The sequence below is a fragment of the Oncorhynchus nerka genome, linkage group LG22, assembly GCF_034236695.1.
Source record: "Oncorhynchus nerka isolate Pitt River linkage group LG22, Oner_Uvic_2.0, whole genome shotgun sequence".
Classification (NCBI taxonomy): Eukaryota; Metazoa; Chordata; class Actinopteri; order Salmoniformes; family Salmonidae; genus Oncorhynchus; species Oncorhynchus nerka.
This window is the reverse complement of record NC_088417.1, coordinates 33,587,486-33,731,664: the sequence shown is the minus strand read 5'-3', so window position 1 is coordinate 33,731,664 and position 144,179 is coordinate 33,587,486. Positions and strand designations below refer to the sequence as shown.

At 41.2% G+C, this 144,179-nt stretch overlaps 1 long non-coding RNA gene across 2 annotated transcripts; it reads left to right on the top strand.

The window, feature by feature from the left end:
* The first annotated feature begins 42,749 nt into the window (after positions 1 to 42,749).
* On the top strand, positions 42,750 to 122,245 carry LOC135563880 (uncharacterized). 2 transcript variants are annotated; one of them, XR_010460621.1, is made up of 3 exons: positions 42,750 to 43,215; positions 107,776 to 107,870; positions 121,647 to 122,245. It is a non-coding gene; the product is annotated as an uncharacterized LOC135563880 (long non-coding RNA). The 2 variants fall into 2 exon arrangements; XR_010460622.1 differs by lacking the exon at positions 42,750 to 43,215 and adding an exon at positions 74,576 to 74,636.
* Positions 122,246 to 144,179: the final 21,934 nt, after the last annotated feature.

Sequence of the window (144,179 nt, the reverse complement as noted above, 5' to 3'; positions counted from 1 at the left end):
AATCTCAGCTTTTTTTAAATACACTCAAGAAAAACTATATTTATTATAGTGATTCAGGAGTAACATTAAAACAGAATAATATAGACAACTATACAGAAAACCCCTGAAATTGCTGAAAAAAGTAAATTAAATCAATCAACAAAATAGACAGATTAACTGATAACTAAAATAGCAATGCAGACGGCACTTTTTCAACTAAGTGCAAAGATGTATTATAGGTTAAAAAAAAATGTGTAGAGGAATGCTACAGACTTTGCGGCGTAGAAGAATGATCAGCGTCCCAGAGGTTGTGGATTCAAATCCAAAGAGTGGTCATGCTGAAAAGTTAGTACTAAGTGAACATGTCAAATGTAATCATATTGTCATTGATTAAATACTTTTTTTACATTATATTAGCTGGACAGCATGTCACTTACTTTAACCCCCCCCCCCACTATCATTTAATTTCCTTACAAAAAAACATGTGAAATAACTGTTTTCACATGTGAAACCATGTGTGCATGTATTAAATGTAGAGTTCACATGTTAACACCACGTTTTTCACATGTGAGGAGAATAACATGTTTTCACCTCACATGTGAATTGCAGGTTCAGAGGTGAAATTTGCACTTTCACATGTGAAAATCGAATTTACACTTTCACATGTTAAAAACATTCAAATGTGAGTATCAAACTCAAAATCGAACTCAAATCTAACTCTCACATTGGTTAAACAGCGTGCCACTTTTTTTTAAATTATCATTAAATTTCCTTGTATTTTCACATGTGAAGTAGCAAAATAATTTATAAAAAGAGACACGAGGTCAGTTATTCAATTGTGAAACCATATGTTCACATGTATAACATTTTGAGTTCACCACCTTTTCACGTGAGAATAACATGTTTTCACCTCACACGTAAATTGCAGATTCAGATGTGAAATTTGAAGTTTCACATGTGACAATAAAATTTGCATTCTCACATGTGAAAAAATTTTGCATGCCCATGTTGTCAGATTTCTTTCACAATATTTTTTTTTTTACATGTGTAGTTTCATGTTATCACATGTTGCTTTTACATGTTATCACAATAAATTCACATTAGATCACATTTTTTTCTGTAAGGGTGTAGCTGTGCCTGCCTGTTGTGCCTGATACAGCCCATGTTACAGACGGTGAGTTAAATAAGATATGTGTTTTGGTTGTGTGTGTCACGTCTTCCTAGCGTTTCTGCTAGCCTCCCAGCAACACAGTGCCGCTGAGTAACAATGGGTTTTCTCCTCATGTCTTTTTCAATTAAAGTCTAGCTCATACATCTGCACTCTACTGCTGAAATCAGTACTGTTGAAATCTTCTCACTAGATAGGAGAATTATTCTGGTGTCAAAATGTCACCCAACCCTGCTGAGCTGGTTGTTAGAAAACATGTCCTTTCACTTTTATATTGCCACACAGCGTGTGTGTGTGCATGTATGCATGCGTGTGACTGTGTTACTAAACCCAGTTGATTGCTATCTACTGAGTCTTTGAAGGGTCTTGATCATCCTGTCAGACATGGTTTCCTCTAATCCATGGGCTTTATAGTACTGGCTACTTTTCGTCTTGCACTGTCTGAGTGCCTCGTGTCTGGAACTTTTACATCCAGCAATTATCACATTCATTCGTAAGATAATATCAAAATTGATGACAGTTCTCCTTAAAAACAAATCATTGTATTCTGTTATGGTACACAACATACCACACAGGTTGAGGGTTCATCCCTCTCCACTTGTGCACAGCAAGCAGTCCTCAAACCAATTTGTATCATATACTTTCAATAAATGCAATTAGCAACTGAGTGGGAAGACACACGGAGACTGGCAAGCTGAGTGAGGGGAGGTCAGGGAGATCCAAGTCAATGTTCAAATTTCGGCCAGGTCCACAGGATGTCAGGAGATGTCTTCAAAACCGGCCACAAGGGGCAATGGTGAGCGTTTTCACCATCAATTAGGCTTAAAACTTCTTAGGGATTGGCGCCCCGTCAACCGGACAGTTGTAAATCATGCAGCGCCTTGTGTCACGATCATAGATTTTAGAGAAACAACAAATGTCAGTACATATAAATGTATTTTATTGGATGAAAGCTTAGATTCTTGTTAATATAACACCACTGTCCAATTTACAGCAGCTATTACTGCAACAAAACACTTTTCACCGCAATGGGTTTGATAAATTCACATTTGAAGGTGAAATGCGTACTTACATTCTGAAATCTTGCTCTGATTTATCATCCAAAGGGTCCCAGAGATAACATGAAGTGTCATTTTGTTAGATAACATCCTTTGTCATGTCCTAAAAAGGTCCATATAGCAAGCAAGATCGATATTGTATTTCCACTCATTCAATTAGCAAAGAAAGGAATCTGAAAATCTAGCCCTAAATGTTGTTTCAACCAGCCAAATCACGTTCGTATGTATTCCTCTGTTACGGTTTTCTTCCGTCGAAGGAGGAGCGGACCAAAATGCAGCGTGGTTAGTTCGATACATCTTTAATGAAGAAAAAAACACGAACAATACAAAAACAACAAACGGACCGTGAAAACCTATACAGCCTATCTGGTGACAACTAACACAGAGACAGGAACAATCACCCACGAAATACTCAAAGAATATGGCTGCCTAAATATGGTTCCCAATCAGAGACAACGATAATCACCTGACTCTGATTGAGAACCGCCTCAGGTAGCCATAGACTATGCTAGACACCCCACAAAACCCCAAGACAAAAACGCACCACAATAACCCATGTCACACCCTGGCCTGACCAAATAAATGAAGACAAACATAATATACTTCGACCAGGGCGTGACATCCTCAGAGATCCTAGAATGTAACTATTAGGACACCAAAGTTGGTCAGAGAGCGACGCCTTCATGGCACGCAGATGACCCGGGCGGTCTTCACTTGATCGACTAACTTTGTCAAATAAGCACCAATCGGGGACAAACAAAGCTAGATAGATAGCCAATGAGCTTTACGGGACTATCCGGAAACTCTGTATCTGTCGCAAAATGTAGCTGCTTACCTTTTGCGACAGTCTGCCTTTTCCCTTTGGACAAGGATTATAAGAATATTCAGAGTTATGAAGTTGTGAAAACTGGTTGTTTTGCAAATGTTGAACTTATATGGCTACTAATACTGGAAAACTAAATCAAAGTCCAAGTATACAGATTTGACGATATTCTTGCAGAAAAATGTAATATGAATAAAAATGTCTCCTTCACGATTTGCCCAAATGTACCTGGGTGACTTCACACTAAATGTCATGTAGTTCGCTCATACTTCAAATTATTCGTCTGAAACTTTGCACATACACTGTCCCACTTCCAGAGTGATGGCTGGAAGTGGGATGTTTCTGCTGCATTTCAAAGATGGTGGTAGAAAAAAAAGGAAATGTTTTTTTTTCTTCATTGTATTATATTCTCCTACATTCAATTCACATTTCCACAAACTACAAAGTGTTTACTTTCAAATAGTACTAAGAACATGCATATCCTTGCTTCAGGGCCTGAGCTACAGGAAGTTAGATTTGGGTATGTCATTTTAGGTGACAATGAAAAAAATGGGACTATCCCTAAATTAAGCGTGATCAATCCCAGTGCTAGGCACTCATAAAAATCAAAAAAGTTGTTTAACCCTATCCCAAACCTTAACCCTTGCATTTACCATTTTGAATGAATGCCTAAATGTGACCATCAAAATTTGACGTTTATTAGAGTTAAAGAGTTAAATGAACACTGTAAAGATTTAAATTAGTTAGAACCAAAACCCTGCCCATCATTATCAGATTTCCCAGCATGCTCTGTTGCAGGTTGATATTTTAGAATTGCTTTTTCAATATATATGTTTTTATGTACATTGAATTAATAACTAATATTATGCTACTGAAATATTTATCTGAATCAATCCAATCCACTTGACTGAAATTAGTTTATGCAACAATGATGTTTCTGTCACTAGTAAACACAGTTATGGGTAGTACTGGTAACTCTAAAATTCACTCGAAAGGCACCCTGAGAAATATGCAAATTAGGCTTAAAAACCTACAGCAGGGCTATTCCTTTCCGGCACTGGAAATGAATGGGATGGTTTTTCAAAGAACTGACCCATTTATGGTTATTCTGAGACCCTAAAATGGTTACCCTATGGTATCACTCTCAAGAACCTTATTTGGTTTTAACTTGCACCTTTATTTTTAAGTGTAGAATTAGCGTTATGGGTTAGGGTTTGGAGTTAAGGTTAGGGGTTAGGGAAAATAGGATTTTAAATGAGAATCAATTGTTTGGTCCTCACAAGGATTGTATAACAAATGTATGTCTACATGTATGTGTGTGTACACTGATACAAAGTGGACAGCTATTACTAAGCCGTCTCCCCAGCCTGACCGTGCAGTCTGGTGACTAATGGCCTAGCCGTCAATCACTAAATCTCCCAGGGAGGAGCGTGCCACGGCCACCCAAACTACAGGCTCAAGAGAGTAGGTTCACATCATGTCTATGTCAGTTGCACAAACACACACACCAGGGTTTCCATCAGATGGTAATAGCCGACTTTTGGCCGATTTTTAAAATGATTTTTTATTAAATTGCCCAAGAGAAGAAAAAAATCCAGTTGCGGAATAATGCATTTTAGCCTATTCATTGAAGGAAATACCAGTCAACTACCACGAGAGCTGTTGCTAATGCTCATCAAACAACTGTTGCTGCTGGAGTGAAACTTGCTTTTATAAGCCCAATTACTGCACAACAATTCTAAATTCAATCGCGTTTTAAAAACAATAGCCCACGATTAAAAATATTTGCTATTTTTATGAACTGGTAATCGAAGCACGCTTCCCGTTTGCCACTCAAGTGTACTGGCAACTAGGCAGGCTTCAGCATGCATTTTGAAAACATATACTTAATTGTTTGAAACCTGAACGTTTTATTATATCACGTTTCAGGTATGACACAGATGCAGAAAGTGTAGAAGGAACAAAAGTTTATTTCTAATACAGGAGCAGGCAAACGATAGGTCAAAGGCAGGCAGGGGTCAATAATCCACAGAAAGTGAAAAGGGTCCAGAACAGCAGGCGGTCTGAGGGTCGGGGCAGGCAGGGGTCAATAATTCAGTAAGGTGGGCTAAGGTACAGAACGGCAGGCAGGCTCCGGGTAGGCAGAATGGTAAAAACTGGGAAGTTCTAGAAAACAGGATTAAGAAACAGGCAGGAGCAGGGGAACAAACGCTGGTAGGTTTCACGAACAGAACGAACTGGCAACAGACAAACAGAGAACACGGGTATCAATACACAGAGGATAATGGGGAAGATGGGTGACAGCTGGAGGGGGGTGGAGACAAGCACAAAGACAGTTTAAACAGATCAGGGTGTGACAGATTACATATTATGTGGCATGTCTTACCTTGCTTCAAAGTAGCCTAGCCCAAATCCAATCATGCGTGCAGGCAATTATTTTATAAAGACTTCCATATGTCATTGAAACCAGTAGCCTATTTCTCTCATTTGATATTGTTTTTATAAATGTACCTTCTTTCATTGTACAGTAGAAAAGGCACAATCCTAATCATGTTAGCAACTCAGACAAGTTGTCTTTATTTCTCCCCTGTTTCTAAATGTCTAATGGATATTTTAATCTCGGTGTCATGAAACTGCTCGCATGTGTGGTGGCTTTTGACAATGGTGTTTTCCACTTTATTGCATTATGGAGTGAACGTTCGCGCATAGCCCAATGCCTTGTTCACATTGCTGCGCTTCTAATGTGAAGAAATACTACAGTATTAAAATGTTAAGCATATTAAAGCCAATTTATGCTTGCTCCAGTGATGCAATCTGGAGCATGTGACGCAATTGTGGCGCCTCTGGAAGCTCGCAGAAGTCAAATCGAGCTCCGTACTGCCTCCCAAATGTTGTTACAATGAGGAGGTCTCCATATAGCTCCGGATTGACATGATTGGTTGACAGTAAATGGGGCAGGAGGTCTTGTATAAACACAACCTCACTTCCTTGAGAACTTCCTTCATAACAGCTCTGCTCTCCTCCGCATTGCACAAGTAGGAAGGCTCTCACTTCTGCTGAGGCCACATCACAGTAAATGCTGTAAGGCCACTGCAGATTCCGGATTGACCATACAGAGCCTTTTACCAAGAGGCATATGCTCTTAGCATGAGACATTTGCACTTACCATGATTTTTTAAATGTATATAATTTCACCTGTATTTAACCAGGTAGGCTAGTTGAGAACAAGTTCTCATTTACAACTGCGACCTGGCCAAGATAGAGCAAAGCAGTTCGAGACATACAACAACAGAGTTAAACGTGGAATAAACAAACATACAGTCAATAATAAGGTAGAAAAAGTATATATACAGTGTGTGCAAAGATTTTGATTGTAATAGGCCATGGTGGTGAAGTAATTACAATATAACAATTAAACACTGGAGTGATAGATGTGCAGAAACTGAATGTGCAAGTAGAGATACTGGGGTGCAAAGGAGCAAGATAATTAAATAAATACAGTCTGGGGATGAGGTAGTTGGATGGGCTATTTACAGATGGGCTATATACAGGTGCAGTGATCTATGAGCTGATCTGACAGCCAGTGCTTAAATCTAGTGAGGGAGATATGAGTCTCCAGCTTCAGTGATTTTTGCAGTTCGTTCCAGTCATTGGCAGCAGAGAGCTGGAAGGAAAGGCAGCCAAAGGAGGAATTGGCTTTGGGGGTGACCAGTGAGATTTACCTGCAGGAGCGCGTATTACGGGTGGGTGCTTCTATGGTGACCAGTGAGCTGATATAAGGTGGGGCTTTAACTAGCAGAGACTTGTAGATGACCTGGACCCAGTGGGTTTGGTGACAAGTATGAAGCAAGGGCCAGCCAACGAGAGCATACAGGTCGCAGTGGTAGGTAGTATATGGGTCTTTGGTGACAAAACGAATGGCACTGTGATAGACTGCATACCATTTCTTGAGTAGAGTGTTGGAGGCTGTTTTGTAAATGACATTGCCGAAGTCGAGGATCGGTAGGATAGTCAGTTTTATGAGGGTATGTTTGGCAGCATGAGTGGAGGACTCTTTGTTGCAAAATAGGAAGCCATTTCTAGATTTATGTGAGTCTGTGTCTGGAAGGAGAGTTTAGTCTAGCCAGACATCTAGGTATTTGTAGTTGTCCACATATTCTAAGTCAGAACCGTCCAGCGTAGTGATGCTGGACGGGCGGGCAGGGATCGGTTGAAGAGCATGCATTTAGTTTTACTTGCATTTAAGAGTAGTTGGAGGCCACTGAATGAGAGTTTACATCTCCTCTGGAGGTTGATGTAAACAGAAGTTTACAGAATAGTGTTGTCTGCGTAGTGGATCAGAGAATCACCAGCAGCAAGAGCGAGGATTGAGAAGCACAGATGCACAGATGCACAGAGCACGTACAGCAACAATCATCTTCAAAGTTTTGACTGTAACAATAGGCCTTAAATGTTTCTCTGACTGTGGCAATAATAATAATGATATAAATTATTACATGAATAATACATACAGTTGAAGTCGGAAGTTTACATACACCTTAACCAAATATATTTAAACTCAGTCTTTCACAATTCCTGACATTAAATCCTCGTGAAAATTCCCTGTCAGTTAGGATCATCACTTTATTTTAAGAATGTGAAATGACAGAATAATAGTAGAGAGAATGACTTTTTTCAGCTTTAATTTTTTTCATCACATTCCCAGTAGGTCAGTAGGTCAGAAGTTTACATACACTCAATTAGTATTTGGTAGCATTGCCTTTAAATTGTTTTCTATGCGTGTCCTTCCTGAGCAGTATGACGGCTGCATGGTCCATTGGTGTTTATACTTGCGTACTATTGTTTGTACAGATGAACGTGGTACCTTCAGGAGTTTGTAAATTGCTCTCAAACTATTGTTTTTCTGAAGTCTTGGCTGATTTATTTTGATGTTCCCATAATGTCAAAGAGCACTGAGCTGTAAGGTAGGCCTTGAAAGGTACACCTCCAATTGACTCAAATAATGTCAATTTTTTAAACTATCAGAAGCTTCTAAAGCAATGACATAATTTTCTGGAATTTTCCAAGCAGTTTAACCTCTAATGACTCCCCATCCCGCATGAGGGAGTGTAATCATCGACTGACACTAATTAGCATAACGCAACGAACATAAATATTCCTAGGAAATATTCCTATTCATGAAAATCACAAGTGAAATACATTGAGACACAGCTAAGCCTTTTGTTAATCACCCAAAACGATAGTTTTGGCAAGTCGATTAGGACATTTATTTTGTGCATGATTGTCACGCCCTGACCTGAGATGTCTCTGTTTTCTTTATTATTTTGGTTAGGTCAGGGTGTGACTAGGGTGTGTATGCTGGTTTTTGTATGTCTAGGGGTTTTGTAGGTCTAAGTAATATGTATGTCTATGGTGGCCTGTTATGGTTCCCAATCAGAGGCAGCCGTTTATCGTTGTCTCTGATTGGGGATCATATTTAGGTAGCCATTTTCCCTTTTGTGTTTGTGGGTTCTTATTCTATGTTTAGTTGCCTGTCTAAACTATTCATATTAGCTTCACAGTTCGTTTTGTTATTTTGTCCGTTTGTTCAGTGTTCATTCTTATAATGAAGAAGAATGTACCCATACCACACTGAACCTTGGTCCGATCATTATGACGAACGTGACAATGACAAGTCATTTTTTTAAACAATTGTTTACAGACAAGTTAATTCCCGTATAATTCACTGTATCACAATTCCAGTGGGTCAGAAGTTTACATACACTAAGTTGACTGTGCCTTTAAGTGCCGTGTTGTGTAACAATCAAGATTTGGAAGAGTGAGTGCATTCTGACATCATGCGCAGAAAAAAAAACTCATGGAGGGGTGACCATTTGAGATATTTGAAAATTCCACCCCAAAACTATTTGGGGATTTGTTTCATTAGTCCATTATTGATATAGTCCTAAAATGTTTTGCATGTCAGCGATCATATTTTCAAGATATACTTTACTTTCAAAATACCGAAAAATAAAGCTTGTATGATGCAAAATGCAGTGATAGACTATTTTACACACTAAATATGAATATGTTGGTTACAGATAACACCAGAAAAGTGTTTTCTTGTAATTGAATCAATTCGGGGGGTGGGAGGAACACAATTATATATGAATTTAAAAAACAGAAAATGCAGCCTATGTGAATGGCAGATGTCCTTCCTATTTCCTGTTCTTCTTTGGTGATAGAGTTGATCAGGCTCTTGATTGAAATGGTCTTTGACACGTCACAGTTCTCTGTGTTTTTTGGCCTAAAGATTCTGCTGACATAAATATTTCGCAACCTGATATATTTAGCTGGGCAAACTATTTTACACACTAAATATGAATATGTTGGTTACAGATACCTTAAACAAAAGGTGCAGCGTGACAGATGTCCTTCGTATAGAGTTGATCAGGCTCTTGATTGTGGTCTGTGGAACGTTGTCCCACTCCTCTTCAATGTATGTGCGAAGTTGCTGGATATCGGTGGGAACTGGAACACGGTGTCGATCCAGAGCATCCCAAACATGCTCAATGGATGACATGTCTGGAGAGTATGCAGGTGATGGAAGAACTGGGACATTTTCAGCTTCCAGGAATTGTGTACAGATCCTTGCGACATGGAGCCATGCATTATCATGCTAAAACATGAGGTAGTAGCACAACAATGGGCCTTAGGATCTGAGAACTGAATCTCTGTGGATTCAAATTGCCATTGATAAAATGCAATTGATTTTGTTGTCTGTAACTTATGCCAGACCATACCATAGCCCCACCACCACACACCATACATGCTGTCTGCCTTCTGCCCAGTACAGTTGAAACTGGGATGAATTCATGAAAAGGACACTTGTACAGTGTGCCAGTGGCCATTGAAGGTGAGCATTTTGCACTGACGTCTGTTACGATGTTGAACTGCAGTCACATGTTTTGGAGTGGCATTTTGTTTCCAGCACAAGGTGCACCTGTTTAATGATCATGGTTTTTAATCGTTTCTTGATATGCCACACCTGTATTATGTATTATCTTAGGAAAGGAGAACCAAGAGAAGCAAATGTATGCAATTGTTGTACTCTGAGATAAAGAAAATGGTGCGCAAGGAACATTTTGGGGATTTTTTTTTGCTTATGAAACAAGGGACCAACACTTTTTATGTTGCTTTTATATTTTTGTTCAGTGTATTTCACAAGCAGAAATATTTCGCAGGCCTTCAAACTTTGCAGGTCGAAATAAATCTCAATCCAAAATATTTTGCAGTCTTTTACCAAACTTCACATGCCTTTGGAAATATTTCAAAGCTTTTTTCCAATCTTTGCAGCTATTTCCAGACTTAGAAGGCTTTTCAAATATTTTGCAGCCTTTTACCAAACTGCTTTGGTTTGCCCCTTAGGGACACCATCTTAATATCACCACAAATAGTTCTCAACCAACCAACCACTTCCCCTGTGGTGTGGAATGTACTGTAATGATAATCAGCGCAAATTTTATTTTCAACCTGGTCTCACAGTTTAATTATTTCCCTACTGAGCTGACTTTCATATCTCCTGCAGGAACTGGAACTACCGAATCACAACTCAATAACTAATTTGGATCATTATGCTGAGTAGTGTGATTCCTTATTAGAGAGAAAAAAAAGGGGCAGAACGACAGATATGATATGACATGTATGTTAAGTTTTTCCACTTGTACCTTTCTAAATTATGTCAAGGTCATCACGTTTCTGCATTGGCTTTAAGCATTATAAGGGCTCATACAACATGCTTTGTCAGGTAATAAAGCGTACCTGTTGACATTAAAATGTTATGGCTTTGTATCCAATATTAATCAAAACCGCCGACTCCAAAGTTCTTTCTTGGCCGTGTTGTAACAACCGCAATATTTGTATACCATTTGTTCCCTGCCAGGCAATGTTCTGGAACATTACTCAAGCCACATAACAATCATTTCCAAGTCCTATTTAATGAAAGGTAATAAGACCCAAATTTGTCTTACTTTAAGCTATTTATTGCTTTTGCCTGCCCCTGAATGCTTGATTATCTTAAACATTTTCCTCTTTCTCTCTAATTACTTTCTGCACATTTCATAAAATTTGAGAACTGGGACACTGATTGTGTGTATGTAAGTGTGTGTGTTTGTGTGTGTGTGTTCCTGCCTGTGTGTGTGTGTGTGTCTGTTCTACAGACACTCAACCTGAGTGAACCCGAGCCAGCAGTAAAATGGCAGAGTATAGAACAGATGGGTTGTGTCCCAAATGGCACCCCTATCCCTCAATGTAGTGCACTACTTTTGACCAGGGTTGTGGTCAAAATAAGTGCACTACATAGGGAATAGTGTGCTATTTGGGACGATTCTGAACACTTTCTAACAGCTCCTCCATCATCCCATCTCCCAATCAGGCTCTATGATTTAGGCCAATCAGTACCGTCTCGGCCTGCATCTCTGCTTTCCCCACTCCAGCATCAGTGACCCATTCCCTCTGTATTAGCCCTGCACTCAAAATACAACTCTACCTTCAGAATTGTCCTACATGTTATCCCCGCCTAATTGAGGTTTTATAAAAGTCTGCAACTCACAGTGCCTTACAAAAGTATTCATCCCTCTTGGCGTTTTTCCTATTTTGTTGCATTCCAACCTGTAATTTAAATACAATTTTATTTGGATTTCATGTAATAGACATACACCAAATAGTCCAAATTGGTGAAGTGAAATTTAAAAAATTACGTGTTAAACATGTATTTACCCCCTTTGCTATGAAGCCCCTAAATAAGATATGGTGCAACCAATTACCTTCAGAAGTCACATAATTAGTTAAATAAAGTCCACCTGTGTGCAATCTAAGTGTCACATGGTCTCAGTTTATATACACCTGTTCTGAAAGGTGCCAGAGAATGCAACACCACTAAGCAAGCAGTACCACTAAGCAAGCGTAGTGGCACCACAAAGCATGCGGCACCACTAAGCATGCGGGACCACCAAGCATGTGGCACCACCAAGCAAGTGGCACCACTAAGCAAGCAGCACCATGAAGACCAAGGCACTCTCCAAACATGTCAGGGACAAAGTTGTGGAGAAGTACAGATCAGGGTTGGGTCATAAAAAAATATCAGAAACTTTGAACATCCCACAGAGCACCAGTAAATCCATTATTAAAAATGGAAAGAAAATGGCACCACAACAAACCTGCCAAGACAGGGCCACCCACCAAAACTCACAGACCAGGCAAGGAGGGCATTAATCGGAGAGGCAACAAAGACACCAAAGATAACCCTGAAGGAGTTGCAAAACTACACAGCAGAGATTGGAGGATCTGTCCATATGTCACGCCCTGACCTTAGTTATCTTTGTATTCTTTATTATTTTGGTTAGGTCGGGGTGTGACAAGGGTGGTATGTGTGTTTTTGTCTTGTCTAGGGTTTTTTGTATAGCTATGGGGTTTTGGTATTGTCTAGGTAAATGTAGGTCTATGGTGGCCTGAATTGGTTCCCAATCAGAGACAGCTGTTAATCGTTGTCTCTAATTGGGGATTGAAGCATGGTGGTGGCAGCATCATGCTGTGGGGATGTTATTCATCGGCAGGGACTGGGAATCTGGTCAGAATTGAAGGAATGATGGATGGAGCTAAATAAAGGGAAATTCTTGAGGGAAACCTGTTTCAGTTTCCAGAGATTTGAGACTGGGACGGAGGTTCACCTTCCAGCAGGACAATGGCCCTAAACATACTGCTAAATAGCAACACTTGAGTGGTTTAAGGGGAACATCTAAATGTCTTGGAATGGCCTAGTCAAAGCCCAGACCTCAATCCAATTGAGAATCTGTGGTATGACTTAAAGATTGCTGTACACCAGCAGAACCCATCCATCTTGAAGTAGCTGGAGCAGTTTTGCCTTGAAGAATGGGCAAAAATCACAGTGGCTAGATGTGCCAAGCTTATAGAAACAAGCCCCAAGAGAATTGCATCTGTAATTGCTGCAAAAGGTTGCTCTACAAAGTATTGCCTTTGGTGGGATGAATAGTTATGCACGCTCAAGTACTTTTTTTGTCTTATTTTCCTATTTTGCATCTTCAAAGTGGTAGGCATGTTGTGTAAATCAAATTATACAAACCCCCAACAAGTCTATTTCAATTCCAGGTTGTAAGGCAACAAAATAGGAAAAAAGGGGTGTGAACACTTTCGCAAGCCACTGTACCTATGACTCAATCATGTCAAGAGTGCATCTAACATGAACATTGTGTGCTGGCGTATGTGTGTGTCTGCCTGTGCCTGTGTATACGTTGCTGTGTGCTGCTTCTGTATATGTCTGAGGCACAGAGACATAAACATTTTACATGGACTGAGTAGCAAATATTTTATTTAATTTTTTATTGATTTCAGTATAATAAATATAACCAATAGACAATTGAAGTTTGAGTCTTACATACACTTAGGTTGGAGTCATTAAAACGTGTTTTTCAACCACTCCACACATTTCTTGTTATAACCCACGCTGCCCTCAAACCAAGGTACAGTGCCTGCTAATTATCTATAGGCTATGTTGCAACTTGTCAATATCTATTTTAAATTGAGGTGTTTTCATCCCACTCATTAATTCACATAGAAGTATCCCATATAAATGTTTCGGAAAATTTATTTTAGAGCTGGACAAACTTTTCTCTTCGAGAGCCAAAGCACTTCCCCAGTGGTTCCCCAGATCAAGTATGCAGACATTTGTGCATCTCCACTCAGAAAATTACAAATGTTTTCCCCCTGACACATTTTCACGCTGGCGCCCGCATTGCCTTCATTGTTGTTTTCCTTATTAATAACACCTTTGGACAACTTTGTCCTATCAAAGTAAGTGCCTTATTACGTTCTCGTTTTAGTTTCTGTATACCTTGTTGTTGTTTCTATTTTAGAACACCATATGTATGCATGCAGGCACGTATGCAGGAGGAAAATGTATTTACATGTTTTCAAGTACTGGTGACATCATGCATTCTGATGATTGCATAGATTGTAATGGCCACATATGATGTGTGTAAAATACTGTTTTGAAGGTTATATTGATTATGATGAACTAATGCTAAGCTAATTGCCAGCTTTGTGTGACACCATGTTTGTTGACACTATACAATGCATTCTGGTTGTCACGTAAACGTCTGTCAGAACTAAGTTGCTACGAGTTGAAGGGATGGTTCACTCGACGGAATTACAGTTGAAGTCGGAAGATTACATACAACTTAGCCAATTACATTTAAACTCAGTTTTCCACAATTCCTGACATTTAATCCTAGTAAACATTACCTGTCTTAGGTCAGTTAGGATCACCAATTTACTTTAAGAATGTGAAATGTCAGAATAATAGTTGAGAGAATTATTTATTTCAGCTTTTATTTCTTTCATCACATTCCCAGTGGGTCAGAAGTTTGCATTCACTCAATTAGTATTTGGTAGGATTGCCCTTAAATTGCTTAACTTGGGACAAACGTTTTGTGTAGCCTTCCACACGCTTCCCACAATAAGTTGGGTGAAATTTGGCCCATTCCTCCTGACAGAGCTGGTGTAACTGAGTCAGGTTTGTAAGTCTCCCTGCTCGCACACGCTTTTTCTGTTCTGCCCACAAATCTTCTATAGGATTGAGCTCAGGGCTTTGATGGCCACTCCAATACCTTGAGTTTGTTGTCATTAAGCCATTTTGCCACAACTTTGGATGTATGCTTGGGATCATTGTCCATTTGGAAGACCCATTTGTGACCAAGCTTTAACTTCCTGACTGATGTGTTGAGATGTTGCTTCAAAATATCCATATAGTTTTCCATCCACATGAATCTATCTATTTTGTGAAGTGCACCAGTCCCTCCTGCAGCAAAGCACCCCCACAACATGATGCTGCCACCGCCGTGATTCACGGTTGGGATGGTGTTCTTCTGCTTGCAAGCCTCCCCCTTTTTCCTCCAAACATAACGATGGTCATTATGGCCAAACAGGTCCATTTTTGTTTCATCAGACCAGAGGACATTTCTCCAAAAAGTACGATCTTTGTCCATAAGCAAACCATAGTCTGGCAACCCTGTTTAGCTTTCACACTACAGTTAGGCTAGGCAATAGGCTTGAATTTGGGGTGATGATGTGTGACATGAGAACATTTTAATTAGCTTTGTGATTTGTCAAAAACTATAAACGACTTTTCAAGTCATGCGCTTCGGTTCTTGTATACACTGTAACAAGAACATCAAAGATTTGTAATAAACTGAAAAGTGGGAAAACAGGCACAGCTTTCTTTGACTTTGTTTATTTGCGTGTTATAGTGAATGGCATTCTGGGATTAGGGAGTTTTTGCTTTTCAAGCATAAGCAAATATGGCTACCATCATGAAGAATTTAGCTGCTGTTAGCCTAGCTGACACATCTCTTTTCAAAACAATAATTCATTTGTCCCTTGTGCTCACCAGAGATGTTGTACGTTGTAAGCAAATCTAGCTGTTACAGTAGGTTGTTAACTTATGTTTTCTTTTTTTGTCAGCGCAACCTGTTATTGAGACTGGTTTTTGGAGTTTGTGAAGACCTTGATTTCCAATTGGTACAAAACATTGTTTAGATGTTTTTCAGATTGTTTAGATGCTTTGTTGCATCTTATGTTCAGTTGCTACTGTTCCAATCACATATTTGCAATGGTACACTGCAGGGACCACTCAACAATGATCACAAATATGTGATCGCATGTGTCAAAGTGTTAAGGCAATTTTATTTATTTTTTTGTTTAATCTTGAATGTTCTGGCAAAATGTAGATTTCCACCTAAATAGACATACCCAAAAGTAATACTTTTTTATGAGATGGCCATAAGCTAGGCCTGCTGCCTATTTTATAATTTTTAAATAAATATCATCATATTTAGTGACAGTACAAATGTGGCCCCATTTCATATAACTGAGGACAGATAATTTTCTACCTAGCCTCCTCTGAGCGACAGAGACAACATTCAAATGTCTACAGACTCGTTACAACTTCAGCTTTATGTACAAAGGGATTGTGTCCCTCAATAACCAAGAGAATGTGGTCATGTTTAAATTCTACATAATAATTTTTTAATGTTGAGTGCTCTAAATCCAGCTGAGAATTTCACACCGAGATGAAACCATGACTGCTGGATTTCACTAGGCTGTCCCCTTTCATATGCGGTGTCCCAGTCTGGGCTACTTCAGAGATACTGGATGTAATGATGTCTTCGCCCTAACAATGGTATTCGTTGTCCACAAAGTGGAACGGCGGGCTGTCAAGCTCCTGCGTATTACTCTCTTTGGATTGGTAATTGGTAATTACTTCTTGTTATTTGAATACTTAAAAAAATATATGAGTATGCACAGTCCGTCTCAGATTTTAATAGGGACAACTCCAATGTAAAAGTGTTTTTTCTCAAAGTTGCCAGGATATCACGTGCATCACACTTATATCAGTACATTCCTAACAACCTAATCCTTACAAAGCTTATATTAGACCAAATAAGCATCACATATCAAAATAGAAATTCATTTTAATAATTACTAATTTCGACACTCATTGCCCCCTATACAAAAACTCCCCACTTGCTTAATAATGAATGATCTGCTTTTCTGGCTCATTCGCAGAGGGAGAGGGAGTAAATTCTTTGTCTGGATAGGCAATAAAATGGTGACACATGACTCCATATGCAAATATTGGGTGTGGAACCTGACACTTCAAGTCAGCTCCTCTGTCAGAGTGGAAGCGGAATGCAGACAGATGGGGCTGTCGGAATGAGTGCTATGTACACCAAAATGTCAGCCTAAATAGGGGAATTAACATCCAACAAGTAAAATGAATCACTATATTGAGTATGGTTTATTGAGTGATCTAAGGCAGTGCTAAAGGAGTCACTACAGACCCGGGTTCGATCCCGGGTGTATCACAACCGGCTGTGATCAGGAGTCCCATAGGGCGGAGCATAATTGGCCCAGCGTCGTCCGGGTTAGAGGAGGGTTTAGGCTGTCATTGTAAATAAGAATTTGTTCTTATCTGACTTGCCTAGTTAAATAAATGGTGGCACCGACAGAGATGGTCGCCTCACTTTGCGTTCTTAGGAAACTATGCAGTAATTTTATTTTATTTCATGTATTATTTCTTGCCATGTTACCCGGGAAATCTTAAGTCTTATTACATACAGCCGGGAAGAACTATTGGATAAAAGAGGAATGCAAAACCAACTTCTTGGTCGTAATGACCAAGAATACGACTTTCCCGAAGCAGATCCTCTCTTCGGACCACCACCCAGGACAATGGGTCTAATCCTAGCAGCTGACCTAAATCAACGGCGATGCAGAAGGGGCAGACGGAGCGGTCTTCTGGTCAGACTTCATAAACGGGCAGTCCGCTCCCGGGTATACTACTCGCCAATGTCCAGTCTCTTGACAACAAGGTAGACAAAATTCGAGCAAGGGTTACCTTCCAGAGAGACATCAGAGATTGTACCTCTATCGGGATATGTTGTTGGAATCAGTTCAGCCACCGGGCTTCTCCATGCATTGCGCTGACAGAGATAAACAACTCTCTGGGAAGAGGAAGGGTGGGGGTGTATGTTTTATGATTAACAACTCATGGTGTAATCATAACAACATACAGGAACTAAAATTCTTCTGCTTACCCAACCTAAAATTCCTTAGAGGTACCCCATTCTCCTCCTCAGTGGATGACGTGAGTAAAACATTTAAACTTGTTAACCCTCGCAAGGCTGCTGGCATCCGTAGCCGTGTCCTCAGGGCATGCGCCGACCAGCTGGCTGGTGTGTTTACGGACATATTTAATCGCTACCTAGCCCAGTCTGTTGTTCCTGTACCCAAGAAGGCAAAGGTAACTGAACTAAATTACTACTGCCCCGTAGCACTCACTTCCGTAATCATGGGGTGCTTCGAGAGGGTAGTCAAGGATCATATCACCGCCAACTTACCGGCCACCCTAGACACACTTCAGTTTGCATACCGCCCCAACAGGTATTTTTGACCAGATGATGCAATCGCCATCACACTGCACACTGCCCTATCCCATTTGGACAAAAATAATACCTATGCAAGAATGCTGTTCATTGACTACAGCTCAGCATTCAACACCATATTACCCTCCAAGCTCATCAAGCTGGAGGCCCTGGGTCTCAACCCCTCCCTGTTCAAATGCGTCCTGGACTTCCTGACGGGCCGGGTGGTGAAGGTAGGAAACAACATCTCCCCTTCGCTGACCCTCAACACTGGGGCCCCACAAGGGTGTGTGCTCAGCCCTCTCCTGTACTCCCTGTTCACCCACGACTGTATGAACATGCACGCCTCCAACTCAATCATCAAGTTTGCAGACGACACAACAGTAGTGGGCTTGATCACCAACAATGACGAGTCAGCCTACAGGGAGGAGGTGAGGGAACTCTGAGTGTGGTGTCAGGAAAAAAAACTCTCACTCAATCTCAAGAAAACAAAGGAGTTGATCGTGGACTTAAGGAAACAGCAGAGGGAGCACCCCCCTATCCACATCGAAGGGACAGCAGTGGTGAAGGTGGAAAGTTTTAAGTTCCTGGGCATACACATCGTGGACAAACTGAAATGGTCCACCCACACAGATAGTGTGGTGAAGAAGGCTCATCAGCGCCTCTTCAACCTCAGGAGACTGAAGAAATTTGGCTTGTCACCCAAAACCCTGACAAACTTTTACAGATGCACAATCAAGAGCATCCTGTCGGGCTCTATCACAGCCTGGTACGGCAACTGCACCGCCCTCAAACGCAAGGCTCTCCAGAGGGTGGTGCAGTCTGCATATCACATCACTGGGGGGCAAACTACCTGCCCTCCATGACATCTACAGCACCCGATGTCACAGGAAGGCCAAAAAGATTATCAAGGACAACAACCACTAGAGCCACTGCCTGTTCACACCGCTATCATCCAGAAGGCGAGGTCAGTACAGGTCCATCAAAGCTGGGACAGAGAGATTGAGAAACAGCTTCCATCTCAGGGCCATCAGACTGCTAAACAGCAATCACTACTCAGAGAGGCTGCTGCCTACATTGAGAGCCAATCACTGAACACTTTAATAATTTGATCACTAGTCACTTTAAACAATGCCACTTTAAATATTGCCACTTTAATAATGTTTACATATCTTACATTACTCATATCACGTATACTTGCAATAACTGGGGATATGGGCTGGGAACTTTGAGATGAGATGGAAGGCATGTATGGTGAGACTTTGGAATAGACTGTTGGAAATGCCAAATGCCAGAATAGCTAGTAAAGTTGTTCTATGGGATCTATCCATAAGGGGAGCATGGGCAACTGAAATGTCCAAAGTTTTTCAAGAGTCTGACTGTGAACATCTGTATGAAAACCAAATTAACCTGTTGCTTCTACTCGGGACGCTTGCGTCCCAACTAGAGCTCTGGAAATGCAAATGCACTACGCTAAATGCTAATAGTATTAGTTAAAACTCAAAAGTTCATTAAAATACACATGCAGGGTATCGAATTAAAGCTACACTCGTTGTGAATCCAGGCAACAAGTCAGATTTTTAAAATGCTTTTCGGCGAAAGCATGAGAAGCTATTATCTGATAGCATGCAACACCCCAAAAGACCCACAGGGGACGTAAACAAAATAATTAGCATTTCGGCGTTACACAAACCGCACAATAAAATAGAAAACATTCATTACCTTTCACCATCTTCTTTGTTGGCACTCCTAGATGTCCCATAAACACTATTTGGGTCTTTATTTCGATTAAATCGGTCCATATAAAGCCTAGATATCGTTATATGTAGACTGTGTGATAAACGAAAAAAACATCGTTTCAAAACGTAACGTAATTTTTTTAAATTCAAAAAGTCGACGATAAACTTTCACAAAACACTTCGAAATACGTTTGTAATGCAACTTTAGGTATTAGTAAACGTTAATAAGCGATAAAATTCATCAGGAGGCGATGTAAAGATCATTAGCTGTCCGTCTGGAAAAATGTCCGGCTAGAAACTCAACAAAAATATCCGGTCCTAGACCATAGGAGATACGGTGCCCTGCATGTGTTTGACCAAGAAAAACTTGAAGGGAAATGACAAGACTCTAGACACCGTGTGGAAGCTGTAGGTACTGCAACCTCAGTCAATTAATTGTGGTTCACCTTTATCAATTGGTTCAAGTAGCGCATGGATATATTTTCCCATTTTCAGTGATCAGTTTTTCCTGTGCTTTTCGATGTAAATGCCGTTCTGGTAAAGCCACAGCAGTGATTTAACCAGTTTTTTAAACGTCTGAGTGTTTTCTATCCACACAGACTAAGCAAATGCATATACTATATTCCTGGCATGAGTAGCAGGGCGCTGAAATGTTGCGCGATTTTTAACAGAATGTTCAAAAAAGTAGAGGGTCGACTGAAGAGGTTAAGGGAGACATAGAAATGATTAAATAACAACTCTTGATGAAATATGAATAAAATGAGTGGAGGCGATTAATCATAAACCCTAATTGAGAAGATTTTGTTTGATTAAGGGTGAATTCGTATGTGAGAGATACAGTACATGTGTATATAGATTGTGTATAGGCTTTTCTCCCATATAAATATTTTCTTTGTGCCAGACTGGGTTCAAGTGACTTCTGTTTCTTTTTTCCCCCATTTTGTTTCTGTATTTATTTATCTGTATATGGTATGTATGTATATACAGTTAAAATCTGAAGTTTACATACACTTAGGTTGTGGTCATTAAAACTCATTTTTCAACCACTCCACAAATTTCTTGTTAACAAACTATAGTTTTGGCAAGTCAGTTAGGAAATATACTTTGGGCTTGACACAAGTAATTTTTCCAACACTTGTTGACAGACATATTGTTATTGAGTGTATGTAAATTTCTGACCCACTGGGAATATGATGAAATAAATACAAGCTGAAATAAATTATTCTCTCTACTATTTTTCTGACATTTCACATTCTTAAAATAAAGTGGTGATCCTAACTGACCTAAGACAGGGAATTTGTACTAGGATTAAATGTCAGGAATTGTAACAAACTGAGTTTAAATGTATTTGGCTAAGGTGTATGTAATCTTCTGACTTCAACTGTATTTATCTATATTATTTTACTGCTCTAGGGTTATTTACTATTTTGGATAGATTTTTACCTTATTTATTATATATATACAGTGGGGGAAAAAAGTATTTAGTCAGCCACCAATTGTGAAAGTTCTCCCACTTAAAAAGATGAGAGGCCTGTAATTTTCATCATAGGTACACTTCAACTATGACAGACAAAATTTGATTTTTTTTGCTCCAGAAAATCACATTGTAGGATTTTTAATGAATTTATTTGCAAATTATGGAGAAAATAAGTATTTGGTCACCTACAAACAAGCAAGATTTCTGGCTCTCACAGACCTGTAACTTCTTCTTCAAGAGGCTCCTCTGTCCTCCACTCGTTACCTGTATTAATGGCACCTGTTTGAACTTGTTATCAGTATAAAAGACACCTGTCCACAACCCTACCTGGTCCATCATGGACCTAGCGACGCAGGCTCCCTGTAGCAGTCAATCCTATACTTACAACTTAAGCCCAGTTAGAATATTATACTGAATTGAATCAACCAAACTTAGAGGAAAACTTCAACGTGTCTTTACTCTATTACTGTCAGTGTAAAAAGCCCTGCATTCCATCACTGACGTGGGGACGTCATCAGTGGCGATTTGTAAATCTTGGTGGCAAAGCCACAACACAACACTAAAAAATACATTCATTGCACTAGAATGGTGACAAAGAGTGCCAACAAACTGGCCTACATAAAGCTGTCCCGACAGTAGCGCTTTCCTATCAGCACCATGGAGTGAATCCTTCCCACCGCTACACCTGGCTATCAGCGAAGCCTCATCTGGCAGCTAAACAGTTCACTCAGTTCACTCAGACTCAGTTCACTCAGACATTTTAAAACCACAGCTGATATGGCTGACTTGCTTAATATTTTTATTGAACCTTTGTTTGACTGGGCAAATCAGTTAAGAATAAACTCTTATTTACAATGACGGCCTACCAAAACGCCTCCTGCGGGGGCGGGGGCTGGGATTAAAATAAGCAAAATAAAAATATAGGACAAAACACACATCACGACAAGAGAGACACCACAACACTACATAAAGAGAGACCTAAGACAACAACATAGCATGACAGTTTAAAGTTTTGATTTCTTTCAAATGTAATCTTCAAGTTGATAATTAACATTGCATTCACGTATCCATCTCAACCAAAAATCTAAGTTAAAGAATAGGACTAATTCAAATCAATCTTTATTTAAAGTGTACTTAAAGTTTGATTGGATTTACTCCTATTCTTTAACTTCGATTTTTGGTTGAGATGGAGACGTGAATCCAACATATCAATTCATAACTTGAAGACAAATTGGATATGGAATTGTGTTTGGTTGTCAACGCAACCAAAAATCACCAGGTGTACCTTCTGCTCCCATTTGTGCCACTGGCTTTAATTACAGTTTGTCTACAAATTAATTACTGATATGCTGGATTCATGTCTCCAGCTCAAACCCACTCCCAATGGTTGCGATAGAGACGTGAATCCAAAATATCAATTATACATTTGTAGACAAACTGGAATTGGTCACACTTTATTTGGATGGTTCGGATAGTCCATACATAGACACTCTACATATGGTCATTCTATCAACAAACTACAGTACATTCAGAAAATATTTACACTCTTGACTTTCTCTGCAGTTTGTTGCGTTACAGCCTGCATTTAAAATGTATTACATTCATATTTTGTGTCACTGGCCTACACACAATACCTCATAAGGTCAAAGTGGTTTAATGTTTTTAGACATTTTTACAAATGAAATAAAAATGAAAGCTGAAATGTCTTGAGTCAATAAGCATTTTGTTATGGCAAACCTAAATAAGTTCAGGAGTAAACATGTCCTTAACAAGTCACATAAGTTGCATGGACTCACTCTGGGTGTAATAATAGTGTTAAATTAGTTTTGAATGACTAGTCCATGTGCAACAAAACTAGGGCCTGTAGAACCTGCCTTGTTGATAGTGCTGTTAAGAAGGTAGAGCAGTGCTTTATTATAGACATACTTCTCCCCAGATACTGTTGTATCAATATGCTTTGACCATGACAGTTTACAATTCAGGGTTACTCCAAGCAGTTTAGTCACTTCAACTTGCTCAATTACCACATTATTTATTAAAAGATTTAGGGTTTAGTGAATGATTTGTCCCAAATACAATGCTTTTAGTTTTAGAAATATTTAGGACTAACTTGTCACCCACTCTGAAACTGACTGCAGCTCTTTGTTAAGTGTTGCAGTCATTTCAGTCGCTGTAGTAGCTGACATGTATTTTTATTGATTTATTTCACCTTTATTTAACCAGGTAGGCAAGTTGAGAACAAGTTCTCATTTACAATTGAGACCTGGCCAAGATAAAGCAAAGTAGTTCGACACGTACAACAACACAGAGTTACACATGGAGTAAAACAAACATACAGTCAATAATACAGTAGAAAAATGAGTCTATATACAATGTGAACAAATGAGGTGAGATAAGGGAGGTAAAGGCAAAAAAGGCCATGGTGGCAAAGTAAATACAATGCGCTGAGTTTGTATTTTTTCCCAACATTTCATTTAATGTGCTCCAAAGCTTTTTACTATCATTCTTTATGTCATTTATATGTGTTTCATAGTATAGCTTCTCCTCTTTTTATTCCATTTAGTCACATGATTTCTCAGTTTGTTATACATTTGCCAATCGGTTGTGCAGTCAGACTTATTTGCCATTCCTTTTGCCTCATCCCTCTCAACTATACAATTTTTCTGTTCCTCATCACTCCAAGGGGATGTAACAGTTTTTACAGTAATGGGTGTTTGCTTATTAGTAACTGGAGTAAGCTATTTTATAAATGTGTCAAGTGCAGCGTCTGTTTGCTCCTTACTACACACCACGGACCAACAAATATTATTTACATCAGCAACATAGGAATCACTACAAAACGTATAGTTTGACCTCTTGTACACTAGATTAGGCCCAGCCTTTGGAACTTTGGTTTTCCTAGAAATGGCTAATATATTGTGATCACTACATCTGATGGATCTGGATACTGCTTTAAATCAAATTTCTGCAGCATTAGTAAATATATATATTACTGTGAAATATTACCATGCTATTGTTTGAGGATAGTGCACAGTTACGAATTTGTAAATGTATTAATAAAACAAATTAGGAACATTTTGGCAGTGTTGATACAACATTTTGAACATAAATTAAAGGTTCATTGAATCAGTCTTAAACTTTTCACATACACTGCTGCCATCTAGTGGCCAAAATCTAAATTGTGCTTAACCTGGAATAGTACATTATGGACTTTCTCTTGCATTTCAAAGATGATGGTACAAGAAAATATGTTTTTTTCTTTGTATTATCTTTTACCAGATCTAATGTGTTTTTTCCAATATATTAATTTCGCATTTCCACAACCTTCAAAGTGTTTCCTTTCAAATGGTATCAATAATATGTATATCATTGCTTCAGGTTGTGAGTTACAGGCAGATATATTTGGTTATGTCATATTAGGCGAAAATTGAAAGAAAGGGTCCGATCCTTAAGAGGATTCGGGATTCCGGGACAAGAAACAGCGGTCCTAGCTGTTAAAAACTAACCTCGTTCCGGAATCCACGCAAAAACAAGTTTGGTACTTATATTTAATGAATATTGGTATTGTTTTAGTCATAAATAACACACAGAGTGTTTCTAGCAGTGTTCAGCTGCACACTCTGATGATGTAGGCCCAGAGGAAAATGAGTGTCCACTACAGAACTGTTGCCAACTGTTGCTGTGCGTATTATGGGTACACTTGTCATCGGCAAGGAATAGGGTGTTTCATTTTGGATAAAAATAAATGCAATAGAGCTAAGCACAGGTAATACAACACATTACTGAGTACCACTCTCTATATTTTCAAGAATAGTGATGGCTGCATCATGTTATGGGTATTTTTGTAATCATTAAGGATTGGGGAGTTTTTCCAGGATAAAAAATAAATGTAATGGAGCGAAGCACAGGACAAAATCCTAGAGGAAAACCTGGTTCAGTCTGCTTTCCAAGAGACACTGGAAGACAAATTCACCTTTCAGCAGGACAATAACCTTAAACACAAGGCCAAATATTCACTGGAGTTTCTTACCAAGACTACATTGACTGTTCCTCAGTGGCCTAGTTACAATTTTGACTTAAGTCAGCTTGCAAATATATGAATAGAATTGAAAATGGCTGTCTAGCAATGACCAACAACAAACTTAACAGAGCTTTAACAATTTTGTACAATCCAGCTGTGCAAAGCTCTTAGAAATGTACCCAGAAAGACTCACAGACGCAGACAGGTGTGAATATTTCTGTATTTAGTTTTCAATAAATGTTCAAATATTTCTAACAACATATTTAGTCTTTGTCATTATGGGGTATTGTGTGTAGATGGGTGCGAATTATTATTATTTTTTATAAATGTTTTATTCAGGCTGTAACACAGCAAAATGTGGAATAAGTCAAGGGGTATGAGTACATTCTGAAGGCACTGTATCTGTTGATAAGCAAATGCTTGCTAAGGTTAGGGTTAGAATAAGGGTAAGGTTAAGGTTTAGGTTAGGGTACGGGTTATGGTTGGGTTAGGGATAAAGTTAGGGTTAGTAGAGTTAGTAGTTATTTGAAATGTTACTGGTAGTCTGTAGAGCATCTAGATGGACTATCAAAATTAAGTGTTACCCTGGAATTAAAGACAGACTAAATCAGTGGTACAAAAGATGCATCTCCTTCAAATGTGGTTATTTGGTTGTGTTGACAACCAAACACAATTCAATATTACTTTGTAATACAGAGATGTTAAGGCTAACCATGAACAAACTATAGTAACAGTATTTATTCAACCTTAAAATTAGTATAACATCCATGGACTGCATTAATCACTTACACTATGTACTTTTAATGTAATCTCAACAGCAATCCAGGTCATTTGGTTGTGTTATTAGATGAAGCACAGTAAGAACACATTAAGTTGTTGCATAGATAAAACGCGTCTCACATTGTTCTTCCATTGTAATTTGGATTTGCTTTTAGATGGTTAAAATGCATAGTGAAGATACATTTGGGAATTCAAAGAACATCTGGCTCTCTTTTTTTTACATTGTGAATTCTCATTAATCTACCTCTTTAACCAAATATTACCCACATTTTCGTGTTGAAATTATGTGGTGTGCCAAGTGGGATGATATTGACACATCAAAAACATGGTTTTCTTGTGTTTGATACCATTCCATTCACTCCATTCCAGCCATTATTTTGAGCATCCTCCCCTCAACAGCCTCCTGTGGTAAAACCATACCAAAACAAACCTCAAGGCTGTTTAAACGCCTTGTAAAGTGAGAACACGTCTGCATCCCAAATGGCACACGATTCCCTGTATAATGCCATACTTTTGTAGTAGCCCTTACGGGAAATCACATGATTTCACATCTAAAAATGTAATTTCACATGTGAAACCATGTAGCTTTGGAACACTACATATGACGAAAAGTGTTTTCAATTGACATGTTTTCATCTTACATATCTGACACACTTTGAAATACATGATTACATTGTGTATGTTTATTTATACAGCAATTAGTGCAGAGATGAATTATAGGTCATTCATCTGTCGGGGACTTCTCAGAATGCTACAGACATTGTGGTGCAGCAGAAAGATCAGCTTACCCTGAGGTTGTGAGTTCAAGGTAGGGTCATATTGAAAAGTTACCACTCAGTGATGATATCAATTGTAATCACATTGATTAAAGATGTTTACACTATTTTAGCTGAGATGGTACTTAACCTTAAAACCCACATACCATTTAATTACTTCCCTTACAATAAAAAATAAAAGTGAAACAGCTGTTTTCACATGTTGACTTGAATTTTTCAAGTGAAAAAAAAAGAGACACACGAGGTCAGTTGTTCACATATGAAACGATATGTTCACATGTATTACATTTAGAGTTCACATGGTGAACCACCTTTTGACATATTAACACTGTGTGAAAATCTCTCACACATGTGGAATTGCATGTTCTTACATGTTACATAGTTTCATGGTATCACATGTTGAAATTTTGCATCCTCGTGTTGAAATGTATTTCACCTGAGATCCTGTTTTCACATGTGCTCAAATGTTTTCACATGTGTAGAGGTATGGTATCAGATGTTCCTGTGACATGTTATCACATGTGTAATGCACATGTGATTTCTTTAAGGGAGTACAGTAGTACACCATAAAGGGAATAAGGTGCCCTTTGGGTGTGTGTAGCAGCCCTACCTACCTACTGCCTGTGCTGTGTTGCCTGTTATCCATTCTGCAGGAGGATTAAATGGGCCAATTGATCAACAGCAGACGGGTGTATCCTGGAGGGTCATTCACTTACCACAGGCCCGACACAGCAGAACCAATCAGCAACACGGCTAGGGTAGTGATTACAGACACATGGCTGGGTTGAGGCTTAGGGAGAGGAGCTGCTGCTGTCGCTTCATTCGCTCCCTGACAGTTTGACTTGACGGAAAAGAGGAGCCTTCACAGCCGTGCACGTGAGGAGAGAGAGGTATAGAAGGGTTCAACAAGGCATAAACATAACAGGGGTGAAAAACACAGGTGTGAAGCTCAATCAGAAAGCCAAGGGCACGCTTCGGGGGAGACAAATGCTCCTCAGCGTCGCCAATATAATGATGCACACACATAGCAGTGGGAAAATGTTTTAAGTTGACGAGAGAAGGGGGGTAGCGTGAGAAAAAAATCCCCTTTATAATAAAGTATTGTATACATCTACAGTTGAGTAAGGGCATTTTTAGGATTTCCACATTTGTTAGCAGGGGAAATGTTTTCCTTAAATAAATGCATTTCATGCAATTTTATGTCATTTACATGATAGAAAACATTAGCAGATTATTTTTATCATCACACAATTTAGTGAAATTAGTGAGCAGTTTAAACGACCTGGTTTTGAATGCAAACAATAGCCCAGGCTAATGAAGAGTCACACATCTTGTACAATTGTCACGTCCTTTATAATGAGCGGACCAAGGTGCAGCGTGTGTAGAGTTCCACATTTTTATTAAAGTGAACCTTCAAAACAACAACAAAGCTAAAACGAATGTGCAGTACGTAATGCACATTAGCAATAAGCGAAACAATATCCCACAACACAGGTGGGAAAAGGACCACACTAAGTACGATCCCCAATTAGAGGCAATGATCATCAGCTGCCTCCAATTGGGATCCATACTCACACCAACATAGAAAATAAATACTAGAAAACCCCCTAGTCACGCCCTAACCCCGAGGGCTCTCTATGGTCAGGGTGTAACAACAATATTAGGAGGAATATATTTACATATATGCTACAGGAGACTTGGTTACTGAATAAACTTTCCAGTTGCAGTGCCCATGTCCTAAATCTGGCTTGCCTACTACTTAAACTGCATAATGTGTACTAATCGTACTATGTACTATTTAGCGCATACTATTTAGTAAAAATGTATGCAGTATGCCATGGTGGTAACGCATTACTTTTGGTCCGTTCAAGACAATTGTGAACCCGCAAATAAAATGAGAAATATCTATGATCTTCAGTAAGACTTTTCCCGGTATCTGAGCTCTTTTTCCCAGGTGTCTTGAACGCTTCACATGCTGTAGCTATAAACTGGAAAGGATCATCTGTAGCCATACCCAGTAACCTTTCAATAACACTGCAGTGTTTTAATTGGGCTAACATTAGCTAAGTAGCTAGCAATTGTTAGCTAGCTAGTATATGGAAAAAGTATTTGGAGTAAACTTGTGTGTACAGTACGCATGTATAATGTGCATTCTGTGGTTACTGCCAACTTCAGAAGGTGAAGGTTTGGAATGCCAGAGGTTGAGAGCCCTGAGGAGACAGGTTTCCCACCTGTCTATTTCATCAACTGTATATTTATGTTATGTAGCTAGCTAGCTAACTATTTTAGAACAATTGTTCCTACTACTAAACTCTTGAATTTAAGTTAGCTAGCTAGCTACAGTAGCTTACTAAGGTTTCCCCACATGCCTAATAAATAAACTTGGTTGCTATACCTAGCTAACTAGCTAGCTAATGTTACTGTCGGTACCAATAGCTACTTCAGTTTCTTGATTTGTCATAAAGCAACAAATGGCCGTTCATGTAGTTATTAACTGCTAACAGTCAACGTTACCTAGTTAAAATTAGCACACTAACTTGGTTTGCCAACTTCCCAATCCAAATTAACGTTAGCTAACATTAGCTTGCTAAGCAGAAAGGTAGACGGGTATAAACAAATTAATATGACCTTTTAATACTGCGGTTGATATATGATCCATGCCCGGATATGTGTCAATCCATCCCATCTTCATTCATGGTGGTGTTAGATGACTCAGAGATTTGGACCGTCTTTGACACCTTATTTTTTGTAATTCATAGGCCTCCCTAATGTAGCTAGCTAACGTGATGAACGTATGTCACACAGGGAGTGCTGATTGTGATTTGGTCATAGGTACGAGGCCGCAGGCCGAGTGCTGAAGATAATAATATTCAATATAATATTATAATATAATACTCAACAGCAAGACCTCAAGTGTGATATTGCTTTTATACAACAGTTGTACAAGCACCAATTATTAGTTAACAGTAATAAGCGACAACAGATTATGATTTGTTTGTTCATTTAATCATTTATTTGGCTCCGCAAACCCAAATAGTTCCACAATTGGACTGGGACTGGACTGTTGCCAAGCAACACAAACATTTTCCTGCACACTAGCTTGCTACTTTCTGTAGGTCTACACAATTTCTGTCCTCTCCTGACGACCATTCATAAATAAACTCAAATGTTATTTGTGGAAATATGTTCAACTTTGCGATGCGAAGTTTGTTACAATCATCTAAGATGGATAACGATCGTTAATGTAATTAACGGTTATTAGAACACCTGTAAAGCGGAGTGATACATGTATAGATAAATGTCCCAGTCCTGGAGGCGGAGCTAGCATGTTGTAGTGAACAGCTGTGTGTGAGAGAGGCTCCTGCAACCTTTTTGCGAAACAATCTAACATAACCTACTTTATGGCACTTTTTACAACAAATGTCTCTTTCTAATACAATATTGTAACTTTCGATGTGAAAATGCTGAGTAAAAAGCGACCAGAGGACAATAAATCCACATCTGAGGCCTTCTCCCCAAACAACGAGAAACACATGGCGGAAGGCACAGGTAACAAAATTACACTTACAGAACTTACCCGGGCTCTGGGAGAACTATGTGTTGCTATAGCTGAGGATTTTAAGGCTACTATTGCTGATCTGGACACCAAAATTGAGAGCACCATTCGAAAGGTCGCTTCGCAAGGCCACGCCCTGACCTTAGAGAGCCTTTTTATTTCTCTATTTGGTTAGGTCGGGGTGTGATTTGGGTGGGCATTCTAGTTTTTCTATTTCTTTGTTGGCCGGGTATGGTTCCCAATCAGAGGCAGCTGTCTAACCTTCTCTCTGATTGGGGATCATACTTAGGTAGCCCTTTTTCCCACCTTAGATTATGGGATCTTGTTTAGTTGCTGTGTTAGCGCTACAAAACTTTGTGTCGTTTCTTTCTTACTTGTTTTTTTGGTGTTCATTTAATACATTCAAAATGTACGCCTACCATGCTGCACCTTGGTCTAATTCTTCCGTCAACAAACGTGACAGAATACCTACATAAGGGACGTTAAGGAGGTGGACTAAGACAATTATGGAGTGGGGTCCACGTCCAGCGCCAGAGCCGCCACCGCGGACAGATGCCCACCCAGACCCTCCCCTATAGGTTTAGGTTGTGCGTTCGGAGTCCTCACCTTGGGGGGGGGTACTGTCACGTTCTGACCATCGTTGGTGTGTGTTTTCCTTGTTTTAGTGTTGGTCAGGACGTGAGCTGGGTGGGCATTCTATGTTGTGTGTCTGGTTTGTCTATTTCTATGTTTGGCCTGATATGGTTCTCAATCAGAGGCAGGTGTTAGTCATTGTCTCTGATTGGGAACCATATTTAGGTAGCCTGTTTTGTATTGGGTTTTGTGGGTGATTGTTCCTGTCTTTGTGTTTGTGGCACCAGATAGGACTGTTTTGTTTTTTTCACGTTTCTTGTTTTGTAGATTGTTGTCCTTTCATCTTTATTAAAGATGCACAAAACTAACCACGCTGCATTTTGGTCCGCCTCTCTTTCCCCAGAAGAAAACCATTACAGGAGGAGCCTGATGATCTTGATGAACTAATTTCTCTCACAATCCGCATTGACAACCGTCTCCGGGAGCGGCGGAGAGAGAAGGTAGTTAAGGTTGCAAAAACCTTAACATCTGCTTCAGTGCCTTGTTATTCTCCTCCGACTGTATCCCAACCCCAGGCATGTTTTGAACCTGAACCCATGCAGCTCGGTCGGACCCTTCTATCTCCAGAGGAGAAGCAGCTGTGTGTCAATACTAAATATATAAATCAGATGTCCATGATCTTTGCTAAAGTGCTGAATGGTAAAATGCCAGAATTTGGACCGGTCAAAAACATATTTATCGTTGAGTCTAGGCTTTATTGTTTGGAATATGAACCATTTCAAACTATGCACTTTGAGGTCCCACACCTTGCACAGGCCACTGAGTTAAAATGGATGCTGAAAAACTGGTAGATTTTACCTCTTATTACACAAATTGTAAAAAGATCCAAACTTATGTAAATACGTTTGTATAATACCATCTTGGGGATGTAATAGAATTGTACAACAGTTCAAATTACTCTGTGTGTTCCGCCAGATATGAAAAGTTTTCTGTACTATATGTACTGACAATAAAACAGTGAATTCCATTTGGGAATTATCTGTTCATAATATGTGAAGAGATTAAACAGATAAGACGCTTGAAATAAGAAATTCTGACTTTGACAAATCTGTTTAATACTTGTCAGTGTGTCACGCCCTGACCTTAGAGAGCCGTTTTATTTCTCTATTTGGTTAGGTCAGGGTGTGATTTGGGGTTGGCATGATATGTTGTTTGTTTCTATGTTTTGGCCGGGTATGGTTCTCAATCAGGGACAGCTGTTTATCGTTGTCTCTGATTGGGAATCATACTTAGGCAGCCTTTTTTTCCTTTTGGTAGTTGTGGGTAGTTGTCTTCGTTTGAGCATGTATAACCTTATGGAGCTTCACGTTCGTTTTTTGTATTGTTTTTTTTGGCGACATTTGAAAAATAAAGAAAAATGTACGCCCACCACGCTCCACCTTGGTCCATTCCATACGACGATCGTGACAGTCAGTGTTGATCAAACAGCTTTATAATTCTGGTAATTCTAGTTTTAAGCATTAAGTTACTCAGAACCAATAAAAAAAATCTCAGTAACAAGTTATATTATCTTATTAAGATAATTAAGGACAATAAAGCTTGAAAAAAAGTGAAATGCTCTAACAGAAAACTGCCTGGTAAGAAGAAATATCTTGTTAGACAAAAAACGAGTATATATTTGATTTAATATCTTGATTTAAGATATTTCATCTTACTTAGAATTACATTTTCGCATTGCAGCTCTTAAGAAAAACAGTATTTTGTTTGTTTATTTAATTGTTTTGTGTCATTACATACAGCCAGGAAGAACTTTTGGATATTAGAGCGGAGGTACTCACCAGAACTTCCAGCATTACCATGACCATTACCATGATTCTGACTTCCCTGAGGATCCTTTGTTTGCTCTCCCCAGAGCAATTTAACTTATTCCAGAGGCTGACCCAAAACAACACCGGCGGAGAAGACATACTCGAGGTGGTCTTCTGGTCTGACTTAGGAAGCGTGCACACAACCCAGATCTCCCGAGCATTTCACTCGCTAATGACAATCTCTGGATAATAAAATTGATGAGCTCAAGGTGAGAGTGCTTTTCAGAGAGACACCAGGGATTGCAACATACTTTGCTTCACGGAAACATGACTCTCTTGAGATATACTGTCTGACTCTGTAAAGCCAGTTGGGTTCTCAGTACATCGCACCGACAGGAATACACATCTCTCCAGGAAGCAGAAGGGTGGAGGTGTATTTTTTATGATTAACAACTTTTGGTGTAACTGTGATAACATACAGGAACTCAAGTACTTCTGTTCACCCGACCTAGAATATCTCAAAATCAAATGCCGCCTGTACTAACTCCAGAGAGAATTTTAGTCAATAATAGCCACAGCGGTCTATATCCCCCCTCGAATACCATGACAGCCCTCAAAGAACTTCACTGAACTTTATGCAAACTGGAAACCACACATCCTGAGGCTGCATTTATTGTAGCTGGGGATTTTAACAAAGCAAATTTGAGGGAAAGACTCCCAAAATTCTATCAACATATTGATTGTTGTACTTGCGCTGCTAAATCCATCGACCATTGCTATACTACCTTTCAGAATACATATAAGGCTCTCCCCCGCCCTCCATGGAAATCGGATGACGATTCCATCTTGCTCCTCCCCTCCTATAGGCAGAAACTCAAACAGGAAGCAGCCGTGGTGAGGACGATTCAATGCTGGTCTGACCAATTGGAATCCACGCTTCAAGATTGTTTTCATTACGCGGACTGGGATATGTTCAGAGTAGCTTCAGAAAATAATATCAACACATATACCAATATGGTGAATGAGTTTATCAGGAAGTGTATAGGAGATGTTGTACCCTCTATGACTATTAAAACTTACCTCAACCAGAAACTGTGGAAAGATGGGAGCATTCATGCAAAACTGATTGCACGAACCACCGCATTTAACCAGCGAAAGAAGACTGGGAATACAGAAGGATTCAAACATTGTAGTTATTCCCTCTGCAAAGCAATCAAGCAGGCTAAACATTGGGATAGGGACAAAGTTGAGTCCCAGTTCAATGGATCAGACAGTGGCAGGATCCACAGACAATCACGAATTACAAATGGAAAATCAGCGACCAACTCTTGCTTCCAGACAGGCTAAACACCTTCTTCGCTCGCTGTGAGGAGCGTGTTAACCCTCGCAATGCTGCTGGCCAAGATGGTATCCTTAGCCGCGTCCACAGAGCATGTGCAGACCAGCTGGCTGGTGTGTTCACAAAAGTATTCAATCTCTTCCTATCCCAGTCTGTTGTCCCCACATGCTTCAAGATGGCCACCATTGTCCCTGTACCTAAGAAAGAAAAGGTAATTGAACTAAATGACTATCGCCAATAGCACTAACCTCCTGTCATCATGAAGTGCTTTGAGAGATTAGTCAAGGATCATATCATCTCCACCTTACGTGCCACCCTAGACCCACTTCAATTTGCTTACTGCCCCAATAGATCCACAGACAATGCAATTGCCATCAAACTGCACAGTGTCCTGTCCCATCTGGACAAGAGGAATACCTATGTAAGAATGCTGTTCATTGACTATAGCTCAGCATTCAACTCCAAGCTCATCATCAAGCTCGAGGCCCTGGGTCTGAATCCCGCCCTGTGCAACTGGGTTCTGGGTTTCCTGACGGGTCGCCCACAGGTGGTTAACAACACCTCCTCTTCGGTGATCCTCAACACTGGGGCCACAAAAGGGTGCCTGCTCAGCCACCTCCTGTACTCCCTGTTCACCCATGACTGAGTGGACAAGCACACCTCCAATTGAATCATCAAGTTTGCAGACGACACAACAGTAATGGGGTTGATTATTAACAACGATGAGACAGCCTACAGGGAGGAGGTGAGGGCAGTGGGAGTGTGGTGCCAGGAAAATCACTCAACGTCAACAAAACTAAGGATATGATCGTGGACTTCAGGGAACAGCATAGGGAGCACCCCCCTATCCACATTGATGGGACCACAGGTGGAAAGCTTCAAGTTCCTCTGCGTACACATCACTGATAAACCGAAATGGTCCACCCACTCAGGAGGCTAAAACCCTCACAAACTTTTACAGATGCACAATTGAGAGCATCCTGTTGGGCTGTATCAACGCCTGGTACGGCAACTGCACTGCCCACAACAGCGAAGCTCTCCAGAGGGTGGTGCGGTCTGCACAACGCATCACCGAGGGGCAAACTACCTGCCATCCAGGACACCTACAGCAGCCGATGTCACAGGAAAGCCAAAACGTTAATCAAGGACAACAACCACCCGAGCCCCTGCTTGTTCACCCTGTTATCATCCAGAAGGCGAGGTCAGTACAGGTGCATCAAAGCTGAGACCGAGAGACTTAAAAACATATTCTATCTCAAGGTCATCAGACTCTTAATGATCCGCCCCTTTTTTTCAATTAACGTGGGCTATTTTTAGCACTTTTCTTTGATGCTTGATTGTTTTCATTGCTTTACTGGGAAGCTTAGCAGAAGTAGAAATGCTCATGTTATTCATGTTATTGCACACTGAACTTCCTACTAGGGCAAACAGCCTCAGGAATAACAGTATGACTGTGGTTCATAGGCACATGATTACTGCATATAATAGCTGCGGGATCAACAGAGGCATTCAGGGCAGATACAGGGACATGCACCTTAGCCAAATACATTTAAACTCAGTTTTTCACAATTGCTGACATTTAATCTTTGTAAAAATGTCCTGTCAGATAGGATCCCCACTTTATTTTAAGATTGTGAAATGTCAGAATAATAATATAATTATCTATTTCAGCTTTTACTTCTTTCATCACATTCCCAGTGGGACAGAAGTTTACATACACTCATTTAGTATTTGGTAGCATTGCCTTTCAATTGTTTAACTTGGGTCAAACATTTTGGGAAGCCTTCCATAAGCTTCCCTCAATAAATTGGGTTCTCAATAAATTGGAATTTTGACACATTTCTCCTGACAACAGGTGTAACTGAGTCAGGTTTGTAGGCCTCCTTACTCGCACATGCTTTTTCAGTTCTGCCTATGAAGCCTATGCTGGTTGAAAAATATGTCGATGAGGGGCACTGTCCTCAGACAATCAGTCAAAGCAGTTAGATTAACAAGAATTTAAGCTTTAAAATGCTATAAGATACTTTTATTTTCATGAATGTTTGATTTTACGATTATTTATTTGCATTGTGCACCCTTCAATTTCACCGGAAGTCGTCGGCAGGTGTTCCGCTAGCAGGACGCCTATCCCCGACAGTGAAACACTCAATCGCCATGATGAAGGCTTTACCAGACATGTTCCCATCACCTATGGCTCCCCCCAAGAAGTTAGGACATGCAAGTGAGGCTATGCTTCACATCCTTGAGGTAAGAATTGTGTGCATGTATTAGAATTTTCACATTACTTGACCATAACATACAAAGAATGTGAATAGTTTTTTTGTTGTCATATTTGTTTTTCTCTTTGTGTTTCTGTCAGTTTCAGAAGACCCCAACACCTTTCTTCAGACAAGACCACTCTTCAGCCCTGTCGTGATTGTCTGCGAAACCAACTGCATACTGGCCATTGGAACCATGCCTGTGGTGACCTTCCCAAAAGAGGACATCTATGCCAGCGTGACGTATCTCATGGCGTGTTATTACGCCTTTCACTTCACATATCCTAAGTGTATTGCGACACTCCTCTCTGTGCTGCAGACAGAAGTCCTCTCTGACGCCATTCACGACCGGGACATGACTTCTTCGTATAAATAGGCTATGTTTAATTACTGACTAGGGTTGCACGATACAATTTTTTTTATTTCCAGTCCCGATAACAGAACTGTGTGTATCGGCTGATCTGAGAACCGATCCGATAACCTTTAATAAGTAGGCAAGGCATGTGTTGTTTATTATAAGAAGGTTTAAAGCACTGTTACGTTTGTTATCTTGTCAAAGGTCTTTTAATTTTCACCTTGACCACCAATGGGCTTTGTTGTTGTTGTTGTTGCAACCTTTGTTTTGCCAATATGCAGCCTCTGGATGTACGGAGTCCTCAATAAAGAATGAAAAGAAATTAGATTCATTCTTTCTTTAACTTCTTATGGTATAGGGGACGCTTGCCGTCCCACTTGGCCAAAAGCCAGGGAAAATGCATTGCGGCAAATTCAAATAAAATTATATAAAAATCTAAACTTTTTTTAAATCACACATGTAAGATAGCAAATTAAAGCTACACTCGTTGTGAATCCAGCCGACATGTCCGATTTTAAAAAGGCTTTTCGGCGAAAGCATAAGAAGCTATTATCTGATGATAGCACAGCAGTAAACAGAGGGTAGCATATTTCAACCCTGCAGGCGCTACACAAAACGCAGAAATAAAATATAAAACATGCCTTACCTTTGACGAGCTTCTTTTGTTGGCAATCCAATATGTCCCATAAACATCACAATTTGTCCTTTTGTTCGATTAATTCCGTCCATATATATCCAAAATGTAAATTTATTGGGCACGTTTGATTCAGAAAAAAACAGCTTCCAAAATGCGCAACGTCACTACAAAATATTTCAAAAGTTGCCTGTAAACTTTGCCAAAACATTTAAACTTTAGGTATTTTTAAACGTTAATAATCGATCAAATTGAAGACGGGTCTATCTGTGTTCAATACAGGAAGACAACAAACCAAGCTACTTTTCAAGTCTCAACAGTGTTACACAGTTCCTAGATGGCCAGACTTCTTCATTGCACAAAGGAATAACCTCAACCAAATTCCAAAGACTGGTGACCTCCAGTGGAAGCGGTAGGAACTGAAAACAAGTTCCTCAGAAATAGTTTCCTAATGAGATAATACGGAACAGACAGAGACCTCCAAAAAAGAAATCTGAACGGTTAGTCCTCTGCGTTTTGCCTGCTACATAAGTTCCGTTATACTCACAGACATGATTCAAACAGTTTTAGAAACTTCAGAGTGTTTTCTATCCAAACCTACTAATAATATGCATATCTTATATTCTTGGCATGAGTAGCGGGAAGTTGAAATTGGGCACGCCATTTATCCAAAAGTGAAAATGCTGCCCCCTATACCTTATGAAGTTAACCAAGCCAATCTAATTTCTAGTAGTAGTAAAAGTACATTTATCTTAGTCAGGATTAGTTATTTTAAGCACAATATGCAATTTTTCTGTAAGTTCCAGGGTACATAGCCTTATTTCAAGATGATTGCAATAGCATTGGATATTTTCTTTGTATCCAGACAAATTACTGATTGTTGTCCTATGGACAGAGTCTCCCACCTCAGCTGTAGATCTCTGCAGTTCATCCAGAGTGATCATGGGCCTCTTGGCTGCATCTCTGATCAGTCTTCTCCTTGTATGAGCTGAAAGTTTAGAGGGACGGCCAGGTCTTGGTAGATTTGCAGTGGTCTGATACTCCTTCCATTTCAATATTATCCCTTGCACAGTGCTCCTTGGGATGTTTAAAGCTTGGGAAATCTTTTTGTATCCAAATCCGGCTTTAAACTTCTTCACAGCAGTATCTCGGACCTGCCTGGTGTGTTCCTTGTTCTTCATGATGCTCTCTGCGCTTTTAACGGACCTCTGAGACTATCACAGTGCAGGTGCATTTATACGGAGACTTGATTACACACAGGTGGATTGTATTTATCATCATTGGATCATTCAGAGATCCTCACTGAACTTCTGGAGAGAGTTTGCTGCACTGAAAGTAAAGGGGCTGAATAATTTTGCACGCCCAATTTTTCAGTTTTTGATTTGTTAAAAAAGTTTGAAATATCCAATAAATGTCGTTCCACTTCATGATTGTGTCCCACTTGTTGTTGATTCTTCACAAAAATACAGTTTTATATCTTTATGTTTGAAGCCTGAAATGTGGCAAAAGGTCGCAAAGTTCAAGGGGGCCGAATACTTTCGCAAGGCACTGTACAGTGTATTCGGTAAGTATTCAGACCCCTTGACTTTTTTCACATTTTGTTACGTTACAGCCTTATTCTAAAATGGATTAAAAAAAAAATTCCCCTCATCAATCTATACACAATACCCCATAATGACTGTCACGAACTGGCTCGAAGTCCATAACAAAAAGGGAGACAACGTGGAGATAAGGAATAACAAAAATATGTTTATTTACTGAGGTAACCTATATACAAATAAAGAACGGTGTGTAGTCAGTAATCAGTAGTGTAAGTGAGTGGTTACGTGTATGGATGTGATAATGAGGAGTGTTGAAAGATGCCGAAGCAAATAAAACAAATCGGCCACAAATTTTTTTAACATTTTTTTTATTTCACCTTTATTTAACCAGGTAGGCTAGTTGAGAACAAGTTCTCATTTACAATCTGGCCCAAGATAAAGCAAAGCAGTGTGACACAAACAACAACACAGTTACACATGGAACAGTCAATAACCTAATAGAAAAAAAAGAAAGTCTATAGAGTGTGTGCAAATGGCGTGAGGAGGAAAGGCAATAAATAGGCCATAGTAGCGAAGTAATAGCAATTTAGCAAATTAAACACTGGAGTGATAGATGTGCAGATGATGATGTGCAAGTAGAAATATTGGTGTGCAGAAGAGCAGAAAAGTAAATAAAAACAATATGGGGATGAGGTAGGTAGATTGGATGGGCTATTTACAGATGGGCTAAGTACAGCTGCAGCGATCGGTTAGCTGCTCAGATAGCTGATGTTTAAAGTTTGTGAGGGAAATATCAGTCTCCAGCTTCAGTGATTTTTGCAATTCGTTCCAGTCATTGGCAGCAGAGAACTGGAAGGTAAGGCAGCCAAATTAGGTGTTGGCTTTGGGGATGACATTGAGATATACCTGCTGGAGCGTGTGCTATGGGTGGGTGTTGTTATTGTGGCCATTGAGCTGAGGTAAGGTGGAGCTTTACCTAGCAAAGACTTACAGATGACCTGGAGCCAGTGGGTCTGGCGACGAATATGTGGCGAGGGCCAGCCGACGAGAGCATACAGGTCGCAGTGGTGGGTGGTATATGGGGCTTCGGTGACAAAACGGATGGCACTGTGATAGACCACATCCAATTTGCTGAGTAGAGTGTTGGAGGCTATTTTGTAAATGACATCGCCGAAGTCGAGTATCGGTAGGATAGTCAGTTTTATGAGTGTATGTTTGGCGGCGTGACTGAAGGAGGCTTTTTTGCGAAATAGGAAGCCTATTCTAGATTTAATTTTGAATTGGAGATGTTTAATGTGAGTCTGGAAGGAGAGTTTACAGTCTAGCCAGACACCTAGGTATTTGTACTTGCACATTCATCTTCTGCACATCTATCACTCCAGTGTTTATTTACTAAAGTGTAATTATTTTGCCACTACGGCCTATTTATTGCCTTACCTCATTTGCACACACTGTATATATACTTTCTTTCCTCTATTGTGGTATTGACTGTATGTTTGTTTATTCCATGTGTAACTCTGCGTTTTTGTTTGTGTCGCACTGCTTTGCTTTATCTTGGCCAGGTCGCAGTTGTAAACGAGAACTTCTCAACTAGCCTACCTGGTTAAATAAAGGTGAAAATAGGAAAAATGCCGAAGGGGATGAATACTTTTGCAAGGCACTGTATATTTATCTTGGGACAAACCCGGGCCCAGTTGTGACCCATTTCTCTGACGACCCTCCCGGCTCCGACCTCCGACGTCCTAATAAGGAAAACAAAAGCAAAGAGAAAGAATTTGACAGACCTAGTGGGAGGATCGTCACATTACAAAGCAAAAACAGGTTTTGAGAAATGTGTTCAAATGCATTACAAATGAACTCTGAGTGGGCTACCATGTACCTTTTACTGAGGAGTGGATTCTGTCTGGCCATTTTACCATAAAGGCCTGATGGGTGGAGTGCTGTAGAGATGGTTGTCCTTCTGGAAGGTTCTCCCATCTCCACAGAGGAACTCCGGAGTTCTGTCAGAGTGACAAATCGGGTTCTTGGTGACCTCCCTGACTAAGGTCTTTCTCCCCCGATTGCTCAGTTTAACCAGGCGGCCAGCTCTAGGAAGTGGTTACAAACTTCTTCCATTTAAGAATGATGGAGGCCAATAAGTTATTGGGGACCTTCAATGAAACAGAAAGTTTTTGGTACCCTTCCCCAGATCTGTTCCTTGACACAATCCTATCTCAGAGCTCTACAGACAATTCCTTTGTCCTCATGCCTTGGTTTTTGCTCTGACATGGACTGTCAACTGTGGGACCTTTATATAGACAGGGTTGTGCTTTTTCAAATCATGTCCAATCAATTTAATTTACGACAGGTGGACTCCAATAAACTTGTAGAAACCTCTGAAGGATGATCAGTGGAAACAGGATGCACCAACACAACACAAGTAGTCTTCCTGAGACAGACTTTTTTTTCCTGCTCATATATTTAGCAGTGAATCCGCCAATAGGAACATCACTGAAAGACAACCAAAGGCTCTATCGAACAAGGACAAGCATATCTACATCCGCAAAAATGCATAGTGCGGTCAGTATAACATAGAGCCATTTATATTTAAATCTAGTCCCCCCCCCTCCCCAATACACCGGAAGCTGTCATAGGGTGTATAATTCAGCTCACGAAGCTCAGACCTGCCTTCCTCCTGGGCAACTATGTGTGAAACATCTTACTGTCCTAGAAATGCCTCTGACATGATGAAAACAAGTCCAGATTCCCCCAGGGTGAAATTCCCCATGAAGTGCCTATGAACGGGGTATGGTAGTAGGTACGAGGCGTACTCGTTTGAATATGTCAAGAACTGCACCGTTGCTGGGTTTTTCATGCGCAACATTTTCATGTGTGTATCAAGAATAGTCCACCACCCAAAGGACATCCAGCCAACTTGACACAACTGTGGGAAACATTGGAGTCAACCTGGCACCGCATCCCTGTGCAACACTTGCGACACCACCTTGAGTCACCTTGACACCTTGAGTCCATGATCTGACACATTTAGACTGTTCTGACGGCAAAAGGCGGTGCAGCTCAATATTAAGAAGGTGTTCCAAATATTTCTTACACTCAGTGTATGTCTATGGCCACAATGCAACATACTGTTTTATATGTGGAATACATGCTGCCCAAATTGTGGCCTTCCCCACTCTAAGTGCTTGTGATAAAACGTATTCCAAAGCTATTTTAGAAGTTATTGATCTTCTGTGGCTAAATGATGCTCTCTAGAGTAGTATGTTGAATGATTTTGTTCATGTCTGTTCAGACAGGAGTAACACACACAGTTCATTCTGAAAACTGGAACTATTTTGCTGTGAGGGGATTTTATTTAATCATGACAAAATAGCTACTTTAATAATACTGCAATTTATAGACAATTTAATTTGTCACACTGAGGCTAATCTTTTGTGACAAACTGTTAACATACATTTTATCATCTGTCGATCTGTGTGATACTTGCTGTGTCCATACATTTCCTGTAATTTAGATATTGCCACTTTCTCCTCCAGAATTAATATGGAAGTGAGTAATCATTCTTCTGCAATTTTTTCTTCTTCATTTGCCTAAATTCTAAATCATACAGCAGGTAAAAACCACTATTGTTTGCATTACTAGTGAAGCGTTGCCCGGGATACAGGCTACAGTACCGCATTCTTGCTAATGATTGTCTGGTTAAAAAAAGAAGAGGATTATTATCTCCCGTCAGTCTAGATTGATTATACAGTCTAGGAATGAGTATGTGTACTCTGAACGGGAAGTGAGTAAACAAGGCACCAGGAGAAAAAACACAGATTGACAAAGAGAGAGAGAGAGAGAGAGAGAAAGAGAGAGCAAGTGATAGAGAAAGGCAGCAAGCAGAGGAGGAGTGTGATGCAAGGAGATGAGTGTTTGGCTGAGGAGAAATTTGTCCACGTACTCTCCACTGCTCCTCTCTTCTTTTCTACTGATCTGTTCTTCCTTAACCTCCCTCCCTCCTCCTTCCCCATCCAGCTGCTGGCTGAGCTCCCTCTGTTCCTCTCATCTCTCAGTGCAAGGACCTGAGTTGACTGAGCCGTTTGATTCATGCAAGAGCTGATTCACACCATGCGATCTGGGGAGTGAGAGTGGACAGGACAGGATTCCCTCTCTCTACATCCATAATTCAGCGTTCACGCCTTCCTCCTACTCCTGTTATCCTCTTTGCCTTCTTCTTATTCCTACTGCTGCTGCTAATGCCGTACGCTGCAGCTACTGATGCTGTTGTAGGTTACACTCCTGTTCCAGCACAGCCTTCCTGTGGTAATAATTCATCAAGCCAGAGCTCCGGAGTCTCAACTTAAAGTACAAAGGTAAGAGTAAATGTGCTTGATGAGCTTTGGATTGTGTTGGAAATGTAATCATTATTTTACTGTTTGAATCATGTAAAAGTCTGGCTGGTTTGATATTGTATGTACAGTATGTGTATTTTCGAGCCAGTTCAGAAATGAGAGAATGTGTGCTGGAAAAGAAAGGGGAAGAAAAAAGGTGATTGCAATTTCCAAGTCGTAATGGAAGTTTCTTTTGGTGGAAAAAAAAAGACTTTTGTTGTATGGGCTTGGTCTCCACCCTGAAGCATTATTGTAAGATTAGATATTGTGCTGCTATGCCTGGTCTGCTTTAAAGTCATACCCCCCCCCCCACACACACACACACACACACACACATACACACACACACACACACAAACACACAAACACACAAACACACACACACACACTCACACGTACTCCCCACCCCCCTTTCCCCTCCCTGACTCTTGCTTCATCTACTCGCAGAGGGAGAAGGCAAACCTAACATAATGTGTATTCCCTCTCTTGTTTCTTGGTGGTGCTCAAAGGACACAGGTCAGTGCCACTTCTGCTAGTTAGAGATATAGCCTTTACCTCCTCTGCGAATAACCCCTATATCATAGCTCTGTGAATAGGCAGAACTGAGACCACATACTGTAAACATTTATACTGTATGTTCTTGAGTGTGTATTTTGCTGTATACTGAGTGTGTGTCCCTGTATACTGTATGTTGGAGATTTAATTGACAAATTACCAGATATTATTTTATTATAGGCTACACTCTCAACACTGGGTACACACTCATACCTGACTGATTATGCGGAGGCTAATTGAGTAAATGTGTTCTGCTATTTTGTTTTTCACTCACTGTTAAGAGTGTCAGTGACCCTGGAAATGCCCTGTTTTGGATGGTAGCAGACTTAATATGCGGAAGAGAGAGGGATACTTTTTTTCTAGAAACGGTGTGTTCTCGAGTGTGTATTTGTGTGTGTGGCTGTATACTGTATACTTTTTTTCTAGAAACAGAGCCGTAATATGTCAGCTAGACAGTCCCCTGATGTGTTACCCAATGAAGTGCTAGGTGCACTGAGACAGCATTGTCAACACAGCTGGATTTCAAAGACTAGGTTCTCACTGTGATACTGTCTAGATTTGACAATTCTTTAAAAAAAATAGTCTTACTGGAATAATGATTTATTTTATAAGTAAAAGATACATGGATGTCTAAATAAAATCACTACCCACAGTCATATCCAAATATATGTCTAATGGAAATACTTGGCATATTTGAATAATTGAGTAAAAGTATTTGGAATGTCATAAGTAACACATGATGTCAAACATTGCCGTCATATTGACCATTATCATTTGTATTGCACTGATGATGGTGTTATGGAAAGAAGGGGCTTTGCATCTGTATAATTCACTGTAACAGGGTTTTTACCAGTATGGTACAAGCAGCATTATGAATCACAACTGTTGATTAAAAATGCCTCCAGCAGGTGTGTTATATTACACAGCTGCTACTTGCTATTGGAAGGCAATAAGGAGACATTGTGTGAATGCTCTACATTCCAATTACAGTGGGATGTTTTACTTGGATGTTTGTAAATGTCAGAGTACATGTTAAAAATTATATTCTAAGCTGTCCATTTTTATATGTGAGGTATCAATGTGTCATTTTTCTGTGGTCTTCACCAGCTTATTGTTCAATATTTATTTTCAATATGTGTGTGAATGACAATGCTGGTATATTGGCTAGCTTTGGCCTTCATTGATCTTCACAGATTCAATGCTTGGGGTGTGTTAACCTTGATCACTAGGCCCAGGGGACAAATCCAAATGCAGTGACCCCTGCCTACCACCATACCTTCTTTCCTTTCAATCAGTCCATACTAATCTATGACTAGGACCTAATGGTATCACGATATTACCAATCACTAATAGCAAAATAACTTATTTAGAAAGGAATTTGATATTAAGGAGTATCTCTCTCTCTCTCTCTTCTTCACAGTTAATACTTTTTATTGTCACTGTAAACCATTAGTGCGATGATTCTCATACAGATTTTACAGAAAGATACGCCATGGAGTCAGCGAGGTTCTAGCTCAGGGATGTTCTGCATGAACGATCCCTTTAGGGGGGTGGGGGATTTTGGCACCAGCTGGCTGCAGAGCTGTTATGAAGGTTTTTAAATGGATTTTAGGGTGTAATTTAAAAATCATCCTATGGTGGCACTGTATTTCCACCAGTGGAGGCAATTTGAATGCACAGAGATACCGTGACGAGATCTTGAGACCCATTGTCGTGCCATTCATCCGCCACCATAATCTCATGTTTCAGCATGGTAGTTTGCTAGGCCCCATGTCACAAGGATCTACAGTGCTTTCGGAAAGTATTCAGACCCCTTGAATTTTTCAACATTTTGTTAGGTTACAGCCTTATTCTAAAATGTATTAAATTGTTTTTTTTCCCCTCATCAATCTACACACAGTACCCCATAATGACAAAGCAAAAACAGGTTTTTAGATTTTTTTGCAAATGTATAAAACATTTAAAATGTAAATATAACATTTACATAAGCATTCAGACACTTTACTCAGTACTTTGTTGAAGCACCTTTGACAGCGATTACATCCTTGAGTCTTCTTGGCACGCCTATATTTGGGGAGTTTCTCTCATTATTTTCTGCAGACCCTCTCAAGCTCTGTCAGGTTGGATTGGGAGCATCGCAGCACAGCTATTTTCAGGTCTCTCCAGAAATCTTCGATTGGTTTCAAGTCCGGGCTCTAGGTGGGGCGCTTCAAGGACATTCAGAAACTTATCCCGAAGCCACTCTTGCCTTGTCTTGGCTGTGTGCTTAGGGTTGTTGTCCTGTTGGAAGGTAAACCTTCACCCCAGTCTGAGGTCCTGAGCACTCTGGAGCAGGTTTTCATCAAGGCTCTCTCTGTACTTGCTCTGGTCATCTTTCCCTCAATCTTGACTAGTCTCCCTACCGCTGAAAAACATCCCCACAGCATGATGCTGCCACCACCATGCTTCACTGTAGGGACTGTGCTAGGATTCCTCCAGATGCGACGCTTGGAATTCAGGAATTCAGGCCAAGGAGTTCAATCTTGGTTTCATCAGACCAGATAATCTTGTTTCACATGGTCTGAGTCTTTAAGTGCCTTTTGGCAAACTCCAAAGGGAATGTCATGCGCCTTTTACTGAGGAGTGGCTTCCGTCTGGCCACTCTACCATAAAGGCCTGATTGGTGGAGTGCTGCAGAGATGGTTGTCATTCTCCTATCTCCACAGAGGAACTCTGGAGCTTTGTCAGAGTGACCAACTCTCTGACCAAGGCCCTTTTCCCCCGATTGCTCAGTTTGGCCGTGTGGCCAACTCTAGGAAGAGTCTTGGTGGTTCCTAACGTCTTCCATTTAAGAATGATGGAGGCCATTGTGTTCTTGGGGAACTTCATGTCACGTTCATTATGTAGATGAGACCAAGGCGCAGCGTGAGTAGAGTTACACATGTTCTTAATAAAACTGAAACTCAGAAAAACAAACAAGCACAAATGAAATGTGAAGATATATGAATAGTGCAGACAGGCAACAAAACATAGAACAAGATCCCACAAACACCAAAGGGAAATGGCTACCTATATATGATCCCCAATCAGAGACAACGATAAACAGCTGTCTCTGATTGGGAACAATATCAGGCCAACATAGAATTACAAAAACCCCTAGACCTACAAAACCCTAGACATGCAAAAACCCTAGACAATACTAAAACCCTAGACTAAAAAAACTATCCTACCCACCCTAGTCACACCCTGACCTAACCAAAATATAAAGAAAACAGAGATATCTCAGGTCAGGGCGTGACAGTACCAACCCCTCCTCCCCCCACAAAGGTGCGGACTCCCGGCTGCAAACCTGAACCTATAGGGGAGGGTGCGGGTGGGCATCTACCCTCTGGTTCTGGATGCAGCCCCCCCTCTTTACGCTGATCCCTCCGCCTTTGTAGAACCGGGCCGTGGATCATCGCCGGAGGCTCTGGACTGGGGACCGTCACTGGAGACCCCGGACTGGGGACCGTCGCTGGAGACCCCGAACTGGGGACAGTCGCTGGAGACCCCGGACTGGGGACCGTCGCTGGAGACCCCGGACTGTGGACCATTGGCGGAGGTTCCGGACTGTGGCCCGTCGTTGGAGGTTCCGGACTGTGAAACGTTGCCAGAAGCTCTGGACTGGGAACTGTCGCCGGAAGCTCTGGACTGGGAACTGTCGCCGGAAGCTCTGGACTGGGAACTGTCGCCGGAAGCTCTGGACTGGGAACTGTCGCCGGAAGCTCTGGACTGGGAACAGTCGCCGGAAACTCTGGACTGTGGAGTTGCACTGGAGGCCTGGTGCGTGGGACCGGTACTGGTGGTACCGGGCTGATGACACGCACCTCAGAGCGAGTGCGGAGAGGAGGCACAGGACGTACTGGGACTGTGGAGGCACACTGGAGACCTGATGCGTGGGACCGATACAGGTGGCACCGGGCTGAAGACACAACCACCTCAGGGTGAATGCGGAGAGGAGGCACAGGACTGACTGGACTGTGGAGGCGTACTGGAGACCTGATGCGTGGGACTGATATAGGTGGCACCGGGCTGATGACACGCACCTCAGGGTGTGTGCGGAGACACAGGATGGACGTGGGGCACACTGATTCTGGAGCGTAGGCTGGCACCGGGCTGGATGTTTATTTTCACCCGGCAAATGCAGGACTCACTGGGCTGTGCAGACGCACCGGAGACACAGTGCGCAGAGCCAGCACAGGATATCCTGGTCCAAGGTGGTGTACTGGAGACCAGGAGCGCTGAGCCGGCACCATCCGTCCTGGCTGGATGCCCATTCTAGCCCGGCCAGTACGAGGAGCTGGAATAGAGCGCACCAGGCTATGAATGTGAACTGGATACACCGTGAGCATCACTGCGTAACACGGTGTCTGACCAGTCACATGCTCCCCACGGTAAGCACGAGGAGTCTCCAACCTGACTCAGCCAATCTCCCTGTGTGCCCCCTCAAAAAAATTGGAGCTGCCTCTTGGGCTTCCATGCTAGCCGTGTCCCCTCGTATCGTCGTCGTTCCTCCTGACACTTCAATGCTGCAGAAATCGTTTGGTACCCTTCCCCAGATCTGTGCCTCAACACAATCCTGACTTGGAGCTCTATGGACAATTGTTCGACCTCATGGCTTGGTTTTTGCTCTGACATGCAGTGTAATCTGTGGGTCCTTATATAGACAGGTGTGTGCCTTTCCAAATCAAGTCCAATCAATTGAATTTACCACAGGTGGACTCCAAGTTGTAGAAACATCTCATGGGTGATCAATGGCAACAGGATGCACCTGAGCTCAATTTTGAGTCTCATAGCAAAGGGTCTGAATACTTATTTGCATACTTATTTTGAAAAACCTGTTTTCACTTCGTCATTATGGGGTATTGTGTGTTGACTTATGAAGAAAAAAATGTGCTTATGAATCCATTTTAGAATAAGACTGTAACGTAACAAAATGTGGAAAAGGTGAAGGGGTCTGAATACTTTCTGAATGCGCTGCCTAGACAATTCTTGGAAGCTGAAAAAGTTATACCGTTGCCTGCATACTCAGCAGACATGTCACCTATTGAGCATGTTTGGGATGGTCAGGATTGATGTGTAAGACAGCGTGTGGGACAACATTCCAGAGGCCACAATCAACAGCCTGATCAACTCTATCTGAGGAGATGTATTGCACTGGTCAGACTAGATACTGACAGATTTTCTGATCCACGGCCCTACTTTCTTTATTTCTGTGACCAACAGATGAATTCATTTAAATTCATTGATTTCATTATGTGAACTGTAACTCAGTAAAATCATTGTCATTTTTGAATGTTGCATTGATATTTATGTCCAGTGTAACATAAACGGTTTTCAGCTCTATTTCCATTTGGATTTCACACAATTTCTGAAAAGAAGTTGTAAGGCTGAATTACACTTCATATAAACTACAGTTCAAAAGTTTGGAGTCACTTAGAAATGTCTTGTTTTTTAAAGAAAAGCAATTGTTTTGTCCATTTAAAATAACATCAAAATGATCAGAAAGTGTCAACATTGTTAATGTTGTAAATGACTATTGTAGTTGGAAACAGCAGATTTTTTTAATGGAATATCTACATAGGCGTACAGAGGCCCAATATCAGCAACCATGACTCCTGTGTTCCAATGGCACGTTGTGTTAGCTAATCCATGTTTAGAGTTTTTAAATGCTAATTGATCATTAGAAAACCCTTTTGCAATTATGCTAGCACAACTGATAACTGTTGTACTGTTTAAATAAGCAATAAAACTGGCCTTCTTTAGACTAGTTGAGTATCTGGAGCATCAGCATTGGTGGGTTCGATTACAGGCTCAAAATGGACAGAAACAAATAACTTTCTTCTGAAACTCATCCGTCTGTTCTTGTTCTGAGAAATAAAGGCTATTCCATGCGAGAAATTGCCAAGAAACTGAAGATCTTGTACAACGCTGTATACTACTCCCTTCAGAGAACAGCGCAAACTGTCTCTAACCAGAATAGAAAGAGGAGTGGGAGGCCCGGTGCACAACTGAGCAAGAGGACAAATACATTAGAGTGTCTAGTTTGAGAAACAGACGCCTCACAAGTTCTCAACTGGCAGCTTCATTAAATAGCACCCGCAAAAAAATTCTCAACGTCAACAGTGAAGAGGCGACTCTGGGATGCTGGCCTTCTAGGCAGAGTTGCAAAGAAAAAGCCATATCTCAGACTGGCCAATAAAAATAAAATATTAAAATGGGCAAAAGAACACAGACAGAGGAAGATTGGAAAAAGTGTTATGGACAGACAAATCTAAGTGTGAGGTGTTCGGATCACAAAGAAGAATATTCATGATACGCAGAAAAAATGAAAAGATGCTGGAGGAGAGCTTGATGCCATCTGTCAAGCATGGTGGAGGCAATGTGACGGTCTGGGGGTGCTTTGATGGTGGTAAAGTGGGACATTTGTAGAGGATAAAAGGGATCTTGAAGAAGGAAGGCTATCATTCCATTTTGCAACTCCATGCCATACCCTGTGGACGGCGCTTATTTGGAGCCAATTTCCTCCTACAAAAGGACAACGAACCAAAGCACAGCTCCAACCTATGCTAGAACTATTTAGGGAAGAAGCAGTCAGTTGGTATTCTGTCTATAATAGAGTGGCCAGCACAGTCATCGGATCTCAACCCTATTGAGCTGTTGTGGGAACTGCTTGACCGTATGGTATGTAAGAAGTGCCCATCAAGCCAATCCAATTTATGGGAGGTGCTTCAGGAAGCATGGGGTGAAATCTCTTCAGATTACCTCAAAAAATTAACAACTATAATGCCAAAGGTCTGCAAGGCTGTAATTGCTGCAAATTGAGGATTCTTTTGACGAAAGCAAAGTTTAAAGGACACAATTATTATTTGAATAAAAAATCATTATTTATAACCTCGCTATATTTCCTATTCATTTTGCACTCATTTCATGTATGTTTTCATGGAAAACAAGGACATTTCTAAGTGACACCAAAACTTTGAATGTAATGTACAATCACTAGAAAACGATTATGTTTCTATGACACAGGCTACCTCAATTACCTCAATTATGAAAGGAGGAAGTTGGGTGGGTGGTAAGCAGGCACAGACTGGCCATCTGGCATTTCTGGAAAATGTCAGATGCGCTGGTCAATTGTTAGCCTGTGTAATAATGGTGGCCTCAAGCAAAAAAAATGGTCCGTTGGTGTGTTAGAAATGCCAGGGCAGATTTTTGGTTCCAGTGCACCACTGGGGGTGTGGGGATGATGCCATCAGACAAATGTATCATCACTAGCATGGCATGTCATCACTTTTTAAGCTTTTCTTCTCCCGACATCATGAAAGATTCATTCAAAGATTTCAATTTTATATGGCAGTTTTAGTTTTATCAAGAAGACCTGTGATATTTTCAATCTATGCTAATTACACTAGGTCTTGATCACAGCAAGAGGCCTTGATAACCTTTTCACACGTCAGATATAGATACATTACATTTCATCTATAAAACAGAATATTTCTACAGTATATTACTGTCAGATGCATTGTAACAAAACAAACATCATGAGACAAGTGCCAGGGCACACCACCCCATAAGCCCCTGGAAGCATCTAGCCATTCAATCAAAGGTCGGGTGGTAGTTTTACAGTATCTTTTGTCAGCTATCTATCACCCTGATAACAATCAGACACTATGCAGGGCAGCAGCCAGTTGCCAACAACATTATGATACCCACAACAAGCACAGTGCAGTTTACCAAGCAGTAAAAGCAGCAGAAATGGACTAGCAATAGGGCAGTTCAGGCAAATGCCAGATGGGCTTATCCATCTTCACCCCAGTGGGTTTGTTTAAAATTGTGGGTTTTGCACATCGAAAAAAAAGCCTGTGTGTTAGAAGTACCCAGGCCGATTTCTGGTTCCAGTCTGTCCCTGAGCATAAGCAGCAGCAGCAGTAGCAGCAGTGGCAGCAGCTATCTGTGTGACCTCATTTTGTCATATTCAGTTCTGCGTTGAGTCAGTCCCAAAAAGCTGGCCAGGGATTAGATACATTTGTGTGAACACCAAAATTGAGAGGGCAACCAAAGGAATGAAGATAACTTTAAAGAGCCTGAATTGGCATAATACATATCAAACATTTTTGGCTTTGCATGTCTGAGTTGGGAGGTCAGGATTGTCTCATTAATGGTAATATAATATTTTTCTAGGATTGTCTGGGTTGTCTGTTGTAGTTCAACAAGACAGCATCTAATTGGCCCTATTGCTTTCATCCATTTTGAAATGTGGTGATTTATCATTACTAGCCATTTTATTTTCAGCAAGCTGCACAGCTTCTCAGGTAGTAATTTCACATAATCTTTACTATGAATAAAAATCTAAAGCAGCCTTGAGTGGGGGGAGGGACCAGTAGTCATGGCCGATGTCTGAGGTACTGTCTTTAGCCATGACCTATTATTTGTGGCCAATGGGAAAGAGAAGTGTGCCTGTATGATTAATGGTTATGATTACCTACTCAGAAAAAGTGGTTTTATGGCCCAGCACTTCCACTTTTATCACTTAAACCCGGGGCAAGATGCTTCATCATGCCCCCAATGCTGCAGACAGCAGCCCTTAAAGACATTGCTATCTCCCAAATGGCACCCTTTATTGTGCACACAGTTTGACCAGGGTTATAGTGCACTAATTTTGACCAGAGCCTTATGGGCCCTTGTCAAAGTAGTGCGCTATATAGGGACTAGGGTGTAATTTGGGACATAGCCAAAGACTGTGCTGGAATGACCAAAAATTACCTATAAAGCTTTTACAGCCATGCCATCTGACCTTTTGCATTGGAAATCATATGGAAAAGAACTAGACATGAGCAAAATGGCTTTGATTTTGAGAGCATGTTTTGTGTCCATGAACAGTGTTAAACTTTACATGAAGTAATTCACACTAAAGGCTCTATTCAAATCTTATCACGGATGTTCAGTTTTACAACGTGATTGAAATTTTAAATAATGTTCCCGCTTTAGCGGAGACTGCATTCACGGTAAACGTTGCATTCGTAAACACAATTGGAAAATACCTTAAAATGTATATCGCGGAATATGTATTGCTTTAGCTTTACAGATTGAATAGAGCCATACACGAGTTAGCTAATACACAACATGCATAGTAGCATATTTTGTGCCAAATGTTAAATGGTAGCATTCAGTATAACATCATGAACAACATGCCTGCAATACTGAGTGTACAAAACATAAGGAACACCTGCTCTTTCCATGACACAGACTGACCAGGTGAACCCAGGTGAAAGTACAGTATGTTCCTTTATTGATATCACCTATTAAATCCACTTCAATCAGTGTAGATGAAGAGGAGGAGACAGGTAAAAAAATATTTGAGACAATTGAGACAATTGAGACATGGATTGTATATGTGTGCCGTTCAGGGGCTGAATGGGCAAGACAAAAGGTTTAAGTGCCTTTAAATGGGGTATGGTAGTATGTGCCAGTCGCACCATTTTGATTGTGTCAAGAACTGCAATGCTGCTGCTTTTTCACGCTCAACAGTTTCCCGCGTGTATCAAGAATGGTCCACCACTTTAAGGAAACACAGCCAACTTGACACAACTGTGGAAAATATTGGAGTTAACATGGGCCAGCATACCTGTGGATTTCTATCGACACCTTCTAGTCCATGCCCTGACAAATTGAGTCTGTTCTGATGGCAAAAGGGGGTGCAACTCAATATTTGTAAGGTGTTCCTGATGTGTTGTAGTCTCAGTGTATACCTGCCCTTACAATGGTCTGGATTCACATTTTATTTAAGGCTGGAATCCTTAATGGTGACACTTCCAGATCCGTGTGAGATATTACAACAAAGAAGTTACTGCAAACAATTAACTCGGACATCATTACACGCGATAGAAAAGCAGAATACAGTATGTACTGCATTTTTTTTACCAAGTTGCACGACGCTCCTCGCCTCCGCTTATTAAAAAAACTAAAACTAATAACAAAGGCGGTGGGATGGACAGTGGCGCTGTTCCACCTACTGCCAATTCCATATTTAAGGTATTTTAAGGTTAGGAGATAATTAAATTCCAATCATAAATAAAAATGTCTGCAAGGTGTGTGAGTGAAAAAGTGTGCGAGAGCGAGAGTGTGAGTTTGCAAAAATCGAATCAAATCAAATGTATTTGTCACATACACATGGTTTGCAGATGTTACTGCGAGTGTAGCGAAATGCTTGTGCTTCTAGTTCCGACAATGCAGTAATAACCAACGAGTAATCTAACCTAACAATTTCAAAACTACTACCTTATACACACAAGTGTAAAGGGATAAACAATATATACATAAAGATATATGAATGAGTGATGGTACAGAACGGCATAGGCAAGATGCAGTAGATGGTATCGAGTACAGTATATACATATGAGATGAGTAATGTAGGGTATGTAAACAAAGTGGCATAGTTTAAAGTGGCTAGTGATACATGTATTACATAAAGATGCAGTAGATGATATAGAGTACAGTATATACATATGAGATGAGTAATGTAGGGTATGTAAACATTATATTAAGTAGCATTGTTTAAAGTGGCTAGTGATATATTTTACATCAATTTCCATCAATTCCCATTATTAAAGTGGCTGGAGTTGAGTCAGTGTGTTGGCAGCAGCCACTCAATGTTAGTGGTGGCTGTTTAACAGTCTGATGGCCTTGAGATAGAAGCTGTTTTTCAGTCTCTCGGTCCCTGCTTTGATGCACCTGTACTGACCTCGCCTTCTGGATGATAGTGGGGTGAACAGGCAGTGGCTCGGGTGGTTGTTGTCGTCCTTGATGATCTTTATGGCTTTCCTGTGACATCGGGTGGTGTAGGTGTCCTGGAGGGCAGGTAGTTTGCTCCCTGTGATGCGTTGTGCAGACCTCACTACCCTCTGGACAGCCTTACGGTTGTGGGCGGAGCAGTTACCGTACCAGGCGGTGATACAGCCCGACAGGATGCTCTCGATTGTGCATCTATAGAAGTTTGTTAGTGCTTTTTGGTGACAAGCCGAATTTCTTCAGCCTCCTGAGGTTGAAGAGGCGCTGCTGCGCCTTCTTCACGACACTGTCTGTGTGGGTGGACCAATTCAGTTTGTCCGTGATGTGTACGCCGAGGAACTTAAAACTTACTACCCTCTCCACTACTGTCCCATCGATGTGGATAGGGGGATGCTCCCTCTGCTGTTTCCTGAAATCCACAATCATCTCTTTTGTTTTGTTGACGTTGAGTGTGAGGTTATTTTCCTGACACCACACTCCTTTACAAACCCTTCACTGAGTCCACTTTGGTATTCAAATGTATTTGGTATAAAAACCGAGACTTGCTTTCCGTTCTTATTATATATCCTTTTTCCTGTATCTATCGTTCAATGATCCTTTCTCAGACCAAATTATCTCAATTGAATAGCCAATCTTAGGCACTTTAAAGTACTGTATTTTATGTATCTCAAACACATTCAAATTACAGCACCTGATCTGAATCTAGAGTGGTGTGGGTTCATCCAAGTGTCTCCCCAATGGATAACAGTCATGCACTAACCACTTAATTAATCAACCAAGGCACAAGGTTGACAGAGTTCATTTGTCTGACCCCACACTATATGTGTATGTGTGTGTATGTGTGTGCATGCACGCTCTTTTGTTTGTGTGTGTGCGGTGCATGTCTGTAATAATGGGGAGCTCCACGATTATACTCTAATCATTAACCCACAGTTAATTGTTATCACACATACCAACACTTGTTAGGACCCAGTTCTAGCCCCCTGCACTACTAAATTACTCTCCATCTTGCCACTTTGCCTTAAAGGTTAGCCCTCTTAAAAGGTTACGTCTCCCTTTGACATTTAGCTTGATGACTTATTTTGGAGCCGCATCGACTTGCTTGTTGTTGCCACTTAGAATTAGTCATGCTTTAAACAGTAGCAGGGCATAGCAACCGTTTAGGGGACTGTTTAAAATGTTTATTCTCTCTGTCAACAGTATGGGTGGTGGTGGTGGTGGTGGTGGTGGTGGTGGTGGTGGAGGGTGCATCCTCTCACCATCGTCAGCTGAGATGAATTGCTTGTGAAGAAAACATCATTAACTTCCTCTAGATGCTTAAAAAGCTCATATTTTGTTTGTCCAGAGTTGTTTACTTGAAATGTCTTCAGTTAGAGCTACACAATTAATAAGACAAGGAAGTGAGGAATTGGAGTTCCCATTGCTGTGTTGGTGTGTCTGTGCATGTATGTTTTTTTTTTATGAGAGGATATTTGGATAAAAGTTTCTTTATATTTCTTTCAAAGTGTCATCCAGGAAATATAAACAACAATATTGGATGTGCCTGGCAGTTTCCTCGTAGTAGCTGCTTGTTCACAGTACCTAAAAAGCTCAACACAGCTATTTTTACACAAAAAGACAAGCTATTGATGCATGACAGTATGCCATGTTGTCGGGAAAAGTGCAACCTGAGTTTGTCAACATTTACAACAAGTGGAAAAGAGATTTGTGTTGAAATATGGTTCTAAGATAATTTTCTGTTCCTTTGAAACTATTTTTATGGGGGGATACCATGCTCCTGTATTTGTCTTGGACTGCAGATTGACAATTGGCAGTCCAAGACAAAAACAGGCACATAGAATCATAGAGCAGTTTAGTGTGTGCCTTGGTCTGCATCTGCAAGTACAGTATATCTCAATGAATAGCCTCTAAACTGATCAGCCTGTAGTGGTTTTCCACTTTAATTTTGAGTGTGACTCCAAATCCAGCTCCATGGGTTGATAAATTTGATTTCCATTGATAATTTTTGTGTGATTTTGTTGTCAGCACATTCAACTAAGTAAAGAAAAAAGGATTTAATAAGAAAATGTAATTCATTCAGATCTAGGATGTGTTATTTTAGTGTTCCCTTTATTTTTTTGAGCAGTGAATATATATATATATATGTTAAATGTTATGTTAAATGTTTCGGCTTTGTTCAGAAATGTAACAAAGTCTATATACTGTAGTTAAGAGTCTAGAGGGTTAAGCAAAGTATTTGTTTTCATCTCTGGAGGGGCTAGCCAACATCACACACCATGCTAACCTACACTGTACATAAGAGAATCCCATGCATGGCACATCACCAGTGGGAATGCTTTCTTTACTCCAGCCCTCGGGCCAAACACACTAGTGCCTCCTAATTACTAAGCACACAGTTTTGTTAATTCACAAAATGAAACTCCACATAGAATAGTGGAGGCTTAGGATCCATCACTGTGTTATGGTACTTAAACGCCTTGTTGCCATGGAATAAAATAAAATAAAGGGCACATAATGGGTATTGTGGGCTGCTGTGTATAAATATCATTAAAGTTGAATTTCCTACTATCCTCAGTGAATTACTGATATGTATAGAGCATGCTAATGAAGCCTACTGACTGCAAGTTCACAAGTTTCTAGGCCTATATCTAACCTGTTGTCAGCGGAGAACCAAGAGATTGTTTACTCTTAAATTAATTTAAGAAACGTTAATGTGTGAGTGGCATCTGCTTGGCTGCTTCATTCCAAATGGAGAATAACTGTTGTGCTGTCTGTGTTGTAAGACTCCTAAAATGCTCATCACACATTACGCATGGATTAACTGGAAATGAGCTATTCAATCAGTGTTTGCATATTTATTGTTGTTATGTACCGACTAACAAATTAGGTGACACTTTACATTAAGTTGGCTCTATTAATATGTAACTACACAGTAACTGTAGTAGCAACATAGTAGTTACATGGTAGTTACATAGGTGTTACTATGTACTTACATGGTAATACGATTGTAGCGCTAGCCGTTTTTACCCAATTGGAACAAGTAATGTGTAATTACATGTCCACTTGCTGAATGTTATTCTACATGTGTAATTACGGATGTTAATACACATTTTCATGTTCCACTATGTAACTAATGTTTTGTGATTTCACATTTGAAATCACCTGTGAATTACCATGTCAATAACTCTAACCATAATCTGACCAAATAAATACAAGGTGCCCACTACTATCAAATTCACATCTAATACCAGGGTTGATAAATAGGCTAGGACCTGGTAACAACAATTGTAACAAGGCACACCCTGTCATTAACTACCTGTCATTTTCAATTAGTTTATTTCTATGTTATGACTGGCTCAAAGGCTATACCTAATCAGGTGTAATGTAAGAACAATTAAGTTACATAGGATATACTTGTAATTATCATGTACCTACCCAGGAGCAAGCAACATGATGTCAATGTAAAGGGAAACCCAGTAAGATATAACCTTTACTTATTTATATCTGTAACAAAGAAATGAACTAATTGAAAACAAAACGGTAGTTAACGATTACAGTAGCATTTACTTTCTCACAGTATACAGTTGTAGGTCATTTTACACTATTGTACTATGTAATTTCTCTGCATTTTACAGTAACTTGCAGGTAGCTGGTGACAAGTTACAGTGGATTGTACAGTAATGTACTTTGCACTAGCCAGAGATGGGCAAAGATGCATCCAAAAGGTATATTTTTACAAATACAGGATTCTTCTTCTTTGATGGGCTTTAAAGGCGGTTGGCATCCAATGTTAATTGGGCATTACCGCCACCAGATTGTTATTGAATAAGAAACTTTTTTTTAAATACATTCCGGGAAAGGGGTAAAACGACATCATACAAAATAAAAAACGTTAAATAATATTTCCCATAATTGTAAGTCGCTCTGGATAAGAGCGTCTGCTAAATGACTTAAATGTAAATGTAAATGTAAATAATATTTCTTTTTTAAATCATCATACTTCTTTAATCACATTCCACTCCAAAACGCATCCCTACACAGGCTCAGGGGCCTGTGATGGGCCTACATTCACCGACAGGATTTCTTGCACCGCCTCAGCAGTAAAATCATGAAGAGCCCAAAAATGTTCAGCGGCATTCACAATGATTCCAATTTTCTTAAGACTTCTCCGCTTGTGCTGTACAGTTTATGACCATTGCAATAAATAATACAAAGTCCATCTTTTTAACATGTATCATTTCACTATCCCTTGGTTGATGAAAAACCTTCACTGGTCTTGGTGGCTCAACTACCATTGCTTCTCCCCCGCAACTCACTCCTTCCAACTTTCTCACCGCCTCCAGATAGGAGACACGCTGGACACTCCTTACCCTTGCCACCTCATTCTCCTTCACCCTAACAGGGCACTCCTAGAATTCAGGCGCCAGTTTTTGTCACACCATGATCAGTTTCACCTGTCTTCATTATTGTCTCCACGCCCTCCAGGTGTGTCTTGTTTTCCCCAGTGTATTTATCCCTGTGTTTCCTGTCACTCTGTGCCAGTTCGTCTTGTATGTTTCCAAGTCAGCCAGTGGTTTTCCCGTTCTCCTGCTTTTTGCATTCTCCTTTTTCTAGTCCTCCTGGTTTTGACCCTTGCCTGTTTCTGGACTTTGTACCAGCCTACCTGACCATTCTGCCTGCCTTGAACACGAGCCTGTCTGCCATTCTGTACCCCCTGGACTCTGATCTGGATTTTTCCTTTTTGCCTGTCCACGACCATTTTCTTAACTACCCCTTTGGATTAATAATCATTGTAATACTCCAACCATCTGCCTCCTGTGTCTGCATTTGGATCTCGCCTTGTTCCTTGATAGTTTTATTGCTTCTTTAATCAGGACAACAGTTTTCAACTGTGCAAACGTAATTACAAAAGTGTTTTCTAATGATCAATCAGCATTTTAAAATGATAAACTTGGATTAGCTAACACAATGTACCTTTGGAACACAGCAGTGATGGTTGCTGATAATGGGCCTCTGTACGCCTATGTACAGTGAGGGAAAAAAAGTATTTGATCCCCTGCTGATTTTGTACGTTTGCCCACAGACAAAGAAATGATCGGTCTATAATTTTAATGGTAGGTTTATTTGAACAGTGAGAGACAGAATAACAACAAAAAATCCAGAAAAACGCATGTCAAAAATGTTATAGATTGATTTGCATTTAAAATGAGGGAAATAAGTATTTAACACCCACCTGGCTCCCAGGTGTCTTTTATACAGGTAACGAGCTGAGATTAGGAGCACACTCTTAAAGGGAGTGCTCCTAATCTCAGTTTGTTACCTGTATGAAAGACACCTGTCCACAGAAGCAATCAATCAATCAGATTCCAAACTCTCCACCATGGCCAAGACAAAAGAGCTCTCCAAGGATGTCACAAGGCTGCAATGGGCTTCAAGACCATCGCCAAGCAGCTTGGTGAGACGGTGACAACAGTTGGTGCGATGATTCGCAAATGGAAGAAACACAAAAGAACTGTCAATCTCCCTCGGCCCGGGGCTCCATGCAAGATCTCACCTTGTGGAGTTGCAATGATCATGAGAACGGTGAGGAATCAGCCCAGAACTACACAGGAGGATCTTGTCAATGATGTCAAGGCAGCTGGGACGATAGACACCAAGAAAACAATTGGTAACACTCTACGCCGTGAAGGACTGAAATCCTGCAGCGCCGCAAGGTCCCCCTGCTCAAGAAAGCACATATACATGCCCGTCTGAAGTTTGCCAATGAACATCTGAATGATTCAGAGGACAACTGGGTGAAAGTGTATTGGTCAGATTAGACCAAAATGGAGGTCTTTGGCATCAACTCAACTCGCTGTGTTTGGAGGAGGAGGAATGCTGCCTATGACCCCAAGAATACCATTCTCACCGTCAAACATGGAGGTGGAAAACAGTATGCTTTGGGGGTGTTTTTCTGCTAAGGGGACAGGACTCCTTCACCGCATCAAAGGGATGATGGATGGGCCATGTACCGTCAAATCTTGGGTGAGAACCTCCTTCCCTCAGCCATGGCATTGCAAATGGGTCGTGGATGGGTATTCCAGCATGACAATGACCCAAAACACACGGCCAAGGCAACAAAGGAGTGGCTCATGAAGAAGCACATTAAGGTCCTGGAGTGGCTTAGCCAGCCTCCAGACCTTAATCCCATAGAAAATCTGTGGAGGCAGCTGAAGGTTTGAGTTGCCAAACATTAGCCTCGAAACCTTAATGACTTGGAGAAGATCTGCAAAGAGGAGTGGGACAAAATCCCTCCTGAGATGGAAACCTGGTGGCCAACTACAAGAAATGTCTGACCTCTGTGATTGCCAACAAGGGTTTTTCCACCATGTACCAAGTCATGTTTTGCAGAGGGTGTCAAATACTTAATTCCCTCATTAAAATGCAAATCAATCTATAACATTTTTGACATTTGTTTTTCTGGATTTCTTTGTTGTTATTCTGTCACTCACTGTTCAAATAAACCTACCATTAAAATTATAGACTGATAATTTCTTTGTCAATGGGCACACGTACAAAATCAGCAGGGGATCAAATACTTTTTTCCCTCACTGTAGATATTCCATAAAAAAATCTGCCGTTTCCAGCTACAATAGTCATTTACAACATTAACAATGGCCAGACTGTGTTTCTGATCAATTTGATGTTATTTTAATGTACACAAAATGTTATTTTAATGTAAAAAAATGTTTAAGTGACCCCAAACTTTTGAACGGTCGTGTACATTTTGATCATTTAGTAGATGCTGTTATCCAGAGCGACTTACAGTCAGTGTATTAAACAAAGTTCATCAAAAATATGACAGTTATAGCAAGCAAAAATATTATGTTACCGTTAGAGAATTTTGTAGTTAAGCAGGATACTTGCAAGTACATATTTGAATTAGAAAATACATAATGCATGCATTCTAACTGTACAAAATAGGCTACAAAAATTGTAGTTGAGGCCAGTGAAGTACAAATGACAAAATAGGTATTGAAATACCTAAACCTAGCAAAAAAATAAATGTCCTCTCACTGTCAACTGCGTTTATTTTCAGCAAACTTAACTTGTAAATATTTGTAGAAACATAAGACATAAACTGAGCAAGTTCCACAGACATGTGACTAACAGAAATGGAATAATGTATCCCTGAACAAATGGGGGAACACAATCAAAAGTAACAGTCTGTATCTGGTGTTGCCATCAGCTGCATTAAGTACTGCAGTGCATCTCCTCCTCATGGACTACATCAGATTTGCCAGTTCTTGCTGTGAGATGTTACCTCAATTTTCCACCAAGGCACCTGCAAGTTCCCGGACATTTCTGGGGGGAATTGCCCTAGCCCTCACCCTTCGATCCAACAGGTCCCAGACGTGCTCAATGGGACTGAGATCCAGGCTCTTCGCTGGCCATGGCAGAACACTGACATTCCTGTCACACGCAGAACGAGCAGTATGTCTGGTGACATTGTCATGCTGGATGAGCCTGCAGGAAGGGTATCACATGCGGGAGGAGGATTTCTTCCATGTAACACACAGCGTTGAGATTGCCTGCAATGACAAGCTCAGTCCGATGATGCTGTGACACACCTCCCCAGACCATGACGGACCCTCCACCTCCAAATCGATCCCGCTCCAGAGTACAGGCCTCGGTGTAACGCTCATTCCTTTGACGATAAACGCAAATCCGACCATCACCCCTGGTGAGACAAAACCGCAACTCATCAGTGAAGAGCACATTTTGCCAGTCTTGTCTGGTCCAGCGACAGTGGGTTTGTGCCCATAGGAGACGTTGGTGCCGGTGATGTCAAGTGAGGACCTGCCTTACAACAGGCCTATAAGTCCTCAGTCCAGCCTCTCTCAGCCTATTGCGGACAGTCTGAGCACTCATGGAGGGATTGTGCGTTCCTGGTGTAACTCGGGCAGTTGTTGTTGTCATCCTGTACCTGTCCCGCAGGTGTGATGTTTGGATGTACCGATCCTGTGCAAGTGTTGTTACCTGTCTTCTGTCACTGTGAGGACGATCAGCTGTCCGTCATGTCTCCCTGTAGCGCTTTCTTCGGCGTCTCACAGTACGGACATTGCAATTTATTGCCCTGGCCACATCTGCAGTCCTCATGCCTCCTTGCAGCATGCCTAAGGCACATTCACACAGATGAGCAGGGACCCTGGCTATCTTTCTTTTGCCGTTTTTCAGAGTCAGTAGAAAGGCCTCTTTTGTGTCCTACGTTTTTATAACTATGACCTTAACTGCCTACCGTCTGTAAGCTGTTAGTGTCTTAACGACCGGTCCACAGGTGCATGTTCATGAATTGTTTATGGTTCATTGAAGCATTGGAAACACTGTTTAAGCCAGGGTCCTGAGAAAGGGATGTTTCTTTTTTTGCTGAGATTATATCAAATACATGTAACAAAAATATTGACTGTACTTTGCACTAGCTACAGTACTTGCACTGTAAATCTGCAAAAGTTTACTAACCACTGTGTTTCCAGGAAAACACTGTAAATTCTAGAAGTAAAGCATGTTCCTGTATTCATGTGTTCCAGTAGTATGCTGTAAATTTATGTTGGAGTAAATCTACAGTAATTTACTGGCTTCTGTGCTGCCAGCAATTTACTGTAAAAATTACAGGAAATGTTTTACAGTGTAGGTAAACACAAGGCCCACCAAGCAGTTAATTGCATAGCAATTCATGATTGCCAATATACATTTCCTCTGCAAACGTTGTTTAGTCACACTCATAAGCCCTTGAAGGAAAGTCAAAAATAACAAATTAGATCTGGTAAAAGATAATACAAAGAAAAAAACGTATTTGTTTTGTTTTGTTGTACCATCATCTTTGAAATGCAAGAGAAAGGCCATAATGTATTATTCCAGCCCAGTTGCAATGTAGATTCTGGCAACTAGATGGCAGCAGTGGATATGCAAAGTTTTGGACTGATTCAATTACTTGCATATCTGTTCAAAATGTTGTATCAAGTTTACCTCATTGTGCCTAACTGGTTTATTAATACATTTTCAAGTTTATAATTCTGCACTCTTCTCAAACAATAGCATGCTATTATTTCACTGTAATAGCTGCTGTAAATTGAACAGTGCAGTTTAGGCTTTCTGCCAATATCAAATATGTCTATGTCCTGGGAAAATGTTTTGTTACTTAAAACCTCATGCTAATCACATTAGCCTACGTTAGCTCAGCCATCCCGTGGGGGGACACCGATCCCGTAGAGGTTCCTTTAATGAGTTTGTGGAATTTTTAGAGAAAGCACAGTAGCTGCTAGTATTGTATAACAATTTAACAAAATGTAGTAGGCCCAGTCAGATAGTCCCAAATGGTTAACAGTAGACTCAAATATATAGATTATGGTCTGTTCCTACCCTCCCAAAATAAGTATTACATTATTCTGTATTATCAGGGTTATGTAACAGTAACTTGTGGCTCATCTGTGGTCTGATATAATTAAGATTGTCCATATTCATAGGAAGAGAGAGAGAAATCAGTTGAAGTGTTAGCCAAGACATATGGTGAGGCCCGTTAGCATATTGGGCAAAATCTATAATGCATTTGTTCCATGTTGGATTGAGGGTACGTGGGTTAATAATTTAAGAATGTTTCAAAATGATTAATTCATAACTGTGGCTTGTTTTTGACAGTTTGACGACACACTTTTTCACAATAGGCTTTCTCTTCATTTATATAACAAGGAAAAATTACATTGAGACCTAGGCATCATTTGCAAAAACAATTACACACTTTAAAATACAAAATGTAATAAAAAACAAATATTATATACACAATAAACACTCTCAACAGAGTAGTTATAGCCAAACTAAAATCCACTCTATTATGAAGGAATTTCACCGTGGAGTGTAGTCCGCTAAGTAGTTTGAAGGTGATGTGTCATTTCCACCAAATTAAAACAATTAAAATCTTGATTAATTGAATTAAAACAAAGGCGAAATAGGATTATAATATACTGAAATGAAATATAAATGCAACATGTAAAGTGTTTGTCCCATGTTTCAAGAGCTGAAGTAAAACATCCCAGAAATGTTGCATACACACTAAAAGCTTATTTCTCTCACATTTGGTGCATAAATGTGTTCACATTCCTGTTAGTGAGCATTTCTCCTTTGCCCAGATAATCCATCCACCTGACAGGTGTGGCATATCAAGAAATTGATTAAACAGCGTGATCATTACACAGATGCACGTGTAATGCATCTGCTTGGGACAATGAAAGGCCACTGTAAAATGTGCAGTTTTGTCACATAACACAATACCACAGATGTCTCAAGTTTTGAGGGAGTTGCAATTGGCATGCTAACTGCAGGAATGCCCATCTGAGCTGTTGCCAGATGATTTAATGTTCATTTCTCTACCATAAGCTGCCTCCAACATTGTTTTAGAGAATTTGGCAGTACTTCCAACCGGCCTCACAACCGGAGACAACGTGTAACCACGCTAGCCCAGGAACTTCACATCCGGCTTCTTCACCTGTGGGATCGTCTGAGACCAGCCACCCGGACAGCTGATGAAACTGTGGGTTTGCACAACCAAATAATTTCTGCAAAACTGTCAGAAACCGTCTCTGCGAAGCTCACCTGCGTGCTTGTTGTCTTTACCAGGATCTTGACATGATTGCAGTTTGGCGTCATAATTAACTTCAGTGGGCAAATGCTCACATTCGATGGCCACTGATACGCTGGAGAAGTGTGCTCTTCAAGGATGAATCCTGGTTTCAACTTTACCAGGCAGATGGCATCTTGTGGGTGAGCGGTTTTCTGATGTCAACGTTGTGATAAGAGTGCCCCATGGTGGCAGTGGGGTTATGGTATGGGCAGGCATAAGCTATGGACAACAGAAACAATTGCATTTTACCGATGGCAATATGAATATACAGAGATACCGTCACGAGATCCTGAGGTTCATTGTCGTGCCATTTATCCGCCACAATCACCTCATGTTTCAGCATGATAATGCATGGCCCCATGTCGCACGGATCTCTACAAAATTCCTGGAAGCTGAACATTTCCCAATTACTGCATGTCACCCCTTGAGCATGTTTTGTATTCTCTGGATCGACATGTATGAGAGCGTATTTACAGTTCCCACTAATAGCCACCAACATTGCACAGCCATTGAAGAGGAGTGGGACAACATTCCACTGGCCACAATCAATAGCCTGATCAAGTCTATATGTATGAGATGCGTCGTGCTGCATGAAACAAATGGTGATCACACCAGATACTGACTGGTTTTCTGATCCATGCCCCTACCTTTTAAAGGTATCTGTGACCATCAATCTACACACAAAACCCCATAATGACAAAGCAAAAACAGGTCTTTAGCAATATTTGCTAATTTATTAAAAATGAAAAACAGAAATATCTTATTTACATAATGCTATGAGACTTGAAATTGAGCTCAGGTGCATCCTGTTTCCATTGATCATCCTTGAGCTGTTTCTACAACTTCATTGGAGTCCACCTGTGGTACATTAAATTCATTGGACATGATTTGGAAAGGCACACACATGTATATTTGACAGTCCAGGTCAGAGCAAAAACCAAGCTATGAGGTCCAAGAACTTGTCTGTAGAGCTTCGAGACAGGATTGTGTCGAGGCACAGATTTGGGGAAAGGTACAAAAAGACTCTGCATCATTGAAGGTCTCCAAGAACACAGTAGCCTCCATCATTCTTATATGGAAGAAGTTTGCCATCGTCAGATTGGTGACCAAGAACCCGATGGTCACTCTGACAGAGCTCCGGAGTTCCTCTGTTGAGATGGGAGAACCTTCCAGAAGGACAACCATCTCTGCAGCACTCCACCGATCAGGACTTGGTAGAGTGGCAAGACGGAAGCCACTCCTCAGCAAAAGGCACGACAGCCCGCTTGAACAAGATTCTCTTGTCTGATGAAACCAAGATTGAACTCTTTGGCGTGAATGCCAAGCATCACGTCTGGAGGGAAACCTGGCACCATCTCTACGGTGAAGCATGGTGGTGGCAGCATCATGCTGTGGGGATGTTTTTCAGTGGCAGGGACTGGGAGACTAGTCAGGATCAAGAGAAAGATGAACAGAGCAAAGTACAGAGAGATCCTTGATGAAAACCTGCTCCAGAGAGCTCAGGACCTCAGACTGGGGTGAAGGTTCACCTTCCAAAAGGACAACAACCCTAAGCACACAGCCAAGACAGTGTGGGAGTGGCTTTGGGACAAGTCTCTGAATGTCCTTGAGTGGCCCAGCCATAGCCCGAACTTAAACCCCATCGAACATCTCTGGAGGGACCTGAAAATAGCTGTGCAGCTACGCTCCCCATCCAACCTGACAGAGCTTCAGAGGATCTGGAGAGAAAAATAGGAAAAACTCCCCAAATACAGGTGTGCCAAACTTGTAGCGTCATACCCAGGAAGACTTGAGGCTGTAATTGCTGCCAAAGTTGCTTCAAGAAAGTACTGAGTCTGAATGCTTATGTAAATCTGAAGTTTTTTCTTTTTATACATTTGCAAAACATTCTAAAAACGATTTTTACTTTGTCATTATGGGTATTGTGTGTATACTGAAGAGAGGGAAAAACTATTTTATCCATTTTAGAATAAGGCTGTAAGCTGCATAACTCTGACGCAGTTGTCAAGTCTTCTCAAAATGTCCGTCAATGCCAAAAGAGAGATGTATATATTTTTTTCACAGCATTAGCTAGGTTTCCAGCCAATTGGCTACAGATGCTACTGCAAATAATCAAAATTCTGCATAAAAACAATATGCACATTTTCCCACCAGAGATGTTTCCATCAAATGTAATTGTTGCTGATAAATGGCGCTGCATGGTGACATAGCGCACACAACATTTTATTTTTCTCTTAAGTTTTCATGTACTGAATAAAAATCTAAAGTTCAATGCGTTTCCATTGTATTTTGAACTCTCCTGATAGTTTTGCCACAAAAACTGTGTTAAATAGCAAATGTGCCTATTCTGGTCTTGATGCATGCACTCTAGCCAGCAGCTAGCAGATACAGTGTGGCTAGGCTAGGCTACATGATGATATTTTTGAGGATAAGAGCGAAATTATTTGTCTTTGTCAAACAGCAGTCAAGTATCAATCATCATCTTACCAGAAATTGACCCTCAATATTTATTGGAAAGTGCATCAAGATCACCGAGCACTTTCACCTCCCCGTGAATTTCATCATGTTATTCAATCTGTAGCCTAATAAACTGGTTTCCAAAGTTGGAATGGGAGGACCACACACCATATCGTCATGAGACTCCAAGTGTACTTTTGACAAGATGATGATTATTATTTCAATATTTGCACAGAAAGGCATTTCCACCGTTATTTGCTCGCATAATTAATTTTACTGACACAAAAAGATCCCACCACGTCGAATGAAGATCTGTATGCATTTATAAAATTGTACAGAAACTTCCTGTTTATATCACAGCTGACGTGATTACTATTCTTTTTTTTACATGGTATGACTTTACTCGTATAAAAACTGTGGATGGAAACAATTTCAATGCTGTTTTTGTTGCTTTGTGTATCAACAAAATGGTTTGAGAATTATTTTATTGCAACACTGCTCACCGCATGAAAGTTTTCTTGACATAGGCGTTTCAAGGAGAGGCCAGTCAAGAAGAGCTCATGAATAAAAACTCCCTGCTCAATGAGCTCGTCCTTACAAACTTCCTGGCAGTTAGCCATGAGAGAAAATAAACTATCTCAGATTTTGAGCTATTTTACTTCTTCCCAAAATGTGATGGATGACATTTTTGTCACTCAAAAAGCAAGTTTACATTGGAATTAGAATGACTGCTCTTAACCTTTAAAAATCTAAACTGGAACCTACATTTCAGTAACTGGTGCAATAACTCCAAGTAACAGAGTAGAATAGTTTACAGAGTAGAATAGTTCAGAATTTCGTATTTATATTTGAGTAGGATAAGATTAATTATTCAATCAATGTACACGCAAAACCTAGATATTGAAACAATTCTAAAAATTTACATGTAGTAGAGGATGCTGGGAAATATGATGATGGATGTGGTTTTGGTTAACCACTGGTTATTAACACCAATGTCGCTGTTTTTTTACACCACTGAGTGTTTATTGAACTCTTTACAGTGTTATTTGAACTCTCGAATCAACACGAGAAAAGTTACACTGAAAAATTGACACTGGACAATTTGATGTGTGCTGTGAAAAGGAAACATCTGCAGGTTTCCATACATTTCAAAAACTTTTTAGAATTCTGAAGACCCATTGATGTAATGTCAAGAACCCCACCCTTAACTCAAAGGTTATTTATCGGACAAGAGATCTCCAAGGAACCCTAAGCTATGACCCACCGGGTCAAATCAGAGGACTGACGCTGTGGTTTAGTAGGGGTGTGGCTTTCAAATAGTTATTTCTGGGCACTATTGAGAGTAAAATGTGATTCCTATTCATGTTGTATTGTATAGAACCCAACAGTGGAGGTGTCATAATAGCCATAAAAACCTAGCGATCAAACGCAAATGGTTCCACCATTCATTTTTCCCATAGGGAATTTTCTAAAAACGTCAAATAAGGGCTGTTTTTCGTGGAGACGACTACAGCACTATCAATATATTCAGCTCTATTTAGATTCAGATTTAAAAAATGCTAATTAGTTATCTCTAGTGGACACCTTTGCTATCAAATCAATTCAAATTGTATTTGTCACATGCTCTGAATACAACAGTGAAAAGTTTTAAGAAAAAATAAATGTAGAGAAAATATTTACTAAATAAACTGAAGTAAACAGTACATTCATTAAAATAAAAAATAAAAAATAACAAATAATTTAAGAGCAACAATAAAATAACAGTAACGAGGCTATATACAAGGCGTACCAGTACCGAATCAATGTGAGGGGTTTAGTCAAGGTAATTGAGGTAATATGTACATGTACATAGGTAGAGGTAAAGTGACTATGCATAGATAATAAACAGAGAGTAGCAGCTGTGTAAAAATGGGGTGGGAGGGTCAATGCAAATAGTCTGAAGCCTTTTGGACCTAGACGTGGTGCTCCGATACTGCTTGTCGTGTGGTAGCTGAGAGAACAGCCTATGACTAGGGTGACTGGAGTCTTTGAACATTTTTAGGGCCTTCCTCCTACACCGTCTGGCATCATTGGCATCACCACTGTTGTGTCGTCGGCAAACTTAATGATGGTGTTAGAGTCGTGCTTGGCCATGCAGTCATAGGTGAACAGGGAGTAAAGGAGGGGCCTGATGATGCACCTCTTAGGGGCCTCCGTGTTGCAGATCAGCATGGCAGATGTGTTGTTACCTACCCTTACCACCTGGAGCAAGCCCATTAGGAAGTCCAGGATTCAGTTGCAGAGGGATGTGTTTAGTCCAAGGGTCCTTAGCTTAGTGACGAGCTTTGAGGGCACTATGGTGTTGAACGCTGAGCTGAGGTCAATGAATATCATTCTCACGTAGGTGGGAAAGGGCAGCGTGGAGTGCAATGGAGATTGTGTCATCTGTGGATCTGTTGGGGCGGTATGTGAATTGGAGTGGGTCTAGGATGTCTGTGATAATGGTGTTGATGTGAGACCTGACCAGCCTTTCAAAGCACTTCATGACTACAGATATGAGTGCAACGGGACGGGAGTCATTTAGGCAGGTTACCTTGATGTTCTTAGGCACAGGGACTATGGTGGTCTGCTTGAAAAATGTTGGTCAGGGGACAGGTTGAAAATGTCAGTGAAGACACTTGCCAGTTGGTCAGCGTATGCTTGGAGTACACATCCTGGTAATCTGTCTGGCCATGCAGCCTTGTGAATGTTGACCTGTCAAAAGGTCTTACTCACATTGGCTATGGAGAGTGTGATCACACAGTTGTCCGGAATAGCTGGTGCTCTCATGCGTGCTTCAGTGTAGCTTGCCTCGAAGCGCACTTACAAGTAATTTAGCTCATTTTCGTAGGCTCGTGCCACCAGACAGCTTCTTTTTTACATTTCTTTTATTTAAAATTTCACGTTTATTTAACCAGGTAGGCTGGTTGAGAACAAGTTCTCATTTACAACTGCAGTGTTTGCAAATGAGGTAAGATAAGGGAGGTAAGGCAAAACAAAATAGGCCATAGTGGAGAGGTAATTACGATACAGCCATTAAACACTGGAGTGGTAGACTGCAGTAGACTGCAACTCCTCCCCCTTTGGCAGTTATATCTTGAAGGAAAATGTTATAGTTTGGTATGGAAATCTCAGAGTTTTTGGTGGCCTTCCTAAGCCAGGATTCGGACACGGCAAGGACATCAGGGTTGGCAGAGTGTGCTAAAGCAGTGAATAAAACAAACTTAGGGAGGAGGCTAGCCGGGAGTTTTAGAAACTTCAGAGCGTTTTCTATCCAAATATACTAATTATATGCATATATTAGCAACTGGGACTGAGTAGCAGGCAGTTTACTCTCTGGGCACCTCAGGGCACCTTATTCATCCAAGCTACTCAATACTGCCCCCATCCATAAGAAGTTATTAACTTGGCTTTTGAAGAACATAGAAAGGCAGGGTAGGATATATATAGGTCTGTAGCAGTTTGGGTCTAGAGTGTCTCCCCCTTTGAAGAGGGGGATGACGGCAGCAGTTTTCCAATCTTTGGGGATCTCAGGTGATACGAACGAGAGGTTGAACAGGCTAGTAATATGGGTTGCAACAATTTTGGTTGATAACTTTAGAAAGAGAGGGTCTAGATTGTCGAGCCTGGCTGATTTGTACAGATTTTGCAGCTCTTTCAGAACATCAGCTATCTGGATTTGGGTAAAGGAGAAATGGGGGAGGCTTGGGCGAGTTGCTGCGGGGGTTGCAGGGCAGTTGACCGGGGTAGGGGTAGCCAGGTGGAAAGCATGGCCAGACGTAGAAAAATGCTTTTTGAAATTCTCAATTATCGTGGATTTATCGATGGTGATAGTGTTTCCCAGCCTCAGTGCAGTGGGCAGCTGGGAGGAGGTGCTCTTATTCTCCATGATCTTTACAGTGTCCCAGAACTTTTTTGAGTTTGTGCTACAGGATGCAAAGATCTATTTGAAAAAGCTAGCCTTAGCTTTCCTAAATGCTTGTGTATATTGGTTCCTAACTTCCCTGAAAAGTTGCATATCGCGGGGGCTATTTGATGCTAATGCAGTACGCCACAGGATGTTTTTGTGCTGGTCAAGGGCAGTCATGCCTGGAGTGAACCAAGGGCTATATCTGTTCCTAGTTCTCCATTTTTTGAATGGGGCATGCTTATTTAAGATTTTAAGCATCCAGGATGTAGTCCCGCCCCTTGAAAGCGGCAGCTCTACCCTTTATCTCAGTGCGGATTTTGCCTGTAATCCATGGCTTCTGGTCGGCGTATGTACTTGCTTTTAAGCAGGAATCAGGAGGATAGAGCTATTTGCCAAATGGAGTGTGAGGGAGAGCTTTGTACGCATCTCTGTGAGTGGAGTAAAGATGGTCTAATATTTTTTTCCCTGTGGTTGCACATCTAACATGCTGGTAGAAATAAGGTAAAACGGATTTAAGTTTCCCTGCAGTTTCCCTCTCACGGGTAGTCAAAATTTACTTTATGAAAGCCATGCCCACAATAGGCCACACCCCTTGAAAATAACCTAACAATCAATTTGGTTTTTATTCACTTTCATGCTGGGATGATACAGTAGCTGTCTTTTTTTGTTTGTTTTATGCATCGTTTGATACCGGCGCACCGAGGCATTGAAATTGCTAAGCAGTGTATTTCGATGCCTGTATCACTTTATCAGAAGTACGTGATCAATAACCACCTGATTGGTTTGGTATTGGTTGAAGACAAAAAAAAAGGCTATGCAGCACACGCACTATGGGGTGTGGGATGAAGCTTTATAATAATTTGGCTACTCTAAATTGTTTTGATCAGCAGGTTCACTAGTAATGAACACATTTTCAACACAATTGGTTGGAAACCATTTGATGTCAATACAACACGGTGGCCAAAAAGGGCTGTCTTTGAAGCAAGTCCCCTACTACTCATAAGTAAGAAATATCCACACCCTTTTAATTATATTTCCATTAAGCCAAAGAACTCCACAATATCCAATATCCACAAAGTGCTCCGTTTTACACCACATATGTTACAATAAAACCATGACTGTGAATAAATGTACAGCATGTTGTTTTCATCATGCTAAGTATGATTACCGCCGGAGGCGTCATGCCCATAGAGCACAAGGGCACGCCACCTCAGATTTGTACTGTTTTTGAATTTTTCAGATGTTAAATTAATTACAAAATGTAATTAAGCCCACATTGCCAGACGCACACCAGAGAGGAAGAGGCTAAGCAAGAGGATTTACTCTGCCCAAAATCTGTCCGATTGATATGACCTTTTTGTATGGAGGTCTATGAGAGAGTGTCGAATTATGTAAGACTTATTTTATCAAATAGAAGTTTCATCATATTTAGGCTGTTACAAATTGAATGATAAAAATGGATGCACGTGGAATTCCAACAACTTTGAGAAAAATCTCTTTTGTGCCTGTTGTTGTTCACACACGTATTGTCACGCCTTGGTCTTAGTATTTTGTGTTCTTTATTTATTTGGTCAGGCCAGGGTGTGACATGGGTTTATTTTGTGGTGTGTTTTTGTATTTGGGTTTTAGTAGGTATTGGGATTGTAGCTGAGTAGGGTTGTCTAGGAAAGTCTATGGTTGCCTGAGGCGGTTCTTAATCAGAGGCAGGTGATTATCGTTGTCTCTGATTGGGAACCAAATTTAGGCAGCCATATTCTTTGAGTGTTTCGTGGGGTGATTGTTCCTGTCTTTGTGTTTGCACCAGATAGGGCTGTTTCGGTTTTCACATTTCTTTATTTTGTAGTTTCTTCATGTATAGTTTTTCCCTTCATTAAAATATCATGAATAATCATCACCCTGGATTTTGGTCCGACTCTCCTTCTCCACAAGAAAGCCGTTACACGTATCTGCCTTCTCTTTGGCTAGAATGGTCCCACCTGATCTCGCCACTTCCCACCTGCCTTCCATCTTCAAGGACATGTATTTCCATTGTTAGAGCAGTAACTCGACTATCTTGACAATATAATATATAATCTTAGCCAACACACACCATCACTGGATCCAGCTTGTGCACTGTATCATATCAGCACTAATGGCACTTACCGGATCGAAAGTTTACATGTGTTGTAGGATAAATGTTGATGACAAGTTTCTGTTCCAACAGGTCATTGCTGTACAGTAAATGTCATCTTGGTTGTCAAAAAGTTAATAGATAAAGTATTCACACGCTTTAAAAAATGCTGGGTTAAAAACAGCCCAGCACTGGGTAAATAGTGAACAGAACCCACGTTGGGTTATTTTGACCCAGCCAGTTGGGTCAGTTAGATTGGTTGTTTTCTTTGAAGATTGGAGGGGTGGCTTAGTAGATGAGCACCCTCATTTTTTTTAGGATGTTCCATAATGAAAATGCTAATGACTGAGTGTCATGATCTTACAGCTGTGCTGGTTTTCAACTAGATTCAAATCTACAGTATGTCTCGGCCAGTTGGTGATGGATTTGTTAAATTAAAATCATTTTTGGAAGGGCTATTCCACTCTCTATTTGTCATGTCCCAATGTTGTAGATCACCAAGTCTAATACATAAACCCTTGTTTTAAACAACATTTCCAGGGCTTCAGATGTACACGATAACAGAAGGCAAGAAGCCAATGTCTATTTGAATATATATCTGGGCCTAACAATTGCCATTAAAGTCTCTAAACAGGCAAAATATTTGAAGTTTTATTACTCATAAAGCACTACCGATTGTATTACTCATCTCGGAGCAGTTTGGATTAGGGTTAATGCTCGTTGGACTTTCCCACTGTTGATTTCCCTCGAGGCTCCGGTTGAACTTTAATGAATCCTTCATCTTTGCCAAAAACCACAGCTCCAAGGTGCTCTTAATGCTACTCGCCAGAGGGTATGGACGAGTAAAATAGACTAACAGCTGAATTGAGTGAGGATGACAGGTTTTGACTCGGGTAAGTAATTTCTTATTAACTCGATCAAGAGCTAACCCTCCGTCAAAAGATGGGGAGAGAAAGGTTAAATCATCCAGGGGAAGTAATGACATTGAATGTTTTGTAGGGGAAAGTGAAACCCCTCATACATGTGTTTGTGTCGGGTGTAGTGCATTGGCCGAAAAGTAGTCAATGGCAAATAAAACAATTGTGAGAAAAGTGGATAAACAAATGACTTGTCCAGATCATCTCTGACCAGTGTCATTATACAAACCATTCAAGCTGCCGTACAATTACACATACGTGGTTGTACTTATGTAATGAATGATGATAGGTACATATACCCTTAAAATGTCTAATGAAATGTTTAGCTACATTTTTTTTTGAGAATTGGGAGATCTGACCTTTGATTGGACATGTAATCATAGAGGACTCTTGTATAACAATCGCCTTAAATTGTTAATTGGCTCCAAATGGAATGCTTCATTACACCGATTTCATTATTTTAGTGTTTTGCCGCCTGTGATTTTTCTAACTTACGTTGTTAATAAACATAGGTAATTATCACACGAGAGAATGGGCCATATGGAAATATTTGCCTACAGGGACCAGTATATTGGTTTGCCCTTGGTAAGTATGTTATGAGCAATTCCAAGATAGGTATATCATTGGGATTGTGGTTAGCGTTCACCTAGGGACTAACCTTGATTCCTTTCTCAACCTGTTTATCAGCTAAGCTAGTTATCTACTACTTGGCAAACCTGAAAAAAACTACAACTGTGTTATTCCTTTACTGCACTGATTTTAACAAAACATGATAACAGGAACCAATGCGGTTTTATTTGTGCACTAAGCAACACTGTCATTTTATTTTTTGTTGTTGTTTCAAGTAATTCTTGTTAAGTAACTAGTTCCATAGCCTTTATTAGTTTACTCAACTTTTCGATCAGTGTTACCTGAACTTAAAATGTTTTGTTGGCTCAAACTCAGCTCCAACTTGAGAAAAATTCAGTGAACTTAAAATAATGTGTTTGCTCAACTTGTCTCGTATGTTTGTATGTTTATTTCACTACTAAAAATGGCTGCGGAACTAGTTACACACATGGTGCTTTTAATCTTACATATTTGACATTGTGCATGTTCATTTATAGAGTACTTTAACTATCATTCAACATGTCATCATCTAGGATTTGAACTGACAATCTCTTTGTTCCTGGCATACCAATCTTCCTGTTACACCACCATGTCTGTGTCATTAATTGAGCTCACCTGTATTGCTACACTTTGTTAAAAGTACACTCACCTGAAACTATTTTATTTTTCATAGTGATGAGGTGTTTAAGGAGTAACGTAAAAAAAAATGCAATATGCCCCACAAACATTCAACAACTATCAAGAAAATCCTAAAATAAGTCAATCAAAACAATAATGAGAGAATAGTCAGATTAATTGACAATTGACACTGACATTGTGGCATAGCAGGAAGATTGGAATGCCCTAAACCAAAAGGTTGTAAGCTCAAACCCTGGTGAGGATATGTTGAATGATAATTACTGTATAAATGCACAATGTAATCATGTGTGTCAAATATGTAAGCTGAAAACAAAACCACCATGTGTGTAACTTGATCCTAACCCTTTTTTGCATGAAAATGCCACAAATAATAATTTATTTAACCAGGCAAGTCAGTTAAGAACAAATTCTTATTTACAATGACGGCCTACCCCGGATGATGCTGGGCCAATTGCGCGCCGCCCTGTGGGACTCTCAATCACGGCCAGATGTGATGCATTCTGGATTCATAGCAGGGACTGCAGGGACGCCTCTTGCCCTGAGATGCAGTGCCTTAGACCGCTGCGCCACTCGGGAGCCAAAATAAGAATTTTTAGTTGAATGAATAAGTTGACAAACACATCATTGTAAGTTCACTGAATTTTTGCCTAAACTTTCTAAAGTTGGATCTAAGTTTGGGCAAACAAAAAATATTTATTTTTTAAAAAGTTTTTAAAGGGTCGCAGCCTAAAGATTTTTTTCAAATAACTATCTGTTGGCAGTTATCTGACACAACTTTCTACAATGTTCTAGAATGATGTAAACACTCAGCAATAAGGCAGAAATTGGGTATGGCCAGTATTAAAAATCACACTTGAGTGGGACTTCAAAGCGTTTCTCTACAGCAGTGGTTCCCAAACTTTTTACAGTCCCGTACCCCTTCAAACATTCAACCTCCAGCTGCTACCCCTTTTAGCACCAGGGTCAGCGCACTCTCAAATACAGTTTTTCGCCATCATTGTAAGGCTGCCACACACACTAGAAGATACATTTATTAAACATAAGAATGATTGCGAGTTTTTGTCACAACCTGGCTCGTGAGAAGTGACAACGAGCCAGGGCACAAATAACAATATAATAATAATCAATAATTTTTTTACCATCTTACATACAAAACCTTATTTGTTAATGTGAGGCTCTCCTTGTTCAGATATTGGTAAGTGAACTGGAGGCAGGGCATGAAAGGGAGAATGAATCCAGTTGTTTGTGTCATCCGTTTCAGGAAAGTACCTACGTAATTGTGTATCCAACTCACTCAGGTGCTTCGCTATATCAGACTTGACATTGACCGTAAGCTTGAGTTCATTTGCACACAACAAATCATACAATGATGGAAATACCTGTTTGTTGTCCTTGTTAATGCAGACAGAGAAGAGCTCCAACTTCTTAATCAAAGCCTCAATTTTGTCCCACACATTGCGGAGAGTCCCTGTAATCCTATATTCAAATCTTTCTGGTGAGAAAAAACATCACCCAGATAGGCCAGTCGTGTGAGAAACTCGTCATCATGCAAGCTGTCAGACAAGTGAAAATGATGGTCAGTAAAGAAAACTTTAAGCTCGTCTCTCATTTCAAAAAACGTGTCAATACTTTGCCCCTTGATAACCAGCACTGCTGTCTGATGTAAAAGCATTACATGGCCGCAGAAAATACACGAGAGTTCAGGGGCCTTGCTTTAACAAAGTTAAACATTTTCACTGTAGTGTCCAAAAAGTCTTTCAAGCTGTCAGGCATTCCTTTGGCAGCAAGAGCCTCTCGGTGGATGCTGCAGTGTACTCAAGTGGCGTTGGGAGCAACAACTTGTACCACTCCACTATGTCTCCCTGTCATGGCTTTTGTAACATCATTACAGATACCAACACAAATTGACCACCAAAGTCCATTTGATGTCACAAAGCTGTTGAGTACTTTACACGTATCCTCTCCTGTTGTCCTAGTTTCCAGTGGTTTGCAGAAGAAGATGTCTTCCTTAATTGACCCCCCATAAATGTAACGGACATAGCCAAAGGAGCTGTGCAAGGCCTGCCAAGTCTGTTGACTCATCCAGCATAGAATTCACTCACCCAGCATAGAATTCACTGGCTTGTATGCAAAGCAGTAATTGTTTCAAAACATCTCCTGCCATGTCACTGATGCATCGTGAAACAGTGTTGTTTGATGAAGACATTGTCTGTACAGTTTTGTAGGCCTTTTCCCCCAGCACGGTCACAGCCATATCCGCGGCAGCAGGAAGATTTAAGGCCTCCACAATAGTATGGGGCTTGCCTGTCCTAGTCACTCGGTAGCTCACTATATAAGACTCTTCTAGCCCCTTCTTATTAATGGCATCTGCTGCTTTTATACATGTCTTACTATTCGAAGTCGTCTTAATTCTCACTCAAAAAACTCCTGTGGATTATTTTTCAAATTGAGAGTAACAGTTAATGTGATTGGATGTTAATTATTTTTACTAGGCTACCTGTATTTGACATTGTGTTGTTATTTCGTGAACACTAGATGGTTTGATTTTATTTTTGGCAGTGAAACGAGGCTACTCAGACGAGAAAAAAACCTCACCCAAATGTATAGCCCAGATGGAAAATATAAATGAACTGTTTGAAAATGTGAATCACCAGATAGAAGCCCAATCCTGTGGTTCATTGCCCTTAAGCTCAATTATATTCATTAATAACTTTAGTGAAGTGGGCAACATAGCCAAAACCTTTGTGATTTACAGCACCCTACTAGCGTGGAGGGACTGTAAGAAATACCTGGGCATTTCCTCCCAAATATGTTCTCACTCGCCTGTAGTAGGCAACCCAGACTTGCCAAAAGACCTGAGGGATGCCAAATTTAATCTTTGGCATACTCCAGGAATCAGGATCTTTTCAGACCTATTTCATCAGAAAACCACTACACTGAAATCCTTTCAAGAGCTCTGCAGTGAATTCGATATCTTCAAATTAGACATGTCATTTCCTCATTTACCTCCAGGAGGAGGTTTAGAACTGAGTTGAATGAAGTTGAAACCCTTCTTGTCACAGCACAATCCATTAAAGGCAAAATATCTTACATCTATAGACTCCTTTCTGAGAAAGGAGGCTCCTCCTTTACTCCTTTGAAAATAATTTGGGAAAATGACCTTGGTCTGACTATCAGTGATGAGTTATGTGCGGAGGTTTGCAACAGGGTATACTGCACCTCTACTAATGTAAAAATGAAATAATCTAATTACAAATTTTTGTACAAATTTTATTATACTCCTTTGAGACTCCATAGAATGAAAACAGATATGTCTCCTAACTGTAAAAGATGTACCTCTGAAAGTGGAACCTATATGCATGTATTTTGGAGCTGTAGAGAGATTGCCAGATTCTGGCAATCTATACATACTGCTGCACAGACAATACTAGAGGTACAGTTTGATATGACCCTGTGTATCTATCTTCTTAATGCCCAGCAGGACTTTGTTCTTGATCCTGACAGAGAACATTTGCTTATGACTATTACAGACTTTGCGAAGAAATATATTCTTCGATTGTGGGCCTCTAATACCCCTCCTACATTTCAAATGTGGATTGACCAGATTGTTGACTTTCTTCCTCTTGAAAAGCTCACTTATGACCTCCACAAGAGACAGCCCAAGTTTGATAGACTCTGGTCTCCACTATTCAACTATATTTCAAACTGGACAGTGAACGGGGTGACTAGGGAAATGTGCAGATACTTGTTGTGTAAGGTGCTGTAAAACCTAAAAATGAATTATTGGCTCGTCGTCTCAGCGAAGGCTAGAAATAGCTAATAAGAACCTTGATAGTGCTGCTGCAAGTATTATATATGTTTTTTTTTGTACGTGTGCGTATGTATGTATGTATGTATGTATGTATGTATGTATGTATGTATGTATGTATGTATGTATGTATGTATATTGTGGCAAAGAAGGGGGTCGAGTGATAAGTGGCAGATATGTGAGAGCAGAACTAATAAACGGGCTCTGCCCGATCACTAAAATGGCCACCCCTGTCAGAACTACAGATCACAAAATGTCCGACCGCCAAAACTACAAGTCCCAGAAGCAAGGGGAACCCTCAGAAGGTGGAGCCGACTCACAGATAAAGGGTCAAGAAAAACCAGGAAGAGGGAGAGAGAGTGCTGGAAGGAGCTATGAACAATAGAGAAAGAGACTATAGAGATTGGCTGGATTTACCGTGTATGAGCTGGATTGTTTTGGACTTACCTGTTGGCGTTTGGACCTGGACCTACCGAGAACCCGATTCGTGTACCGAACCCTGCTATCCTTGACCTCGCCTATGGCCTGGGTGGACCAGGACGGAGAAACAAACACACAGGTACTGTCCTGTTCGAAAGAACTCTCATTCTTGGGTGATTTGGTGACAGTTTACCACTTAGTTTGTGACAAACGCTCCTAACCTTGAAGAGGTTTGCCACACGTGGTGGAGGATACTAATGGACTAACATACCACTGGTTAGGTAGAAGGAAAAAATAAATAAATGTTCAGTTAGCACTCCAAAGGGGAGTCAGGTTTTTTTTTGTTTTGGCTTTGTTTGGTTAGGACAGTTTTTCAGGAAAATGAGTATGGAGGGAGCCATACAGGCCCTGTTACAAGCGGCGGCCGCCCAACAAGAGGCAACTAGAGCTCAACAAATAGTTCATCAGGATGCAATGCGAATGTATCAGGACACGTTACAGATCCAGCACCGCACCAACCAGCTGCTCACAGAAGAGCAAGAGAGAAACACCCGGGAGTTAAGAGAAGGCCTAAAGGGGCTAGCGGACCAAATTGGGGCTCAATTACCAGCTGCAAATACCCAAAGGAGGGCCAATCATTTTCTTCAAAAAATGACAGCGCAGGATGATGTGGAAGCATATCTTACCACCTTCGAAAGGACGGCAGAGAGGGAGAAGTGGCCGAAAGAAGAATGGGCAGGGCTTCTGGCACCATACCTGGCAGGGGACGCTCAAAAAGCGTATTTCGACCTGGAGTTGAAAGATGCACAGGATTACGATAAACTAAAGGGAGAGATTCTGACTAGACTGGGAGTGACCGATACCGTGAGGGCACCAATACATTCTGGTCATTCTAGATTATGCCACTCGCTACCCAGAAGCCATTCCCCTTCGGACGATGACTTCCAAAAATATCGCAAAGGAATTAGTGCTCTTGTTCACCAGGGTAGGGGTTCCAAAGGAGATCCTTACCGACCAGGGGACCCCCTTTATGTCCCGCCTTATGGCGGACCTTTGTAAACTGTGGCAGGTGAAACAGTTGAGGACATCGGTTTACCATCCTCAGACGGACGGGCTGGTTGAGAGATTCAACCGAACCCTGAAGTCAATGCTCAGGAAGGTAATCGATAAGGATGGGAAAAACTGGGATTGCATGTTGCCGTATCTGATGTTTGCCATTAGAGAGGTTCCTCAAGCCTCGCTGGGGTTTTCTCCCTTTGAGCTGGTATATGGGAGGCATCCCGGGAATCTTAGACATCGCCCGGGAAACCTGGGAGCACCAATCCACCCCGTATACTAGTGTCATAGAGCACGTCACGGAAATGCAAGATAGGATAGCCACAGTCATGCCCATCGTCAGAGAGCACATGAGACAAACACAGGAACACCAGCGGCACACTTATAACCGGCAGGCTACCCTGAGGGAATTTCAACCGGGAGATAAGGTGTTAGTGCTGATCCCCACGGTAGAGTGTAAACTAGTAGCCACATGGAAAGGACCATATGAAGTACTGGAGAGAATAGGAGAGGTCAATTATCGGATCCGACAGCCAGGTCGACGGCCCCAGGAACAGATTTATCACATAAACCTGTTAAAAGCATGGAGAGAGAGAGAAACACTAATGGTCACATACCCCACACACATTCAGGAGACAGCCGAAGTAAATATTTCACCCACTCTGTCCCCAGCGCAAGTACAGGAAGTAAAGACCCTGATCCAGAAAAACAGAGATGTGTTTTCAGAGGTACCTGGCCGAACTGAGGTTACGGCTCATGATATCGTTCCCTACCAGGGAGAAAAGTGAGTATGAGGCCATATCGGGTACCCGAGGCTCGACGGGCCGCGATTAGAGCAGAGACTGAGAAAATGTTGACAGCTGGAGTGGTCGAAGAGTCACATAGTGAGTGGTCTAGCCCAATTGTGATGGTCTCCAAGCCCGATGGGTCTTTGCGGTTCTGTAACGACTTTCGGAAGGTAAATGAAATCTCGAAGTTTGATGCCTACCCCATGCCCCGAGTAGATGAACTACTGGAGAAAATCGGTCATGCTCGGTACATTACGACCCTTGATCTGACAAAAGGGTACTGGCAAATTCCTCTGACCCCAGGGCCAAAGAAAAGACAGCCTTTGCAACACCTGACGGTTTGTTTCAATACACCGTCATGCCATTCGGCTTACACGGGGCCCCAGCCACCTTTCAACGGCTCATGGACAAAGTCCTAAAACCGCACAAAGCATACGCCGCAGCTTATTTAGATGACGTGGGGATCTACAGCCCAGATTGGGAATCCCACTTACCCCGGGTACAGGCAGTGTTAGACGCCCTTAGAAAGGCAGGGCTCACGGCAAACCCTGCCAAGTGTTATGTGGGGTTAGAGGAAACAGAGTATCTGGGATACACTGTGGGAAGAGGGTTAATCAAACCCCAACATAAGAAGGTGAAGGCAATTAGAGAATGGCCGAAACCAGTAAATAAGAAGCAGGTTCGAGCCTTCCTAGGGCTGACCGGTTACTACCGTAAGTTCATCCCAAGTTATGCCACAGTGGCCGCCCCTCTTACCGACATGACTAGAGCAAGAGGGCCAAACATGGTCAAATGGGATGAAAGGGCCACCAAAGCATTTAGGACATTACAGGAGGCTCTCTGCTGTAATCCAGTGCTGGTGGTACCAGACTTTGAGAGAGAGTTTGTGGTTCAGATGGATGCCTCAGAGGTCGGCTTGGGAGCAGTGCTATCCCAAGAGGTAGAAGGGGTGGAACACCCCATCCTGTTTTTAAGCAGGAAGCTGGAACCACGGGAAACCAACTACTCAGTCGTTGAGAAAGAGGCGCTGGCAGTAAAGTGGGCTCTAGAAAGCCTGAAGTACTACCTTCTGGGGCGCCACTTCACCCTCATCAGTGACCATGCCCCACTCACCTGGATGCATAGGGCTAAAGAGAAGAACGCTCGGGTGATGCGGTGGTTTTTGAGTCTCCAACCGTTTCATTTTGACTTGAAACACAGAGCAGGGAAGGAAATGGGAAACGCGGATGGGTTATCCCGCATGCATGCATATTTTGCTGCGGTAGCCCGACCTAGGGGGTCGGATCTAGGGGGAGAGATATGTGGCAAAGAAGGGGGTCGAGTGATAAGTGGCAGATATGTGAGAGCAGAACTAATAAACGGGCTCTGCCCGATCACTAAAATGGCCACCCCTGTCAGAACTACAGATCACAAAATGTCCGACCGCCAAAACTACAAGTCCCAGAAGCAAGGGGAACCCTCAGAAGGTGGAGCCGACTCACAGATAAAGGGTCAAGAAAAACCAGGAAGAGGGAGAGAGAGTGCTGGAAGGAGCTATGAACAATAGAGAAAGAGACTATAGAGATTGGCTGGATTTACCGTGTATGAGCTGGATTGTTTTGGACTTACCTGTTGGCGTTTGGACCTGGACCTACCGAGAACCCGATTCGTGTACCGAACCCTGCTATCCTTGACCTCGCCTATGGCCTGGGTGGACCAGGACGGAGAAACAAACACACAGGTACTGTCCTGTTCGAAAGAACTCTCATTCTTGGGTGATTTGGTGACAGTTTACCACTTAGTTTGTGACAAACGCTCCTAACCTTGAAGAGGTTTGCCACACGTGGTGGAGGATACTAATGGACTAACATACCACTGGTTAGGTAGAAGGAAAAAATAAATAAATGTTCAGTTAGCACTCCAAAGGGGAGTCAGGTTTTTTTTTGTTTTGGCTTTGTTTGGTTAGGACAGTTTTTCAGGAAAATGAGTATGGAGGGAGCCATACAGGCCCTGTTACAAGCGGCGGCCGCCCAACAAGAGGCAACTAGAGCTCAACAAATAGTTCATCAGGATGCAATGCGAATGTATCAGGACACGTTACAGATCCAGCACCGCACCAACCAGCTGCTCACAGAAGAGCAAGAGAGAAACACCCGGGAGTTAAGAGAAGGCCTAAAGGGGCTAGCGGACCAAATTGGGGCTCAATTACCAGCTGCAAATACCCAAAGGAGGGCCAATCATTTTCTTCAAAAAATGACAGCGCAGGATGATGTGGAAGCATATCTTACCACCTTCGAAAGGACGGCAGAGAGGGAGAAGTGGCCGAAAGAAGAATGGGCAGGGCTTCTGGCACCATACCTGGCAGGGGACGCTCAAAAAGCGTATTTCGACCTGGAGTTGAAAGATGCACAGGATTACGATAAACTAAAGGGAGAGATTCTGACTAGACTGGGAGTGACCGATACCGTGAGGGCACCAATACATTCTGGTCATTCTAGATTATGCCACTCGCTACCCAGAAGCCATTCCCCTTCGGACGATGACTTCCAAAAATATCGCAAAGGAATTAGTGCTCTTGTTCACCAGGGTAGGGGTTCCAAAGGAGATCCTTACCGACCAGGGGACCCCCTTTATGTCCCGCCTTATGGCGGACCTTTGTAAACTGTGGCAGGTGAAACAGTTGAGGACATCGGTTTACCATCCTCAGACGGACGGGCTGGTTGAGAGATTCAACCGAACCCTGAAGTCAATGCTCAGGAAGGTAATCGATAAGGATGGGAAAAACTGGGATTGCATGTTGCCGTATCTGATGTTTGCCATTAGAGAGGTTCCTCAAGCCTCGCTGGGGTTTTCTCCCTTTGAGCTGGTATATGGGAGGCATCCCCGGGGAATCTTAGACATCGCCCGGGAAACCTGGGAGCACCAATCCACCCCGTATACTAGTGTCATAGAGCACGTCACGGAAATGCAAGATAGGATAGCCACAGTCATGCCCATCGTCAGAGAGCACATGAGACAAACACAGGAACACCAGCGGCACACTTATAACCGGCAGGCTACCCTGAGGGAATTTCAACCGGGAGATAAGGTGTTAGTGCTGATCCCCACGGTAGAGTGTAAACTAGTAGCCACATGGAAAGGACCATATGAAGTACTGGAGAGAATAGGAGAGGTCAATTATCGGATCCGACAGCCAGGTCGACGGCCCCAGGAACAGATTTATCACATAAACCTGTTAAAAGCATGGAGAGAGAGAGAAACACTAATGGTCACATACCCCACACACATTCAGGAGACAGCCGAAGTAAATATTTCACCCACTCTGTCCCCAGCGCAAGTACAGGAAGTAAAGACCCTGATCCAGAAAAACAGAGATGTGTTTTCAGAGGTACCTGGCCGAACTGAGGTTACGGCTCATGATATCGTTTCCCTACCAGGGAGAAAAGTGAGTATGAGGCCATATCGGGTACCCGAGGCTCGACGGGCCGCGATTAGAGCAGAGACTGAGAAAATGTTGACAGCTGGAGTGGTCGAAGAGTCACATAGTGAGTGGTCTAGCCCAATTGTGATGGTCTCCAAGCCCGATGGGTCTTTGCGGTTCTGTAACGACTTTCGGAAGGTAAATGAAATCTCGAAGTTTGATGCCTACCCCATGCCCCGAGTAGATGAACTACTGGAGAAAATCGGTCATGCTCGGTACATTACGACCCTTGATCTGACAAAAGGGTACTGGCAAATTCCTCTGACCCCCAGGGCCAAAGAAAAGACAGCCTTTGCAACACCTGACGGTTTGTTTCAATACACCGTCATGCCATTCGGCTTACACGGGGCCCCAGCCACCTTTCAACGGCTCATGGACAAAGTCCTAAAACCGCACAAAGCATACGCCGCAGCTTATTTAGATGACGTGGGGATCTACAGCCCAGATTGGGAATCCCACTTACCCCGGGTACAGGCAGTGTTAGACGCCCTTAGAAAGGCAGGGCTCACGGCAAACCCTGCCAAGTGTTATGTGGGGTTAGAGGAAACAGAGTATCTGGGATACACTGTGGGAAGAGGGTTAATCAAACCCCAACATAAGAAGGTGAAGGCAATTAGAGAATGGCCGAAACCAGTAAATAAGAAGCAGGTTCGAGCCTTCCTAGGGCTGACCGGTTACTACCGTAAGTTCATCCCAAGTTATGCCACAGTGGCCGCCCCTCTTACCGACATGACTAGAGCAAGAGGGCCAAACATGGTCAAATGGGATGAAAGGGCCACCAAAGCATTTAGGACATTACAGGAGGCTCTCTGCTGTAATCCAGTGCTGGTGGTACCAGACTTTGAGAGAGAGTTTGTGGTTCAGATGGATGCCTCAGAGGTCGGCTTGGGAGCAGTGCTATCCCAAGAGGTAGAAGGGGTGGAACACCCCATCCTGTTTTTAAGCAGGAAGCTGGAACCACGGAAACCAACTACTCAGTCGTTGAGAAAGAGGCGCTGGCAGTAAAGTGGGCTCTAGAAAGCCTGAAGTACTACCTTCTGGGCGCCACTTCACCCTCATCAGTGACCATGCCCCACTCACCTGGATGCATAGGGCTAAAGAGAAGAACGCTCGGGTGATGCGGTGGTTTTTGAGTCTCCAACCGTTTCATTTTGACTTGAAACACAGAGCAGGGAAGGAAATGGGAAACGCGGATGGGTTATCCCGCATGCATGCATATTTTGCTGCGGTAGCCCGACCTAGGGGGTCGGATCTAGGGGGAGAGATATGTGGCAAAGAAGGGGGTCGAGTGATAAGTGGCAGATATGTGAGAGCAGAACTAATAAACGGGCTCTGCCCGATCACTAAAATGGCCACCCCTGTCAGAACTACAGATCACAAAATGTCCGACCGCCAAAACTACAAGTCCCAGAAGCAAGGGGAACCCTCAGAAGGTGGAGCCGACTCACAGATAAAGGGTCAAGAAAAACCAGGAAGAGGGAGAGAGAGTGCTGGAAGGAGCTATGAACAATAGAGAAAGAGACTATAGAGATTGGCTGGATTTACCGTGTATGAGCTGGATTGTTTTGGACTTACCTGTTGGCGTTTGGACCTGGACCTACCGAGAACCCGATTCGTGTACCGAACCCTGCTATCCTTGACCTCGCCTATGGCCTGGGTGGACCAGGACGGAGAAACAAACACACAGGTACTGTCCTGTTCGAAAGAACTCTCATTCTTGGGTGATTTGGTGACAGTTTACCACTTAGTTTGTGACAAACGCTCCTAACCTTGAAGAGGTTTGCCACAATATATACATATATATATATATATATATATATATATATATTCACCAAGGAAAAAATAAACAAAAATAAAATAACTATTATCTTTTTTTAAAGCCTGTCACATCTGTGAATGTGGAATGTGTTTTGTTGGTTGATTGAAAAACAAGAACTTTATAAAACTTTAAATTGAAAAAAAGAAAATGTGAATCACATTTATATTTGGCGTAACCCCGACGTTATTGCACATACCCCTGGGTACGCGCAATATTTGGGAATACCTCTACTGTTTGGGAATACCTGCTCTACAGTATGCAGAGCAAATGGACATAGATAGTTGGTTGTCACACTTGCGTTCTGAAAACATGAACATTTGTATTTCTCCAATTTAAGTGTATAATGAGTCTATTATACATAACTGTTTCAGGTATCTCACCATGGCAATCAATCAATCTGGCTCTTAAGAAAAGTTGGAGAAAAAATGTGTTCGATTGACAGCAATATATTAAAAATGTTAGTAATTTAACAGCTATATGTTTTTTTGTGTTTTTTTACTTCACTGCAATAGCAGTGTATTCCCAAAGTTTTGTTCACAATAACACATCTTTGAATTAAAATCTAAATTCCTATATACACCAAAAACATTACATACATGGTAAATCAGCATCCTGGGCAGGGTTTGCAGCATTATGGGCAGCATCCTGGGTAAGCTCACCATGGAACATTTCTCTCAAAGTATGTTTCACTCCAATAACCTCCTCCAGAATAAACATGTTACAACTTTACTCCGTAAGGGTACAAATGTTTAATAGATTTCTCCTTTCTTTTTGCACACGTTTCTTTATCTCAGTGGAGTCATGGTGACAGCATGTCAATTTGCAGATCAATTGTTGGCTCCTTGCCTCCAGCCACTGCATTGCATTAACATAGTAATATCTTGTGGACCCTCTTTTTAATGTCGAGGTCTACTCTCCAGGCAAGCTCAGAAATTAGTGGTTGGACTGTATATCTGGCATTAATTTCCTCATGTGTAATGGTATTTCTATGGTATGTCTGATTTGGAAGTAAGGATGAAATCAAAGCAGGCCTTGGATATAGTAAAGCATACATTACCAGTCCCCCTAAATTATGACCACTGGATTGTAGTGGACACAGGATAGATTCTATTGAGAGGAACTCATATACACAAGGTGAATCTTTTTACAGCAAATTGCATGCAAATGTCCAAAATGACAGTATTTCTCTCAAAATACTTTGGTGAGATTGGATTTCAATAAGCTATTACAGCTGTACATGATTATATTGCATTCCTACAGTGTGCAGTATCTCCACAATACATACGTGTAAATGTACCATCTACAATAGCTATACTGAGGAAATGCCGTAAGGTAGCATTAGATCAGAACATAAACATACAGAGTCCATTTCATGTGGCCCTGCAGAGGGGGAGGCTGCTGAGTGAAAAACAATTAATTACAAAAACAAAATCCTTCCGCCAATTCACAGATGGCGGAGTGGCTGCCATTTAAGATGGGGGGATTGCTTCCAAGGAATGTCCCCCTGGATGTGAAGAGAACCATGTCTCTTTTGCCAGGCAGAAATTTGGCATTTTCCAACTGTCGGCAGGCGTCATTTACTCTCTCACTATTCTCAGTCTGCACATGCACATGGTCTAATATCCCAGATATCCACATCCCTAATCCCTGGCACGATGATATCCTCAATTAAAAAGGCATGGGAAATTAGCTGCACTGCTAATGGGGACAAGAGGACATATTGTAATATTGAAAGAATTACAGAAGGAAGCACAAGATTGTAATATGCATGGAACTCTGATATTCCATCAAAAATCAATACATGTGAAGCTCACATTGTGTGTGTTGCAAATTGCAACATATTCCCTCATGCACATTTTTTTTACCAGAGCCCTGGTCAAAGGTTTTGCACCATACAGGAAATAGTGTGATATAGGGAATAGTGTGACATTTGGGATGCACCCATTGTTTGACCAACCCCTCCCAGTCACTGGGTCAGAAATTGTATTCGGTAGAATTCACAGCTGTTGAATTTCTAGAGATCTACACCCCAGTGTCAGCTTGAGATCTTCTTTAACTAAGATGACTAGTTAACTGATTTTCTCAGCAGAATCAATACTTGTTCCTATAACCCAGACTGGCACACTGTTCCGAATTGTTGAGAAGATTAAGTATCATCTATTTTCCTCTATGTGTTTTGTCACAGTGAAAATGAGTTGCAACAGCGCAAATGTAGTATTGTTCTGAACCCTTCTAACCCTTCAAAAACATTAAGCATCCAATACCATCAGGAGAGCGAGAGAGTGAGTGTGAGAGAGAGAGGATTCAATAAATTCAGGAGTGACTGGAAAGGAAATACAAGTGGGTCTCGTACAATGAGCTCTACTGTAAATGTCAGGCAATAAAGATGAAGATCAAATAAGATTCAGATTATCATTAATATAGATGTGTGTGGTCAGACCAATCTTCAATTTGGTGCATTTGATTACATAATCCTTGAAATATGAGATTCTAATAAGGCCTGTCGAATAATAGATAATTTTTCTTAGAGAGTATAAATGCATTATTCATGATTGCAGTTTCTTCCGATAGACCCAATTGCTACACTTCTACTTCTATTGTGGTCTGACCCATCCTTGAAAATCCCTTCAGCAAGATTTTAGGATCTAAGAATATGATTATACGTTATGGAGTTTATTATCCTCAGTGGCATAAAGGAATGACAATTCATCATTGCCACTATCATTACAGAAAAACCACATGAATTTCACATGTGATCAATTGTGAAAATATACATGTGACACTTCATGTAAAACATCACCACACGTGAAGTTCCAGAAAAATGTACAAATGCAAAACAGGTGAACATTTCACATGTGAAATCGTGTGATTTCAAACATGTGAAATGTTGTGGTTTTTCCATAAGGGCAACACCACCTCAAGTGACTTCCTGCATTCCCACAATGCTTCAGCGTTGTGACTTACTACCGAGACCACATATGTCAGTTCTGTCATGTTTACTGTGTTGGTGGGTGTCTTATTTTGATGCTGATCGCCCTGGATAGAAGACAGACTGTCTTAATACATATTATGTGTAATATCTTCCCTACATCAGGCTATAGAAATGGTGAATCATATGGTAAATGGGTCACTTTGCACATACGCCTCAGAGAACACTTCCATATTCATGTAGTCTATGTATACTGCACAAATTATAAACGCAACATGCAACAATTTAATTGATCTTACTGAATTATAGTTCCTATGAGGAAATCAGTTAATTGAAATACATACATTAAGCACGAATTTATGGATTTCACATGACTGGGCAGGGGAGCATCCATGGGTGACCCTGGCAGGGCATAGACCCATTCACTTGGGAGCCAGGCCCACCCACCGGGGTGTCAGGCCTAGGGTTCTATTACAGACAGAAATACTCCTCAGTTTCATCAGCTGTCTTGGTGGCTGGTCTCAGACGATCCCACAGGTGAAGAAGCCGGATGTGAAGGTCCTGGGCTAGCGTAGTTAGACGTGGTCTCCGGTTGTGAGGCCGGTTGGAAGTACTGCCAAATTCTCTAAAACGATGCTGGAGGCAGCTTATGGTAGAGAAATTAACATTAAATGATCTGGCAACAGCTCTGTTGGACATTCCTGCAGTCAGCATGCCAATTGCACACTCCTTCAAAACTTGAGACATCTGTGGCATTGTGTTGCGTGACAAAACTGCACATTTTTAGTGTCCTTTTATTGTCGCCAGCACAATTTGCACCTCTGTAATGATCCTGCTGTTTATTCAGCTTCTTGATATGCCACACCTGTAAGGTAACTGGATTATCTTGGCAAAGGGGAAATGCTCACTAACAGGGATGTAAACACATTTGAAATAAATAAGCTTTTTTTTTTGCATATAGAACATTTCTGGGATCTTTTATTTCAGCTCCTGAAACATGAGACCAACACTTTACATGTTGCCTTTATATTTTTGGTCAGCATATTTACATGTTTATATATTCTGTACATATGCTCCTCTAGTCTTATAGGAGCCAAGTAGTGACTACTTTGGTCGATGGATGTCATAAACTTGAAATGAAAATATATAATTATTTAAGATCACTCTGAGATATGTCTCCACACAACTGAGGAAGAAAATATGTCGTATATAGTGGAACATAGACGAAATAAAACATCTGTTCTTTAACCAACACACCTTGTATCAATATTCATAATCTGTTATTTGTGCTCTTTATCATAATGCACTATGACTTTAAGAAAATCACCTGTATCGTTCATGTGCATTTCTCATTTAATATTCATAATCTGTTATTAGTGTTTTAGTGCTCTTTATCACAATGCTCTATGCGTAAAAAAAATCACGTGTATGGCTTGTGGGCTAAATGTAGAGATTGTAATGCTTATAATAGTTCCTCATCCATAGCAATGCCCTCTGAGATTCCAAGTCCCTTGACATAACTAGACTAGGTTCTAGCTGCATTTGTTTTATTTTTTTTCTCAAAATTAAGTTGTTGACATAGCCTTGTTCTGTTCAATCTTCTCTACCTGTATAGTACTCTCAATTCATGTTGTTAAGTTCAAAAGAATGCAAGCTAAAAAATAGCTGACACCATTCAGACCAATGAGGGTTTGGAATTTTAAAGCCAATTATCTTAGAATCATCTTTTTCAGATAGAACCCTAGCCCCAAGCGCTCAATAAATCAAAAGGTGGGACAGGTCCCTTGAAGCAAAATGACATGCTAACCACACAAACATGGTGATATGGTGTGCATTCATGCAGTCATGACACTTTTCACTATTTAGTCACTTTGAAAATATCATTAAAGACCCAACTTTGAAAATCCAATAATGTCCTATACACTTCTAAGAAAATTAAGGATATTATTTGTATTATTGTTTGTTCAGCTGCTTTTCAAAATGAACCATTCCAAAGCATCACATTATTCACGTTCCTAATGGAAATGAGGGAAAAGATCTGTGGGATTTGCGTTGTGCCCTCGTGAGACATCGACAAGAACGGTTGCAGTTTGTAGGAAAACACACAGTAAATCTGTAAAGCTCTGTGGAGACCCATAGACTCTGGGTGGGTACAAACAAGGGCTGAACTTTGAGTGATCTTTAAATCCTGACGCAGACATGGCTGGCTACCCATGACGACTGTCAATGTCCAGGCCTCAGGGCTACAGTATAGTGGAAGCTGTGTCTGCTAAACCTGGTTAGCTGCGGATATAAACTGGCACCCACAAATCTGCGGTCTGCTGGATAGATTTAAAGTGATGTTTTAATTTGTGGGTCAGGTGTGGTCCAAGAGTGCAAAAGCACTCATGGCAGGTATGGTACATATTAAATGCACCCTTCACATAAACTTGTGTGGTTTGCATTGCAGTTATGTGTGTGCATATGCATGTGTGCCTGCCTGCGTGTGTGTTCGTATTTTGGTTTGTCAAATGGTGGAAGGCAGATGGTGGATCTGTTCTGGCAGATGTGGTGCAGTTGAAGGTCTTGAAAACCAGACTCACATCGGTCTTTTCTGTGGACAAATAAATTATATTTATAGGAACTTTTAGTAAATGAACAGCAGAGGTGGTTTGTAGAGAGTGAAGTGGTCAAGCCTTGCACGGTGATCTTTGTGACCACCTCAGTGAGCCCACTGCCTGATATAAGAAAAGGAGGCTTAAGCCACTGCATCCCAAATAACACCCTATTCTTTACATAGTGCACTACTTTTGGCCAGAGCCCCCTGGTAGTGCACACTATAGGGAATAGGGTGTCATTTTGGATGCAGAGTGTGGCTACAGCCTCCTCTTATGTGTTGTTGTTGATATAGTATAGAATATAATTGTAACGGCTTTCTTGTGGTGAAGGAGAGTCGGACCAAAATGCAGCGTGATGATGATTCATGATATTTTAATGAAGGAAAAACCTATACATAAAGAAACTACAAAATAATGAAATGTGAAAACCAAAACAGCCCTATCTGGTGCAAACACAAAGACCGGAACAATCACCCACAAAACACTCAAATAATATGGCTGCCTAAATATGGTTCCCAATCAGAGACAACGATACACACCTGCCTCTGATTGAGAACCACTCCAGACAGCCATAGACTTTGCTAGATAACCCCACTAAGCCACACACCCAACACCCCACAAAACCCCAAGACAAAACACACCACAATAAACCCATGTCACACCCTGGCCTGACCAAATAAATGAAGACAAACACAATATATTACGACCAGGGCGTGACAATAATATAGAATAGTACAGTATTCTGCTGTAGAATAGTATACTACACACTGTAGTATCCTTTGATCATGTGCAGTACCAACTATAGAATGTTATAGAATATTATAATGTACAGTATACTACAGTGTTATCAGGGGAAAAAAACACGGTAGTAAATACTACATTAATGGACACAAAAACATTACAGTCCACAAAGACACAATACTTTGTTAACTAAGTAAATACTACAGTATTTCATTTGCATATACCCCGCCCATTCCTCTCCCCCATATCGCAATTTGTGCCACTCATAAGTGAGAAACCTACATGCCAAGGAATGATCATATATTGTGTTTCCTACAGGTTATAGAAAAGAGCAGAAGCTCTGAACTGTTCATTCAGACCTCCTTCCCTACATTACATGTTATGGAATATTTGCTCTTTTAGTATTTCTCCAGTAGATTTCCTCAAGGAGGAAGCTTCCACTTCAATGTCAAAGATAATAAAATAAATATACAATATATAATGAGGAGACCAAGGCGCAGCTTGATATGAATACATTCTTCTTTAATAAACGAAGAACACGAAACAAACTAACAAACCGCTATAACACGAGTGCCGAAATGGAACTACACATAGACAATAACCCACACAATACCCAAGGAATATGGCTACCTAAATATGGTCCCCAATCAGAGACAATGATAAACAGCTGCCTCTGATTGGGAACCAATCTAGGTAACCATAGACATATAAACACCTAGATATACAACAACCAGAATAATAAAGAAAACAAAGATAATTAAGGTCAGGGTATGACAAATCAAATCAAATTACTACAGTAAATACTGCTGTATAATACAGTCTGCAAAAGCACTCAATAAACACTACAGTATAGTACAGTCTGCAAAAATATTACGGTAAATACCGAGGTTATTATAGCTGTTTTGATATTAGTTTTTATATCTATTCATTTTGGGATTTTTACTTTGAATTCAGTTTAGTTTCAGTTAGTTTTCAGACCTGATTTGCTAGTTGTTTTTGTTAAAGTTGTATAAAAATATGTTTATTTCGTTTTTATATGATTTAGTTTCAGTTTTAGTGTTAGGGACAGGAAGCATGCAGGGGAGGATAAGGAGCCAGTGGGATGTTACTTCTTGCAACTGGGGGGTATTAATAATACATAAGGTGATGGGTAAGGTCATAGCTTAGGTTAGCATTTCTCATGACTCCCATGCTACATAGAGCCCCACAGTGGAGGTGTCATAATAGCCATAAAACCTAGCGGTCAAACAGGAATATGTGTCACGCCCTGATCTGTTTCACCTGCCCTTGTGGTTGTCTCCACCCTCTCCAGGTGCCGCTTATTTTCCCCAGTGTATTTATGCCTGTGTTTCCTGTCACTCTGTGCCAGTTCGTCTTGTATGTTTCCAAGTCAGCCAGTGGTTTTGCCGTTCTCCTGTTTTTTTTTTGCATTCTCCTTTTTCTAGTCCTCCTCCTGGTTTTGACCCTTGCCTATTTCTGGACTTTGTACCCGCCTGCCTGACCATTCTGCCTGCCTTGACCACGAGCCTGTCTGCCACTCTGTACCTCCTGGACTCTGATCGGGTTTTGACCTTTTTGCCTGTCCACGACCATTCACTTGCCTACTCCTTTGGATTAATAAACATTGTAAGATTCCAACCATCTGCCTCCTGTGTCTGCATTTGGTTCTCGCCTTGTGTGTTGATAATATGGTTGCAATCGTTTTTTCACCATTCCTTTTTCCCATGGGGGATTTTAGAAACACTTAAATTAAGGGCTGTGTTTCATGTAGGATTTCCTTGGAGTGACATTTTGATAATCATGTAAATCTCAACTGTATCACAGATTTATACAGAGTTTTTTTGTGTGCAATACAGCTTTGAGACAAAAGTTTTTTTTTTCCTTCTCTTCCCTCCCAAGTTTCCATTAGCTCAGGAAGCGCAACGCAAAACACCTCCGTGGGAATCTGTGTTAAAACGGTGCACAGTAAGTGCATTTTTTTGTAATGGTAAAATCATTTTGGGGTGATGAAAGTCCAAAACCGTATTGCACGGAGTGATTATTAACGGTTAGACAAAGTGTGTCAGGACAGTTGTGCATGTTGGCCCCGCTGTGGTCAATTGTTGAAATGAGAACACATGGTTTTATGGCTTTGGGCTCTCGAGATATATGGTTATTGTTACATCCGTTGTTGGAATGTGACCAAGGTGCAGCGTTGTAAGCGTACATCTTTATTTTGATGAACACCAAAAAAACTAAAGATAAACGACCGTAAAGTTCTGCAGGGTATACAGCAACTACCAAAAATCAAGATCTCACAACTGAAGGTGGGGAAAAAGGGCTGCCTAAGTATGATCCCCAATCAGAGACAACGATTAACAGCTGCCTCTGATTGGGAACCATACTAGGCCAACAAAGAAATAGAAACATAGATTTGCCCACCCAAGTCACACCCTGACCTAACCAAATAGAGAATAAAAAGGATCTCTAAGGTCAGGGCGTGACAGTTATGTTTAAATTATAGTCCATTTTAATGTGACTTGGATTTAAAAGGAATATAACCGAGACTGGTGCAACAAGTATGGTAGAATAAAACTCCAATCCAATGTTTTTTACCTTTAGTATTATTTAGGAAGAATCAAGTTAGCTACCTAGCCATTTTTCCCCCATGTGAGCTAGGGATAGCTAGTGATGAGTCCATGGACAAAATATGAAACTGAATTGGCCCAGTGCAGTCAAAAATGAGATTTACCTGTGTTTGATATACTGTATATTTCCACACTGAGGTTGGAGCAATACTGTGAAATTGTGAACATGATGATAATGCCCTATTAGAGTAAAAGCCGTTTGAAAAGACTGCCTGAATTGTTTTGTTTAATTTATTTAGCCTTTATTTAACTAGGCAAGTCAGTTAAGAATACATTCTTATTTACAATGATGGCTTACCGTGGCCAAACCCTTCCCTAACCCAGACGACGCTGGGCCAATTGTGCGCCGCCCTATGAGACTCCTGATCACGGCCAGTTGTGATACAGCCCGGGATCAAACCACAGTCTGTAGTGATGCCTCTAGCACTACGATGCAGTGCCTTAGACCGCAGCGCCACTCTGGAGAATTTTCAGCCTATTTTGGTGGGGTTGAGTTTTGGCCAGCCTGACCACATCACCAGGCGGTAAATTAGATAATAGTCCTATAAGAAAGAGAATTCCAAACCTCTCTGCCACGAACAGCTAGTTTTCAGTTTTCCCCTCCCAGTCAGACCATTTCCAGACTTTTAGCTAAATTCTTGCTTGAGAAATTGCTCTTTGCTAAGAAGCTATTCGGTTTATTTATTTTACCATTTTAATTGAAAACAATCACAATAAGATACTTCATTGTTAGCCAGAAATGTTTGATATTGAAAATGGCTGCATTGCACCTTTAATATCCACAGTCCTCACTCAAAGGGCAATGGACATTCCTTTTGTGTGGATTTGTAGATAAGGGATACGTTTACCCCAACTAAGGAATGTGATTTTGTTTAAATAATTGAATGATGTGACATGCATTCATTGTATTTCAATGCCAAGTTCATGAAAACATATTTAGTGATAGAGATAAAGACCAAGAATAAGGGCATGGACATTGTGTATGGTTGAAGACAGTTTAATGTATTTGTGGTATAGCGGAGGTAACATTAAATCAAAGAGTAATGGCTGATTATTTATTCTTCTCTATCCTTATGAATAATTCTCCTTTAGACATCATACAGGGTACATCCCAAATATCACACTTTTCTTTATACAGTGTACTACTTTTGACCAGGCTTACTTTAAAAACAGTGCACTAAATAGGGAATACTGTGCCATTTGGGACTGGGCCACAGTAACCAGCAGACCTTTTACAGTACCATGCCAGTAATATGGACCTACATATGTTTTCTTCACTGATGCCAACGCAAGCATATCTTCATAACAACATGATAGCATCCATCAATTACATGTATTATGGATATAGTGTGTACAGTATATGATGCTGCAGGGAAATCAGACTAAATAGAGATCTCTTCTTCTTCACAGCACACACATGAAAGAAATGAGAGAGGCTAGCAGCGAAATGAGCTAGCAAACTGTATTAAACATCCCTGTGTTTGCTAATTTAACACATTTGGGACTGGGCGATATTGAAGCTCAGCATATGATGAGTGAGAGTCACTTTGTCAGTCTCTCTATCTCCCACAGGCAAGCAATAGGAAGTCTTACTGTAGACTCTGACACCAGCGTTTATCCGTGCAGTTTTTTTTTACTCCTGTCTCGCGATGCACAGTGAAAGACTTCTGAATGAATTTACATTACAGCATTACATCCTCAGTATGTTAAAGAATTCCATTCATACTAATGGTGTGTGTATTGTATAGTCCGCTTATTTTCAAATTCCATCTTTCCATATCCCCCGGCAAGGAATATGACATTGTTATTCAATGTCTAACTCTCTGTGATTTGGAAGTTAAAGGCAGTAAATGACTAAACAAATATTCCAAAGAATGAAATGTTGGTTGTGTGACAAGGAAATAATATTCATGGCGTATATGGACTGTGATACATTTTGACGATTAGAAATGTGAACTGACAACTTGCATAAGGCACTGTGAAATCTAGCTGCCCTTAGAGACTGACATAGTGGAGCACATGACACAATAAAGATATTATCCCCATAAAATAAAACAAAACCTTGCAACTATTCCAACCAGAGTCCTATTGTCATACCACATTACAAAGCTGCTAGTTCTAGCCAAGCGATCTGATTGGTGAATTTGGGTAAAGTGATGTTGGCTTCTAGCTTGAAATAAACATATTCATGTTACCATACTAGAACTTCTTGATTACTTTATATGTATAATGAATATACAGTACCAGTCAGAAGTTTGGACACACCTACTCATTCAAGGGTTTTTCTATATTTTTTACTATTTTCTACATTGTAGACTAATAGTGAAGACAACACAACTATGAAATAACACATATGGAAGCATGTAGTAAACTAAAAAGTGTTAAAAAAAACTAAATATATTTTATATTTGAGATTCTTCAAAGTAGCCACCCTTTGCCTTGATGACACCTATGCACACTATTGGCATTCTCTTAACCAGCTTCATGAGGTAGGCACATGGAATGTATTTCAATTCACAGGTGTGTCTTGTTAAAAGTTCATTTGTGGAATATCTTTCCTTCTAAATGCGTTTAAGCCAATCAGTTGTGTTGTGACAAGGTAGGGTTGGTATACAGAAGATAGCCCTATTTGGTAAAAGACCAAGTTCATATTATGGCAAGAACATCTCAAATATGCAAAGAGAAACAACAGTCCATCATTACTTTAAGACATGAAGGTCAGTCAATTCGGAACATTTCAAGAACTTTGAAAGTTTCTTAAAGTGAAGTTGCAAAAACCATCAAGTGCTATGATGAAACTGACTCTCATGAGGACCGCCACAGGAAAGGAAGACCCAGAGTTACCTCTGCTGCAGAGGATACGTTCATTAGAGATAACCGCACCTCAGAAATTGCAGCCCAAATAAATGCTTCACAGAGTTCAAGTAACAGACATATCTCAACATCAACTGTTCAGAGGAGAATGCGTGAATCAGGCCTTCATGGTCAAATTGCTGCAAAGAAACCACTACTAAAGGACACCAATAATAATAGGACACTTGTTTGGGCCAAGAAAGAATAGCAATTGAAATTAGACCAGTGGAAATATGCCATTTGGTCTGATGAGTCCAAATTTGCGATTTTTTGTTTCAACCGCCGTGTCTTTATGAGATGCAGAGTAGGTGATCTCCGCATGTGTGATTCCCACCGTGAAGCATGGAGGAGGAGGTGTGCTGGTGTGCGGGTGCTTTGCTGGTGACACTTTCTGTGATTTATTTCGAATTCAAGGCACACTTAACCAGCATGGCAACACAGCATTCTGCAGCGATATGCCATCCCATCTGGTTTGTGCTCAGTGCGACTCATTTGTTTCTCAACAAGACAATAAACCAACACACCTCCAGGCTGTGTAAGGGCTATTTGACCAAGAAGGAGAGTGATGGAGTACTGCATTAGATGACATAGCCAACCTCAACCCAATTGAGATGGTTTGGGATGAGTTGGACCACAGAGTGAAGGAAAAGCAGCCAACAAGTGCTCAGCATATGTGGGAACTCCTTCAAGACTGTTGAAAAAGCATTCCAGGTGAAGCTGGCTGAGAGAATGCCAAGAGTGTGCAAATCTGTCATCAAGGCAAAGCTTGGCTACTTTGAATAATCTAAAATCAAAAATTAATTAATAATAACACTTGTTAATTAATAACACTTTTACTATACGTGTCCATATGTGTTATTTCATAGTTTTGATGTCTTCACTAGATTCTACAATGTAGAATATAGTATAAATAAAGAAAAATATTTGAATGAGTAGGTGTACTGGTACTGTATACAGTATGCTGGGGTCAATGGTGGGTGGATATGAACTAGGAGTATGGAAAGTTACTGAGTGAGACAATGAGGGGAGACAGGAAGTTTAAATTCGGTCAAACATGTCATTGTTAAATCTCATGGATCCTATGGACAGAGGGTAAGGGCAACACTCTGGTTTCAGTCACTGATAATGTAGGACAGCCATGGACTAAGGAGGAGTGAGGAATTCGGCTCGAGGTCAGGTCAGATGAAGTGAAAAGGAACAGTCGTATGACACACACACACACACACACACACACATATATTTACATGCCCACAAAAGTTCTAACAGGAGGCGGGGCCATGTCTACACCAGTTAGAGGAACTAATTAAGTTCCTGACGAGCTGCAGAGATGTGTTGGCTGTCAAGATGTGCAATAAGGTGACTCCTAGTCGGAGGGTATATACTGTATATATGTGCTTGTGTAAACATGTCTTTGTCTTTGCAGCTGTTTGACTCAGTGGGTGAATAAACTTGGTTTGAGCTTTTCCCAGTTGTCCGTGAGTTTACACTGTTAGTCAGAACCTACCAGTGATAACACAAATTGTCTTGCGTGTGAATGCTTTAACGTTACAGACCAAACATAAAGCCTTGATCTGTGTAACTATCAAATGCTCCTTAATCTTTTTTTAGTTATAGTATACTTAAGATGTCCTTGGCTGACGCTCTCTTTCTAGCAACATCAACACTTTCAACTGGCAGCTGTCAAACAAACTGGAACGTACCATCCCTTTCTTTCTCTCTGTTTCACCGTTTAAAGTCAGTGACTGAGCCCTTTGACGAGTTACGGTTTTTCCCTAGAGTCATCTTTTGATATTCCCTGTTTTGCTTTCCTGCTCCGAGCCATGCCCCAATGTCAATGTCAGCCTAAAATATTGATATGGCAATGATCCCCAGCGTTTGCAAGCAGAGGAAGAGGACGAGTAGGCGGAGTAGGAGGGGGAGAAGGGGAGACAGCTAATGTAATTATTTTCTGTCCTCCCTCATCCCCTGCCTTGAACCAACTGCAGGAAGGAACACACCCAGACACACACACCCACCAAAGACACACACACACTGCTGGAGGTCAAAACAAAGTGGTGGAGCCAAAAAGCGAGATTACAGTGACGGAAAAGAATGGCACTGAGTTGAAAGAGCTATGGGGAGGAGAGAAGGAGAAGATGGATATGGTAAGTGACAGCCCGTCTCATGGATAAAAGATAGCCACTGCCAAAGGAGAGAAGAAAGTAGCAGAGGTAGCCATAAACAAAAAGGTAGAAGAGGAAGGGGAAAAGAAAAGTGGAATATTAGAGACGAGGCAGGGAAGAAACATTTTCAAGTGCCAGGATGTTAATTAGGAATATCGTCACTTACTCATCATTACTTTAAGGGTTCTAGTTTATACACCTGTAGTTGATTCAACTGCCAAATCACAACATTATTTTAGCCTTGGGCGCAATTCTGTCTAGGAAAGTTGAACAGAGTACATATTCTATTTGAGGCTGGTACATTCTGTTCACATAGCATATTATACACAGACAGATACTATGGAAAAATACTGCAATGATAAAATAATAGAATCCATTGAATTCTTGGTTGAAAACGCCTGACATAGTGTAACGGCCGTTGGTGGAAGAAGGTGAGGACCAAGGTGCAGCGTGGTACATGTTCATATTGTTTAATAGGAATAGAACACAGAAAATACAAAAAAAAGTGAACGAAACAGTTCTGTCTGGTGCAGATACATTTTACATTTACATTTAAGTCATTTAGCAGACGCTCTTATCCAGAGCGACTTACAAATTGGTGCTTTCACCTTAGATACAAACACTCAACAGAAAACGACTACCCACAAAACCCATGTGGGCAAGAGCTACCTAAGTATGTTTCTCAATCAGAGACAACGATAGACAGCTGTCCCTGATTGAGAACCATACCCGGCCAAAAACAAGAAATACAAAAACATGAAAAAGGAACATAGAATGCCAACCCTAGTCACACCCTGGCCTAACCAAAATAGAGAATAAAAGCCTCTCTATGGCCAGGGCGTGACACATAGCCTGCATACCGTTTAGAAAATGTTCAAAGTAAACTCAAGTGGTTATATTGGAGCCACCTATATTCAATGAACAGACATTTTCCATTCTCATTGTAAAGTACAGGTTAAGAGAAGGTCAGGCCATCACTTTATGCATGTCCTACGTGAGTAATATGGTTATTAATCCCACTTCCATGACCCAGCAGTAATAGGAGCATTCAAATAGTACATTTTCCAAAACAAATTAACCATACAGAAAGAGAGGGTTGGTAATGTATGGTGTGGGAGTCTCTCAGTCCCTGTGTCTGTCCCAAATGGCATGCTATTCCCTTTATAGAGCACAACTTTTGAGCAGGGCCCATAGGAATTTGATCAGAAACACCAAATAGGAAATAGGGTGGCATTTGGGATTGCGAATGATCTTAAAACAGCCCAGCCTTAATTAATCACCAGGTTTTTTCTCCATATCTACATTTTAATATAACAGATAATGCCCTTTAAGTGTTAACTGCTTTTGTTTGCTGCTATAAGCAGATCTGCTGCCTGCCTACCGTGTGTTGTGTTCTCCCAGCAGACCTGACACAGCCTTCAATGCCATTATGCCATGTTACACGAATGACCTAACACACAACCCCATGTAACCACCTGCATTAGTAGCCCAGTGCAGAGCCAGACCAGACCTCTTACATCAGAAGCAGCAGCATGTGGCTGGCTATCATACTGTAGTCTAGATTTGTGTCCCAAATGGAACGCTTTTCCCTATATAGTGCATTACTTTTGACCAGGGCCCAGTAGTGCACTAAATAGAGAATAGGGTGCTATTTGGGACACAAACTAGATTATGGACCCATGTGCCCCTAGGGGACATGGAGACACTGATCATAACAGAGCAATAGAACATTAATTAATAGCATTGTAATAAAGTGTCATACCGATGCCATTACGCACGCACAGCAGGGACCCATTTCTTACTGCCCTATCTTGGCTAACCAGCAGCAAGTCAGTTCAGTGCTACAGTACAGTGGCGGGGCAGGGTGGGCAAGACAGCTCATGTAACACACACAGACATACACATATCTATGGGGCTGTAGTGGAGCGGGTCGACACAGCTCCTCTTCCTGCTCAGGAGGTTGAAAAGATTTGGTATGGGCCCTCAAATCCTAGAAAAGATCTACAGCTGCATCATTGAGAGCATATTGACTGGCTGCATGACTGCATGCTATGGCAAGTGCACCGCCCTCTATCACATGGTGCTACAGAGGGACATGTGGACATCCCAGCCGCACTCGCTGCCATCCAGAACCTGTATATCAGGCGGTGTGAAAGGAAGGCCTGGAAAATTGTTAAAGACCTCAGCCACCCAAGCCATAGACCTTTCTCTCTGTTTCCGCATGTCATGCCGTACCGGAGCAACATGTATTACACAAACAGGCTCCTGAACAGCTTCTATTCCCAAGTCATAAGACTGCTAAATAGCTAACAAAATGGCTGCACAGACTATCTGCATTGACCCTTTTATTTTATTGGTATGCACTTTATGCACACTCACACTCTCCAACACACAAACACACGCACAGACACACATTCATACTGACTCTACACACAGGCACACACACTCACGTACATTCACCACATATGCTGCTACACTGTTTATCATATCCTGAAGCCTAGTAACCTTACCCCTATACACACTGTATCTACCCTACTACTCCAGTATCCCTGCACATTGTACATATGGTATCGGCACTGACCCTGGCACTGACCCTGTATATAGCTTACTTACTTTCTTGTGTTCCTTTTTATTTCTATATCTCATGGGTTTTTTGTTCTACTTTATTTGATAGATGTAATATAGATTACTGCATTGTTGGGAAAGCGCCTGTGTCACGATCATTGTTAGAATGATTGGACCAAGGCACAGCGTCCGTAGATCTCCACATGTTTTTAATAAATGAGACTCACCAAAAAACAATACAGAATAAATGAACCGTGAAGTAAAGGCAGTGTTAACAGGCACTACACAAAAACAAGATCCCACAAACAACAGGTGGGAAAAAAGGCTGCCTAAATATGATCCCCAATCAGAGACAATAAAGACAGCTGCCTCTGATTGGGAACCATATCAGGCCAACCTAGAAATATACAAACTAGAGAACCCACCCTAGTCACACCCTGACCTAACCAAAATAGAGAATAAAAAGGCTCTCTAAGGTCAGGGCGTGACAGCCTGGAAGAAAGGCATTTCACTGAACTTGTGCACGTGACAATAAAACTTGAAACACACGCGGCTCGCAGGCACACTGTCTGTCAGGATCAACAACAAGGTTAACAGCCTTTTAGCGAGCGGCAGAGCCAGCAACGTTCTGACTCCGGGCCCTTTAAAACAAATCCCTCTTCCCCGGCTCATGAACTTGTCTTGTTTAATGAAATTTAGTAGTGAGCAAGTTTAACTTATACCCACTGCTTAACAGAGTGTGTCTTCCCTCACACGCAGGATAATGCAAAATGGGAGAATCAGATCTCTGTCTACTCTTCCATAGTGTTCAATGATATGTCATACCTGAACTCATGAACATGTACCCATAACACAATCCAATAACATATTGTATAAGAGAAGACCAATACTGAGACCATAGCACCTATTGAATCAGAACTGCATTTTGGGCCCTGGTTTATTAAATATGGAATATGGTGCCATTTGGGATGCACGGTGTGTGATGCAGGTACAGTGTCTTGCCACTGCAAGAGCCTCTTGGCACTGCCAGTTTCCTCATCTCACTGGTGTGCAGCATTAGCCTTGAAAAGCAGCAAAAACATTTTGTATGTAATGTTGCTAAGACCCGAACGTCAGTCTGCCTGACAGCTGCATCCATCATTGTCAATGCAGACCTCAAGGTTCTGCCAAACGATACACGAGGAATTTGAATGTCTCACTCAGGTGTCTCCAAACATTGTGGAGGGAGTGAGGAGGCAAAGCTAAGTGAAAGTGACAAGGCACACTACGCCCTCCTCTTCTCCGTACTCCTCAGATATCTTTCTAACTGGCTGTGGATAGAGTCAGTCCTAACCGAATATTGTAGATATGCCACAACACTGTTTCAAATGCTTCATTGTTGACATCCAGAGGAAGAATTAAATAGTTGTTTTTACATTTCGTATCGACTTCAAATGCATCTCGCTTCCAATAAAACCAACATGGTACTTTGTGTGTCTTCTGCCACTTGTACAGACCATAAAAATCTCTGATATCTGAAAATATATCATTTTGTTTAGTTTCACATACACTGTGTGCTAATACTGTATACTTTGTTGCTTACAAGTCGAATGCCTGCATGAAGCCATAAGGAAGGTGTTTTCTGACTGAGTGATGTTGTCATGCCCTGATCTGTTTCACCTTTTTTTGTGATTGTCTCCACCAACCTCCAGGGGTCACCCGTTTTCCTCATTAGTCCCTGGGTACTTATTCCTGTGTTCCCTGCTTGTCTGTTGCCAGTTTGTCAAGTCAACCAGTGTGGTTTTCCTCCCTGGTCTCCTGCTTCCCCCCACCTGCCACCTGACCAGTCTGCCTGCCCTGACCTTGAGCCTGCCTGCCACTCTGTACCTCCTGGACTCTGACCTGGTTTTGATCTTTTGCCTGTCCATGACCATTCTCTTGCCTACTCCTTAGATTCTAATAAATATCAGAGACTTAAACCCTCTGCCTCCCATGGCTGCATCTGGGTCTCGCCTTGTGCCCTTATAGATGTCTGTGACTTCTCTCTCTGCCTAACTAGACCATCAGTTCATGAAAGAAACATGAAAGGGACTCACCTGCCTTTCATCGTCTGGAGCCTGATTATTCCACAAACCAGTCAATTAAAGGGAATTAGACTCGTTAAAGGTTAGAAACACCAATTGCTGTCAAGTAATTTATAGTATCATTAATAGACTTATTTGATGTTTTGTTCATTTTAAATCACAGCCTTTTTAGACCAGGGATTGACCAGTTTTGGTCAGTCTGTCGTATAGTTTTGTTACTATTCAACCTATTCCTCCCTCCATAACTTCTCCTTACATATACTGTGAGTGTTCTTATACAACTGTGAGGTATGTTGTTGAAATGTTCAACTTTTAATCCACACCTTTTCTTTACCCTCTCCTCCCTAAGCTTGTTTTGTCCCTTCTCTTTGGAGGCAGGTATCTGTGCCCCCTACCGGCCTGTCAATCTCTCTGCTGTGACTTTTGTCTTGTTATTTCTTCCACCTTGAACTTGTTCTTGGGCCCAAAAAGAGACCGGAGACAGATTAATGCCACTCCTTTGAAATCATAGTCACGTAGCTTCCAGGCAGCCACCACCACCACTCGTACTCCACCTCCTCCACCATGAAAATAAATCTCCAGTTTCCCATCTGTTACTTCTGTATAATATCCACTGCCAAATATTCATCTTGATTTTTACCCAAGTTGAAAACACAGAAGAGAGAGACTTTTATATGGGTGTTCACCGGCCAATGAAGTGACTGCCAGTGGGAGGGCAGTTAGAGGACAGTTTTAAATTAAACACATTTATGTAGTATGTTAAAAGTAACTCATAAGGGTATTTGTATGCAAGTGTGTGTTTAAAGGCACGGAGCAGTAAAGAATGTGATTCTCCGGTGTTCTATATAGTATATATGAACACTACGAAGTTGGAATAATACTGTGAAATTGTGGAAATTACGATAGTCTTTTTAGGGTAAGAGCTGTTTAAAAACACCGCCTTCAATATCAGGTTGTTTTGGTTACGTGGAGTTTTGCCCTGCCTGGTTTCAATTAGTAAATAGACCAAAAATAGTTCCAAACCTCTCTGCCAATAACAGCTAGTTTTCCATTTTTCCAGTAGATTATTTGCTTGAGAAATTGCTCTTTGCTTGTAGACCATTTCCATTCAAAACAATCACGGTATATTGAGTTATAAATGGTTGCATTGGACCTTTATGTCTTTGGCTGCATGATTCATACATGTACAGTAAAAGGATTGTACATTTTACATGGGATTTTGTACAGTAAAGTGTTGTACATATTACATGGGAATTCACAAAATCAATGAACTTACTGCAAGGTTGCTTTTACCAGAATGTCCTGAGCAATATTTTTTGATTTCCCATTCCTTATTTAACCCTACATATACTGTACAGTAGAATAATGCAGTCCAATAAAGGAGTGATAATTTACACTGTTTGAGCTATAGAAGATGGAATTGGCTTCCTTGTACAGCATCCATAAGGAGTATGTTTGATTCGTTTTAATTTAATCAGGTTACTTTAGAGGAGAGTATTTGTGAGGAAATCATTTAACCCGAGCGGTGTAAATATGTGTGGGCTGAGAAACGGGAAGTTTGAATGACTTCTAATTCTGCCAGATGTCTGTTTCATAAATATAATGAGATGCAAATTGATGTTGTCACAAATAATCAACTGTGGCAGTGTACTGCTTTTACCTCCATATGTTTTGAAAACGGAAGACTTGTGCTGCATCTGAAAAACTTTAGGTAGCTTCTAGCTTCTATTATTGTAATCGCTGACAACTTGTCAAAACAAGTTTGGATTATTTTGTTCTACTAAACATTCCATCATAATGAAGCATTTTAAAAACAATATGAAGAGTGCATTGATCCTCGTGTTTTAAGCTTCTACCTTGTTGTTGTGGAGCGGGTTGTGTTGTGGCAATGTGCCTCACGGTGGTACTCTACTGCATTATAGATGGTTTCAAATGTCAAAACCAAACCAAATGCTATTCTCTGTTCTTTTCTCTTACAGACCATAGGAGATGGAAGAGGACTGACCAGTGGGAGACCAAGGGCAGACGCCTCCATTGATCTATGTGAGGAGGGTCTACGGTGCCAAACAACAAGGTGAGCTGTCTAATAAATGACAAGCACACAGATGGGGACTGTTTGTGCACGCCACAAGTGTAGCCTACAGGGCACAAAGCTGATTTATTTTGTCTGGTCTCTGCTCTGTTCACATAGTTTGGATAAAAGGGATGGTGTGTGTGTGTGAGTGAGTGAGTGAGTGAGTGAGTGAGTGAGTGAGTGAGTGAGTGAGTGAGTGAGTGAGTGAGTGAGTGAGTGAGTGAGTGAGTGAGTGAGTGAGTGAGTGAGTGAGTGAGTGAGTGAGTGAGTGAGTGAGTGCATGTCTGTCTGTCTGTTTGTCTGTGTCTGTGTGTGATTAAGTTGGAGGGGTCATGTCTCACAGTATGAGTGTGACATGGTCTGACAACCAAAACTGAGCACTTTCTTTCCATGCAAACAAATCCACCCTGTATACTGTAGGTGCGTGTGGCTGAAGACTGAATCATTGACACGTGAGCATTGATTTAATGAATTAGCAAACAATGGCAAGACCTTGGAGGTGAAAGCATTGTAGGGTGTGATAAAGTGTGCAATGTTGTTTGTTTGGTGTAGATAACTGTTCCGTTGTGTGTAAAATAACCCGAATCCCATTGAGTTTCGGTTCTCAGGGATGCAGAAAATGACTAAATGTGTAACCAATTTTCTTCCTGCTTGTACAGGAATTGCAAGGCCAACAAAACACAAAGACAGTTGATGATCCTTAACCGTGTGAAACTGACTCTGAGTCTCATGAATAGATCAAAGGGGAAATTGGTGTGCTACACTGTATTTCTGTGTTGTGGAACAGTTAGGCTCAAATGGCACCCTTTTCCTATGTAGTGCACTACTTTTGACCAGGGCCCATAGGGCTCCAGTCAAAAGTAGTGCACTATATAGGGAATAGGGTGTCATTTGGGATGCTACATTTTGTTCCTCTAGTCTAGATGCTAGGGACATACCCTAAGCAAAAATGCTGAGCCAATAGCTGTCTTGGAGTAGAAATGAGTGATTAAGCATAGTTTTGCAAACTAATCAAAATTGCACACAATAAAGCTAATTTTAGAAGCCCTATTTAGAAGTAATGCCTGGCAAATACAAGCATGCCAGGGGAACCTGTGGTTTTAAGTGGCCAAATGTGCCGTCTCGGTTTAATCAATTTTGCAAGTCACTTAATTTAATGTAGCTCTCGTTTGATAGGGTTGTAAGGGGATAGAGGAGTGTTCTGTAACATTTGCATAGCAAACTTTACATAGCAGGTTGTCATAGCGGCAAAATAGTTCTCAATTATAAAACCGCATAAATGCATAGGAACGGTCTGTTCACGTTTAGTTTTGTTGTTGCAGACAACACAGTAGTTATTTATTCAACGCAGGGTTTGTAAATGGCTCTCCTCTTTGGATGAATGTGGTATTTTGCCGCCATGTGATTGTGTCAAACATCAAAGGGCTGAGTGATTGTTGATAGGCTATAGAACGTTGTAAAACAGACAAAGATTTATCTGTGCCTTAAATTATTGTAATGATTCAGAATCAGTGCTTTACAGCATACATGCGATTAAGATCAGTCAACCGGTTAAAATGCATAATTAGAATCGGAATCAGAATCACCTAAATTTGCTAAATACATTTGCATGTTCAGGAATTTGTGAAATGGTGCTGCCACAATAAACAGAATATACAGACATTAAACAGGTTATACAGACCACATATGTAGAAGCAGAGTTTACACAAATGTGGTATGTACACTAAGCTAAGAACTACAGGTTACACAATAAACATTGAGCTACATGATACATTCTGTATGTAGAGATGTATAAATAAAAACAGTGATCAGTGATGTAGTGGTAAAAAATAAGGTGGGTAAAAGCTGATAGTTTGTGGCAAATTAAGTAACACTTCCTATATTTTCAATACATTTTACGTGTTCAAGGCGTTTAAGTGTGTGTACCCTCCACTACTCTACTGATTGACATGTGTGATCATACCCAGTACGAATAAAAAAACAAGTATTGTTATCTAGAAGTTTAGTTATTTTTACAAGAGGAGAAAGTGAGATGACTAAGGATAGTTAAAAAAAGGCAAGAAACCGATAACCCGAATATGCATTACATGAAACATAGCAGCCATTTACAACGACCATAATGTAAAGGGAATGTGTGTACTCCAATATACAGCTACTACGTTGAACTGAGAAATCAACTTCACGGCTGTTAAGTTTGACTTTAACATATAGGTATCATTATTCATTCATCCTCATGTAGTTATTTATTTATCGGCAAACACGAAAGAAAGTCAGGCTGCGACTCACGAACTCCTTTGATTCATAAAGGATGAATGGGTATAGTACACCAACAATTTGAAGGAAATTGTGTTGTGTCCATGCCAAACAGGGCTGAACTGCAACACTCCTCGAATAAGACAATGTGGCTAAATCAATCATCTCTTTGGAAACACTGTATGGTAGTATTTTTTGGTTAATTTCTCCAGGATACTATGATGACTTGCTGTCATAGCCCTATTTTTTTACCCCTTTTTCTCCCCAATTTCATCATATACAATTGGTAGTTACAATCTTGTCCCATCGCTGCAACTCCCGCACGGACTCGGGAGAGGCGAAGGTCAAGAGCCGTGCGTCCTCCGAAACACAACCCAGCCAAGCCGCACTGCTTCTTGACACAACGCCGGCTTAACCCAGAAGCCAGCCACACCAATATGTCGGAGAAAACACTGTACACCTGGCGACCATGTCAACATGTATTACGCACAGCCCGCCACAGGAGTCACTAGTGCACAATGGAACAGGAACATCCCTGCCAGCCAACCCTCCCCTAAACCGGACGACGCTGGGCCGATTGTGCGCCGCCCCATGGGTCTCCCGGTCGCGCCCGGCTGTGACAGAGCCTGGACTCGAACCAGGATCTCTAGTGGGACAGCTAACACTGCGATGCAGTGCCTTAGACCACTGGGAGTCTGCTACTTGGGAGGACGTCATAGCCTTTTCTACCAAGACCATTCATCTTCAAAGGGTGTGAAGCAGAGGAGGCTGGTGGAAGGAGCTATAGCAGAACAGCCTCATTATAATGGCTGGAATGGAATAAATGACACAATATCAAACATATGACATGTTCGAACACACCAACTCATTCCAGGATTTTTCATAATTTTTACTATTTTCTACATTGTAGAATAATAGTGAAGATATCAAAACTATGAAATAACACATACGGAATCATCTAGTAACCAAAGAAGTGTTAAACAAATTAAAATATGGTTTAGATTATTCAAAATAGCCACCCTTTGCCCTGATGACAGCTTTGCACACTCTTGGCATTCTCTCAACCAGCTTCACCTTGAATGCTTTTGCAACAGTCTTAAAGGAGTTCCCACATATGCTGAGCACTTGTTGGCTACCTTTCCTTCACTCTGCAGTCCAACTCATCTGAAACTATCTCAATTGGGTGGAGGTCGGGTGATTGTGTAGGCCAGGTCATCTGATGCAGCACTCAATCACTCTCCCTCTTGGTCAAATAGCCCTTACACAGCCTGGAGATGTGTTGGGTCATTGTTCTGTTGAAAAACAAATGAGTCCCACTGAGCACAAACCAGATGGGATGGTATATCGCTGCAGAATGCTGTGTTAGGCATGCTGGTTAAGTGTGCCTTGAATTCTAAATAAATCACTGACAGTGTCACCAACAAGGGGCGGCAGCGTAGCCTAGTGGTTAGAGCATTGGACTAGTAACCGGAAGGTTGCGAGTTCAAACCCCCGAGCTGACAAGGTACAAATCTGTCGTTCTGCCCCTGAACAGGCAGTTAACCCACTGTTCCCAGGCTGTCATTGAAAATAAGAATGTGTTCTTAACTGACTTGCCTGGTTAAATAAAGGTAAATAAAAAAATTTAAAAATTAAAAACAAGGCATCCCAACACCTTCACACCTGCTCCTCCATGCTTCATGGTGGGAACCACACATGCGGAGATCATCCGTTCACCTACTCTGTGTTTCACAAAGACACGCCGGTTGAAACCAATAATCACAAATTTGACTCATCAGACCAAAGGACAGATTTCCACCGGTCTAATGTCCATTGCTCATGTTTCTTGGCCCAAGCAAGTCTCTTCTTATTATTGGTGTCCTTTAGTAGTGTTTTCTTTCCAGCAATTTAACCATGAAGGCCTGATTCCCGCAGTCTCCTCTGAACAGTTGATGTTGAGATGTGTCTGTTACCTGAACTCTGTGAAGCATTTATTTGAGCTGCAATTTCTGAAGCTGGTAACTCTAATGAACGTATCCTCTGCAGCAGAGGTAACTCTGGGTCTTAATGTCCTGTGGCGGTCCTCATGAGAGCCAGTTTCATCATAGCGCTTGATGTTTGTTTGCGACTGCACTTGAAGAAACTTTGAAAGTTCTTGACTGACCTTCATGTCTTAAAGTAATGAAGGACTGTCTTTTCTCTTTCCTTATTTGATTTTTTCTTGGCATAATATGGACTTAGTCTTTTACTAAATAGGGCTATCTTCTGTATACCACCATACCATACGTCACAACACAACTGACTGGCTCAAACACATTAATTAAGAAAGAAAGAAATTCCAAAAATACATTTTTAACAAGGTACACCTGTGAATTGAAATGCATTCCAGGTGACTACCTCATGAAGCTGGTTGAGAGAATGCCAAGAGTGTGCAAAGCTGACATCAAGGAAAAGGGTGGCTACTTTGAAGAATCTCAAATATAAAATATATTTTGATTTGTTTCACACTTTTTTGTTTACTACATGATTCCATAAGTGTTATTTCATAGTTTTGGTGTCTTCACTATTAGTCTACATAGAAAAAAATAAAAATAAAGAAAAACCTAGGAATGAGTAGGTGTGTCCAAACTTTTGACTGGTAAGAGCTAGAATTATCACTTTTGCAACAAACTGTCAAAATTAAGACCGGAATTGACGTGTTTCACTCTAACTAAGCCTAAAACATTGTTTTTTGATGAAATAATAATTGTTTCATGAAATTTGCTCTTTAATTTCCTAAATTAAGTTTGCACTGCATTTATGTGCTTGTATGCATGCCTGTTCTATCTTCAGGCAGAACTCTGTAAGTACTTTGTTTGTTTTTCTGAGAACTGTGTGTGTGTGTGTGCATGTAAGCATGCATTAGTGCGTGCAGCTCTATTTTCTATGAATACATTTCTGTGATTGTGTAGAGAGCGTAAAGACAAGATCTGCTTCCCCCTGCATCCCTGGCACCCTATTTCCTATATAGTGGACTACTTTGACAACCAGAAACCTTGTCAAAAGTAGTAAACTATATAGGAAAGGTGCCATTTGTGTTGCAAACCCACACTTCATCAGACAGCATTCTCCTCAAGGACCAAGTGTTCTTCCCTGAGGTCAGATGCATATTGAATTAAATCAAGTGGAATAGAGAACTGGGAAACCGAATGGGAAATATAGTCACTGACAGGCAGAAATGCATGGTCAACATATCAGTCAAAATACATTACAGACTCGCTGGGAGCCCAAATCTCTCTCAATGATCTCAAAAGGACATGGGATAGCATGAATAAAGGCAAATAACCTAGATTGGATGATATTCCCCCTGAAATCTTTTGAACATTTTGGAATAAATTAGATCCACTATTGCTTGAAATTATTAACACAGCCATTCACAAAGGTTAATTTATATGAATACAGCACTAATTTTACTTTTATAAAAAAAAGGTAAGGATGCCACCCAGAGTTCTCACTATTTCCCCCTATCTTTGATAAACACAGATATTACACTTTTTTTCAAAATGTTGTCATCCCATTTCGAGACATACTTAACAAATTGGTCCACATGGACCAAAGCAGGTTTGTTAAAAAAACGTAACTCTCGGATAATCTCCGTCGACTATTATATAAACAGTATCTTAAATGCTTCATCAGAAACAACAGCTCTTGAGCTGTTTATCCTCTTGATGCAGAAAAAGCTTTTGATAGACAAACGGTCACTGATCTCTGGTCTGTCTTGGAACATATGGGAATAGGCTCCAATTCATTAATATGATTCAAATGCTATATGCGGCCATAGTTAAAACCTGCAATATCTGCTCTGCTCCATTCAGAATCACGAGAGCAGCACACAAGGCGATCAGATTTCTCCTTCGCTATTTTTATTATCCATGGAGCCCCTATCCCTGGCAATTCATCAATCGAAGGAAATTACACCAATTTCTCTACAATCTACTGATCACTTCATCTCATTACACACAGACAATATTTTACTATATCCAGAAAATGTATATCAATCTCTCCCAAACACATTGACGATCATAGATAAATTCAGCTTCACCTCAAGTTATAAAATGAATCTATCCAAATCAGGCCTACTGCCTATGAAAACGCTGATGGATGACTCCACCTCTACTTATGGACTCCCAATCATTTCCCATTTTAAATATTTGAGAGTAGATATATATCCCTCTTCAGATTAAACCACTGCCAGAAACTTTTACAGAATGCTCAAATCAAACCCCAGTACATGGACATCGGGAAAGAGGCTAGCTCTGGAGAAAGTTCCAGTGGGACAGCGCTTCCACAGAATAGGCCTCCCTCCTAAGGTGGGATCATTCCTTGTCAGGCCACCTGCCATTCTGGGTACCACATGAGGGTACCACATGAGGGAGGAGGATGTCTTCCCTGTACCGCATAGCATTGAAAATGCCTGCAATGACAACAAGCTCAGTCCGATGATGCTGTGACACACCGCCCCAGACCATGACGGACCCTCCACCTCCAAATCGATCCCGCTCCAGAGTACAGGCCTTGGCGTAACACTCTTTCCTTCGACTATAAAAGCGAATCCGGCCATCACCCCTGGTGAGAAAATAACGTGACTTCTCAGTGAAGAGCACTTTTTACCAGTCCTGTCTGGTACAGCGACGGTGGGTTTGTGCCCATAGGCGACATTGTTGCCTGTGATGTCTGGTGAGGACCTGCCTTACAACAGGCCTACAAGCCCTCAGTCAAGCCTCTCTCAGCCTATCGCGGACAGTCTGAGCACTGATGGAGGGATTGTGTGTTCCTGGTGTAACTTTAGCAGTTGTTGTTGCCATCCTGTACCTGTCCAGCAGGTGTGATGTTCAGATGTACCGATCCTGTGCACGTGTTGTTGCACGTGGTCTGCCACTGCGAGGACGGTCAACTGTCCGTCCTGTCTCCCTGTAGTTCTGTCTTAGGCGTCTCACAGTACGGACATTGCAATTTATTGCCCTGGCCACATCTGCTGTCCTCATTCCTCCTTGCAGCATGCCTAAGGCACATTCACACATTCACTCTGTTTTTCAGAGTCAGTAGAAAGTCCTTTTTAGTGTCGTAAGTTTCCAGAATTGCCTACCGTCTGTAAGCTGTTTGTGTCTTAACGACCATTCTACAGGTGCATGTTTATTCATTGATATAGGTTTGGGGGAACGGTATGCGAGGTTGGGTGTGGAGGATCACTTCTTTGTGCATATTTTCCTTGTATATTGTACCTGTAACCCCCCCCCAAAAATACAAAATGAATACAAATGTGGTCACAAAAAAAAGAAAAATACACTACAGACACACCTGCCTGACTGTACATTAATGCTTGCTATCACTCTTTCTTTCTTTATTGTAGACATAATAATAATTTATATTAAAATATGATCCTTATAAATAACATTCTGATTCATAACATCCTTTCATTATTGGCAAGTAAGGACTATATCAAAAAGGAAAATGGAAGATTGTACATAGATTCTGATGGAGGTGGTAATGCATGTTTATGACATTGTTGCATGTGGTTGTGCAGGACAAATGGTTTTTTCACAAAGTAGTGAACTGGGCCTTGACTAGTATTAGCGGACAGATATTGACATTTCAGCATCTCCACTTTGGCAAAAAATGTACTTGTATAATTAAGAACAGTATCTTGAAGGATTCAATAGCTGCAATTGTAAGAGTTGTTGCCCTGTCCTTTTCTCTGCGATTGTCATTCTAATGGGATCCAGAAAGAACAAAACCCTGTCCTCAAACATTTACATCTAAATGTGCAAAGTTATTGGCTAAGACACAAGACATCCACATCAAATTAAATAGTACACATTATATTCAGTATTTATTGCAGTGTATAGTCTTAATTTAATTCCTTTACTTTAGATTTGTGTGTATTGTGAAATTGTTAGATATTACTGCACAGTTGGAGCTAGAAACACAAGCATTTCGCTACACCCGCAATAACATCTGCTAAACACATGTATGGAACCAATAAAATGTGATTGGATGTAAATGTACATTACTGTATTGTACATAGTTTGGTCATCTAGGTTTGTACTTTCCATCACCATGAAGAAAAACAATGCATAATACAGTAATTGAGTACATTGAGACATCAACTGGTTTGTGATGACGAGATGTGATGACGTGGTTCAGTTGGTAGCACATGGCGCTTCCAATGCCAGGGTTATGGGTTTGATTCCCATGGGGAACCAGTATGAAAATGTAAGCACTACTGTAAGTTTCTTTGAAAAATAATGTCTACTAAAATAGAAAAGTAATGAATAGACCATTTCACCATTTCATAGAAATAAGTTGCATTAGCAAAGTACACTGCTTAAAAAAATAAAGGGAACACTTAAACAATACAATGTAACTCCAATTCAATCACACTTCTGTGAAATAAAACTGTCCACTTAGGAAGCAACACTGATTGACAATAAATTTCACATGCTGTTGTGCAAATGGAATAGACAACAGGTGGAAATTATAGGCAATTAGCAAGACACCCCCAATAAAGTAGTGGTTCTGCAGGTGGGGACCACCGACCACTTCTCAGTTCCTATGCTTCCTGGCTGATGTTTTGGTCACTTTTAAATGCTGGCAATGCTTTCACTCTAGTGGTAGCATGAGACGGAGTCTACAACCCACACAAGTGGCTCAGGTAGTGCAGCTCATCAATGCGAGCTGTGGCACATCTTGGTGTGCGAGCTGTGGCAAGAAGGTTTGCTGAAGGTTTGCCGTGTCTGTCAGCGTAGTGTCCAGAGCATGGAGGCACTACCAGGAGACAGGCCAGTACATCAGGAGACATGGAGGAGGCCGTAGGAGGGCAACAACCCAGCAGCAGGACCGCTACCTCCGCCTTTGTGCAAGGAGGAGCAGGAGGAGCACTGCCAGAGCCAGCACAGAGGAGCTGTGCTCTTCACAGATGAAAGCAGGTTCACACTGAGCACATGTGACAGACGTGACAGTCTGGAGACGCCGTGGAGAACGTTCTGCTGCCTGCAACATCCTCCAGCATGACCGGTTTGACGGTGGGTCAGTCATGGTGTGGGGTGGCATTTCTTTGGGGGGCCGCACAGCCCTCCATGTGCTCGCCAGAGGTAGCCTGACTGCCATTAGGTACCGAGATGAGATCCTCAGACCCCTTGTGAGACCATATGCTGGTGCGGTTGGCCCTGGGTTCCTCCTGGGTTCCTCCTAATGCAAGACAATGCTAGACCTCATGTGGCTGGAGTGTGTCAGCAGTTCCTGCAAGAGGAAGGCATTGATGCTATGGACTGGCCCGCCCTTTCCACAGACCTGAATCCAATTGAGCATATCTGGGACATCATGTCTCGCTCCACAGACTGTCCAGGAGTTGGCGGATGCTTTAGTCCAGGTCTGGGAGGACGTCCCTCAGGAGACCATCCGCCACCTCATCAGGAGCATGCCCAGGCGTTGTAGGGAGGTCATACAGGCACGTGGAGGCCACACACACTAATGAGCCTCATTTTGACTTGATTTAATGACATTACATCAAAGTTGGATCAGCCTGTAGTGTGGTTTCCCACTTTAATTTTGAGTGTGACTCCAAATCCAGACCGCCATGGGTTGATAAATTTGATTTCCATTGATATTTTTTGTGTGATTTTGTTGTCAGCACATTCAACTATGTAAAGAAAAAAGTATTTAATACGAATATTTCATTCATTCAGATCTAGGATGTGTTATTTTAGTGTTCCCTTTATTTTTTTTGAGCAGTGTATTTCAAGAAACTGAAAAACACATATCAAGCAAGTACTTTTATATTCAGAATGACTGTTTGGTACACATAATTATCAAACTTAAGTTACAAATGCTGGTAAAAAATACATTTACTTAAAAAATGTTCATCAAAATGTTCATCACTGGGCCTTTACTAGTTCTGTACTAGCGGACCAATATAGACATCTTCGGAAAAAAAATCACAGCGCCCCCGCCCCCACCCCCACACTGCTTCCCACGGCCCTGGGTCTAGTCAAAATGGGGTCTAGTCTAGGTTGACAGCTGACGAGGTAAGACTCGTTGAGGCTGAGGTTGTGAAGTCGAAGGGGTAGATACAGGTAGAGCAAGCAGGTGGTTGAGAGTTGCCCTGATAAAATGTATCAAAGGCAGGTTACTTGGCCCAGTAAAGAAGTACTTTAATACGTTGCATGCTCAAACCTTCAATATTTTGTACACTTTCATGGTAGACTACAGAACAGCTTTCACAAGCACATTGTAAGATTTTAATTACATAATTTGACTATACAATTTATATGAATTATGTTGCCAAAGAGGCAACCCTTAATCATCATCCATTTGCTTCATCCCTAATAGTGAATAGATAGATGCATTATTGTAGCTAATAGTAAAATAAACAAAGGAAAACTGCGATACCCAGCCTGGTGTTATATAGCGACCTCCTCTCAACAGGGAACTCAAGTCACCCTATTGGCCTGCCCTTGATAATCCCCCTCCTTTACCTTTTCCCTGTCTCCTTTTATAAGTGTTCCACAATGTGTAACCACAGCTGACAAATAGCCAAGCTATGGGACAAAAGTAGGGAGCGTTACATGTATAATTTTTTTTAGGTATTTGCATTAAGCAAATAGATTCCCTGTTTCTTGTTCCATGCAAGAGGTAATTACTAAAATATATTTTCCTCTGGAGACAGGCAGTCCTCTCTCTCTCTCTCCCTCCATCTCGCTCTCTCAATCATTTTCCCCTCTCTCTCTGTCTCTATCTATTTCACTCACTCTCTCACTCTTTCCCCATCTCCCTCTATCAGTTCCCTCCCCTCTCCCCGCCCCCTCTCCCCACCTTCTCCCTACCCGGCTGTGCCCTTAAACATTGTCATCTGTGTTTCTGCAGCAGTGACAGTAGATCAGCAGGGCCACAGTGGTGGCAGTCGCAGTGGCACTGTGTGCTCCATGTCAATAAGCCTTCAGCTCAGTGGAAGGGCCCCAGCCTCTAAGCCACCACACATGATCACACAGCGCTAGCTAGGCGAGCACCACAGAAAGGCCCAGGCAACTGATGTAAATAAGGATGCCCCTTTTGCTTTCACTGCTGCATTGCAGCTGTGCTTCACAGAAGAGGCAACCACCAGTGTGCCTGGGCCTCATTTCCCAGAGCCTGCATAGCATTAAGATCATCGCTAGATGTATCTTTACCCTTATATTTTGCAACTAGGCCACTGTCTGTAATTTTTGCCTCAATGTGTTTCATGATGTGTGACAAAAATGATGTGCCCAATCTTTGATGTCGTGCTTTATTATTGAGTAAGCATAATAAGCTGCCTCAATAGCCTATTTACAGCCATAGGTGGTAATATATTTCTATGAGCTGATTTGTCACCAGCATTGAGGAATAATTATAATGTGAATGTAAGATTTTAATGGAGAAAGCTGATCCGAGAGCAGCACTGCTATTCCTTTGATCCTATCAGTATCAACACATGGTCTAATGATACACTTAGCGAATGTTCTCTCTACGTGTTTGTTTGGGAACCACTCTTAAAAAGTTTGGAACGATCATCATAATGCCTAAGTTATGTTGCAACTGGGAAACGAGGCCCTGATGTTCAGTGTTTCCGTGCTGAGCCGGGCCCTCTGACATGGAATTAAGTCATCATGTGACCATAAGAAACAATAAGAAAAACAATAAGTGTGAGTCCTCCTCGAATCAAAAGGGGCAATTTGTAGCTAGATGTTTTGATGCAATAAAAGATGATCAGATAGAAAGGCAAGGTTTCCTTTGTCCCCTTTTAGATTTGGTGTCCCTTGTCTTTTGGTTCTGTGTACAGGGCACACAGATAGACACAGTGCTCAGAGGACAGCATTGATTCGATACAGGCTGCTGGGTGTCTACCATCCACTCTGCCACTCTTCCCCCCAGCATCAGGTCTCATTGGACACACCACAACACTAATTTTCCCATTTCTCACTTGCCATGTTTGATGTTTCCCGTCAGCGTTGCTGCCTCCACGGTGTCAAGGTGACTACTACGGAACGCATCCCAGATGGTCCTACTAGGTTCACTCACGTGTGGGTAGTCTTTTCCTATGGATCTTCTCTTGACCACACAGGGTGGGTAAACTCCCACCTGTCATTGTAGATCTGGATTATCCCATGGTATGAGCCTCTTTCCCGGTGAGCGAGCCGTCCTGTCTTCCTACCCTAAACTGAGTTAGCAGTGGAGCACTGGGATCCACTTTTTAAATCCAGGACACCGCTCTTGGTCATCTCTGCTTGCCACAGAGGTTAGCTCTCGCTCTTCCTACTGCAGTTTGGGACAAAATATATCACACGTCAGAGGGGGACATTTTTGTGTACAACACTAATGAGCAATCCAATATTAATGTATAATGCTCTGCACTATTTTAGCATGGACCAGCTCTTACTACGTGTTCACGAAGGATAAATTCAGCCACGGGATTATACTATTTGTATAAGCACAGTATAGTCTAAGACACTCCTTCTAGCGGCTGGTCCTCCATTTATAGTTGACCAGACAACACTCTCATGGGTGAGTCACACTCGCTAAGTCCCGGTTATAGGGTTTCAGCCAAGACTAATTTCATGAAATTGATTCTTAGCTGAAAGCCAAGGTTCAGCACTTTGTCTGAGTAAGGACAAACGTATCACATTTTAGGGAAGACCCAGATGCAGACGGTGTCGAAGTAACAAAAGTTTATTACTAGAACAGGTGCAGGCAAAACGACAGGTCAAAGGCAGGCAGAGGTCCGTAATCCAGTGTGGCGGGACAAGGTACAGGACAACAGGCAGGCAGGCTCAGGGCAGGCAGAATGGTTCAAACCGGGAAAACTAGAAAACCGCTGGTAGGCTTGACGAACAAAGCGAACTGGCAACAGACGAAGAGAGAACACAGGTATAAATACACTTGGGATTATGGGGAAGATGGGTGACACCTGGAGGGGGTGGAGTATATCACAAAGACAGGTGAAACAGATCGGGGTGTGACAGAACTATAGATACTCAATACTCCTTTTGTGTGCTTTTTACACATTCACCCTCAATCTCCCCTGTGGTTTTCTGCTCAAGTCAGTGGCCAGACCATAGTTATTACAATGCTGCTCTTCTTCTTTAGCTCTTTATCCAACAAATAATTTAACCAGAAAACTGAAAACCAGTAACACTTCTCTTTTGGTTCCACAGTTTCACAACTGATGCATTTTAATGTTTTTTTTTTAATGTAGAAATTACAGTGCACTAGCTTCTAACAATAGTAATTAAGTTATGTTCTTACCTTACCCCTCAAAGTCTTCTAACTTCAAATACATCAATTGTCTCTGGATCTGTCTTCACCAGAATCTTTTCACTTTCCCTATCTTTTACATTGGTTTTTATAACCCCTTTTTACCCAAGCCCATAACTCTTTTGACTACAGACACACAAGAGAATCCTCCCCCTTACACTTGACATTTAAGAAAAGTTAAATAACACATGGTCTCCTTTACACGTGATGTCAGGTAACACATTGGTTCCTTCATAGGTGACAACAATCTGTGGTGCCATCAACTTCATGGCCCATGTGCCATCAAGCAACTCTATCAACTCCATCCCGGGGGCCGTGATCTGACGGTGGTGTCACCATATGAGATGAACCTCAGCCTCTGCGGAAGAGGAACCTCTGCATACATTCTATCGTCATTTCCTCGCTGCCTTTGAGTGGGTTTCTCTGTTCCCCAGCTGCCTGTGGTTGAGGCCTCTTCCTGTCTTTTTGCCGCTTCTTCTTGATCTTCCTTGTCTCAGTGTTACCAGTTCTCTCTGGAGACTGGAGGAGTCATCAAGTCATATTAACTAGGCTCATTCACAACAGCAGTAATTCTAACGTCCGGATGAGATGTCAACTGTGGTGAATGTTTATCTTCGATTGAAAATGTTGTTTGGTTGTTTCCTTGTTTATGGAAATGCAGCTATTTGAATATTGTAATTTCATTGGTAATTACTTGGCTTCATTGTGAGTTAATTGCACTTCCTTAATATGCCAATGATAGACCATCAAACTGGCGGAGCTAAAACTTTAATGTTTATATGTTGTTTATGAGTTATCCTTATCAATTAAACATATTGTTTTTGTTCCATCAGCAACACTTGTAGATTCTGTCATTATTTCCGCACAACAAACGTGTTCCAGAGTGCGTCTGTGTTATAAAATAAGAGACTGCCACGGTCCAAATACTCTAGAGTTGGCTTAACAGTCTTAAAAGCAAATAAGTAATTAACAGAATTCGGAGGGTAACAGGGGATAAAATGAGTGATGCCATTAGGATGACTGGGAGAGAGGAAATACGTTTCAAAACCTTGGAGAGGAGATCTCTTGATTTAAATCCACTTTAAAGATAATATTTCATGGGTTAGATGCATGATGCTTCTCCTCGCTGTGTTGAGAGGGATGAGGGAGAAAATCCATCAGTGGGGTGTACGTAAGTCGGAACATAACAACCCCCTAGTCTCATGTGTAGATCTTCTCGCACTAAGATCATAGTAGCAGAACCAACATGTACACAAATAAATAGTATTTTTTATAAAGAATTTCACTAGCATTGCCGCAGGTCCTGGAGCTAAGAGGCTTTTGGATTTATTCAAGTAATCCCATCTGTAAGTACTCTTATATGCGACTCCTGTACGAGTAGTGTGATGCTAATGCCAAATAAGAGAATAAGGAGGCAACTAGCGGTGTAAAAATGTTTGCTTGGTTGAGAGTTGTTTTGGTTTAATGTGATCCTGTGAAACGTTTTTATTCACAGAGGACGTTTGATGTCATCCATCCTACGTACATATTAATTGCCTTGCATTCTGATTAGGGCTGTGGTGAAATGTTTAACTTAAAAAGCAATTAAATAAGCTTTTGTGAGAGAAGCGATTGCACCTATCTTCTTTAATGTTCCATCAAGTTTAAAGCCAGAAATTAGAAATTAGTGCACTCAGGCTATCCGGTAGGCCAAAGTTAGTTACTTTAAGGAGCAGTTCTCTCTGTGGGTCTAACCCAAAAAAATTCTGGAAATGGTTAAAGACCTGGAGAAAAACCCCTCCTCCTCACAGCTTCCCATGTCCCTTAATGTTGATGATGTGGTTGTTACTGACAAGAAGCACATGGCTGAGCTCTATAATCACCACTTCATTAAGTCAGGATTCCTATTTGACTCAGCCATGCCTCCCTGCCTGTCCAACATTTCCTCATCTCCCACCCATTCCAATGCGACTGGCCCCGACGCTTCTCCCTATTTTTACCCTTCCCCGTTACAAAGATTATCCCTGTCGGCAGTCACTGAGTCCGAGGTGCTAAAGGAGCTCCTTAAACTTGCCCCCCAAAAAACATCTGGGTCAGATGGTTTAGACCCTTTCTTCTTTAAGTTTGCTGCCTCTATCATCACCAAGCCCATCTCCGACCTTTTTAACGTGTCTCTACTTTCTGGGGAGGTCCCCACTGATTGGAAGTCAGCCAAGCTTCATCCTTTTTTAAAGGGGGAGATCAAGCAGATCCTAAACTTTATAGGCATATTTCTATTTTGCCCTGTTTATCAAAAGTGTTGGAAAAACTTGTCAATAATCAACTGACTGGCTATTCTTTCTGGTATGCTATCTGGTTTCCGCTCAGGTTATGGATATGTCACTGCAACCTTAAAGGTCCTCAATGATGTCTCTATTGTCCTTGATTCTAAGCAATGTTTTGCTGCTATTTTTATTGACTTGGCCAAATATTTTGACACGGTAGACCATTCCATTCTTGTGGGCCGGGTAATGAGTATTGGTGTCTCTGAGGGATCTTTGGCCTGGTTTGCTAACTACCTCTCTCAAAGAGTGCAATGTATAAAGTCAAAACATCTGCTGTCTCAGCCACACCTGTCACCAAGGGAGTACCACAAGGCTCGATCCTATGCCCCACGCTCTTCTCAATTTACATCAACATCATTGCTCAGGCAGTAGGAAGCTCTCTCCTCCATTTATATGCAGATGATACAGTCTCTATGGGGGTGCCACAGGGTTCAATTCTTGGACCGACTCTCTTCTCTGTATAGATCAATGATGTCGCTCTTGCTGCTGGTGAGTCTCTGATCCACCTCTACGTAGACGACACCATTCTGTATACTTCTGGCCCTTCTTTGGACACTGTGTTAACAACCCTCCAGGCAAGCTTCAATGCCATACAACTCTCCTTTCGTGGCCTCCAATTGCTATTAAATACAAGTAAAACTAAATGCATGCTCTTCAACCGATCGCTGCCTGCACCTGCCTGCCTGTCCAACATCACTACTCTGGACGGCTTTGACTTAGAATACGTGGACAACTACAAATACCTAGGTGTCTGGTTAGACTGTAAACACTCCTTCCAGACCCACATCAAACATCTCCAATCCAAAGTTAAATCTAGAATTGGCTTCCTATTTCGCAACAAAGCATCCTTCACTCATGCTACCAAACATACCCTTGTAAAACTGACCAACCTACCAATCCTCGACATCGGCGATGTCATTTACAAAATAGCCTCCAATACCCTACTCAACAAATTGGATGCAGTCTATCACAGTGCCATCCGTTTTGTCACCAAAGCCCCATATACTACCCACCATTGTGACCTGTATGCTCTCGTTGGCTGGCCCTCGCTTCATACTTGTCGCCAAACCCACTGGCTCCATGTCATCTACAAGACCCTGCTAGGTAAAGTCCCCCCTTATCTCAGCTCGCTGGTCACCATAGCATCACCACCTGTAGCACGCGCTCCAGCAGGTATATCTCTCTGGTCACCCCTAAAACCAATTCTTTCTTTGGCCGCCTCTCCTTCCAGTTCTTTGCTGCCCATGACTAGAACGAACTACAGCAATCTGTGAAACTGGAAAATCTCCCTCACTAGCTTTAAGCACCAGCTGTCAGAGCAGCTCACAGATTACTGCACCTGTACATAGCCCATCTATAATTTAGCCCAAACAACTACCTCGTTCACTACTGTATTTGTTTTATTTATTTATTTTGCTCCTTTGCACCCCATTATTTTTATTTCTACTTTGCACATTCTTCAACTGGAAATCTACCATTCCAGTGTTTTACTTGCTATATTGTATTTACTTTACCACCATTGCCTTTTTTTACCTTTACCTCCCTTATCTCACCTCATTTGCTCGCATCGTGTATATAGACTTATTTCTATTTTATTATTGACTGTATGTTTGTTTTACTCCATGTTGTATGTGTCGAACTGCTTTGCTTTATCTTGGCCAGGTCGCAATTGTAAATGAGAACTTGTTCTCAACTTGCCTACCTGGTTAAATAAAGGTGAAATAAATAAATAAAAATTACACTCAATTGGCTCCTACCCGGATTTTGTGTTAAATGCTCTACAACAAAGCTTTCTTAGTGTCCCAAAAACTTTCTCTACCCTTAACCTTGTTCTGAACACCTCCAAAACAAAGGTAACATGGTTTGGTAAGAAGAATGTCCCTCTCCCCACAGGTGTGATTACTACCTCTGAGGGTTTAGAGCTTGAGGTAGTCACCCCATACAAGTATTTGGGAGAATGGCTAGATTGTACACTGTGTTTCTCTCAGCACATATCAAAGCTGCAGCCTAAATTAAATCTAGACTTGGTTTCCTCTATCGTAATCGCTCCTTTTTCACCCCAGCTGCCAAACTAACCCTGATAACCATCCTACCCATACTAGATCGGCAGGTAAGGGTGCTCTCGAGCGGCTAAATGTTCTTTACCATTCAGCCATCAGATTTGCCACCAATGCTCCTTACAGGACACCACTGGACTCTATACTCCTCTATAAACTGTTCATCTCTGTATACCAGTGGGTCTTGCGACTGGTATACAGAGATGAACAGTTTATAGAGGAGTATAGAGTCCAGTGATGTGTCCTGTTATTTATAAAAACCTTCTTAGGCCTCACTCCCCCCTATCTGAGATATCTACTGCAGCCCTCATACTCCACATACAACACCCATTCTGCCAGTCACATTCTGTTAACGGTCCCCAAAGCACACACATCGCTCGTCTTTTCAGTTTGTTGCAGCTAGCGACTGGAAAAGGCTGCAACAAACATTCAAACTGGACAGTTTTATCTCGATCTCTTCATTCAAAGACTCAGTCATAGACACTCTTACTGACAGTTGTGGCTGCTTCATGTGATGTATTTTTGTCTCTACCTTCTTGCCCTATGTTCTGTTGTCTGTGCCCAATAATGTTTGTACCATGTTTTGTGCTGCTACCATGTTGTCCTGCTGCCATGTTGTTTTGCTAACATGTTGTTGTCTTGTTGTGTTGCTGCCATGCTGTGTTGTCATGGGTTGCTGCCTTGCTATATTGTTGTCTTAGGTCTCTCTTTATGTAGTGTCGTGATGTGTGTTATGTCCTATATTATTATAATTAAATTATTTTTATCCCAGACATCCCCGCAGGAGGGTTTTTGCCTTTTGGTAGGCCATCATTGTAAATAAGAAATTGTTCTTAACTACTTGCCTAGTTAAATAAAGGTTAAATAAAAATAAATATAAATAAAATAAATGTGTGAGTGAGTGATCCAATATCGCAAATGTGACTTTGTTTTCTAGTCATATGTTTTTATTTGATAGCATCACATGATCAGTAAATTTGCAAATGAATAAGGAAGACATTACTTTCTAAAAGTGTGAATGGTTATGCAAATAAACTAGAGGTTAAAGGTAAATGGCTGGTAGGAAAATAAAAACTCATTTTATTTTCCTTGGCAGGGCCAATCACTGTTGCGTATAGGCAATTGTGAATCCAGAGATTGAGCTCAACTGCATGGCTATCTGAGGTACAGTGGGGAGGAAAATTACTTTCTTTAAATTACAGTGAAGTTTATAAATCAGTGATGATAAGGATGGTATGGACCAGCCAACTCCCCAGGGGCAAGAATGAACTGTTCCATCTCCCACAATATAAAGAAATGAAGTATTCTATTCAGTTTCTGCTGCAGATGCATATGTAGGATTATATTAAATCAGAAGATGAGGGAAAGGGAAAAGCTATGTGTGAAAACATTTAAATAAGAGAACTTCATATTGCTGTAGCTTCTGTACACTCTAAAAAATAAAGGTGCAAGTTGGAAGCAAATAAGGTTCTTGAGAGCGATGCCATATTTTAAGTTCTCTGAAAAAACATCAATGGGATGATTCGAACCATACAAGATTCCAAAACCAGACATAATTTGGCCCTCCAGGACCGGAATTCAATAGCCCTGCTATAGGGTTTTAAGACTTATTTGCATATTTCCCAGGGTGCCTTTAGAGTGTTTTTTTTGTTTGTTACCAGCACCACCATGATTGTGTTTGCTAGTGACAGAGACATGGATATAGCATTTATTTCATTTCAATCCTATGGCCTTCACCAAGTGAAATCCTATATGAATGTTGTTTTTATTTTTTTTATTTTTTTTATCTGTTTTAATAAATATTGACATGTATATATAAAATATGAATTTGGCATTTGGATCACTTCAAAGTGAGACAAATAAAAGTTTTACAATTTATAAGTACAACAGCTTTGTTTACACACTGGAAGTAAGATTTCTCCATGGCCAAAAGTACGTGGACTCCCCTTCAAATGAGTGGATTTCCAACAAGGAAAGGTGGCATTCTATGACGGTGCTACGTTGAAAGTCACTGAGCTTTTCAGTAAGGCCATTCTACTGCAAATGTTTCTCTATAGAGATTGCATGGCTTTGTGCTCAATTTGATAAACCTGTCAGTAACGGGTGTGGCTGAAATAATCCACTAATTTGAAGGGCTTTCCACATAGTTTTGTATATATAGTGTATATTTTTTCTTATAGTGTATATTCTTTCATTCTAGCCTGAGCGCAAACCCTCATTATGTCATTCTACATTAATTAAAATCGACATAATAATTCACATTTCCTGTTGCTTCTGGATTATTTTCCCGCTGTAGCAAACTGGCTCAAATTAAGATCCTACATCTGTAGCATGCAATTCCCATAGGTGCAGTTGAGTCATAGGCAAGCAATTGATACTCATGGGCCACATGTTCTCTCTATTTTGTCAATGTTTTAGATTTAAAAAGAAAACATGCAAGATAAACATAATGAATGCCAAGAGATCCAAACAATGCAAAGATGTTTTAATTTGGTTGTCATTGATATTTGTAATGCTGTTTACTCTACTCTCAACATTTGGGGGTGGATGACACCCATTGCTTGAACAGATGGGGTGCCTTTGAAAATGCACCCTAATCCCTACATAGTGTACTGCTTTTGACCAGGTCCTATGGACGCAGCTCTAGTTTTTGTGTCTGTCTAGAGATCAATTAAGGCACAAGGTTAGGAGTGAACAGGCTCACAGTAAGTGATGCAATTACAGTGTCTCCACAAGTACATTTATCACCAATTAAAACAAATGGACTTTGCACGTGTGTTATAGTCAGCTACATTGCTTTCCAATGGATCTTCATCAACTGTTAATTCGACTTTGTTAAAAAAGGAAAAAAAAAAAAAAAAAGAAGTCTTGGCAAAGATGTGCAGGGGCCTGATCTAGTATGGTCAGACAAAATATGGTTATAATGAGTTACCCTATCGAGTTCTTCAATTGCAAGAGGGGAAAGTATTTCTGAAAGGATACACCCAGATGGCTAAATAAAGCTACACTACTGTTCAAATGTTTGGGGTCACTTAGAAATGTCCATGTTTTCCATGAACACACATATGAAATGAGTTGCAAAATGAATAGGAAAAATAGTCAAGACGTTGACAAGGTTATAAATAATGATTTTTAATTGAAACAATAGCTGTGTCCTTCAAACTTTGCTTTCGTCAAAGAATACTCCATTTACAGCAATTACAGCCTTGCAGACCTTCAGCATTCTAGTTGTCAGTTTGTTGAAGTAATCAAAAGAGATTCCATCCCATGCTTCCTGAAGTACCTCCATCAATTGGATCGGCTTGATGGGCACTTTTTACGCACCCACAACAGCTGCACCCACAACAGTCAAGCTGCACCCACAACAGCTCAATAAGGTTGAGATCCAGTGACTGTGCTGGCCACTCCATTATAGACAGAATATCAGCTGACTGCTTCTTCCCAAAATAGTAGTTAGAGCGTTGTACTAGCAACCAAAAGGTTGCAAGTTCAAATCCCCGAGCTGACAAGGTACAAATCTGTCGTTCTGCCCCTGAACAAGGCAGTTAACCCACTGTTCCTAGGCTGTCCTTGAAAATAAGAATTTGTTCTTAACTGACTTGCCTAGGTATTAAATAAAGGTTTAAAAAAAAGTTTGGAGCTGTTGCCATGTTGTAGGAGGAAATTGGCTCCAATTAAATGCTGTCCACAGGGTATGGCATGGAGTGATAGCCTTCCTTCTTCAAGATCCCTTTAACCCTGTACACATCTCCCACCTTACCACCACCAAAGCACACCCAGACCATCACATTGCCTCCACCATGCTTGACAGATGGCGTCAAGCACTCCTCCAGCATCTTTTCATTTTTTCTGCGTCTCACGGATGTTCTTCTTTGTGATCCAAACACATCAATCTTAGATTTGTCTGTCCATAACACTTTTTTCCAATCTTCCTCTGTCCAGTGTCTGTGTTCTTTTGCCCATCTTAATCTTTTCTTTTTATTGACCAGTCTGAGATATGGCTTTTTCTTTGCAACCCTTGAAGACCAGCATCCTGGATTCACCTCTTCACTGTTGATGTTGAGACTGGTGTTTTGCGGGTACTATTTAATGAAGCTGCCAGTTGAGGACTTGTGAGGCATCTGTTTCTCAAACTAGAAACTTGAATGTACCAGCACTCTTCCTCAGTTGTGCCTTGGGGTCTCCCACTCCTCTTTCTATTCTGGTTAGAGACAGTTTGCGCTGTTCTGTGAAGGGTGTTGTATGAGATCTTCAGAGATCTTCAGTTTCTTGGCAATTTCTCACATGGAATAGCCTTCATTTCTCAGAACAAGAATGGACTGACGAGATTCAGAAGAAAGTTCTTTGTTTCTGTCCATTTTGAGCCTGTAATCGAACCCACAAATGTTGATGCTCCAGATACTCAACTAGTCTGAAGAAGGCCAGTTTTATTGCTTCTTTAATCAGACAAAAGTTTTCAGCTGTGCTCACATAATTGTAAATGGTTTTTCTAATGATCAATTAGCCTTTAAAAATTATAAACTTGGATTAGTTAACACAACGTGTCATTGGAACACAGGAGGGATGGTTGTACGCCTATGTAGACATTCCATAAAAAATCTGCAGTTTCCAGCTACAATAGTCATTTACAACATTAACAATGTCTACCCTGTATTTCTGATTAATTTGATGTTATTTTAATGGACAATTTTTAAAATTTTCTTTCAAAAACAAGGACATTTCTAAGTGACCCCAAACTTTTGAACGATAGTGTATCTGAACAACCCAACATATGGAAAATCATATTTCTAAATCTCACAGTATCTGGAAATGGTGAATTACTACCACCATGGATATATGTACATTTCACCAAGCTATTGAAATGCAGTATAGTATAAACTAGAGATGGCAAGGGAAAAATATATCCAAATGCTTTATGGTCGATATCAGTTCTGCCTGCCTTAACCGTTGAGGAGGTGATAAGGGGCCGGGTATCTAACAAATACATTCAACACAGTCACTCCTGTCTGAAGTTTGTTGTTCCCATAGTGGAGCCACATAAAGCATTAGTGACTGGAGAAGGTTGAGGAGAATTGATGGCGAAAGGGGTTTTATAGGTCAAGATTCACAACCTGACACCTCTACTCCACTGTTCAGGGTGAAGGTGTCATCATTTCAGACCCAACCGGGCCCTATTAATTTACACTTCTTCACAGGGATGTGTTGCCAAAGAAAAATGCAGCCAATAATATGGATGTGTGGTTACTCCTAACATGGATGTGTGGTAACTCCTAACAACTCTTCTCGAGTCGGATACATGGGACATCTGATTGGGTATGTGTGCATGTGAACATTTCATGTGAGAGTATTGGATAATAATGTTCCTACTATAAATTATGCTGAGAATGCTCAGTGGCAGTGGGCAATTGGTATAGTGAACATTTAGAAAGAAAGTATTTGGGATTCCATAGTCACCTTTAACCCCTAGCTACTCATCTAATCTCAGAACTGTGTGGCACAGAAAAGAATGAGCAATAAAACAGAGGTGAAGAAAGAATATGTTTGCTTTGCATTAACTCTACAAATTTACAAGCATAAAGCTCTTACTTGTTCCAAAGTGCTTTCTTCTTTGCCGAGGAAAACATTTCGGTGGATCTTATCAAAGTCCGTGTTATGTATTTATCATTTTCTGTCCCCTCTATGCCCACTGTCAGGATACGCCATTATCTTAGAAGTTGTTTGCAGGCAGCCTTTACTCTGGACAGGGGTTGCATCTAAAATGACATCCTATTCCCTATATGATGCTAAACCTTAGGAAAAGGAATAGAGCTCCGTTTGGGACACAAACCTATTCAATTGGCAAAAAATAGAGAAAAAGTAGTGGGAGAGATTTGGAGTATTGTTTCTGTGGGTTGTACTGTATTTAATTGCATACCATTTTACTGTACTCCATATTACTTAGGATGTTACTGTCAGATTGGCATCTCTCATAAGAGCTAGCTATATATCTAACAATAGCTAGAAATAAAAAATATTTTTTGATACAGTTGAGACAATAACATACAGTTGAAGTCAGAAGTTTACATAAACTTGTTTTTTCAACCACTCCACAAATGTCTTGTTAATTAACAAACTATAGTTTTGGCAAGTCGGTTAGGACATCTACTTTGTACATGACGCAAGTCATTTTTCCAACAATTGTTTACAGATTGATTATTCACTTATAATGCACCGTATCACAATTCCAGTAGGTCAGAAGTTTACATACACTAAGTGGACTGTGCCATTAAACAGCTTGGACAATTCCTGAACATTGTCATGGCTTTAGAAGCTTCTGATAGGCTAATTGACATCATTTGAGTCAATTGGAGGTGTACCTGTGGATGTATTTCAAGGCCTACCTTCAAACTCAGTGCCTCTTTGTTTGACATCATGGGAAAATCAAAAGAAATCAGCCAAGACCTTAGAAAAAAAAATTGTAGACCTCCACAAGTCTGATTCATCCTTGGGAGCAATTTCCAAACGCCTGAAGGTATCACCTTCATCTCTACAAACAATAGTACGCAAGTATAAACACCATGGGACCACGCAGCCATCATACTGCTCAGGAAAGAGACGCATTCTGTCTCCTAGAGATGAATGTACTTTGGGGCGAAAAGTGTAAATCAATCCCAGAACAACAGAAAAGGACCTTGTGAAGATGCTGAAGGAAACGGGTACAAAAGTATTTATATCCACAGTAAAACCAGTCCTATATCGACATAACCTGAAAGGCCGGTCAGCAAGGAAGAAGCCACTGCTAAAAAAACGCCCTAAAAAAGCCAGACTCCGGTTTGGAACTGCACATGGGGACAAAGATCGTACTTTTTGGAGGAATGTTCTCTGGTCTGTTGAAACAAAAATAGAACTGTTTGGCCATAATGACCATCGTTATGTTTGGAGGAAAAAGGGGGAGGCTTGCAAGCCGAAGAACACTTTCCCAACCATGAAGCACGGGGGTGACAGCATCATGTTGTGGGGGTGCTTTGCTAAAGGAGGGACTGGTGCACTTCACAAAATAGATGTCATAAAGTAGAAGGAAAATGATGTGGATATATTGAAGCAATATCGCAAGACATCAGTTAAAGCTTGGTCGCAAATGAGTCTTCCAAATGGACAATGACCCCAAGCATACTTGTGGTAAAATAAGTTGTGGTAAAATGGCTTAAGGAGAACAATGTCAAGGTATTGGAGAGGCCATCACAAAGCCCTGACCTCAATCTTATAGAAAACTTTTGGGCAGAACTGAAAAAGCATGTGCAAGCAAGGAGGCCTACAACACACTTGACTCAGTTACACCAGCTCTGTCATGAGGAATGTGCCAAAATTCACCCAACTTATTGTGGGAAGCTTGTGGAAGGCTACCTGAAACGTTTGACCCAAGTTAAACAATTTAAAGGAAATGATACCAATTACTAATTGAGTGTATGTAAACTTCTGACCCACTGGGAATATGATGAAAGCAATAAAAGCTGAAATCAATCATTCTCTCTACTATTATTCTGACATTTCCCATTCTTAAAATGAAGTACTGATCTTATGTGACCTAAAATAGGGAATTTTTACGTGGATTAAATGTCAGGAATTGTGAAAAACGGAGTTTAAATGTATTTGGCTAAGGTGTATGTGAACTTCCGACTTCAAATGTAACTAGTCTATGCATTTTCCAAGACACAACATAAACCAACTGTATTGACTGTCAATTCGACATTTCATCTTGTAAATATGTGGGATTCAGTTCAGTGGATTCAGTTCCAGTTTCCTAGACAATGTTGACATGATTTGTGTTGGCTGTGTGTCATTCTCCATGCAGGGATTATGCTGTGTGGTTGTCATATCAAATTGCAACACCAGAATTAAACAGCACAACTACAGAGGAATAGCTTCCCATTCAGATAATCATCACCTAACATGTCTACCTACATGGGACAACGTTAAACAAGATTCTAAGGTAGTGACACGAATGTACTATAAGCTTGTTAAAGTAGACATAAACATGACATAATATTATGTGAAGGGAGATAGTTTTTCTGTGACTAAAACATCACCCATAATATTGTTTCTCTCATGTCAAACTACCAGAAAGTCTGAAAAGACAGACTGTGTGGGCAGGGAGATAGTAGGCACTCATTTTTCTTTGAAAAAGCCTATGTCAAGCAACATGGATGAAGTGAGTCGTGTTGGAGTAAGATTGTATCAAGCAAATTTACTGATACACAAAGTATTTTAAACAACATTGAAATTGCATCCAACATCAAATCCTGTCATATCATGTCATGGTTTCACAATTTATTTTTTCCCCCAACTGTTTGGTTATTGTACCACTACCAATACAGACAAAACATGTCCTGTATAAATTATCTAGCAAGCCCAATGGAATTTTCAGCACTATTTATTAAGGTATCTAGCTAGTTCATCTTACAAGGTGGGGTATGGGTACTTTTCATATTAAAAAATGAATTTGTATGAATTTCTTCTTCTTCTATTATATAATGGCAGTCCATAAACAAACGTTTTTAAGGTGCATGCTGCCTTCTACTGTGCCGGAGTGTGTGATCAATCAAGGTCTGCCTCATTCTGCAAAAAATAACTACTAACTTCTACCACCCCCACCCCCCAAAACATCCCTCCCAAGCCCCCGATCCATTCAACTTCATCTGTATCGTGCTGAAACAATCCACCTTTAGGATTATTCAGCAAGTCAATAACCCTTTCGACAGTAACGTCTGTCGACAGTAACGTCTCAATAACTATTTTGACATATCCACTATAGCCTTCAACCTGTAATTTCTGCTTTCCCTAACAAGAGTCGTGTTGATAACCTTACCAATGAAAGCTATGAAGTTAACTTTATTCACCAGTCCTTTGACACAGCACATTCATGATCGCAAGATTTCTGAACAGGCCTCGAAACCATGCCAGGCCCAGCAGAAGCACCAGCCCCAACAGCAGGTCCACTTAGCACAGGAGCAGACATGGAAGCTCCATCAGTCCACACTGCAGTTCCACCAATCTGTTTTACAGCCTCTGCATATGATAGATCATGACTGATTCTATATCTCTGAGCCTCTCTAGCCTCTCTCTGCACCTGGCATCCATCAAATGCTGCACTATGTCCCCAATTACAAAACTTAACCTTCACATTGCTCCCACATTCACCGTAATCATGTTCCCCTCCACACAGTTGGTACATCTTTTCTTTCCTTTACACTGAACAGATAAATGTCCCATTATTTGGCATTTAAAACACTGCAATGGGGATGGGACAAATTCTCTGACATTGAAACTAAGAAATCCTATCTGTACTTTTCCAGGCAAAACCTTCTCAAACCTCAGCAGTACTGATAATCTTTCACTTCCCTGCCCCTCTTTCCTACTGATCAACATTTTGGCCTCAATCACTCTAGATCCCTTCACATTTTCTTTAATATCATCTATGGACATACAGTGGATATTGGGTCCCCAGTGATAGCTTCCTTCAACCTAGCATAAGCACCAGGTACTTGGCTTCCTCCCATTAAGCTTTTCCATTATCAGAATCTTCCCTTGCTGAGCCTGGCTACCACAAAATATTAGCAATCTACATTTTCCAATGAACCAGGCTAGTTTGACTTCACCTATCTCTTACTCTACAGCATTGGTTAATCAGATAGGATGTGAATGAGGCCCTGTGGTCTCATCAAACACCATCACCACTTTCCACTCCGACACATTATTACTCTTGCTTCCTACCTTGGCTCTCTTTATGCTTTCTTTAATAGACGCTCCACTGCATTCTGTATTATGATCTCTCTTCTTCCTATGTCTTTCCACGACAGACCATTCAGATCCTTGACCGTCCTCCTCCTGCTCTATATCATCAGAACTACCACCCATATTTTTCCAGCACAGCTGTTGCTTTACCAACCTTTTCTCCACGCGCTCCACTTCGTCCACACTACTTTCCATTTCCAAACCGAGCCCATTGTACATTGATACACTAACTACCGGTAGGAACAAAACCACAGAAGTTGGGCGGACTGCAATGTCATCTGTGGTTTGCCTTCGTATAAATATTCCATTTGGCATGTCTCTTAAAGTAATGACATGACAATTGCATCTGAGTTTTGTGCAACCCTTTCCACGCTTTGGTTCCATGCTGGCTGAAGACCTAGCTAGCCTGTTACTAGTGTCATAACGTTAGCTAAAACTAAACACAGATGAAAGTGTAAACCTCTACGTATCTTTGCCTTTGATGGATACACACTGACATACTGCAGTTAAATTTCGGCAGCAGTAGACTAGATACTTACACTATAAAAAAAACATAACTGTTTTTACGGTAACTTGCTTTCCTTACAGTAATGTACTATTCAACCAAAGTTTCTTTGGAATTTATGGTAACATACTGTACCTTTTTTTACACTACCTTTAAGCTGCCATTAAGTTACCATAAATAAAGTTACAGTTTTTACAGTGTAGCTACAGTATGTAAACCACGCCCTCTGCATGCGCACCTTTTGCAATGTTGGTTACAAGGCAGTACTTAAATTAGGTAAGAGAATAAGACGTTACCATTGGTGTATTCAAATGTGGCTTTTAGTGATGTCACAAATAGCTCTTAATAATCCCGCCTCCATCCCACCTCCTGAATCAAAATGTTTGACATCAAGTGATTGACATGGGGGAGGGGGCCAGTAATTTTATGATCAAACTTAATCAATCAAGAATATAGTCCTGCATGGGTGAGTTTTTTGGAGCTGCACCCGTACTACGCCAGCCTCAACAATTCTGAGCCTCACCTGATACCCGACATCAGGACAGAGTTTTCTCCGCAGCCCGAGCCACCTGCAAAGAATTGTTCAGAGAGCCGATCTGTGACACACCAAATAACATTTTTTTAATGTAATTGTTTTTATGACTCTGGAGTAGGAGACTATTATCCCACTCCTTGCATGAATTAAGTTGTCTGCATATCTATTCAACATTTGGATAAAAGTAACCCAATGCCATGAATACAATGAGAGGTAGCACATTGACAACTAAAATAGCTCAGAAAATAAGGGGCTACTAATTTGCCTTCTTACCTAATGAAAGTCTGTAGACGACAAAACAAAACCCTAACATTCAATATTGTTTAGATCATCAAATAGTTTCGTTGAAAAAAACTATTCCCAGAATCGATTATAGCCTGCAAAAATAGATGTATTTACTATGCTGTAGGCCAATACAAACTTTTACCAGTTGCACCGGTTTAAACTTGATATGGCCTGCAAAGCCTTTGGTCTAAATCTGGGATTGGCTCATGAATCAATTTACACCAAAAAACAAAACCCACATTATTTTTTTTGGGGGGGGGGACTCAGACGGGGTCTCAACTTTCTGTCGCTAGTTAGAATAGTAGAATACACAAGGTGCCATGTAGAATATGCAGGGGGGGTGGTCATAAGGAGGTCAGATTTATGTGTGGCCCCCATCAAAGTTGCCAATCATTTGTGTTAATGAACGAAATCCTGAGTTAACGTAATGATTAACTGGTAATAAACTGAATATCATAAACAAATACCTACTTGCACTTTTCACAGGCAGTGTATCATTCTACCGGGTTGTTGTCGATGTCCACATTGATTCCAAAATCCTTCCAAACCAGGGATTTCACTCGCACAGCACCTGTTTCCACAATGGTGTATTTCATAACCTTTTCTTTTTATCTATCCAGTTCGTTAGGCTAGGCTAGCCAGAGAAAATAGGGGAATTATGCTCAATTTACCAGGTGGATAATAATCCCTATGTGTGATTATTCTGATGAAGGCCATTTAAGGCTGAAATGTTGATCTTTTAACCTAGTTTAAATAAAACATTGAATTTTTAATGCTGAGCAAGAGTTGCTCCTTTTCAATCAATTGGGGGGGATGAAGCATACTTTTCAGCACCACACAAATAATGCACAGTTCCCTGATCCACTGCCTGGTAGCCTATAATACATTATGTCTGCCTCACCACTCACAGACTGGAATTTGTAACAGAATAAATAATAAAACATGTACAGTTGAAGTCGGAGGTTTACATACACCTTTGCCAAGTAGATTTAAGCTCAGTTTTTCAAAATTCCTGACATTTAATCCTAGTAAAAATCCCTGTTTTAGGTCAGTTAGGATCACCACTTTATTTTAAGAATGTGAAATGTCAGAATAATAGTAGAGAGAATTATTTATTTCAGCTTTTATTGCTTTCATCACATTCCCAGTGGGTCAGAAGTTTATATATACTCAATTAGTATTTGGTAACATTGCCTTTAATTTGTTTAACTTGGGTCAAACGTTTCAGGTAGCCTTCCACAAGCTTCCCAGAACAAGTTGGGTGAATTTTGGCCTACTCCACACGACAGAGCAAGTGTAACTGAGTCAGGTTTGATGTAGGCCTCCTTGCTCGCACATGCTTTTCAGTTCTGCACACAACTGTTCTATAGGATTGAGGTCAGGGCTTTGTGATGGCCATTCCAATTCCTTGACATTATTGTCCTTAAGTCATTTTGCCACAATTTGGAAGTATGCTTGGGGTCATTGTCCAATTGGAAGACTCATTTGCGACCAAGCTTTAACCTCCTGACTGATGTCTTGAGATGTTGCTTCAATATATCCACGTCAATTTCCTTCCTCATGATGACATCTAGATTGTGAAGTGCACCAGTCTCTCCTGTAGAAAAGCACCCCCACAACATGATGCTGCCATCCCCATGCTTCACGGTTGGGATGGTGTTCTTCGGCTTGCAAGATTTCCCCTTTTTCCTCCAAACACAATGATGGTCATTATGGCCAAACAGTTCTATTTTTGTTTCATCAGACATTTCTACAAAAAGTACGATCTTTGTCCCCCCATGTGCAGTTGCGAACTGGAGTCTGGCTTTTTTATGGCGGTTTTGAGCAGTGGCTTCTTCCTTGCTGAGCGGCCTTTCAGGTTATGTTGATATAGGACTTGTTTAACTGTGAATATAGATACTTTTGTACCTGTTTCCTCCAGCATCGTCACAAGGTCTTTTGCTGTTGCTCTGGGATTGATTTGCACTTTTCGTACCAAAGTACATTCATCTCTAGGAAACGGAACGTGTCTCCTTCCTGAGCGGTATGACAGCTGCATGGTCCCATGGTGTTTATACTTGTGTACTATTGTTTGTACAGATGAATGTGGTACCTTCAGGCATTTGGAAATTGCTCCCAAGGATGAACCAGACTTGTGGTCTTGGCTGATTTCTTTTGATTTTCCCATGATGTCAAGCAAAGAGGCACTGAGTTTGAAGGTAGGCCTTGAAATACAACCATAGGTACACCTCCAATTGACTCAAATGATGTCAATTAGCCTATCAGAAGCTTGACATCATTTTATGGAATTTTCCAAGCTGTTTAAAGGCACAGTCAACCTTGTGTTTGTAAACCTCTGACCCACTGGAATTGCGATACAGTGAATTATAAGTGAAATAATCTGTCTGTAAACAATTGTTGGAAAAATGACTTGTGTCATGCACAGAGTAGATGTCCTAACCGACTTGCCAAAACTATAGTTTGTTAAAAAGACATTTTTGGAGTGGTTGAAAAACCAATTTTAATGACCCCAACCTAAGTGTATGTAAACTTCCTGACTTCAACTGTATATTGATTTAATTGTTCTGAACCGCAAACCGAACCGCAGGCCAGCTGATTTGTTTGTGGGTCAACCGACCCGTTGTATATCCGACCCGATACATGACTGTAATGTAGAAGAAACAGTAATTTTCCATACTTTGTTGTCCTGCTTGATATGGTTTCATCCAAATATCATCAAATTTCACGAAAAACCTGATTTTGACTGTTTGGGACCTTGAAATTAAATATTCATAACACTCTCCCTTCGTATGGTTAATATCTTTAGCAATATTTACATCAGAATTTCTGGTAGATTCCATTGCGTGCCTTCGATGTGTGGAAAACTAGGAATGTGTCTCAAATGGCACCATATTCCTTACACAGTAGTGGTGCGCAGGTCAGTTGTTTGTTCACCCACACCAGCCCGCAATTGATAATAACCCATCCGCAACTGCCTGACAATATGTGATAATGTCCAAATCTGAGGCCTGCACCTTACCCTAACCCGCTAATATATAAAATGACGTTTAGGCTACAGTCAGAAACGGCTGATTTATTTTTTGACAGAGGGTACAGGATTTTGTTTGCCCTGATTTCGATATGTTTCTACTAGAATTTTTTTAAATTCAACTTGTCTATTATTAGATACCTGTAGCTTCTCTTCTGTCATTATACATTGCATTCGGAAAGTAGTCAGACCCCTTGACCTTTTATAGGCTTATTCTAAAATTGATTAATACGTTTTTTTTCGTCATCAATGTACACATAATACAACAAATCAAAAACATTTTTACACATATTTTTTTTAAGTATTGAAAAAAAATGGAAATATTAGATTTACGTAAGTATTCAGACCCTTTACTCAGTACTTTGGTGAAACACCTTTGGCAGCAATTACAGCCTTGAGTCTTCTTGGTTATGATGCTACAAGCTTGGCACACCTGTATTTGGGGAGTTTCTCCCATTCTTCTCTGCAGATCCTCTCAAGCTCTGTGAGGTTGGATGGGAGCGTCACTGCACAGCTATTTTCAGGGATATTCGATCAGGTTCAAGTCCAGGCAATGGCTGGGCCACTCAAGAAAATTCAAAGACGTCTTCTGAAGCTGTGTGCTTAGTGTCATTATCCTGTTGGAAGCTGAACCTTCGCCCCTGTCTGAGGTCCTGAGCGCTCTGGAGCAGGTTTTTATCAAGAATCTCTGTGTACTTTGCTCCATTCATCTTTCCCTCAATCCTGACAGGTTTTCCAGTCTGACGTTGAAAAACATCCCCAGGGCATGATGCTGCCACCACCTTGCTTCACCATAGGGATGTGATGCTTGGCATTCAGGCCAGATTAAATCTTGGTTTAATCAGAACAGATAATCTTGTTTCTCATGGTCTGAGAGCCCTTTAGGTGCCTTTTGGCCATCTCCAAGCAGGCTCTCATGTGCCTTTTACTGAGGAGTGGCTTCCGTCTGACCACTCTACCATAAAGGCCTGATTGGTGGAATGCTGCAGAGATGGTTGTCCTTCTGGAATGTTCTCCACATAGGAACTCTGTCAGAGTTACCATTGGGTTCTTTGTCACCTCTCTGACCAAGGCCCGCTCTAGGAAGATTATTTTATTGTTCCAAACTTCTTCCATTTAAGAATGATGGAGGCCACTGTGTTCTTGGGACCTTCAATGCTGCAGAAATTTTTTGGTATCCTTCCCCAGATCGGTGACTCAACACAATGCTGTTTCAGGCCTTCAACCTCATGGCTTCGTTTTGACTTTGACATGCACTGCCAGCTGTGGGACCTTATATAGACAGATGTGTGCCTGTCCAAATCATGTTCAATAAATGTGCAAATATATTTTTTTAACTGTTTTCGCTTTGTCATTATGGGGTATTGTGTGTAGATTGATGAAGATTTTTAAAAATGTATTAATCAATTTTAGGACAAGGCTGTAACACAACAAAATTTGGAAAAAGTCAAGGAGTCTGAATATTTTACAAATGTAATGTAGTTGGAGAGCAGTTCATGAGAAAGCAAACAGTTCCATTTCTTCTTGAGCTACGCTTGAAGATAGTATATAGCCTACCATTTAGGAGCGGGACAATTTGCAGGCAGAGACAAGTAAATGTGTAATACATTTTTATTGGAAAGGATAAGGCGCAACGCTCTCTCACCGTGGTATGCGCCCGTTGCACATTTTCCTTTTCAATTATTATAAAAAAAATTTAAATGCACCTCAACTCGCCTTGGTTGAGTTCTCGCCATTTCTTTCCATTATCAATTTTTATTTACAGACACTGTAGTGAACTAATCACTTAAGTTAACTTTCTTGGAAAGATAACTGCCACGTCATTCTCCGCCCATGCATAGACAGCCTATACTCTATTTCATTAAGACCACATATACAGGTGCACTTGATCTCGCACCCCAACTAGGAGAGGGGAGGTAGAATGCTGAGAGTATGTGATTAATATGCGACAAAGACAAGCTTTTAATGCAATAGGTAGGCCAAGTCAAACGCATACAATGCAGAAAGACCACCGCCCGCTCCCGCCCACAGCATGAAAAAGGCAGACTGCTCCGCAATGATCTCTGTCGGACCCTGTGGCATCCCTTGTAACGGGATTCTTCCTGTGAAGGAGAGGCGGACCAAAATGCAGAGTGGTTATAATTCATGGTTCTTAAATAATGAAACTATACATGAATAAACTACAAAACAAGAAACGTGAAAACCCAAAACAGTCCCGTGTGGTACAAACACTGACACAGGAGACAAACACCCACAAACAAACATTGAAACCCAGGCAACCTAAGTATGATTCTCAATCAGAGACAACTAATGACACCTGCCTCTGATTGAGAACCATACCAGGCCGAAACATAGAAATCCCCAAATCATAGAAAAACAAACAGACTGCCCACCCCAACTCACGCCCTGACCATACTAAATAATGACAAACCAAAGGAAATAAAGGTCAGAACGTGACAGTACCCCCCCCAAGGTGCGGACTCCGGCCGCAAAACCTTAACCTATAGGGGAGGGTCTGGGTGGGTGTCTATCCTCGGTGACGGCTCTGGCGCGGGACTTGGACCCCACAGTCTTTCTCCGCCTCATTGTCCGCCTCCGTGGCATCCTAAACACGGCGACCCTCACCGCTGACCTCTGACTGGGGACCCTAGAAATGGGTCCCGAATGGACGGGAGATTCCGGCAGCGCCGGGGTGAAGGATGACTCCGGCAGCGCCGGACAGGCGGGAGACTCCGGCAGCTCTGGACAGACAGGAGTACCTGTAGGCCTGGTGCGTGGTGTCGGCACTGGTGGTACTGGGCCGAGGACACGCCCCCCAGGGCGGGTGTGGGGTGCTGCCACCGGAGGGCTGATGCGTGGAGGTGGTACCGGATAGACCGGACCGTGCAGGCGCACTGGAGCTCTTGAGTACCGAGCCTGCCCAACCTTACCTGGTTGAATGCTCCCGGTCGCCCTGCCAGTGCGGCGAGGTGGAATAGCCCGCACTGGGCTATGCAGGCGAACCGGGGACACCATGCGCAAGGCTGGTGCCATGTAAGCCGGCCCAAGGAGACGCACTGGAGACCAAATGCGTAGAGCCGGCTTCATGGCACTTGGCTCGATGCCCACTCTAACCCGGCCGATACACGGAGCTGGTATGTACCGCACCGGGCTATGCACCCGCACTGGGGACACCGTGCGCTCTACAGCATAACACGGTGCCTGTCCGGTCTCTCTCGCCGTCCGGTAAGCACAGGAAGTTGGCGCAGGTCTCCTACCTGGCTTCGCCATACTTCCTGTGTTCCTCCCCCAAGAAATTTTTGGGGCTGACTCTCGGGCTTCCATCCACACCGCCGTGCTGCCTCCTCATACCAGCGCCTCTCCGCCTTTCACCGCCTCCAGCTCTTCTTTGGGGCGGCGATATTCTCCTGCCTGTGCCCAGCGTCCTTTTCCGTCCAACTCTTCCTCCCATGTCCAGTCCTCCTTGTGCTGCTCCTGCTGCCGCTGCCTGTCACCACGCCGCTTGGTCCTGTTTTGGTGGGTGGTTCTGTAACGGGATTCCTCCTGTGAAGGAGAGGCGGACCAAAATGCAGCGTGGTTATAATTCATGGTTCTTTAATAATGAAACTATACATGAATAAACTACAAAACAAGAAACGTGAAAACCCAAAACAGTCCCGTGTGGTACCGACACAGGAGACAAACACCCACAAACAAACAGTGAAACCCAGGCTACTTAAGTATGATTCTCAATCAGAGACAACTAATGACACCTGCCTCTGATTGAGAACCATACTAGGCCGAAACATAGAAATCCCCAAATCATAGAAAAACAAACATAGACTGCCCACCCAAACTCACAGCCTGACCATACTAAATAATGACAAAACAAAGGAAATAAAGGTCAGAACGTGACATCCCTATGATTTTTGTATGGTTCTTCAGAAACCCTAAAATGGTTTCCCTATGGCACTTGTCAAACTCGTTCCACGGAGGGCCGAGTTTTTGAAGGTTTTTGCTCCTCTGTTGTACTTCAATTGATGAATTAAAGTCACTTATTAGTAAGGATCTCCCCTCACCTGGTTATCTAGGTCTTACTTGTCTAGGTCTTACTTGAAAGGAAAAACATAAATCAGAGGACATTAGGTCCTCCATGGAATGAGCTTGACACCCCTGCTCTATGACATCGCTCTCAAGAACCTTATTTGGTTCCACCATGCAGCTTTATTTTTTACAGTGTAGCTACCTTACGCAGCCAAGGTGATTGAAAAATAAAACGTTTTAGTAATAAGAATATCCAGGACTTG